At 37.6% G+C, this 144,179-nt stretch overlaps 1 non-coding gene across 1 annotated transcript; it reads right to left on the bottom strand.

Moving 5' to 3' along the window:
* Positions 1-128,967: 128,967 nt before the first annotated feature.
* TRNAS-GGA lies at positions 128,968-129,041 on the bottom strand. The gene has a single exon. It is a non-coding gene; the product is annotated as a tRNA-Ser (tRNA).
* Between the last annotated feature and the right edge of the window lie 15,138 nt (positions 129,042-144,179).

Here is a 144,179-nt window from a genome sequence, read left to right on the forward strand (position 1 = left end):
AAAATTCTAGCCTGGAATGCTTTCATTTTGCAGTTAATAGCTCAACAGCTACAGAATTAAATATTATTTGTTTTTAAGCCTCCCTAAATCAAAGCCATTTAGTAGATTTTTCTTGGTTTTTGCCCATGCTTCATTAGTTCTCAACTGCTAGAATTCCCTTATGGATACTCCATTTTTTGGAAAGAAGAGAGAGAGACAGTTAATCCTTTTTGTATATAAATGACTTTGAAGTCTGCCTTATATGTTCTGGCAGCCAATTTCTACATGAAAAAAATCACAACTCAGTGTATCTATATCCTCCAATTGTTACCTTTATGTTGTTATAATCTGATCCAGCATCTTAAAATAGGCTTTATAAATTTCTATAAAAATCTCTTCAGCATTTGTTATGTAAAATACCAAAACTTCAGTAGAAATTCTTCACATGGAATCAGGGTGCATATATTTGAAATCATCTCAGGATATTATATGAAATACACAAGTTATTAAGTGAGGGAATACATCTTGGACATTGTCTGATCTAAACCTCAGTATCTTGTGTACAGTTTTATAAAAGTTGTGGGTTCTTTGAATCAGATAGAGTTCTTGCTTTCAAACTGCAGACATGAGAAGTGGATTTTAAAAGTAAGAAAACATTTACTGTAGATATAGAAATGAAATAATAAGAAAATGCCAAGCAGCTGCCATGGCTCCTCACCTGGCCCCTCTTGAGAAACAGGAAAAAGAAAAATAAGAGATGAAGACAAAGCTTGGACACAGCCCTAGGCTAGGATTTGCTAGTAAGTAAACAACTTCTAACCCGAACTTCAAATTGTAGCATCTGTCTCTTGCAGAAGAGACAAAAAATATTTCCTTACAGTTTCCCTAAATAGGCAGGACTGCTCCAGTTTCAAGCCCTCTACACTAGTCAGTTTTTTGCCTTCCTTCCCACAGCTTGCCCATCTGGCACCTTCCTCTTACTCTTTATGTATCACTTCAAATACCACTTCCTCCATGAGGCATTGCCTGATAACCAAAGAAAGTCTCCATGGCCGTTCTCCTAGGCTCCCAGTTTATTTTATACACACATCTAATAATCAAGGGCATTATTTCCACAGTGCTTTGCAGAAATTTAGTTCCTTGAGTATCTCTTCAAAGCACAACAAAACAAACAAATCCCAGACCTGCAGACCTGTTTTGTGGTCAAATAATTTGGGGAAACTGTATTCTAGACTCATCTTACATACTTACCATACTGATTTGAGTATTAGTGGTCCTGAGGGGATGTTCAGGAAAGAAACTTGTTTTTATCCAATGTTTCCAGAATTAATTTTCCATAAAATATCTCTTTGGAGAAACATCTATCTGCAGATTTCCCTGGAGCAAGGTTGGGAAATGCTGTCTCATTTTCTTATGATTTGTTTCTTTGAACTATTGTCTCCACTAGATCATATTTATTGGTATCACCAGTGCTTGGTTGGAGAAGGCAATGGCACCCCACTCCAGTACTCTTGCCTGGAAAATCCCATGGACAGAGGAGTCTGTTGGGCTGCAGTCCATGGGGTTGCTAAGAGTTGGACATGACTGAGCGACTTCACTTTGACTTTTCACTTTCATGCATTGGAGAAGGAAATGGCAACCCACTCCAGTGTTCTTGCCTGGAGAATCCCAGGGACAGGGGAGCCTGGTGGGCTGCCGCCTATGGGGTGGCACAGAGTTGGACACGACTGAGTGACAGCAGCAGCAGCAGCAGTAGCAGCAGTGCTTGGTACAGTGCCTGGGATCTAGTAGGCCCTTCATGAAATTATGTGTTAGTTCAAAACATGGGAGAGAGAGAAAGGTAGTGCCTCCCATGTTTGAAGCTTGGGGAGCTATTGTAGTTGTTTATTGTTATATAACAAACCACCCGAAGCTTAGTGGCATAAAACAATGTTTTAAAAAAAATGTTCATGGTTTTTGTGGGTTTGTAATTCAGAAAGAGCACAGTGAGGACAACTTCCCTTTGCATTACAATGTCTCAGATCTTTGCTGAAGTTGATGCAAATGGCAGGGTGTGCCTAGAATGGCTGGGGGCTGGAAGGGTGGTGCTGGAGGACCCTCTTCAGAGCACCTATATGTGACTTCTCAAGCATGATTGCCCTAGTATCATGGCTCAGGGCTCCAAGAACAAGTGTTACCAGAAACTAAAGCAGAAGCTGCACCCTTGGGAGTCTCAGGCATGTTAAAGAATTTATAGCCATACTTCAAACTGGCACAGCAACTGTGGGGGTAGTTCAGTTCAGTTCAGTTGTTCAGTCGTGTCCGACTCCTGGCGACCCCATGATTCATAGCCCGCCAGGCCTCCCTGTCCATCACCAACTCCCGGAGTTCACTCAAACTCATGTCCATTGAGTTGGTGATGCCATCCAGCCATCTCATCCTCTGTCGTCCCCTTCACCTCCTGCCCCCAATCCCTCCCAGCATCAGAGTCTTTTCCAATGAGTCAACTCTTCTCATGAGTTGGCCAAAGAATTGGAGTTTCAGCTTCAGCATCAATCTTTCCATTGAACATCCAGGACTGATCTCCTTTAGGATGGACTGGTTGGATCTCCTTGCAGTCCAAGGGACTCTCAAGAGTCTTCTCCAACACCACAGTTCAAAAGCATCAATTCTTCGGCACTCAGCCTTCTTAGCCTTCTTCACAGTCCAACTCTCACATCCATACATGACTACTGGAAAAACCATAGCCTTGACTAGACGGACCTTTGTTGGCAAAGTAATATCTCTGCTTTTGAATATGCTTGCTAGGTTGGTCACAGCTTTCCTTCCAAGGAGTAAGCGTCTTTTAATTTCATGGCTGTAATCACCATCTGCAGTGATTTTGGAGCCCCTCAAAATAAAGTCTGACACTGTTTCCACTGTTTCCCCATCTATTTCCCATGAAGTGATGGGACCAGATGCCATGATCTTAGTTTTCTGAATGTTGGGCTTTAGGCCAACTTTTTCACTCTCCTCTTTCACTTTCATCAAGAGGCTTTTTAGTTCCTCTTCACTGGGGGTAGTGAGTAATTGGCATAAGGGATCTGGTAGAAGAGAGTTTGCTGGGAAAGAGGGCAGGTAAAACAATGTGTTTGGGTATGAGACACAAGAAAGCATTCTGTGCCGATGCTAGGGGCAGCTCGGAAGATGTATGTCAAGCTCAGGAGAGAGGCGGGAGTTGAAAATGAGGGTTAAGGTTTAGACCCTCATTTTAGGTTGATGCTATACAAACATAAGCACAAGTAAGATTTTCTGGGGAAATTTTACAGAGAAGAAGAGAAGCTTGGACATAGATTTGGTGTTATAGAAAGAAGGTGCGAGCGTGCTAATTCGCTTCAGTCATGTCCAGCTCTTTGCAACCCCATGGACTCTAGCCCACCAGCCTCTGTCCATGGGATTCTCCAGGCAAGAATACTGGAGTGGATTGCCATTTCCTCCTCTAGGGGATCTTCCTGATCCAGGGATGGAACGTGTGTGTTTCTTGTGTTGGCAGGTGGGTTTTTTTAGCACTAGCACTACCCTCATCGAATTCATGTTGAAATCGTAACATCTGCGATGTGAGGGTATAAGGAGGTGGGGCCTTTGGGAGGTGATTAGGTTATGAGGTGGAGCCTTTGTGAATGGGATTAGTGTCTTTTTAAAGAGGAACACCTTCTCATCCTCTTTCTGCCATCTGAGGATGCAATGAGAAGAGGGCAGTCTGCAACCAAAAGAGGGTCCTCACTGGAATCTGACCAGGTTGGCATCCTGATCTGCTTGACTTGTAGTTCCAGTGCTGTGGGGGATACATTTCTGCTGTTTATACTGCATGAGTTATACAAAGTCCATGGTACTTTGTGATAGCAGCCTGAACTCACTAAGACACCTGGGTAAGGCCAACATTTAAGGGGAAACTGGAGGAAAATAAGCAGGAAAGGGAACTGAAAAGCTGCCATGGAGGGAGGAGGAATGTAGCATGCTCCTGGGAAGCCCGGAGAAGACAGTTCCAGGGGCAGGATGGTCAGCATGCCTCGGAGAAGCCAAGTGAGGCCAAGAAGTGTCCATTGGATTTGACAGTTATGTAATTTGATAAGAGAGGGCTCAGAGAAGAGGGATGTGGGCTAGAGGTGACGGTGAAGGGTGGTTGTTGAGTAGCTGGGATGGGGTTGGGGGTGGGAAGGGCCGTGGGTGCCAGGAAGGATGCTCTGCTTCCACAGTTGGTCTGCTTTCAGGTAGTGGGAGAGCTCCTTTCCTTGGGATTGCACTATGGACTCACATGGCACCTCATTCACAATTGTTAGAAATGTGTAAAAGTCATTGAATTGAAAAAAGCTTGCAGGAGTACAAGGCAGCCAGGGTGGATCACATAACAGCCCAAACATGTGACACATCTCTAGATAAGCTTGAAACCACAGCCAGTAACAGTTCTGCAATCTGCAGGGAGGAGCCAATGAGGGGAGCAAATACACTTCCTCCATTTGGCCTCTGCAGGCTGCTGAGAAGGGCAGTTAGCCAAGTCCGCTTTCCTGAAGGGTGAAGTGTCATGCAGGCTCAGTTATTATGAAGACACATCTACGGATGGGGAGTGAAAAAGGACTGTTGGGACAGGGAAGCGTTTTGTCATCTTACACATTCTACTGGTCCTCCTGACATTACCCTTTTAGGAAAAGGCAAATGCAAGCCTATCAGAGGAACAAGTTTTCTTTTTTTTTCATTCTGTAGGACTTGAAATGACTGCTGGAAAAATTTTGTTAAAGTTGATAAATTGTGATTGAATGATTTAATATACCTAAAGTTCCTGTTCTAAGAGGGAACACCATTTGAGTGTAAAGTATTATTACTAATAATTTTTTATTATTTTGTTATTATGTTTTAGCTTGACTTACAGGATTACAGTCTGAAGCAAGTTCTTTTTCTCCTTTATCTTACATTTCATAGATAAGATAAACTTTGCATTTTGGACCTTTTCAGGAAATATGATAAAGATGGAGGTAAACTTTCTTTAGCCCTAAGTGAAAGCACCATTACTAGAAAACAAAGTGATGATGATCCATATGTACTCGAAATAGAGTCCAAATTGGACAACTGAATGGATATATTTAACCTAAGTGGATATTCTTTGTGCTTTGATTCCAGCGACTGTCTTTTGATCCTGAATATCCAGCTTGAGAGGGCATCCTTTTGGGAAAGTTGGTGTATTCAAGTGATAAAATGTACAAGTGTAAAGTGATCTGACTTGAAGGCCTACTGAAAATTAGGAGCCCCATTGTACCCATTCCATCTCTGTTGCTCTGTCATAGAGAGAGAATGCTAGCAAGTTCAGGTCAGAAGCTGTTTGCTTACTAGCAAATCCTAGCCTAGGGCCATGTCCAGGCTGTGTCCTGAGCTCTCATTTTTCTTTTTCCTGTGTTTCCCAAGAAGGGCCAGGTGAAGAGTCACAGCAGCTGGCTGGGGAGGTCTAGAGTGGAATCTATGGGGATTACTTTATTCCTTTATTCCTATTCTTAAAATGAAATCTTAACTACCAGAATTATCTCTGGCTTGCACTTTTGAAAGCAGAATTTCAGTTTGATTCCATGCAAAAGTTTGATCACAATCCACATCAAATTGAATGTGGATAGTTTGATAGAAATCTGCATCAAATTGTGGATTAGATAGTAGGAAAACAGTGGAAGATGTGATTTTTGACTTAAAGAGATTTACAATATATTTTAGATATGAGTGAAATTCATAGCCAACTACCTATCTATCTAAAGCATATACAAGCTTAGAAACATGAAGTGTTTATTTGGAGATAGAAGTTTTCTGATCAGAAAATTGTGGGATGATTTAGGTAAGTTTATAAGGATGTTTTAGGAAGACAAAATAGATTGTTGTGGAATAAATATTATGAAGTAGAGACAAAGACTTGTTTTAAAAATTGTCCCATTAGATAGAAATAGATTTCCAAAGTATTTTAGACACTTACTGTGGGCAAACTGAAAAGGAACATAGGTATGATTAGTTATCCCATGAGTGGGATCCGTGGACTTTTCCAGCATTTTTCTGAGTCAAGGACTGGGTTGAAAGGGGTTGTCAACTATAATAAGAAGGAATGCTGTGGCCTAATAGATATGGACTGATGCTTCTAGAGAACACAAGTAGGGTGGTCTCTGATGCTTAAGTAGAGAGGATTTAATTTAATCACAGCAAGAAGCAGTGTGTTTTGCATACAGCAGGTGTTCGGTAAATGGTTATTGTTCATGATGCAGCTCACGTCTGAATTTTTGAGGGTTTCATGGATCCTAAATTCCTGAAATGCTTTTATTTTCTTTTACTGTTCCTGCACTCTGACATTCAGCTGCATCTTGGATTTTCTTCAGGTTGCACAAGCATGCTTAAAAACCTCCTGGAACTATAATGCTATGCCCAGATTAGGAAAATATCATAGATATGTTTATTTCCTGTAGGCTGTTTATGATAATAGAATCTGCAACAGTCTTTGGGGGTGCCTTAAATATCCATTCAGGTGATATGTCTATGAATATTGGCCCTCAGTAATTTTCAAAACTAATGTCTTACTGTTTATAGTGTTATGTCTAAAGTCAACTGTTCCTAAACTAAATTTTGTGGGATTTGGAATAGAGCTAGTTTCTATGCAATTATTGTCTCCGGAACTCACATCCTTGTTGATCTACAGACTAGAGCTTCTTTCCTTAGGAAATGAGGCAAGACCAATTGGTGGTCAGAAAGCAATAACAGTAAACTCATCTGCTCAAGTCAAGTTTTGCCTGACAAGTCAGGTCTTGTCTGTGGCAAGATCAAATGAAATACCAGATTACTTCTAATTTAATTTTTGATTATTCAGATCAATAGAGAGGTACTAAGAGGTCAAGAAATGTTAAGGGGAAAATAAACTCTCTTACATGCATGCAAATGTATGAATGCTTTTGGAATTTAATGTCTCAAGAAAATAATGGTTCACATTGGACACTGCATCTAAAATATTCATTTGAATTAGCTAACATTAATGGTAACAATATTTTGTAGAGGACAAATAAGTTGTTTGGTGATCAATGAGATAACTTTTATTATCATAACAAACCACATACCAGATAGCAATATAAGATACTGTACTCAGTTAATGACCTAACAAAAAGAATAAGTCTTTGATGCTTAATATAGTAGTTACTAGCCAACGTGGTTACCTAGTACTTGAAATATGGTAAGAAGTTTAAATTTTACTTGATTTCAGTTACTTTAAATTTAAATTGAAAAAAACTCACATATAGTTCAGTCACTGGAAAACTTTTGTGAATGTTTGAAACAACCTGGGTATGTCAATTTACTTTTTGAGTAAATTCATGAAGTCTAAACACAGAGCAAGTATTTCCTATGAAAATTTAGTATCAGAATTGAGATGTGTTATATGTATAAAATACATACTGGATTTTAGAAACAGTACAAAAAAGAATGCAGAATGGCTCATTGAGAACTCTTTCACATCGATTACTTATTGAAATGATAATATTTTACATAGTGGATTAGGGAAGATTTCTTTGATAAGGTGAGAGTTGAGTAGAGATCTGAGAGGAAGGAGGGGGCAAAGCTTATAGTTCTCTGCAAGAAGAGTGTTCTAGGGAAAGAGAACACCAGGTGCAAAGGTTGTGAAGATCATGCTTGGTAAGTTCCAGGAGTAGCAAAGAGTCTCAGTCCATAACTGACTGGAGCAGAGTAAGTGCAGAGGACAGCTGTATGGGAGGTAAGTTCAGAAATGAAGATATGCCAGACCTTCATTAACATGCCATTAATGACTTTGGATTTGACTTTGAGTGAGATGGTAAGATATTGGAGGACTTTTAATAAAGCATAACTTAATTTGACATATTTTAAAAGAATCACTCTTGCTAGTATCTGAGATTTGATTTTGTGGGACAAAGATGAATGCCAATCAGGATAGTGACTAGTAATAATCCAGGTGAGAGATGATGCTGGCTAGGAATAGAATAATTTAGGTAGAGGCGATAAGAAGTGTTTGCATTCTGACTATTAAAACCAGTAGGATTTGCTGATGTATTGAATATGAGGTGTGAGAGAAAGAAATGAGTCTAGGAAGACTTTAAGATTTTTGGCTTGAACAGTTGGAAAGATAGAGTCATAATTTATGAAATGGGGAAGAAGAATATGATCAGAAGAGATTTTGGGTAGAGACAGAAATTAGGAGTTCTGTTGGCAGTAATTTGAGATTCCTGTGTTAGCCACCAATGGTGAGATGTGAAGTAGACAGTAGACGCTATGAGTCTGAACTTCAGGCACATATTTAGGCTGGAAGTATATGGTGTCATTCATAATGTAGTTGGCATATAAAGCAAGAAAATGGATGTGATTGTTAAGATGTGAGTCTAAACAGGAAAACGATCTAAAGTCTGAGCTATGGGATGCTCCAACACATAAAAATTACAGGTTCAAGAGATGAGGAATAATAAGCAGGGAGACTGAAAAGGAGTTGCCACTGAAGTAGGAGGAAGACCAACAAATGTGGTGTCCTGGGAGCCAAGTGCAAACAGTGTTTCAGAGTGGAGAGTGATCAAGAATTTCGCACAGTGCTGTTAATAAGATGACTTGGTAATCTTGTTAATAAGGTCGATGAGATGACTTGGCAAATGTCCAGTTGAGTCAGCAAGCTGGAGGTCCCTTGTGACTTTGACATGAGTTATTTCTCTGGAATGTTGAGAAAGGAAGACTAACTACAAAGTGCAGAAGGCACTTTTGCGAAAAGAAAAGAAGATAGTGAGTATAGATACACCCTTTGAAGAGTTTTGCTGTAAAGGAAACAGAAAAATGAGATAAAATCTGGAAGAAGATACAGGATCAGGAAAGTTTTTGATTTTGTCTTGTGTTAAGAGGGAGTATAAGGCACTTGTATACAAATGTCAGGGCCCCACTGTGGTATAGGAGAGAGGGGAGAGTTGCTGGAGCTTCATCACTGAGCAGCTGAGAGATGATGGCATCTTGTGCACAAATGGAGATAGTGACCTTTGGGAAGAATAACTGTGGTACAGGAATAATATTAGGTTCATAAGTTGATTGTATCAAATTGTTAGGGACCAATTAAACAAATTGTACCTCAAATTTTTTTTTTCTTTTAAAAAAGCATCCTTCAACACACTAAGACTCTCATTCTCACTCAGAGTAAGATAAAGTGGAAATGAAACTGCAGTGAGATGCCATTTTTCACTCATTAGACTGGCAAAGATTAAAAAAGTTTGAGAACGCACTCTGTGGGAAGAATGTAGAGAAATTGTTATTCCCATACATTGCTGGTGGGAGCATAATTGGTACAGACTGTATGGAGGGAAATTTGGCAAATAACAAATTTACACATGCAAAGTACCTCTTGTACCGGAAATTGCACTGGTAGCTTATTCTATAGCTAGACTTTCCTATGTTGGAAATGGCATTTAATAAGGAAAGATGGTGAATTTATATATTTATCAGTAATGGATGGTGTATAAATTGTGTGCACCTACACAATGGAATTAGATATAACTATAAAACAGAAGTATGAGAGTCATTTAACTATTGATATGAAAAGACCTCTGGGAGGTACTTGTTAAAGAAACCAGTTAGGAACAGTATGTATAGTTTGCTATCATTTGTGAAAAAGTAATATTCAAATATATTTCACATATATATATATTTGCATATGTCTCTATGTCTCTGGAATAATCTATAAAATATTTGAAATACTATTACATGGAAGATGCTGACTAGTTCATTGTTCATATGATCCATTTTAATGTTGAGGTCTATTTTTGTAAAAGCAAAAAAAAAGAAAACTTTAATATAAGAATTAAAAAAGTAAACATGTTTATGACTAAAGCACTTTTGGTCAATTAATAGCTGAATGATGTTGCTTTTCAGTCACTAAGTTGTGTCCAACTCTTCCCAAGTCCATGGACTGCAGCAGGCCCAGGCTCCCCTGTCTTTTACTGTCTCCTGGAGTTTGCTCAGATTCATGTCCATTGAGTCAGTGATTTTATTTAACCATCTCATCCTCTGCTGCCCCCTTCTTCTTTTACCTTCAATCTTTCCCAGCATCAGAGTCTTTTCCAATAAGTTGGCTCTTTGCATCAGGTGGTCAAAGTATTGGGGTTTCAGTCCTTTTAATGAATGAATATTCAGGGTTGATTTCCTTTAGGATTGACTGGTTTGATCTCCAAGCAGTCCAAAGGACTCTCAAGAGTCTCCTCCAGTACAATTAGAAAGCATCAATTCTTCGACACTCAGCTTTCTTAGATGATTTAACTATATACAGCTACCATTTTTAATCTGCTGCTGCTGCTAAGTCACTTCAGTCGTGTCCGACTCTGTGCGACCCCATAGACAGAAGTCCACCAGGCTTCCCCATCCCTGGGATTCTCCAGGCAAGAACACTGGAGTGGGTTGCCATTTCCTTCTCCAACCATTTCAAATCTACAAATCAAGAACTGAAAATATGTGCTATAATTAATGAATCAAAGCAATCTATTTCACAATTATTTTAAACAATATTAAGAATATTGTCATTTTAAGCATTTGAGTAAAATATAATAATTTTTCACATTATTAATATGTGGTATGTTCTTTAAAATATTTTGACAAATTATGTTAATCTAATTTACTATATCTAAATTATATTTAATAGTGTATCAAATATATTATAAATATAATATTAATAAAATGTGCATTGGTGGAGTTTAGCATAGTTAAACAATTTCAATATTCTTAAATTGTCTTTAATTTTATTTTTAAAGTATAATATTTTCATTAATGTTGCAGTATTACATCAAAAATAAGCTGGATATTTGCTTGAGGAAAATACACTGCAATTCTTCCAATTTAAATCTCTTTTCAGTTCAGTTCTATTTCTTTCCTTTTCTGTGCAATTAAGACCTTGCTTTATTTTGTATATTTGACCTACATAAATTTTACAAGGAAGTTATGGCCATTTAGTTTTTCCTTCAATTACCTAATCTGCCTAATTTTTTCCCCTCCTTTGGCTGGGGAATAGAAGCCTTACTATATTATGAATATGTCATAACAAATGTATGTTGAAATCATACCTGAGAATAATCCTTTAGATTCCTTAAAGAGATATTATGTAAACCTATGCTAAATATTTGCACATTTTGGAATGTATGATTTTGTTTTTCAGTGTTATTAACTTTACTTTCTAAAGTACCACTTGTGAAATAAATTCATTTTTGATAGTCAACAAACAGTGTTAATTTCAAGATTTCTAACATAAAATCTTGAAACACTAGAGTGTCTTTTGTCAGAACAAAGTACTAGTTGACAATTCAAAGACATACCTTTTTCTGAATGGTGTATTGTTAAGGGGAAATACTTGTGCACAAAAGGTGGAAATAACTGAACTGGGAATCAAGTATCACAGGTTGAGAACAAGAATATCAAATAGAATATATGGTCAAAGTCTAAGGGCTTGAATGACAGCTCAAAGAGAAGATGGGATTTCACCCACTTTCAAAACATTACTTTTGTCCTCAACTTTAAAGCATCGGCTGCTTTTCTTGAATTCAGGTGACAGTAAATATTCAATATTCAAGCATATATATGAACTTCTGTTTATTCAAGGATGGTAGAAGTATTCATATTTTATTGGACTCCATTTAGAAACTAGATCCTTTTAAAAGATTCACATTTTCAGTTGTATTTTAAAGATTCGTTCTTTATATGTATATGTTGTAAATAGAATTTTATTTTTCCTCATTGAAAATACTAAGATTGTAAAATAGAACTACTATTGTCACATGTAAATTAAAAAATAATCAGTCTACCTCTAAAAGCTAAGGTCAAGGAATGCAAACATCTGTTAATATGTCAATGCATGTAAATAATTCTAGCTGTGTAATTTTGAAAATACTCATAGGAATATTTTGTGTTTTTCCTTTATAAAGGTGCTCTTCTAGCAAACTCATCTGTAATGATTTAAGTGATATTAATTAGGGCAAGCTAGAGACATGGGACAGTCTTGTAATATCACTAGCAAAAAGAATTACTGGATATTTCAGAGACATGTAGTATTCCAAGTGGTGTTTTTGTGAAAGGTAAGTTCACATTACTAGGAAGCAAGTACCCAGGGGCATAATAAGGTCAAATAATGTGAAATAGGACCAAAGACTACAAGTTTGAAAGATATCTGAAAGGCACAATCTGGGGTAATTATGCACTTTAAATCATTTATTTTGTAGGAGTGGCAAATCAGACTACATATGATCTGGCTAAGTAAAATGAGATGACATGAGTTTTGGCTATAAGCTAGCATGGGATTTTGAAGCTAAAGTCATTTTTAAAAGAGGAATTTTATATTCTGATATTGATAACAAGAACATCTGATCTATTTATGTTATAATGTATTTTGGGGGGTAAGTTTCCTTAGTTCCTTAGTGTTGAACATTTTGATCAGTTAAAAATCATCTAAAAAGTAAAAGTTTTATTTTTGATATTTTGTTGAATAACTGGACTGTGAAAAAAGCTTGCTTTACCACAAAATTTTAATAGAGAAAATGAAATAGGAAAATAATATAATCAGAAATATTCAGTTCAGTTCAGTTCAGTCGTTCAGTCATGTCCGACTCTTTGCGACCCCATGAATCGCAGCACGCCAGGCCTCCCTGTCTATCAACTCCCGGAGTTCACTCAGACTCGCTTCCATTAAGTCAGTGATACCATCCAGCCATCTCATCCTCTGTTGTCCCCTTCTCCTCCTGCCCCCAATCCCTCCCAGCATCAACGTCTTTTCCAATGAGTCAACTCTTCACATGAGGTGGCCAAAGTACTGGAGTTTTAGCTTTAGTATACTCAAAGTATTTATGCAAAGAATCTTTTTGGGTTTACTTTAAGGTGTATGAAAGTGAAAACAACCTCTGTGGCAAACTAAAAAATCCTAAGCATTACTTTATCTGAATACATAAATTTCCATTTTAGCTTCTGAACACTCTCCTTGAAGGGAACTAGAATAGAATTGATTCAGGAAGAGAAACTTACCTTCAGTTTGTAACCTTACCCCCAAAAGGCTACTGCTCCACTGGATTTTAGACGACATGACTTTTGGCGCATATGTATTTGTGAATTTTAGGGGAGAAAGGAAGAACCTTTGAGATCTTAGAGTCATTGTCTATGAGAAGTAAACTTAGTGAACATGTACTGTGTCTCATTTTGATAGAATGAATGAAGCTCAGAGGGATTACATCATTTTCTCATGGTCATGTAGCTAGTTAATGGCAGAGCTGGATTGTAACTTGGGTCTTCTAACTGCCTTCTGAGGTCTTGTTTCCTTCACAGCACCAGTCACATCTGCCTGCATCCTTGCCTTCATGGATCATCACCAGTCTTGTGTCTTTACCATTTCCCACATGGTCTGCTGCCACACTGCAGTCACACTCTTGTGCCCTAAGTATACCCAGTAAGCTGGCAATGAAGTAGGAGGGTGAGGACAGATGGTGCTCTCAGCACCAATCTCCATCTATCCATTTGTAACCATCCTCCTTCCTTCTCTTACACCCTTCCCTCCAGAGGTCACATTGCATGCTTTCTGTCTTTTCCATTTAAGACTGCTTCCGGTATTCATTTTAACTTGATTTCTTCTGGTAAAATGCTCCAGGTATTTTTTTGAAGCAGAGGACTACAGAATGTTCATAGTTGAAAGGGGCCCTAGGGCCCATATCTTTCAAGTTTGCCCTGTCTGTGAGACCCATATTTGCTGACACCCCATGTGCAAACTATCCCCTACATAACTGTCAGGTTAATCTTAAAGCACAGATTTCTCGAATGTTATTCTAATCCTTAAAAATGTGAATTTACTCTCTACTTATAGAAGTAATTCCTTAGTCTGATGTTTAAGAGTTTTCATGACCTTTTTCTTAAGTTTTCAGTGTCATCTCTAGCTATTCATATTAATGAACACTCTATTTCAGTATGGGGCTTCCCTGGTGGCTCAGATAGTAAAGAATTTGCCTGCAGTGTGGGAGACCTGGGTTTGATCCCTGGGTTGGAAAGATCTCTTGGAGAAGGAAATGGCTACCTGCTCCAGTATTCTTGCCTGGAGAATTCCAAGGACAGAGGAGCCTGGTAGGCCCCAGTCCATGGGTTCTCAAAGAGCTGGACACAACTGAGCAACTTACAGTATGAGTGGTTTTATTACTCACTGGCCATTCAGTGAACTATGCTTTGCTTGCTTCTTTTATTAGGGCAAATGGTACCTGATAATGAGAATGCCATTTCATGACAGGTGAATATTACCTACTAATGTGGGCAATTAAGAAACTTATCTGGTCAGTATTACTAACATTATCACTATTATTACCTTTCCAGGGTCATAAATTTAACTCATACTACAACTTACTTGTGTAGAGAAATACAATTTTTTAGTTTTATCAGTAATTTTTCTTGCTCCCTACTCAACTCTACCCTAGGTGGCAGAAACCTCTGTCCTTGAGATCCCCTCCCCTCAAAGCAACTACCCTAAATGTTCAACTGTGTTTAAGCCTTAGACTAGTTGTACTTTAAATACTTTATGTGGGTAATGTTTAATCTCTCTGGGATCAAATGCTCAGTCTGTTAGATGTTTTACTTTTCTGCCCTCCTGGCTCCTAAGAATGGTATCTGATGGGTATCTTGTGGGGGTAGGGTGGTGGTGGGGAAGGGATGGATATGCCTAAGTAGAAGACTAGGGTTCCTTTGAGCAAGGTATTCCTTGCTTCTCTGGTCTCTGTGTCAATGTCCCTTGCCCATGTGATTGGTGTTTATTCTGCTCAGATTCTCAGCTAAAGTCAGCAACTGGTGTACACCTTGGGTATTCCCAGGCAAATTTAGTTGTACCCACCTTATGAATGTGCCACAGAGCTCTTTAGGCCCTTTCTGGGTATTGTACTTTACAGATGTTAATGCAGGGCTTTCTAATCCTCTAATCTCTGCAAATGCCTCACTCAGATTCACCTCTCTAGGGTTCTGTCCTGCCTATACTACATCAAAAGATAGCTGAGGAGAACCACACTTCATGGTTTCCATCGGACTGACCAGAAAGTTTCATTTTCTTGACACTTCAGGGCTTCTCTCTTGTGGTGAGACTCTCTGTACAGAATCCCAGTTGGGAGTCTAGACAAGAGACTTACCTGAGCTTCTCTCAGGGCTAACTTCCTTATCTAGTGCGTCTTGCTTTTCTGGGGTAAAATTGGGACTATGTCTCAGGTGGAGCTAGTGGTAAAGAACCTGCCTGCCAATGCAGGAGACATAAGAGATGCAGGTTGGATCCCTGGGTCAGGAAGATCCCCTAGAGGAGGGCAGGACAACCCGCTCCAGTATTCTTGCCTAAAGAATCCCCATGGACAGAGAAGCCTGGTGGGCTATAATTCATAGAGTCTCAAAAGGTCGGACATGACTGAAGCAACTTAGCATGCACACATGCTTATCTGTTGCTATATCTCCCCTACTGCTATCTCTTTTTTGCACCATGTCCAGACACATACCAGTGTGGCCCAGGAGAGTTCACAGATATGCTGCAAAATAACTGCAGAGACTTTTCCAACTCCTGCACACGCACCTTAGGTTCACAGTGGATATAAACTAACCACAGGGACTTCAACTCTGGTACATGTGCCCTTAATGCACAGTTATGTCCTCAAGTGTCCTTTGGCAGCTGGGAGCCTATTGCGTGCTAAGTTGCTTCAGTTGTGTTTGTTTGTGTAGCCCACCAGGCGCCTCTGTGCATAGGATTCTTCAGGCAAGAATACTTGAGTGGGTCGCCATGCCTTCCTCTAGAGGATCTTCCCTACCTAGGGATTGATCCCACATTTCCTGCGGCTCCTGCATTGCAGGCAGACTTTTTACCATCAAGCCACTAGGGAAGCCCAGGAGCCTATTAAGCATTCATAAATAGTCTATACATACACACATCTGATTATAATGAACTGAATTATGGAAAGACATGCACAATAGAGCCTGTTATGCAACTTGCAGCTGTCAGTCAAAACTGTTAGTCCATACCTGCCTAGATGAAAATGTAAAAGCCCTGTCTTAAAAACCCCATACCTCTCCATTCTGGCACCAGTGCCTCTCTTGGCTCTGGCCCACTTCTTCCTTGAGGTGTTCTTTCTGTTTTTTCTTCAATAAACTTGTTTTTGTCACGAGCAAGACCTCAGATCTTCTTTGTGTCCTTACCAAGAAACAAGGTGCATGAGGAAGGGTCCTCTTCAACTTTCCCTATCCAGCAGCATTTGTGCCCAAAGAGGTTAGCCTTCCTCATGTCTTCTGACTTGTATGCTTTTGTTATCTACCGCAGAGCAGCATGCCCTAGCCACTTTGCATTGTGGCTAGGCTCCATGAACCTGGTCCCTAGTTTGGTCCTGGTATGGACCAGAGAAACTGTGATTCTCTTTTTTTACATGGTTACCTCTCATTTCAATTTCAACATGTATAAAAGAGACTTACCAGCTTTTTCTGCCTCGAACTTGGTTTATCTTTGTGCCCTATTTCTGTTGAGGGCACTATACTTATACAGTGTTAGGAGTCTTTAGTTCCTTATTGTTCTCTAAAGGCTCTATAAAATTAACCTCTAGATTCACCCAGCTCTTTCTTTAAAATTCCATCTTTTGAATTTCCTTTATTGTGCCCTATCCTGTTTCTGAACCTCAGGCCTCTTTCCCCTGCATATTTATCCTAGCTTCTTAGTTAATTTTGCTGTCTTCAGAATTCCTATTTCTAAACCACCATTATCCAACTGCCACACTTGTCAGGATTATGAAATACAAATTTCCACTCTCAAGAATATTTGGTTCTCCATGGTCTCAAGATAAATCCACTTATTCCACAGATATTGATTCAGATCGCCCTATGTTATAGATACCTTTTCTATAGCTGTCATCTTTGTTACTTTCTCTGCATTGTCCATCATGCTACTCTAAATAATGTTAACATCATCTCTTGACTGGATTTCAACACTAGCCTCTTTCGGGCCTCCCTGTTTTTCTCTTGCTTATCTCCAATGCATTCTCCAAACTGCAGCTACAATAATCTTTTATTTGTTTATATTTCCTATATTATATCTCTTCAAGAAGTTGTCAAAAATTGGTTATCAATTATAGGTAGCTAATTTCCAAGTTTAACAACTATAATAATATTTTAATTTTAAATCCTTAAACTAGTGAGTAATTTCAGGAGCTATCATCTATAATACAAATGGATTGAATGTGAGAAGAGGAATTTGTGGATGACTTCTGGGTTAAATGTTTAGTATAGTATTCTGTACTCAGTTTGATTTCAAATATGCCATTCCAGGCACATTTCCTCCTAGACAGTCCCTCACACTTATACTTTACACCTTGCCACTCTGTTACTCACTGCTTCTTAGTGAACACTAGAAACTTTTTCATGTTACATTTGATTTGTGTTACTCATTAAGCCAAGAATGCTTTCTAATTGCCACTGTTGAAATAAAACAAATCATTCAAGGTTTGAATGGAATATTCTTCAAGATTTTCTTTCAGTTGAAATTAATCACTTCTTCCTTGGTGCCTTAAAAAAAAAAAACCCTCCAGATTTTTGGAAATGCATATGATAGATTATGCAGTGGTGAGATTGAAAGTCTGTATGTTGCCCTGGATTTGTAAATTTAATCATTGAGGGAAGTGAAAGTGAAAATGTTAGTTGCTCAGTCATGTCTGACTCTTTGTGACACCCACCAGGCTCCTCTGTCCATGGGATTCTCGAGGGAAGAATATTGGAGTGGGTAGCCATTCTTTCCTCCAGGGGATCTTCCCAACCCAAGGATCAAACTGCATCTCCTGAGGCTCCTGAATTGTAGGTGGATTCTTTACTGCTGAGCCACCAAGGGGAGCCCCATTGACGGAAGACATCCTCTTTTATCTTTGTGTCCTTTCCAAATCCCAGTTGCCTTTACTGAGTGCATACATGTTGTGGTCAATAAACATTTGTTGTTTCTTCCTTCTATTACCTATACAGAGGGCCAGACATTTCATAATGATGTGCAAATGTCTGTAAGTGGTATATTTTGAGATCAGTTTTATGGGTCATGATGATAAATGACATAGAGGTGACTAAATATATGCCTGTTTTTCTTATTTGCTATTTTTTCCTCTTGGCAGACTGCTCATTTGTCTTTAATTTTAGGCAAAATTCTTTACTAATGATTCAGAAGTTCAACTTTCTGGAAAGCAAATCATGAAAAGGTTAGATATGGAAATTTTACAGCCATATGATTATCAACTGTAGTTTAATTGGTTTTGATAAATGATTGTGGCCCTTTTAGTTTTGATAATACATGTAAAAATAATTATGCAATGTAACTCACTTAATTGTAATTTTTAGGAACGAAGGCTTTCAGTTCCTTATGGCTACTGTTCATCTGCCTTGGCTCTTTAAAACTCAAAACAAAATTCAGAGCAGATCAAACAAAATTCAGAGCAGATCTGTAATTGGAATAGGAACTTGATGAATTGGTTTTAGGAGTGTCCAAAGACTCTACCTTCCTTTATGGTTCCTGAAATAACTGATTAGTTTAAGTTAAGGTGTTTAAAATGCAAAATTTATTATAGTCATTAACACTTGAGAATTAGCTAACTAGAAATAACAACCAATCCTTGAAACTTCTTGAGGAAATACAATATAAGGAAGATAAAATCTTAAATAAAGTGAGAGTGTTATCTCAGGAATATCTATCATTCTTAGTATGAGATTGATAGGGGATTGGAGAAGATAGTGTTGAAAAATAGAAGGCTAAGTAAAAAGGAAAAGAAAACAAAGAAGAAAAAGGGGAAGAAGAAGGGACCTGAGTGCTCACAATATGCCTGAATCTGTCTAAGGGAGAACTTTGACATATACATGAAAAGAGCTAAAGCCAGCTAAACCCAAAGATATGAAAGGATTTTCAGGTGACAGCAGTTCCTATCCAATCCACTGCACACTGCAGGTGGAAGAGCGAACCCAGTTGTGACCCAAGAAACCACTCAGTTGACCTGTGAGGAGTAATAAATGGTTGTTGTCTAATCCATTGAGCTTTGGGGTGATTTGTAGCACAACTTTATTGTGGCGATATATAACTTGATACTACGAACAAAGCTAGTGGAGGTGATGGAATTCCAGTTGAGCTGTTTCAAATCCTGAAAGATGATGCTGTGAAAGTGCTGCACTCAATATGCCAGCAAATTTGGAAAACTCAGCAGTGGCCACAGGACTGGAAAAGGTCAGTTTTCATTCCAATCCCAAAGAAAGGCAATGCAAAAGAATGCTCAAACTATCACACAATTGCACTCATCTCACATGCTAGTAAAGTAATGCTCAAAATTCTCCAAGCCAAGCTTCAGCAATACGTGAACCGTGAACTCCCTGATGTTCAAGCTGGTTTTAGAAAAGGCAGAGGAACCAGAGATCAAATTGCCAACATCCGCTGGATCATGGAAAAAGCAAGAGAGTTCCAGAAAAACATCTATTTCTGCTTTATTGACTATGCCAAAGCCTTTGACTGTGTGGATCACAATCAACCATGGAAAATTCTGAACGAGATGGGAATACCAGACCACCTAATCTGCCTCTTGAGAAATCTGTATGCAAGTCAGGAAGCAACAGTTAGAACTGGACATGGAACAACAGACTGGTTCCAAATAGGAAAAGGAGTACATCAAGGCTGTATATTGTCACCCTGCTTATTTAACTTCTATGCAGAGTACATCATGAGAAATGCTGGACTGGAAGAAACACAAGCTGGAATCAAGATTGCCGGGAGAAATATCAATAACCTCAGATATGCAGATGACACCACCCTTATGGCAGAAAGTGAAGAGGAACTAAAAAGCCTCTTGATGAAAGTGAAAGAGGAGAGCGAAAAAGTTGGCTTAAAGCTCACCATTCAGAAAACGAAGATCATGGCATCCGGTCCCATCACTTCATGGGAAATAGATGGGGAAACAGTAGAAACAGTGTCAGACTTTATTTTTTTGGGCTCCAAAATCACTGCAGATAGTGACTGCAGCCATGAAATTAAAAGACGCTTACTCCTTGGAAGAAAAGTTATGAGCAACCTAGATAGCATATTCAAAAGCAGAGACATTACTTTGCCAACTAAGGTCCGTCTAGTCAAGGCTATGGTTTTTCCTGTGGTCATGTATGGATGTGAGAGTTGGACTGTGAAGAAGGCTGAGCACCGAAGAATTGATGCTTTTGAACTGTGGTGTTGGAGAAGACTCTTGAGAATCCCTTGGACTGCAAGGAGATCCAACCAGTCCATTCTGCAGGAGATCAGCCCTGGGATTTCTTTGGAACGAATGATGCTAAAGCTGAAGCTCCAGTACTTTGGCCACCTCATGCGAAGAGTTGACTAATTGGAAAAGACTCTGATGCTGGGAGGGATTGGGGGCAGGAGGAGAAGGGCATGACCGAGGATGAGATGGCTGGATGGCATCACGGACTCGATGAACGTGAGTCTGAGTGAACTCCGGGAGATGGTGATGGACAGGGAGGCCTGGCGTGCTGCGATTCGTGGGATCAGAAAGAGTCGGACACGACTGAGCGACTGAACTGAACTGATAACTTGATACACACCAGACATTGTGATATGCACTGGAAATACAAAGGTAAATAATAAATGACCCTGTCCTCAAGGAGATCAAAGCAGTCAATTCTAAAGGAAATCAACTGAACATTTATTGCAAGGACTATTGCTGAAACAAGCTCCAATACTTTGACTGACTGATGAAAAAAGCCAACTCATTGGAAAAGACCCTGATGCTGGGAAAGATTGAAGGCAAAAGGAGAAGAGTGCAGCAGAGAATGAGATGGTTAGATAGCATCACTGACTAAATGGACATGAATCTGAGCAAACTCTAGAGACAGTGAAAGACAGAGGAGCTTGGGGTGCTGTGGTCCCTGGGGTCCCAGAGTCAGACATAACTAAACAACAGCAGCCTAAGGGTGTTCATTTTCTGGTGAGGGTGCCAACAGCAATGGGATCACTGCCTAATAATAATAGTAATAATAGTGCTGTAAGAACCAAGAGGGGGACGCACAGCCATCTGAGAGGGTGTGGGAAAAATAGGTGACATTTAAGCACATTCTTGAAGAATGGACCAGAATTTCCCTTAAGGGGAAGAGAGAGGAACATCTGATAGAGAGTAAAGTATGTACAAATAACAGGAACTACATTGAAGAAAAAGGCAAGAAGAGTTGTAGTAGGCAGAGCTAGAGGGGTTGGCTGGAACCAAATGGGATGGGTCTTGGGCACTTTTGGTATTCAACTTACTATTGGAGTATCCAGGACACACATTTGTTCATAATTGTTCATAATAAATCCACTATGCATGTCTTCGAGTAAACTTGGTCAATTTGTCCTTTCTATGAATGTATCATTATTGATAATAATAACAGCAAATACTGAATATTATACATAGCAACTACAAACAAAATCAATAGTTTAGTGTTATGAATTTACATATAGAAACAAAGAACTGATGGCCATTAGTACTCGAATACATGTGACATAGGGAGAAGAGATTAGTGAAAACCAGAAGGCTACCTAGCAATGGCTGACATTGTTACTTTTGAGGGCTACCTCTGCCAGTCTGGCTTGAAAAGTCCTCATAAAGGTAAAGTGAAGATTCTTTTCAATAGAGTACTAGTGCTCTTTTCCTACAATAAAATGCAGTCTTTCAGAATGCTATGCTCATCTGTTTGTGACCTCATGAACTGCAGCACACTAGGCTCCTCTGTCCTCCACTATCTCCTGGAGTTTGATCAAATTCATGTCCATTTAATTGGTGATGCTATGTTAGGCCCTGAGACAGGTGTCACAGAAAGACTGTTGCATATTTTTCAGCATAGAACATCTCCCATTAATTCTCCTTAAAAAGTTCCAACAAAATTATTGTAGGACAGTTTGAATGGAAAGAAGAGCACAGCATAAAGATGCAGGCTGATCGAATCACAAGTGGCCTTGGGCTTTCTCTTTAAATACAGACTCAATTAAATGATTAATCCTAAAGAAACACTGAAAACTAAAAGTGGCTTTATAGTGGAAATATCATTTGGTCTACTCTTTTCATTTAACTTTCTTGTGGATAACAAATGCTAGTCTTTCATAAGTGAAGTGAAGTGAAAGTCACTCAGTGGTGTTGACTCTTTTGAGACACCATGGACTGTAGCCTACCAGGTTCCTCTGTCCATGGGACTCTCCAGGCAAGAATACTAGAGTGGGTTGCCATTCCCTTCTCTAGGGGATCTTTCTGACCCAGAGATTGAACCCAGGTCTCCTGCATTGCAGGCAGATTCTTTACCGTATGAGCCACCAGTCTTTTATAGGCAGGTGTTTATTTTGGAGTTTTACAAATGTTTTGTTCCTTTCCTTAAAACAGACAAACAAAAAACAAAAAACAAAAAACAAAAAAAAAAAAGAAAGAAAAAAAGAAAAACCTCCACAAATTCCTAATCTAATGTTTTTCACTTCTGTGTACTTCTTTCATTTGCTTCATACTCTTCTCTTTTTCTTCCTAAAATGTGAAGCTTTTGGTATAAGAATTTTTCTTTTGTTTTTGGTACCTAGGACTCATGCTTTAAAAGATTTATTTGCTTTTTTGTTAGGTGACTGAGTACAGTGGCAATGTTTTAGTCCAGGAGATGTATTTATTAGTTTTATCTATGTTTTTCCAAGAACTCAGGACACAAAGATTTTCAACACCCAGCACTCCTTTAACACAACAAACAGTAGCAACAGAAGCAGGACTGGGGAAATGAAAAAAGAAAGAGAGCATTTTAGCTTTCTTTAAAGTACTTTGTTCTGTATTTTAACATAGTAGCTATTTAATTTTGTGGAGAGTTTAAAAATGCAATATATCTGGAGAATGTAAAGACATTCAAGTTGTTCAATATTACTTATGTCTTTTTAGAAAGAATAGTAGCAGCATGTACTTCAGACTCAAATGTTGACTTCTGTAGTATAAATTTAGAAAACTCATTGCTTTGCTTTCTTTTAAAAAACTTATCTTTTTTTCTTTATATTTTAAGGAAGCTTTTGGAACAGCATATCAACGATAGAACCTAATAAAATCTTACCTTCAGGCAAGCTTCTTGTATATAAAATCAGAGACTATAGTGCCAGGGCTTTCTATTAGTACCATCCATTTTGTTAGCATTTTTCCAATTTATCTTGCGTTACTAACTCTCAGCGTACTATGCCTATTGTAAATATTTAAGCATTACTGTTGACATAAAGATAATACTGACAAATTGAGTTAACATTTCTGCTGAGGATTACCGACCATGTGTAGCCCAGAACAACTTTAACACCCACACCAAACCTTAGACTCAGGCCAAATTGTGTTTAGTCTACAATACAGGGCTGTTCCTCAAATGAATTTTTAGCTTTGATTTATACAAAACATGAAACAACCTTTCTTACATCAATTAATTGTTTGACTTTCCTAATACATTTCCATTTTAACTAGATTATGTCTATATCAAAGGAAAAGGAACGTGTGTAAGATGTCAGCGTCGTGAGCACACATACCCACCCATCCTGGGGCCTTGTAACTTTGTGTGATCTGAATGAAAGGAATCTAGTTTCTCAGCAGTCTCACCTGAAGTCTGCACCCCAGGTTATGTACATGTTTCACATTTGACCAGCTTGAATATTATTTACCTAGTTAATAGTATCTTATTTGAAAGGAAAATAATTTGGAGAATTTTATCTTATGGAAGAATTCAAGACCCATTAATAAAAACTAACCAAGTACAGTGAGAAGGACTAGGAAAAGATGGAATTCTAGTCATATATACTGATATATTTCTGATAACCTATTAGGATATTTATTCCTCCTGTTGCCCAGTTGGTTTATCCTATTGCCAGAGAATGGCCATTTTGGAGTTTGGTTGATATTATATCAATCTTCATGTCAATACGAGCTCCATATTTATAAGATACTCATCTCTGTAAATATATATTTAGAGGGAAAGTTTTTTAAAAAGAAATGTGATGGCATTCTCACATACCAGTTAATTACGGAAGCATTTTAAAATCCTGGCCTCTTCATACTATAATATTTAAAAATTAGCATGAACAATTCTCTTTCCTGTTTTGATTAAATTCAGCTTTCCATAGAAAAGCTTACTAATAGCAAATTGATGGAGATCAAAACATTAATTTGAGTTATTTCCTTTTTAATTCACTGGCTTCTTTGAGAAAGCAGTAACAAAAGCCTGGTGACATCAGGAAGGCAAAATTATAATTTGGTGAAATTGCATCTTTCTTAATTAGTTTGCAATTTAATTTCCCTCATTGCTTCAGTTCAGAGCCCCAGGATTCTATTTACAATTTTAGCTTACTCTAAGAAGGAAAAAAGCTATACTCTTTAGCTTATTTTTATGAAATGATTTCCGTACCTACTAGCTTATATTTATTTCTTAGAAATTTATCAAATGGCTGCTTGGGCAAAGGAAGCCCTCTCATTATTGTTACCATTTAATTTCTATATATTATAAGATGTTTTTCTCAAAAGCTTGTAAGATCTGCTGTATGAGGTAACATTTTTTGTCCTTTAGCAAAATGTCATTGTTACAGGATTAAAACACTTAAATGCTTATCACAAGCAATCTATTTCCTCAGAATGTTCCCTATTTGTGACACAGTGGTCAGAATTAAAATCTACTGAAAAGATAAATATAAGCAAGATACCACATTTTGAAGTATCTGATTAATGAAGCTGTTGGGAACAATTTCGTAATGAGATGCTCTTCATGAAAAGAAATTCAAGTTTGAGAGAAACTCTAGAAATGTGATAGAGGTCTGTGAGGTCTAAGATGCCTCAGGTTCTAGTTTCATCAATTCCTTGGAGAGAGCTGTAGCCTTCTATTGGGAAGCAAATGGCTTTGTTGAGACTCATCAAGCTTTTTGACATCAAATAGCTCTTGCAAAACAACAGTGTCTTGAAGAAGCAGAAACAGCTGGGTTGAATTTCCTTTGAAACACAATAGGGTTTAAAAATTATGGGGAGAAAAAAATAATGCCAAATCCTCAATTTTTGTAAAAGGGTTTGAAACATTTCCCTGCGTCAGAGTGCTTGTCGTGTTCACATATCAGAGTCCATTGACAGAGGATCCTGCAGGACTCCACCTGTCTGTGAAAATTCCTTACTTGAATCAGTTATTCAGATCTCATGATCTGCCTGACCAGACCAAAGACATCACATTCCAAAAGAAATTATACTTGCACCTGTTACTGAACTCCAGTTTTTCAAAGTCAAAAGTGAATGACCTTACTAGAGCTTTTACGGCTTTTGTTTAACACGATATGTGTGAATGGTTGGCATTTCCTTTTTAGTTTTTGAATAAGAAGGACCAAAAAGGACAGTCTCCAAGAGCCTTCGTACTTGGAGTAATTGATAACAAAGTGGGGAGGCCTCTCAAATGGTGGTTTCAGTACCATCATAAGTATTAATAAATGCTTTAAATGCAATAAAAACAAGTTCCGGCAGAGAAAAATTTGATCAATTAATTCTGATGTTTTAGGTGGCTGATGAATGGAGTTTCAGCAAGGACAATGTATCACTGTCTTGATATATGCTCAGTTAAGATTAGCCTAGCAATAATATGGGCTTCCCTTTTAGCTCAGTTGGGAAAGAATCTGCCTGCAATGCAGGAGACCCAGGTTCGATTCCTGGGTCAGGAAGATCCCCTGGAGAAAGAAATGGCAATCTACTCCAGTATTCTTGCCTGGAAAATCTCATGGACAGAGGAGCCTGGCAGGCTACAGTCCATGGGGTTGCAAGAGTCAGACACGACTTAGTGACTAAACCACCCACACCAGCTATAATATATGATGCATTCAATCCAGATGAGGATGTGATGATGCCAGCAGCTAAAACTTCCTGAGTTCTTATTAGGTACTAACTATGGTGCTATGCATTTTTAGGTGTGTAATGTCATCTCATTCTCTTGACCTATGTCAGGAGAATGTCCTATGAGGCATTATTATTATTACCCCTGTTTTACAGATGAAAAGATTGGAGTTTAAGAAGTTTAACTCGCTTAAGGCTACAAAGTTTGGTCAGGGCTGGTCCTGGAATTCACAGCAGTGTTTTCAACATTTTGCTATGCAACAGTGTCTAGTATGGTTCAGTTCAGTTCATTTCAGTCTCTCAGTCATGTCTGACTCTTTGCAATCCCATGAACCACAGCACAGCAGGCCTCCCTGTCCATCACCAACTCCTGGAGTTTACCCAAACTCATGTCCATTGAGTTGGTGATGCCATCTAACCATCTCATCCTCTGTTGTCCCCTTATCCTCCTGCCTTCAATCTTTCCCAACATCAGGGTCTTTTCAAATGAGTCAGCTCTTCTCATCAGGTGGCCAAAATACTGGAGTTTCGGTTTTAACATCAGTCCTTCCAATGAACACCCAGTACCACAATTAAAATGGTATAGTTATTTATCCAGACATGAAGGCATTAGAGGTGAAGAATGGTGCATATTAGGAAGGAAACATTTATAGGAATGAATGAAATAAAGAAGTGGAAAAAATAAAATGTCAGTATTTTAAGCTTGGGTGATGGTGGAATGTGGTGCTTTGAATGCGATGATGATAGGGAATTGAAGAGAGAGGATGATGGATTTTGCTTTAGATTTTAGACATTAAAATTAGATTTTTAGAGGATTTTTACAATGGGTTTGAGGCAGTTGCAAGAAATCACATGGAAATGTCCAGTAGACAGAAAGAGAAAAGGGAGTTTCAGTTTAGAAGAGATGGTAGGTATAGAGTTGCAGACTATTGAGAAGGTAATGATGCCATGAAATATTGATAGATGAGCTCTCAGATGAAAGGAACATGAAAAAGGAAGAGTCAAGGACTAAGAACTGAGCTTTTCAGGACGCTGAGATATGTATCTTTGATTTTTGTCTTAGACTATTTTTCTGAGGATTCAATTGTTATTGTTCAGTCGCTAAGTTGTGTCCAACTTTCTGTGACCCCATGGACGGCAGCATGCCATGCTTCCCTATGCTTTACCATCTCCCACAGTTTGCTCAATCTCATGTCCATTGAGTCAGTGATGCTACCCAACCATCTCATCCTCTGTCACCCCCTTCTCCTCCTGCCCTCAATCTTTCCCAGCATCAGGGTCTTTTCTAATGAGTCTGCTCTTTGCATCAGGTGGCCAAGGTATTGGAGCTTCAGCTTCAGTATCAGTCCTTCCAAAGAATATTCAGGGTTGATTTCCTTTAGTATTGACTGGTTTGATCTCCTCGAAGTCCAAAGATTCTTCACCAGCACCACAATTGAAAATCATCAATTCTTCTGTGATCTTCCTTTTTTATGGTCTAACTCTCACATCCATACATGACTGCTGGAAAAGCCATAGTTTTGACTATATGGACCTTTGTCAGCAAAATGATGTCTCTGCTTTGTAATATGCTGCCTAGCTTTATCATAGCTTTCCTTCTAAAGAGCAAGCGTCTTTTAACTTTGTGGCTTCAGTTACCATCAGCAATGATTTTGGAACCCAAGAAAGTAAAATCTACCATTGTTTCCAATTTTTCCCTATAAGTTAGCCATAAAGTGGTGAGACTGGATGCCATGATCTTAGTTTTTTGAATGTTGAATTCTAAACCAGCTTTTTCACTCTTCTCTTTCACTTTCATCAATAGGCTCTGTTGTTCCTCTTTGCTTTCTGCCATTAGAATGGTATCATCTGTATATCTGAGGTTGTGGATATTTCTCTTGGTAATCTTGATTCCAGCTTGTGATCCATCCAGCCTAGCATTCCTCATGATGTACTCTGAATAGAAGTTAAATAAGCAGAGTGAAACATACAGCCTTAACATACTCCTTTCCTAATTTTGAACATGTCTGTTGTTCCATGTCTGGTTCTAACTGTAGCTTCTTGACCTGCATACAGATTTCTCAGGAGACAGGTAAGGTGGTCTGGTATTTCCATCTCTTTAAGAATTGTCCACAGTTCTCTGTGATCCAATATGCAGAAATAAATGGTAGAGGAGAATTTTAAGAATTTCTTCTTTGCATATTAAGAGATCTTCTGTTAGAGACTTTGCTGTTTAATCTTTTTAAATACTTCTGTTTTAAAGAATGATTGATAATATTATAAAAACCTTTTCCATATAAATCAAGTCACCTTGCATTTGTAAAATTTTGTAGCTTTCTGTTCCCTTGTTTTAAAAGTTGAAGGAACATTTCCTATTTTTTCTCAGTCATTTTCAAAGAGAGTTTATGGAGAAAGTGAAATGTTATGGACTCATGTTGAGCTGTGATTATAGCTTCCCTTCCTCATTAGGAAGCTTCCAATGTTTTCCTTATTATCTGATATAAGAGAGAAAAACCACACCACATTCTTTCTAATAGAATAATGACCACCATGCTATTTCATCGAAATAGATGCATTTCAGAAACTCTTCTAAAATGGAGCAATAGTGGGTGAAATGAATATTTGCTTATTTCTAAGTAAAAAAATATGCCAAAATTTTACATAGAGCAGTAGTATAGGGTAGGAGGGAAAAATAAATCTGAACTGAGACCAAAGCTATCCTGAGTTAACAGTTATATAACAGCAACAATTTATTAAAATTTTCTGTCCTTCAATATTACTGCTAGAATTAAGGAGAGATCTCCATTTATTTTTCAGTTTTTGCAGTCTACTGTATTTATTTCTTCCCTTTTGTGTTCATTATTTCAGCCTTTTGCTGGGGATATTGTTGTCTTAAACCTGGTCTTCTTTCCTCTTTTTTTCAGTATTCTTTAACTCAAATTGGTATATTCCAGAGTCAGTTGCTAAGTCGTGTTTGACTCTTTGTGAGTCCATGAACTGCAGCATGCCAGGCTCCCCTGCCCTTCAGTATTTCCCAGAGTTTGCTCAGATTGATATCCATTGAGTCGGTGATGCTATCTAATCATCTCATGCTCTGATTCCTGCTTCTCCTTTTGCCTTCAGTCTTTCCCAGCATCAGGGTCTTTTCCAATGAGTCAGCTCTTCGCATCAGGTGGCCAGAGTATTGGAGTTGCAACTTCAGCATTAGTCCTTCCAATGAATACTCAGAGTTGATTTCCTTTATGATTGACTAGTTTAATCTCCTTGAAGCTCAAGGGACTCACAAGAGTCTTCTCCAGCACCACAATTCAAAAGCATCAGTTCTTCTGTGATCTGTTTTCTTTATTGTCCAACTCTCACATCTGTATATAACTACTGGAAAAATCATAGCTTTGACTAGATGGACATTTCTCAACAAAATGATGTCTCTGCCTTTTTAAAAAATATAAATTTATTTTAATTGGAGGCTAATTACTTTACAATATTGTATTGGTTTTGCCATACATCAACATGAATTTCCCATGGGTGTACATGTGTTCCCCATCCTGAACCCCCTTCCCACCTCCCTCCCCATACTATATCTCTGGGTCATCCCAGTGCACTAGCCCCGAGCATCCTGTATCATGCATTGAACCTGGACTGGCGATTCATTTCACATATGATGTTATACATGTTTCAATGCTATTCTCCCAAATCATCCCACCCTCTCCCTCTCCCACAGAGTCCAAAAGACTGTTCTATACATCTGTGTCTCTTTTGCTGTCTCACATACAGGGTTATCATTACTGTCTTTCTAAATTCCATATATATGCGTTAGTATACTGTATTGGTGTTTTTCTTTCTGGCTTACTTCACTCTGCATAATCGGCTCCAGTTTCATCCACCTCATTAGAACTGATTCAAATGTGTTCTTTTAAAGACTGAGTAATACTCCATTGTGTATATGTACCCCAGCTTTCTTATCTATTCGTCTCCTGATGGACATCTAGGTTGCTTCCATGTCCTGGCTATTATAAACAGTGCTCTGATGAACATTGGGGTACACGTGTCTCTTTCAATTCTTGTTTCCTCAGTATGTATGCCCAGCAGTGGGATTGCTGGGTCATAAGGCAGTTCTATTTCCAGTTTTTAAAGGAATCTCCACACTGTTCTCCATAGTGGCTGTATTAGTTTGCATTCCCACCAACAGTGGAAGAAGATTCCCTTTTCTCCACACCCTCTCCAGCATTTATTGCTTGTAGACTTTTGGATCACAGCCATTCTGACTGGCATGAAATGGTACCTCATTGTGGTTTTGATTTGCATTTCTCTGATAATGAGTGATGCTGAGCATCTTTTCAGTGTTTGTTAGCCATCTGTATGTCTTCTTTGGAGAAATGTCTATTTAGTTCTTTGGACCATTTTTTGATTGGGTCATTTATTTTTCTGGAATGGAGATACAGGGGTTGCTTGTATATTTTTGAGATTAGTTGTTTGTCAGTTGCCTCATTTGCTATTATTTTCTCCCATTCAGAAGGCTGTCTTTTCACCTTGCTTATAGTTTCCTTTGTTGTGCAGAAGCTTTTAATTTTAATTAGTTCCCATTTGTTTATTTTTGCTTTTATTTCCAATATTCTGGGAGGTGGGTCATAGAGGATCCTGCTGTGATTTATGTCGGAGAGTGTTTTGCTTATGTTCTCCTCTAGGAGTTTTATAGTTTCTGGTGTTACATTTAGATCTTTAATCCATTTTGAGTTTATTTTTGTGTGTGGTGTTAGAAAGTGTTCTAGTTTCATTCTTTTACAAGTGGTTGACCAGTTTTCCCAGCACGACTTGTTAAAGAGATTGTCTTTTCTTCATTGTATATTTTTGCCTCCTTTGTCAAAGATAAGTTGTTTGTAGGTGTGTGGATTTATCTCTGGGCTTTTTATTTTGTTCCATGGATCTATATTTCTGTCTTTGTGCCAGTACCATACTGTCTTGATGACTGTGGCTTTGTAGTAGAGCCTGAAGTCAGGCAGGTTGATTCCTCTAGATCCTTTCTTCTCTCTCAAGATTGCTATTCAAGGTTTTTTGTATTTCCATACAAATTGTGAAATTATTTGTTCTAGCTCTGTGAAAAATACTGTTGGTAGCTTGATAAGGATTGCATTGAATCTATAGATTGCTTTGGGTAGTATCCTCATTTTCACTATATTGATTCTTCTGATCCATGAACACGGTATATTTCTCCATCTATTTGTGTCCTCTTTGATTTCTTTCACCAGTGTTTTATAGTTTTCTATATATAGGTCCTTAGTTTATTTAGGTAGATATATTCCTAAGTGTTTTATTCTTTTTGTTGCAATGGTGAATGGAATTGTTTCCTTAATTTCTTTTTCTACTTTCTCATTATTAGTGTATGGGAATGCAAGGGATTTCTGTGTGTTGATTTTATATCCTGCAACTTTACGATATTCATTGATTAGTAATTTTCTGGTGGAGTCTTTAGGGTTTTCTATGTAGAGGATCATGTCATCTGCAAACAGTGAGAGTTTTACTTTTTCTTTTCCAATTTGTATTCCTTTTGTTTCTTTTTCTGCTCTGATTGCTGTGGCCAAAAGTTCCAAAACTATGTTGAATAGTAGTGGTGAAAGTAGGCACCCTTGTCTTTTCCTGACTTTAGGGGAAATGCTTTCAATTTTCCACCATTGAGCATAATGTTTGCTGTGGGTTTGTCATATATAGCTTTTATTATGTTGAGGTATGTCCCTTCTATTCTTGCTTTCTGGAGAGTTTTTGTCATAAATGGATGTTGAATTTTGTCAAAGGCTTTCTCTGCATCTATTGAGGTAATCATATGGCTTTTATTTTTCAATTTGTTAATGTGGTGGATTACATTGATTGATTTGTGGATATTGAAGAATCCTTGGATCCCTGGGATAAAGCCCACTTGGTCATGATGTATGATCTTTTTAATGTGTTGTTGGATTCTGATTGCTAGAATTTTGTTAAGGATTTTTGCATCTATGTTCATTAGTGATATTGGCCTGTAGTTTTCTTTTTTTGTGACATCTTTGTCAGGTTTTGGTATTAGGGTGATGGTGGCCTCATAGGATAAGTTTGGAAGTTTACCTTCTGCAATTTTCTGGAAGAGTTTGTGTAGGATAGGTGTTAGCTCTTCTCTAAATTTTTGGTAGAATTCAGCTGTGAAGCCATCTGGACCTGGGCTTTTGTTTGTCGGAAGATTTCTGATTACTGTTTCCATTTCCGTGCTTGTGATGGGTCTGTTAAGATTTTCTATTTCTTTCTGGTTCAGCTTTGGAAAGTTGTACTTTTCTAAGAATTTGTGCGTTTCTTCCACGTTGTCCATTTTATTGGCATATAATTGCTGGTACTAATCTCTTATGATCCTTTGTGTTTCTGTGTTGTCTGTTGTGATCTCTCCATTTTCATTTCTAATTTTGTTGATTTGATTTTTCTCTTTGTTTCTTGATGAGTCTGGCTGATGGTTTGTCAATTTTATTTATCTGTCTCTGCCCTTTAATACACTATCTAGCTTTGTCATAGTTTTCCTTCCAAGATGCAAGAGTCTTTTAATTTAATGACTGCAGTCACTATTCAGTGTGATTTTGGAGCCCAAGAAAAGAAAATCTGCCACTTCTTCCACTTTCCTCACCTTTTTTTAGCCATGAAATGATGGGACCAGATGCCATGATCTTTGTTTTTTTTATGTTAAGTTTCAAGCCAACTTTTTTCTTCCTTTTTTAAAAAAATAAATTTATTTATTTTAATTGGAGGTTAATTACTTTACAATATTGTATTGATTTTGCCACACATCAACATGTATCTGCCACAGGTATACACATGTTCCCCATCCTGAACCCCCCTCCCTCCTCCCTCCCCATACCATCCCTCTGGGTCATCTCAGTGCACCAACCCCAAGCATGCAGTATCATGCATTGAACCTGGGCTGACAGAGTGAAGTAATCCAGAAAGAAAAACACCAATACAGTATACTAATGCATATATATGGATAACCCTGTATGCGAGACAGCAAAAGAGACACAGATGTATAGAACAGTCTTTTGGACTCTGTGGGAGAGGGAGAGGGTGGGATGATTTGGGAGAATGGCATTGAAACAAGCCAACTTTTTTACTGTTTTCTTTCATCCTTATCAAGAGGTTTTTTAGTTCCTTTTCACTTTTTGCTATTAGAACGGTATCACTGCATATCTGAGGTTGTTGATATTTCTCCTGGCAATCTTAATTCTGGCTTGTGATTTCTACAGCCCAGCATTTTGCATTGTGTACTCTGCATATAAGTTAAATAAGCAGCCTTGAGAGTATATAGCCTTGATGTATTCGTTTCCCAATTTTGAACCAGTCCATTGTTCCATGTCTGGTTCTAATTGTTGGTTCTTGAACTGCATACAGATTTCTCAAGAGATAGGTAAGGTGGTCTGGTATTCCCAGCTCTTTAAGAATTTTCCATAGTTTGTTGTGATCTACATAGTCAAAGGCTTTACCGTAGTCAGTGAAGCAGATTTTTTTCTGGAATTCCTTTCTTTTCTCTATGAGCCGGCAAATGTCGGCAATTAGATCTCTGGTTCCTTTGCCTTTTCTAAACCTAGCTTGTACCTCTGGAAGTTCTCAGTTCATGTACTGCTGAAGCCTAGCTTGAAGGAATTTGAGCATAACCCTACTTAATAGCATGTGAAATGAGCAAAATTGTATGGTAGTTTGAACATTCTTTGGCATTTTCTTCTTTGGGATTGGAATGAAAACTGATCTTTTCCAGTTTTGTGGCCTCTGCTGAATTTTTCATATTTTCTGACATATTGAGTATAACACTTTTACAGCATCATTTTTTAGGATTTGAAAAAACTCAGCTGGATTTTCATCACCTCTACTAGCTTTGTTTGTAGTAATGTTTCCTAAGGCCCACTTGACTTTACACTCTAGGATGGCTGGTGTGATACTTTTAAAATTTAGATCTGGTAATTTCACTCTCCTGTTTAAAGGTATATTATTTTATTGGTTTATACCCAAATAAGTTAATATGATATTCAACACTTTCTATTACCTGGTTTCAGACAAATTTGCAGTCTTTTCTTTCTACCACTCTCCCTCATGTACCAGAATTCCTACCAAGCTCTCTAAACACCAATAGTTTACTACTTCTGGACTATAATTATGTAGAGGCAGCTTCTGCATTTCTTTGCTTCACATATGGGTTGGTTTTATGTGAAAAAACATCCATGAGAAAGTTTATTTGAGGTTTTTAGTTTAGAGATGGTTTAATAACTCAGGATACTTTGAGATCTCAGAGAGCATCGGAAGAATCTTCTACATCTCTGTCTTTCCAGTTCCTTGCACAGTTCTGGGTAAATAGTAGATGCTCAAGAAATACTGGTTAATTTGATTTGATTTGTGTGTTTGCTTTTTTTTTTTTTTTCAGTAAACTAGGTCCCCGGAATCAGTGTGACAGCACAATATCAACAGCAAGGACAGCAAGGGGCAAAGGACAAGAGAGTCCTGAAGGCTCAGAAAGATTTTAAGAGGTGATCCTTTCAATAGCATTCTGGTCTGTTTTGGACCAGAGGTCAGGTACAGAATCAGTCAGGATCCCAACAGAAAACAGCTGTCACAGTCAAATGGTTTAATTGGAAAGAATTGGAGGGCACTGTGAACAGAAGTGTGGACAGGGTTAAGGAAACCAACAAAAGAGGATGATATACCCAAAGACCACCTATAGCAGGAAACTGTTATTCCTTTTCAACTTATCAGAAGGAAAGCTATTCCACAATGGGACTTGCCAAAACAGGCCCTTGCAATGAAGTGACACTTGAACAACTTTAGGAACCCTGCCATCAACACTTACTTGCCTTTAATAATTTCAAAGAAAACATGCAGAGAAGTCAGGTTTTTGAGTAATGATTGTAGCAACTATTCTTGCAGATATGTTATTATACAACAAAAGACCTGCAGAAAGATTAATAAAAAAATTATTGGCCTGCAAAAATGTTTCTGTGATCTTTTAAATTTTCACTAAATCTCCTAACCCTACTTTAACAGCCCCTAAGACATGTCAAGCCCTCTAAGTTCTTCTCAAGATTATGAGTTTTAAGAAGCTGCCGCTATACAGAAGTTTCTCTAAAAGTCTAACACAAGATAATGGAGAGGCAGAGGTTAATGGGTTGACTTTCAAGACTGACTTCTTTTAAGCTTCTGATCTCTGGGCTGAAAAACGGGAGATGGTGTTTATTTGACTTGTCTGTACTGTGAGGTCAGTAAAACACCCAAATACCATCTTATTTTTATTTATGAATTCTGTTTCCTAAAAGCAATAAGACTCTCATTCCCTACTGTGTGTTGGTAGGATTTGGCTGAATAGTTCAAGTGGCTAAATTGAGCTGGTTTGGAGCTTAGTGACTCATAACACTCATACCATCCATCAATTAAAGCAGGGCTGACTGTCAGCTTGTAATTTGGCAAACAAAATTTTGTCTTCCAGAAGCACTTAGAAAAGTTCTTCTCTCAGAAGTAACAGATGAGGGAAAGTGTTCAATAAAATCAGCAAGACAAGATATTTGCCTTCATTAGACTGCAGCCACAAACTTGCTACTGGGGTGGATAGTCCATGTGATGGTCATTATTATATTTAAGGAATGAAAAAAATGAAACAATCTAACTTCATCCCCAGCTGTTAAATGAATAACAGCACCTATGCTAGGGGAATAAAACAAATGGTGATTTACAGCATATTGAGTTTCTATGAAAGAAAGCTACTCCATAAATCCAAGCCAGAGTTTAAATTCATTGTAATTCTATTTTTGTACCCAAGAATAAACTGTTTGATTGTTTAAACAATCTGATGGGACCTCATCTTCTGTGTAGTATAAATCAAGTCACATCATTCACCTGCTTACTTATATCTGTGCTTCCTATTGCAATTCACATAAAATCTAAAGGTCTTCACAAGGTCAATGAAGCACAGAATTGACTCTCCTACCTCCCCAGCACTGTCTCCTTCCCTATTTTCCTCTGCTTGCAATGCTCTGGCATGCTGGACTCCCTCATTTTCCTTGAGCTGGTTAAGCTCCCTTCCATCTTAGATCCTTTGCTTGCATCACTCCTTACACCTGAAGTGCTCTTCCTTCAGATCTTCATGAGTCTGACTCCTTATTTTCATTTAATTGCAGGTTCAAGGATTATCATCTCAAAGTAACTTTCCTTAACCACTTGATTTAATGTTGCTCTTGAGATGCTCTTTCTTGCGTTTGCTACTTCTCGTGCCCTCAGAATTCTTACAATTACCTTACTTGTTGATTTGTGTAATTATTTATTGACCTCACACTGTTGGAAGGTAAGCTCTGGAGAGTAGGAATCTTATTTGTCTTTCTTACTGCTGTATCCTTAGTATCTAGAAGAATGGGTGGCATTCAGTTGGTGTTCAGTAAATAGTTTAGTTATTGAATGAATGATTGAAGGAACAGCTATCTCTCAGGAATTTAGCAAGCATGAAAAAATATTTTCTCCACTGACATTAACAACAAAAAAAGAGAATCAAAATTCCATGGTCCTTAACCAGTGTACACAAAGAAATAGAACATTTAAGAAGTTGGGTTATGTTTTAAATTTGTAGATTAAAAGATAATCTCTCAATCTTTATAAGGTAACTTTATTTTAACCATAGTTCTATAAAGTCCTTAGGTATATTGATGAAGTCCATGTTTCTAAGAATGTTCTATTAACATTGTAAAGTGGTTAATTTCTGAAATTACATTAGCATTTTTCATATAATGTATATATAATCATTCATCTAATTTGACAAAAGTAGCAATATTTGTGAAATATTTCTTACACATTTTTTTTTCCAGTGGATTTGGAGGCTATGATTATTATTGGGTTGAAAACTTCTGAAATCATATTTTATTTTATTTAACTTTTGCTGTTTACTTCACTAAAATCTGAAGACAGGGAGAAGGTATGTGAAAGTCTGGGACATCAAGCCTAGGCGTGCACATTGACAAAGGTAGGTGACACACAGGACCAGGGTGTGGCGGGCCAGCATTCCTGTCATCAGTGCTCAGACAGAGATGGAGGAAGTTCCCCATGACAGAGGCCTTGTAGACACTAAGGACCATCAGCAGGAGGACTGCTGGGCAGAAAGTGTGATATAGGTTGTAGCAAATAATCATCCACACCTGGGAAGATGTGACAAGGGAATGGCAACCCACTCCAGTCTGGTAAATTCCATGCACAGAGGAGCCTGGCTGGCTATAGTCCATGGAGTTGCAAAAAGTTGGACACACACACAATGGGCAGATGTGATGATGTAATGGGCCAGACTGATTTGGAGTCAGTTCTCATCTGGATGTATGTATTTTATGTCTACTCTCTTATGAAATATGAAGCTCAGAATGACTGAAGCTTGCAATCTGTATGTGTTTATAGAAAAGCTCAATTGGATTCCCTCTTGGACTTTATAAAAATCCGTTTCAGCTTTGTTTTATTAATGCAGCCACTTACCAATGCCACTTCAAGTTTATCAGGTTCAGAGTCATTTGTGCTAGTTCTGTAGAAACTTTCAGAATTGAAATAGGAAATAATTTTCCATCCAGAGTTTCTGAGTCTGTTAGTTGTACTTATCAGTTAAACAAACTGTTTATAGTTATCATACTCAGCAATAGATGGTAATTTGGTTTTCAAAGATTCCTCTATTACATTCATTCTACAAGTAGTTTTAAGACCTTTGTTGTTGTTGTTCAAAATGTATTTGTGGGTAAAGCATAGTCCATTATGTTCATACAATAGTAAGAGAGATAAAACTTAGTCAAGAGTAATTACAAGAGTAAGACACAGTCATTGATAAAAAGCTGAGTTTGGTGCAGAATGCTATTTGCATTTAGAATAAGGGTGATATGTCTATGGGAATTTTCATGGAAGACATGCTATTAAGCTAAGAAGAGGCAGAGTAGGAGCCCCAGAAGAAAAGAACAACATAAATTAAAATGGAGTAGAGATAAAGAGAAAGGTCAACTTGATGAAACATGGTCTCAGATTTGGGCTGTTGTTGAGTTGCTAAGTTGTGTCCAACTATTTGCAACCCCATGGATGGTAGCACTCCAGGCTCCTCTGTCCTCCACTATCGTCTGGAATTTGCTCAAATTTAGGGATGTCCTGAGGGATAATTCAGATGCCACTGAAGTAAAGTCAAGGAATCTGCACCTTCTAATAGCCAAATGGAGTTCTTACTACCCATTCTTAGAAGTGATAAATCCCAGTAGCAATGTGAGAGATAGGACATGTTGAAGAAAATTCAGGCAGAGTGAATCACTGAGAGACAGTTTTAGTAGTCTAGGCATGAGGTCATAAGGCACTAAACCAAGGGGGGTGAAGTGAAATAATCTGGGATTTGGTGTTTCATTGAATAGATAAGTGAGGACATGGTGGGATTCAAGAAGAGTCTGAGGAATCAAGCTTCTACAAGGAAAATTGTTCTACAATTAGTAATAAGGAAATCAAAGCATGAGTTTGGCCTGAGTGTGATATGATAAGATATGATATGATAAACTAAGATATTATCCAAATAATCATCAGCATACGTAATGACCAAAGGTTTTTTTTCTTTGTAAGTCATGTGGATAGAGGTCAAAATGTCTATTATGTGGAACTTAGTCTTTGTATTGAGACCCGACTAGTCTGAAACTTTGTCTCAGAAAGAACCACTTTTTATCCTGAAGCTTTTTTTTTTTAGTAGACTCAGAGTTGCATAGTTTCCTAGAAACCCACATCTGGGAGATTAAATGGTGTTGATTCACCTGTCTTTACAGAAAATTTTTTTATTGACTAAGTTTTATCTTTATCTCTATCTCTCATATATTTATTTCATTAATATGGTTATCCTTCACTTAGTGTAATTATTGGGGACATAAATTCTATTCATCAATGCATCTAGCATTTTGGATCATTTGATCAGTGTTTGTGAACATAGAGTTGGCATTTTTGAATTCACATGAATCTCCTAGAGTTATCTTTTAGGGAAGGAATTTCCATTCTTCTTCTTAACTCAAATAGGAAGTTTGTAAAAACTTTTTTTTTTGTATTGGATATAGTTGATTAGGACTTCCCTTGTGTCTCAGACAGTGAAGAATCTGCCTGCCAATGCAGAAGACTTGGGTTTGGTCTCTGGATCAGGAAGATCTCCTGGAGAAGGGAATGGCAACCCACTCCAGAATTCTTGCCTGGAGAATTCCATGGACAGAGGAGCTTTGGGGGCTACAGTCCATAGGGTTGCAAAGGTCAGACATGACTGAGTGATTAACACTATAATACTATAACACCATGGCTGATTAACAGTGTAGTGATAGTTTCAGGTGGACAGCAAAGGGACTAAACCATACATATGCATGTATCCATTCTTCCTCAAGCTTCACTCCCATCCAGGCTGCCACATAACATTGAACAGAGTTCCCTGTGCTATACAATAGGTCCTAATTGGTTATCCATTTAAAATATAGCAGTGTGTACAGATTGGTCCCAAACTCTCTTCTCCCCATCCTTCCCTCCTGGCAACCATGAGTTTGTTCTCTGTCTGCAAGTCTGTTTTTGTTCAAACAGGAATTTTAAAAGTTAGATTTCTTGATCTGAAGCAATGTAATCCTTTTGGCTTATTGAGAACTAAAAAATGGGAGCAACTTAAAACTGTAACTTTCCATGTGGTTTGTGCTCACTGAGAAAGAATCTCTTGGCTAATTTGAGAGAAAAGAATGTTTAAATAAGGCAGTTAGAAGTGAATCAAAAATAACATTTGAATATGAGAAGCCAGAAATGCCCACTTTCTTTAGTTATGAAACTGCTTCTGGTGACTGTAAAGAATTGTAAACATGAATTATCATCAGTTGCATTGTGTAGTCTATGCTAATAGTTTATCAGAGTCTCCATATTTGGACCCATTTTCTGCAGCAGTGTAAGTGTTCTGTAAATGCTGGAGAAATAAAATTGTCCCCTTTTCTCCTTCTATTCCTTTCCTGTACTTCTTTTGTTTCTACTAAATGGAATAGTATTAACATAACTTAATCAAATTAGATAGGACTGGAATGAATGCAATGATTATATACTTTTAGTTGATAATGAGCTTTGTATAGGGCTTTTATTTGAGGGAGTGGAGTTTATTCTTGATTTAAATACTGGTAGCATTTAGTCTTGAAAGGGATTAGTCTGTCCCATGGACAGAGGAGCGTGATGGGCTATGGGGTCGCAAAGAGTTGGACACGATGGAGCGACTTCATATCATGTATACTTCCCTGGTGGCTCAGACGGTAAAGCGTTGTGCTTACAATGCAGGAGACCTGGGTTCGATCCCTGAGTCAGGAAGATCCCTGGAGAAGGAAATGGTAACCTATTCTAGTACTCTCGCCTGGAAAATCCCATGGACAGAGGAGTGTGATGGGCTACAGTCCATGGGGTTGCAAAGAGTTGGACATGACTGAGCAACTTCATATCATATATCATAGCATATAGTCTTGAAAGGGATTAGATTCTAGTGAGTCACAGCATATTACAGCAAATCTCCAAATATATTGCTGTGGGAGCATTATCCTGAATGTTGTCATTTCCCAAGGTATTTTATGAGTACTTTAGCCTACATAGTGTTCAAAAACAATCCAAAACCTTTCTTTCTCCATGAAGCCGTACTTAATAATTCCTATATTCTTCGATTTTTAGGTGCTTTGAGAACCAGTGGTGTGTATCATACCATTTCCTTTTTGATAATATATTTTATTGTATTCCTCTTTGAGTCTGAGGAAGATTATCTCTAGAGTGGCCTACCAAGATATGGGCCTCCTGATGTTCATGGCCTTGTATAATTTCCTCCTTCTGAGGGCAGGTAGAAATTGTGTCTTGCTAGCAACCAATAAAATAAAACAAAGGTAATGGATATTGGGTTCCCAGGTGGTGCTAGTGGTAAAGAACCCGCCTGCCAATGCAGGAGATATAAAAGACACAGGTTTGATCCCAGGATTGGGAAGACCCCCTGTAGTAGGAAATGGTAACCCACTCCAGTATTCTTGCCTGGAAAATCCCATGGACGGGGGAACCTAGTGAGCTACAGTCCTTGGGGTTGCAAACAGTCAGACACGACTTTGCATGCACATGCATGGATGTTATTCCCATGATTATGCTGTCATTGAGGAAATAAGTAGTCATGCTGGGAGGCATGCAGTTGAGGGTAGCCTTTAAGAGCTGAGAGAGGCCTCTAGACGCTAAGCAAGAAGCTGGTACCCTAACTCCTAGAACCACTGAAAAATTAATGAATTCTGCTAACAGCCTGAGTGAGCATGGAAACAGATACTTTCCCAGTTGAGCTTCGAGGTGAGAAGGCAGTTAACTAACACCTTTGATTGCAGTTGTCTGACCCTAGGCCAGAGTACCCAGTTAAACTATGAATGAACTCCTGACCCACAGAAACTGTAAGATAATAAATGTGTGTTTTTCTAAGTTGCTTAGTTTGTGGTAACTTGTTGCATAGCAATAGGTAACTAATATGGCCAAGTCCTATCTCCCAACAAGGCTGGGAAAGATTTAAGGACTAAGTTTCTCACAACATCATGATATGTGTGTAGTAGATGACAGGCAAATACTTGTTAAATTTTTATTACAGGAAACTATTGAATGTATGTAGACCTTTTGAGGACAGAGGCTCTGTCATATTTATCTTTGCATTTTCTTTCCCTGGCAGAGATCCGACATATTGTTGGCATTGAATATGTACTGTGTCAAAGTTCAGTCAGTGAAACAAAGCTAGGATGAGTTATTGAATAAATCAGCAAATGATCACTCCCTGTAGCCCCCACCCCCGATCTGGGTTAAATCTGACCCACTACCTATTTTTGTAACGGTTTTGAGCTAACACTGGATGGATAAATAAAATGTGGTGTATATATGTATGTCTTCTTAGTCTCTCAGTGATGTCTCACTCTTTGAGACACCATAAATTGCAGCCCACCAGGCTCCTCTGTCCATGGGAATTCTCTAGGCAAGAATACTGGAGTGCGTTTCCATGCCCTCCTCCAGGGGATCTTCCCAACTCAGGGATCGAACCCAGATCTCCCACATTGCATGTGGGTTCTTTCTATGTGAATCACCAGGGAAGGCCATATCTATCTATCTGTCTATCTATCTATCTGTCTATCTATCTATAGACAGAGAATGAGAGAATCCCCATGAACATGGACTACTGAAAAAACCATAGCTTTGACTATATGGACATTTGTTGGCAAAGTGATGTCTCTGCTTTTTAATACACTGTCTAGGTTGTCATAACTTTTCTTCCAAGGAGCAAGCGTCTTTTAATTTCATGGCTGCAGTCACTTTCTACAGTGATTTTGAATTTCTTTAATAATATCTTTTCATATCCTGTTAGCCATTTACATATCTTTCTGGGAGAAATATCAAGTTCTTTGCTCATTTTTGCATTTGCATTGTGTTTTTCTATTGTTGAATTGTACATATTCCCTCCTCAGATATGTGCCCTGCAAATATTTTCTCCCATTCCTTGCAAGCACTTTTTAGAACTTGTTGCTAATGTAAAGAAAATTTCCTTATTATTTTATTTTAAAACATAAATTTATTTATTTTAATTGGACATTAATTCCTTTACAATATTGTATTGGTTTTGCCATACATTGACATGAATCAGCCACAGGTATACACATGTTCCCCATCCTGAACCCCCCTCCCTCCCTGTACCATCCCTCTGAGTCATCCCAGTGCACCAGCCCCAAGCATCCAGTTTCATGCATCGAACCTGGACTGGCGATTCATTTCACATATGATATTATACATGTTTCAATGCCATTCTCCCATTCATCCCACCCTTTCCCTCTCCCACAGAGTCCAAAAGCCTGTTCTATACAACTGTGTCTCTTTTCCTGTCTCGCATACAGGGTTATCATTACCATCTTTCTAAATTCCACATATATGCATTAGTATTGGTGTTTTTCTTTCTGGCTTACTTCACTCTGTATAATAGGCTCCAGTTTCATCCACCTCATTAGAATTGATTCAAATGTATTCTTTTTAATGGCTGAGTAATACTCCATTGTGTATATGTACCCCAGCTTTCTTATCCATTTCTCTGCTGATGGACATCTAGGTTGCTTCCATGTCCTGGCTATTATAAACAGTGCTGCGATGAACATTGGGGTACACGTGTCTCTTTCAATTCTGGTTTCCTCGGTATGTATGCCCAGCAGTGGGATTACTGGGTCATAAGGCAGTTCTATTTTCAGTTTTTTGAGGAATCTCCACACTGTTCTCCATAGTGGCTGTACTAGTTTGCATTCCCACCAACAGTGGAAGAAGGTTCCCTTTTCTCTACACCCTCTCCAGCACTTATTGCTTGTAGACTTTTTGATCACAGCCATTCTGACTGGCGTGAAATGGTACCTCATTGTGGTTTTGCATTTCTCTGATAATGAATGATGTTGAGCATCTTTTCATGTGTTTGTTAGCCATCTGTATGTCTTCCTTGGAGAAATGTCTATTTAGTTCTTTGGACCATTTTTTTCATTGGGTCGTTTATTTTTCTGGAATTGAGCTGCATAAGTTGCTTGTATATTTTTGAGATTAGTTGTTTGTCAGTTGCTTCATTTGCTATTATTTTCTCCCATTCCGAAGGCTGTCTTTTCACCTTGCTTATAGTTTCCTTTGTTGTGCAGAAGCTTTTAATTTTAATTAGTTCCCATTTGTTTAATTTTGCTTTTATTTCCAGTATTCTAGGAGGTGGGTCATAGAGGATCCTGCTGTGATTTATGTCGGAGAGTGTTTTGCCTATGTTCTCCTCTAGGAGTTTTATAGTTTCTGGTGTTACATTTAAATCTTTAATCCATTTTGAGTTTATTTTTGTGTATGGTGTTAGAAAGTGTTCTGGTTTTATTCTTTTACAGTGGTTAACCAGTTTTCCCAGCACGACTTGTTAAAGAGATTGTCTTTTCTTCATTGTATATTTTTGCCTCCTTTGTCAAAGATAAGTTGTTTGTAGGTGTGTGGATTTATCTCTGGGCTTTTAATTTTGTTCCATGGATCTATATTTCTGTCTTTGTGCCAGTACCATACTGTCTTGATGACTGTGGCTTTGTAGTAGAGCCTGAAGTCAGGCAGGTTGATTCCTCCAGATCCTTTCTTCTTTCTCAAGATTGCTTTGGCTATTTGAGATTTTTTGTATTTCCATACAAATTGTGAAATTATTTGTTCTAGCTCTGTGAAAAATACCATTGGTAGCTTGATAGGAATTGCATTGAATCTATAGATTGCTTTGGGTAGTATACTCATTTTCTCTATATTGATTCTTCCAATCCATGAACACGGTATATTTCTCCATCTATTTGTGTCCTCTTTGATTTCTTTCACCAGTGTTTTATAGTTTTCTATATATAGGTCTTTAGTTTCCTTAGGTAGATATATTCCTAAGTATTTTATTCTTTTCCTTGCAATGGTGAATGGAATTGTTCCCGTAATTTCTCTTTCTATTTTCTTTATTTTAAAATCCATTTAACCCAGCAAACCCAGGGGCTTCCATCTGTTCTTGAACTGGAAATAATTAATCTGCAATTTAATGACATGCTAAAGGGAAAATATAAAGAACAGACTTCTACCTAGACTTCTATAAATGCCTTCAGTTCAGTTCAGTTCAGTTCAGGCGCTCTGTTGTGTCTGACTCTTTGCGACCCCATGGACTGCAGTGTGCCAGGCTTCCCTGTCCATCACCAACTCCTGGAGCTTGCTCAAACTCATGTCAATCTAGTCAGTGATGCCATCCAACCATCTCATCTTCTGTCGTCCCCTTCTCCTCCTGCTTTCAATCTTTCCCAGCATCAGGGTCTTTTCAGTGGGTCAATTCTTCACATCAGGTGACCAAAGTATGTGTGTTGAATATGCTCAAGTAATAGTGTGTGGTCAGGGGGTAGGGAACAGTATCTTTGAATCCCAATTAAAAGTAATAAATAAAATGTCTCCCAGCAAAAAAGAAATTTCATTCTTCTAATTAGTAGATAAAGAATAAAAGTTCTACTCAATTATGATTATTTTACTTTCTAAATAAAAATTGTGGAAATTTGCTTCTCTTTTGTTATATGAGTTGCTGCTGCTGCTAAGTCACTTCAGTCGTGTCCGACTCTGTGCGACCCCATAAACGGCAGCCCACCAGGCTCCCCTGTCCCTGGGATTCTCTAGGCAAGAACACTGGATGGGTTGCCATTTCCTTCTCCAATGCATGAAAGTGAAAAGTGAAAGTGAAGTCACTCAGTCGTGTCTGACTCTTTGCGACGCCATGGACTGCAGCCCACCCGGCTCCTCCGTCCATGGGACTTCCCAGGCAAGAGTACTGGAGTGGGGTGCCATTGGTTATATGAGTACCTACACAATATTCTTGATTTCATCCTTTTGTCTTGCAAAGACTAAAGTATATCCTCTATGGCTCTTTACAGGAGAAATTTGCTAGTAACTGTCCTAATATACTTATTACATGTATTAGACTTATATAATGGGAGAATTGGGAAAGTTAAAGTCTGTGAGAGAAGTTGGATGATCAGAGAAGAAATTTTCAGTTCATCTGAGAAATCGAACATGTTTAGATACCGAAATCATATTACAAAGGGAGTCAAAAGTGTGCATGGAGGACAGACTGGTGGTATGTATATACCCCTCCTGTGATCCTACACCAAGTGTCTGGTGGTATCTCTGAGATACAGTGTCAGTAGTTGAGAGGGGAGCTGGATATGGGATAGAAAAGAGCAAAGCCAATTTAGAAGTCATGGGTACCTCTGAGTCCATCGTTACATCTAACTACAATGATCTTCAGAAAGAAAAGCTGTTGCCTCATTTCTACCCTCCAAGTCTCAAGCAAATTCCTTTTTTAGCCAATTCTAACTCAGGACCATATAGTTGAAAGGATTCTAGGACAAAAATTCCAGTTTAACCAAATTAATATTTAATAAACAGATAGAGAATGATCTGAGTTTTCAGTTAGACTATTTGAGCTATTTGTTATTCAGATCACTTTATGATTTAGACTTTTTATTATTTATGTAAAGAGGATGAGATGGTTGGACGGCATCATCAGCTCAACGAACATGAATCTAAGCAAACTCCAGGAGATAGTGAAGAACAGGGAAGCCTGGAGTGCTTGGGGACTGCATGGGGTTTCAAAGAGTCTGACATGACTTAGGAACTGAATAACAACAAACAGAATAAATATTTTCCTTTTAAAATCAACCTTATTGAGATAAATAAAATGAGCTAATTTTGCAAGTATATTTAGATGACTTTTACCGATGTATAATATATCTGCATAGCCACCACTTCACTAAAAATTTACAATGTTTTCATTATTGCCAAAATTTTTCTCATCTCTTTTGTAGTCAATAACTATCCCACTGGATCTATTCAACTACTGATGTGCTTTATAGGACTACAGATTAGACTTCCTTCTTTTACAGTTTCATTCAAGTAGAATCATAGAGTATGTGCATTGTTGTCTCTTTTGCAAAGCATTTTGTTTTGGAGATACATCCAAGTTATGTGTATTTGCAGTTGGTTTCCTTTATGGCTGAATTATATTCCATTGTTTCAACAGATCATCTTTTATCTATCCATTCACATATTGTTGGACATTTGGATTGCTTCCAGTTTCGGACTCTGAATATATGATCAAGTTTCTTGGTAGACATATGCTTTAATTTCTCTTGCTAAATATAGAAGTAGAGTGTTTCATTCATATGGTTAACTTTTAACTCTAGTATCAACTGCCAAAATGTTTTCCAAAGTGAATGTATCATTCTACATTTTATCATCAATGTATGAGAGTTCCAGGTGCTCTACTTTCTTGCAAACACTTGTTTTTATCACTTGAATATTTTTTTAACCTTCTAATAAATGTAAAATGTTGCATGTGTGCTTTACTCATGTCTGACTCTGTATGACCCTATGGACTGTAGCCCACCAGGCTCCTCTGTCTATGGGATTCTCCAGATAAGAACACTGGAGTGGATTGTCATGACCTCCTCCAGGGGATCTTCCTCACCCACGGTTGGAACCTGCATCTCTTACGTCTCCTACACTGGCAGGCAGGTTCTTTACCACTAGCACCACTTGGTTAGCTCAATGTAATTTTATATGTGCAATTTTTTGGTGACCAGTGATGATGAGGCATCTTTTCACCTGGTTTTTGGCCATTTATATTCCTTTTATAATGAAGAGTTTGTTCAAATCTTCTTCCAAATTAAAATAAATTAGGCTATTTGTCACTGAGGTTTTTTTTTTTTTCCTTTTCTTAATGGAATTATATTTTATTTAACTCAATATATCTAAAATATTGTCATTTCAACATGTTATCAGCAGAAAAAAATGGGATAGTTTACATACTTTATTAAGTCTTTGAAAATTAGTGTGTATTTTACAATTACAACACAGATATAACTAATAATAACTAATATCAGAAGTGTGAGACAACACTCCATGCAGGGGCTGACCATGTGAATGGTAGGAAACTTCAATTTTCTTCTTAAAGAGCTGTTTTTTTTTCCTGTTGGTCTTGGATGTTACAGAAGTGCAACCTGACTTTAAGCTGGCCCCAATCAATCTCCTTGCATGAGTTCCATCACTGGATATTCCTTCTCAAAATTAACTCAGTAGATCAGGAGTAAAGTATAAACTAATCTCCTCAGCCTTTTCCTTCATATTATGTTGTTGTTCAGGCACTAAGTCATGTTCAACTCTTTTGCGACTCCATGGACTGTATCCCACAGGCCTCTATCCATGGGATTTCCCATGTAAGTATACTAGAGTTGATTGCTGTTTCCTTCTCTATATTTGTTGCTGAGTTTTAAGAGTTCTTTTTGTTTTCTGAATACATGTTCTTTGTCAGAAATACTGAAAGTATTTTTTCCAAGTTTGTGGCTTTTTAATTTTCTTAATGGCATATTTTGAAGAGTACTAGTTTTTAATTTGATAAAGCCTAGATTATTGTTTTTTCTTTATGAGTCATAGTGTGTGTGTGTATGCATACATGCTTTTTTATTTTGAAAGATCTTTGATTAACTTCATGTTTAAAACTATTTTCTCTTATGAATTATTTTAGAACTGTTATGGTATTTGTCTTACAGCTTAAGTTTATGATCCATTTTTTTAAACCTTATTTTTGTGTGCTGTCAAAATTCTTTTTTTTTTTTTTAACATGGCTATCCAATTGCTTTGACATTAATTGTTGAAGAGAATACCTTATTTAATTATTTTGGTATCTTTTTGAAAATCCATTAGTTACATATCTGTAGGTCTATTTCTGAACTCTTTATTCTATTTAATTATCTATATGCCATTATTGTATTGCTCTAATTACTGTAGCTTTATAGTAAGTCTTGAAATCACATAATGTAAATGCTCGTCTTTCTTCTTTTTGAAAAATGCTTTTGTTAATTTAGGTACAGTGCATTTCTATTATATATAAATTATAGAATCAGCTTTCAATTACTATTAAAAAAAGAAACTAAAACAAATACCTTTCCCCTCCAAAAAACCCCTGCCAACTTTCCTGAAACTTTGAATGAGACCATCCTGAATCTACAGATCAGTTTGTCAACTGACATCTAAATAATCTCCAGTATTTAAATTCATGAATATCATATATCTCTCCATTTATTTAGGTCTTCTTTAAGTTCTCTCAGCAGTGTTTTGTGGCTTTCAGTGTGCAGGACTGGTACATATTTTCTTAAATTTATACCTAAATATTTCAAGCATTTAGGTGCTTTTGTATATATACATATATGTACATATATGTGTACATATCAAGACCAAGCACACAGTCTTATTTATTGAGAATAAATAAAGGGTAGAAGAGCACTGGTTCAGTGCTAAGAATTCCTTCATCTCTACTTCCTTCCCTGTTTTCTCCCCACCACCCACCTTTTTGGCCACACCTGTGGCTTATGGGATCTCTGTTCTCTGACCAGGAATTGAACCCAGGCAGTGAAAACCTGAAGTCCTAACCATAAGACCACCAGTGTAGTCCCCTCCTTCCCTTTTTTCTTCTATTTCTGTGTCCCTTGATATCCTTCCTTCCCCCACAAACACCCCTGTTTCTCTTTACTATTCTCACTGTCTCTTCCTTTCTTTTATTCTTCTCTTTCATAATATATTTTCTTCCCCAGCACACTTATTTTAGAAAATCAGGAACTACAATAGAGCAGAGAAGAATGTAATAAAAAATCATAGTGGCCAGTCTTTTTTGGAAGGGCATGTGCCTGTCTGCTGATGTTGATAGTTTAGATCCAACCCTCCCAGTAGGTGTTGGGGAGGTGGGAAGAGGTGGCCCAGCCTCCTGCTAGAGTGAGACTTGACCAGCTTGAGGAGAGGGAAGTTCAGACAGAGTTCTTCTCCTTTGTCCAACTGTTCCCAAGATCAAAATGGACTGTTATTTGTCTTGACCTGTGCCTGGCGTATAGAGCTCTGTCTAAAAAATAATAATAAGTTATGCTTTGGGAGCTGGTCTCATAGCTCAGTTGGAAAAGGATCTGCCTGCAATGCGGGCGATCCAGGTTTGACTCCTGCTTGGGAAGACCACCCTGGAAAAGTAAATGACACTCCACTCCAGTATTCTTGCCTGCAGAATCCCATGGACAGAGGAGCCTGGCAGACTACTGTCCATGGGGTCACAAGAGTCGGACACGACTTAACAACAAAACTACTACTACTACATGTATGTGTGTGTGTGTATATATATATATATTTCAAATTTCATTTCTCCATTTTTCTTTGTTAGTGTATGGAAACACAATTGATTTTTCTAGATTGATGCATGTATTTTGCCACCTTAATAACTTATTAGTGCTAAGAACTATTTTGTGAGTTCCTTGTAACTTTTGATGTATTTATCATACTGTATCTGAATAGAGACAGTTATTATTAACTATTAAAAGCAAATATTCAAACCATTTTTCTTTGATATAATTTTTTATATGTTTGGCTGCAAATCTATTGTTTTTTATTTTGCCTTTTACTCTAAATGTTTGGTTTTCGTCCTTCTTTTCCTCCTTTATTGTCTTTTTATGGACTGAGTATATTCTCAGTGTTCCATTTTATCTTTTGTTGTCTTATTTAGATATACTTCTTTGTTCTATTAATTTAATGGTTACTCTAGGGTTTACAGTGTGCAATTTTATCACAATCTTACAAATAATATTATATGACTTCTTAGGCATATGTTTCACAAATTTTTTCTTTTAAACTTATGTTTTACTTAGCCATTGTTTGTTATTTTAATTAAGAGTTAAGCACTGATTCTCTTTTTTAAAATGAATTGCTCAGTCATGCAATGTTTTACTTTTCTTTCACTATTTGTCTTTGTGTGTGTGTCCTGTATACAAAATCACCTCTTGTTGTGACTCTCTGTTTTCCAGGATGAGTCACCATCATTCCTACCATGCTTTATCTAATCTCTTTCTAAATTTTGCAGATTTTAACTTGATAATCTTCTTTAGCAAGTTTATTTCAAAGATCATCTGCTCAGACTGTGAGGAAGAGGTAGGCTAAGGAAATCTTCAGTCAACCTGTATTTACTCCTTTATAGATAGAGGGTACCTACTCATTTTAATATTGTTTATCTACTCATTTGATTACCAACAAAGGTACTACTTGGGCTTCCCTGATAGCTCAATTGGTAAAGGATCCGCCTGCAATGAAGGAGACTCCAGTTTGATTCCTGGGTCGGGAAGATTCCCTGGAGAAAGGATAGGCTTCCCACTCCAGTATTCTTGGGCTTCCCTGTGGTTCAGCTGGTAAAGAGTCCACTTGATATGCAGGAGACCTGGGTTTGATCCCTGGGTTAGGAAGAGCCTCTGGAGAAGGGAAAGGCTACCCACTCCAGTATTCTGGTCTGGAGAATTCCATGGACTGTATAGTCCATGGGGTCTCAAAGAGTCAGACACGACTGATCGACTTTCACTCACTAAAGATACTACTGATTTCGTTATTGGGGAGACCCTTGCAGATTGGGCTGCTTTTTTTTAAAAAAAAAATTAATTTATTTATTTTAATTGGAGGCTAATTACTTTACAATATGGTAGTGAGTTTTTGCCATACATTGGCATGAGTCAGCCACAGGTGTATATGTGTCCCCCCATCCTGAACCCCTTTCCCACTTCCCTCCCCACCCCATCCCTCTGGGTTTTGACAGAGCACCGGCTTTGAGTGCCTTGCTTCATGCATTGAACTTGCACTGGTCATCTATTTTACATATGGTAATAAGCATGTTTCAGTGCTATTTTCTCAAATCATTCCATCCTTGCCTTCTCCCACATAGTCCGAAGTCTGTACTTTACATCTGTGTCTCTTTTGCTGTCTTTCATATAGGGTCGGTGACTGTTTTTCTAAATTCCATATATATGTAGTAATATACTGTATTGGTGTTTTTCTTTCTGACTTACTTCACTCTGTATAATAGGCTCCTGGTCCCTAAGGAACCTTGAGAAGGTTTCTCAAACTGTTCTGATATTGGTCACAACACTCTACAATATTAGTTTTACCATATTCACTTCTGCTTAAGGAGAACCTTTCAGCTGATAGAGTCTTAAACAAAATTCCCTCGTTCTCTTCCAAGGTAGCAACATAGGGACTTTTTCTGTCTTAACTTTAAATTGTTATTATATGAATAGTGGCAATTTGGAAGAAGATAATGCTGGATTAAATAATTCAACATTGTCAGAAAGTTGTTTCTCTTATAGGCATAACTTTTGCATTTTTGTATTTTACATATCTTTTTCATCATGTGGTGAATAGTTAACCTGCATATTGTCTTTGCATTACTGTGTTTGAATTGTAACACATTAGCTGGATGACCTTGCGATATGAAACTTAAATCCTCTGTGCCTTAGTTTCTTCCTCACTACAGTGGGGATGATGACAGCACCTACCCCATCAGGTTGTTCCGAGGAGTAAATTAATCATCATATATACTGTGTTTGAAAGAGTGTCTGACCTACAGTTATCACCCAATATATGTTCATTGTTATTATCCATCTGTTATTTAGAAATATTTAATGAGCAAGAGAAGAGAAAATAAGGAAAAAAGCCTAATCTACTGAATTAAGGGAATAAAATGAACAATAAAGGAGTTTAGTGCATTATTGACCAGAAAGGACAGGAAAGAAGAACATAAGATTGTTTTGCTTAATGAAGAAAGTCTGTCACACCACTTTTTAAATAGCAAATAATGACAACAACAACAACAACCTAAAAACAAACAATCTCTTTGGGAAGCTCAAGTTATTAACAGTTGAAAGTCAACTTGGTGTCCTGCATACAGGGTCATCATTGCCATCTTCCTAAATTCCATATATATGTGTTAGTATACTGTATTGGTGTTTTTCTTTCTGGCTCACTTCACTCTGTATAATTGGCTCCAGTTTCATCCATCTCTGACCCAGAGAGATGTTGTGGGGAGGGGGGTGGGAGGGGGGTTCATGTTTGGGAACGCATGTACACCTGTGGTGGATTCATGTCAATCTATGCCAAAACCAATACAGAATTGTAAAGTAAAAATTAAAAATAAATAAATTAATTTAAAAAAAAAAAAAAGAAAGTCAACTTGGCTTTTCTTTTTGAAACAACTCCTTTACAAATATTTAATGTTCGTTTATTTTTCACTAGTTACACAATTTGACTTTTTATAAGCAATTAGGTCTATTCAGCTTATACTTATCTCTGCTTCACATCAGTTCTTTCCTGTTTTCCTTTATTTGTAGTTTATAGGAAACTCATTAAATAACAACTTTATTGGTTTGCCACCACTTATTTTGTTACATTTGTCTTTATTTTTCATATAATGAGAGTTTGGGGCTACACATTTTAAGTTCATTTGTTATTGTAAATTTCCTGTCTGGAGGATGTCTTTGTGCGTTTTATAGCATTAATCTTTTGTGATGAAGATGATAGAAGCTTTTCTTTCCTCTTTACCAAATTAGAGACAGTCTCAATCTGACCTAGTCCAGCAAAATCACCAGATAGATGGTATATTCTACTTAGATTTAATATTTGCATTTAATACATTAAAATTGTTTAGTTGCATGTGTGATGAATAGAATTTGTTTAAAATTATTATTCATACTTATAGTGTACTTAATATAAATTTGGATTATAATTGATCATTAATTTATTCTCATTACTCTCAAGTATGCATTTTTATACCTCTGTAAATTCCAAAAAGGTTTTGAGGATGCTAGCTGCTTTAATAGAACTGACTATAACAGAAGCATTTAAAAATGGGTTAAAGGATGCAAAATATTGAATTTGATAGTTAGAAATGCTGAAAAATTTTACTGTGTTGAAGTGTTCAACTCTGAGCTTTCTAATGAATGAAGCATAAAGATACAAGAGACAAATATTTTTCTTATGACATATTCTAAGAGAAATTTACTACATGAAGTTGTTTAGAGGCATTGATATTAGCAGAAATTTTACTGAAGACAGAGAAATGCTCATTATATTCATATATTATATTCTTACATCTCTCCCTACCTCTTGCTTGTTTGGTAAAGTTTTAATAAAATGTAACCAATATATGGTAAAAGACATATGTACAAAACATAAGCATAAAGCTCAATGAATTATTACAAATTGAACACACCATGTAATCAGCCCTGAGGTCATTAAAAAAACCAGAATATTACCAAGTCACCTTCCAAAGGTCCTTGTAGTCATGGTTCTTTTCCCCCAAATAATAAAATTTCTGAATTTTAATGGTATATTTTAGTTTTGTTTGTGTGAACTTTCTATAAAAAGAATCAGTCAATATGTAACCTCTGTGTATGACTTCTTCCTCTCAATGTTAACATTTGTGGGATTCATCCGTGTTTTTGAGAATAGTTGTAGATCATTAATTGTCATTTCTGTGTATCTTTCCTTATATGAATATAACAGAATTTACTGGTGCATTCTTACTGTTATTGAACATAGGGGTGAGTAGCTTCCAGTTTTTGGCTATTATGAATAGTACTGTTATGAACATTTTTATAGATGTGTTTTTGTGATCTAAGTTTTATCATTTTTGTTGGGTATGTATCTAAGAGTTGAATTTTTTCACTATAGCATATAATACTTCAGTTTTTTGTTAGCTTTTTCTTATTTATTTTTAATTGAAGAATAATTATAATATTCTATTGGTTTCTGCCATACCTCAACATGGATCAGCAATAGGTATACATATATCCCCTTAATACATACTACCAAGGAGTTTTTCAATTTCTACTTCTGCCTGCAGTGTTATAAAAGTTCTGTTTGCTTCACATTCTTGCCAACTCTTGGTATTCAGTCTTTCACTTCAGCGACTTTGATGGGTATGAAATACAATCTTACGGTGGTTTTAGTTTCTATTTATCTGATGACTAATAATTGCTGACTAAGGTCTGTCTAGTCAAGGCTATGGTTTTTCCTGTGTTCATGTATGGATGTGAGAGTTGGACTATGAAGAAGGCTGAGCGCCGAAGAATTGATGCTTTTGAACTGTGGTGTTGGAGAAGACTCTTGAGAGTCCCTTGGACTGCAAGGAGATCCAACCAGTCCATTCTGAAGGAGATCAGCCCTGGGATTTCTTTGGAAGGAATGATGCTAAAGCTGAAACTCCAGTACTTTGGCCACCTCATGCAAAGAGTTGACTCATTGGAAAAGACTCTGATGCTGGGAGGGATTGGGGGCAGGAGGAGAAGGGGACAACAGAGGATGAGATGGCTGGATGGCATCCCTGACTCGATGGATGTGAGTCTGGGTGAACTCTGGGAGTTGGTGATGGACAGGGAGGCCTGGCATGCTGCGATTCATGGGGTTGCAAAGAGTTGGACATGACTGAGCGACTGAACTGAACTGAATAAAGCTGAATTTATTTTTTATGTTTGTAAGTCATTTGGATGTTATCTTTTGTTAGGTGTACATTTTTCTATTAAATTGTCTGATGTAGTTCTTTATTAGCAGTCAGTTGAAGTCTAGGGCCACTGAAGGATCTTGAACTATAAAAGTTCTATGTTCTTGACTTCAGAGTAAGATCTATAGTTTAGCTATCAGATATAAATGCAGAAAAAATAATATTTTATTTTGAAAATTAAAGAGACTGATATAAACCATTACCTGATAGAGGGACCATGTTATCTGGTACAGACTTAGACTGGAGAAATGACCATTCATGACAACTCCACTCCAGCAAGAATAAGTTGAGGCTTAGAAAAGGTAACTTTATAAAGGCCTGCAAATTATGCTCCCCCAAACAAATGAATTGTCTGTTGAGTGGAATTTTCTTTTTTTGCTATTCATTTCAATACTGAAAATTGTCTGCTAAGTGATGATTTTGGCAGAGATGACATGTAGATATTGAAGTTGATTGAGATCAAATCCTTCAGTTTATTGAGGTTAGAAATGGCCTGAAGATTTGAAGACAAAATCAGTTTTGATGGTGTACAGTTTCTTGCTCTTAGCCTACATATGGCTCTCATCTTTTTTACATTAAATGAATTAAAACTTATGTTAAATGTGTAAAACAGTACTTGGCCTCTAGTAAGCACTCAGTCTAATATTTTGCCCACCTGATGCAAAGAGCTGACTCATTTGAAAAGACCCTGATGCTGGGAAAGATTGAGGGCAGGAGGAGAAGGGGATGACAGAGGATGAGATGGTTGGATGGCATCACCGACTCAATGGACATGGGTTTGGGTAGACTCCGGCAGTTGGTGATGGACAGGGAGGCCTGGCGTGCTGCGGTTCAGTTCAGTTCAGTTCAGTCACTGTCATGTCCGACCCTTTGTGACCCCAGGAACCAGTTTCCAGGCGAGAGGACTGGAGTGGGGTACCATTGCCTTCTCCGGTTTTCCAGGTGGGTCTGACTTTGATCCTGGTTTACCCACTTTCCCTAGCTGTGAAACTATGGAAAAATTACTTAAACCCTTGGAGTTTTGGTTTCATCATCAGTTAAATGTAAGTAAAAAATTGCAAACTCTAAAAGTTGCTGTAAGGATTAGACATAACCTACATAAAGGACCTAGTAAGTGCACATGCCTCAATAATTAGTACTTTTTACTCTCTAATAATTGTCATTTTTTGAATTACTTTAACCTCTGATTTGGTTTCCTTAATTTCCTTTCTATTCTGTATCTTTAAAATTTTTTTCTCTGTTATTTCAATAAGACATTTTTTGAAATTTATTTAAATAAAGATTGCTTAAATTTTATTTAAGTGAAAAATTATTTCATTATTTCTCAAATTATGAAACAGTATATTATAAGAAATAATACCCCTTGCTTCTCTGTTATACAATTATGCACCAGGAAATGGAGCAATATTCACTAACATGAGTAGGCTTTCTTATCCTACAGGCCCTCCTCCCTACCTAACTAAGAGAGTCTTTTCCTCGTCAGTCAAGTCCTTGGGTCTTTTGATGCAGAATCAGGATAACTAGTGATGAGAAATGGGGCATTCAGTTGCTCAGTCACGTCCGATTCTTTGCGGCCCCATGGTCTATAGCCCACCAGGCTCCTCTGGCCGTAGAATTTTCCAGGCAAGAATACTGGAGCAAGTTGCCATTTCCAACTCTAGGGGATTTTCCTGACCTAGCGGTTGAACTCGTGCCTCTTATGCTTCCTGCAAGGCAAGCAGGCAGGTTCTTTACCACTAGTACCGTCACTGGGAAGCCCTGAGAAATTGGGAGGTAGCTGTAAATATCTCTGAATGTTGCTTATTATACATATGCTTTAAAAACTTTTTTGGTGTGTTTTTAATAGTTCCATGTATATAAATCTTGCTTCCTCAAAAAAAATTGTGAGCATCTCATGATTCCAGGGACCATAATATACTGGGTTTGCAAATGTTTTTTCTGGTTTTTCCTTAAGAGCTTATGGAAAAACCCGAATGAATTTTTTGGCTAACCCAATATATGTGTGTGTATGCGTGTGTGTGTGTGTGTGTATTTCTTTTATTCCCAGAGCTAAAAAATTTTGCAACAAGCATTCAAAAATACTGGCTAATTTAAGCTATTTAGAAGTACATTCATCAGCGATTCTGTTCCATAAAATGAAAAAATGTTGACCCTTACTTAGGAAGATGGTTTATCTCATCTAAGATTCACTGGATACCCTATTCAGAACATTTCAAACATGCTTTGGTTACTGTCAGGGATTGCGGAGCTAGATCTGAGCAAGGGAGAATAACTGCCAATCCTTTGGCTACTTTCACTCTCCTGCCTTATTTCAAACCCCCATCCCTGGGGAAATGTGCTTTTCAACTAGTAGGATGGAAGAAAACAATTTTGTATTGTTTATTTTTAGGTGTTTTTCCCATAGAAACTTGATTGAGATGGAAACATATTTCATTCACTCATGACAAATCATTGGAAAAAAAACCTTTTTTGGGGTTTGAGTATAACTGGAAATATTCTAAGTTGGACTAAGTAGTCCTTTTGATTGAATGCTCCCCAAAGCCCTCACCCAAAGGCTTCACAAAAGCCAATTAAATAACTGTGTAGTCGTTTCCTGCCTGAGTCAGCAGCTGTCTTGGGTTCTATGGCAGATTTGTGCTGTTGTCCAGCTTTCCACAGCCACACACTCTTCACACAGTCAGCTGGCAGTGAGGAGAGCAAGGCTACATCCCAAAGAAGGAAAACTACTGAACAGGCTACTTGAGTTTCAGATGTTACTGCAAACCATGTGGTGATATAATTCAGGGTCAAAATATCTTCCCTCTCCCCTCCCCTCTCTCAGGGACCTCTCAACTTGCCCGTATATAAAAGTAGACCAAGGGTCATGGTAGTTGTGTAGCTTTACAACTGTAGGGATTTTTGGAAGGAGTGTTTACATTTTTACACTGTGGTCTTAATAATGGTGTTTTCAGGATGCCCAGAGTCTTAGATATAAGAATTCATCAGTATGGCTTGAGCAGGTCAGTATTCTGGAGCCAATCTTCATAAAATGCAAATGTCTAGGACACAGTTTTAGATTACTATTTAAGTTTGCAAATTATAGAAGACAGTGCTAGAGGAAGAGATTGGCAGTTCTCACTCTGTCACTATTTACAGTTGAGCAGGAAATGGCATTCCAAATGGAATCTTTCATCATCTAGTCTTCTACTCATCCAACAAATGATTTTAGATACTTTTCTCTGTGCCACCAAGAGGCAGGGTGGTTTTGAAAGATCGTACATTCTATGTGCTATAGTTTCAGTACAGTGTGATTATGTTAACAATGAGGAAAAATAATTTGGTTTGTGGTAAGGAGGAAAGGCATTTTCAAAGAGATTTTTTTAATGTGAAACATAACTGTTTAATAGTGCTCAAAGACATTTATGGTTTCTTTAATGAACAGTTGCTATTAGAAGCAATTGCTTCTGTATTGACTGATATTATTTTTCTAGCTTAAGCAGGAAAAGTTAACATTTCATATTATGGTAGAAAAAGGAGAGTGAGGACTGGTGAATTAGGCTCCCTAGGCCTACGGAAGAAACACAATTATTGGTGGAAGAAGCACCGGAAAGCCTGTGGGGCTATATAGAGGCACATACCAGGGACAGTCAAGCCACTGAAGGAAATGCACTAGCCACAGTTTAAAACTAATTTTAAAATCAGGTCAATGCCAGGATGCTTAACTTACATGAGATGAAGAATGTATGCATTTGGGTGACAGAAGGTATATTAAGATGTACATAAGTTTTTTTTTCCCTATTTTTTTCTTTTATCATTTCTACATACGTATTACATGTAGCTACTTTAAAATCATAATTTCAAAATAGTACTTTAAATGAAATACAATAATTAACATAGTTTATGTACCCTTCCCTGTGTCCCTACCCCCAAATTTTAACCATCAATGCCTGTGTTTACACTATAAAATTTTAATTACAGAGCATATATTACCTCAGAGTGACTACAAACAGAGCCATCTAGTGGCAATTGACCTGATTTATAGTCATGTGACTCCATTCTGGTGAAGCTGGGGCCAAGGATCTCAACTCATTATTCAGTTATAGAAAACTATATGTTAATATGGTATCGAAACACTATTTGGAGATATTTACTATGAAATAAGATGTGGGGGTGATAGAAGCATTGCTAGTGTTTTATACATGAGTTCTCTATAGGCTTTTGGGAAATATTTGCTCTGTGTTGTTTATTTGGAAACATTCATTTTAGTTAAAGGTTATGTACTTAATCACTGTTGTATTTGGATTTTTTTCCTCTTGATGTAATAAGCCATTAGGCCCAATGAAGTTTATTTTTAATTTAAGTAGACAGAGACTTCAAAGAAAAGAGGGTGGGGTTGCAAGTGAGAAAAGATGGCCAAGTTGATACAAAAAGTAGCAAAACAAGTGTAGGAAAATATCAACATGTCTTGCATAATGAATCACAGAAAATGTGTCAATAAGAGTGAGGTCATCTTAAAAGGGACAAATACAGATGAAATAAATAATATAAGAAAATGCAGTATAACTCCCTAAACTCAACCTATCTTTTAAAAGAAAACATTAGCTAAAGCCTCTAGTATCTGAAAATTTGTACAAAATACAATAAAGCAAAAATATTTATTTGTAGTAGGATATTTGCAATCCTAAAATTTAGCCATCTGGAATTATTTTTAAAGGACCATACTATTAAATCTTTTGAAATAGAGAATTTTCTTTTTAATGGGAAATCTGTATTTGATTGTAAAGATGGAACACTGCGTCCTTCGCCTGGCTGTTCTTGAATTGTAGGCTTAACATATAGTAGAGGCTGGGATTCCAGTAAATTTATTTCAGGCATGAAAACCTAGAGGAATAAATGTATACATGTGAATATGTGTGTAACAATGTGATATTCACTTCTATTATAATGAATTCCATATAACTGATGCCATTAGACTCCTTGTTTTACTGTTATGATGCTGTGAGAATGGAGTTAAGTCAGTGATGACTGTAATTAGCTATTGGCAAATCAGACTGGATAATGAGATGCAAAATAGCTCAGTGGCAAGTTTACACAATAAGCCAGTCTGCCAAGGGACAGCATTTTGATTTTTTCAAAGAAAGAAAGTCATGTATTATACTAAGACAACATGAATCTTTAATACATGTGCATTTGTACTCGGTTGTGTCTGACTCTGTGCACCCCGTGGACTGTAGCCTGCCAGGCTCATTTGTCCATGGAATTTTCAAGGCAAGAATACTGGAGTGGGTTGCCATTTCCTACTCCAGAGGATCTTCCTAAACCAGGGATTGAACCCACATCTCCGGCATTGGCAGGTGGATTCTTTACCACTGTGCCATCTGTGAAGCCCCCTTCTGTAATACATGGAACAAATTTAACAGGAGAACCAGCTTCTGGATGTGCCCCACATTTCTTGAGTTGTAGCTGGTCTCTTTCTCTCTCTTCGGAGTCAGCAGTGGCAGGCTGAGTCCTTCTCACATTGAATAACCTGACTCTTCTTCCTTCTTCTTGTCTCCAAGACCTTGTGATATGTTGAGCCCACCTGGATAATCGAGAATTATCACCCTACTTTAAAGTCAGCTAATTAGCAACTAAACAACCAGTGGATCACTGAGTACTGGCACAAAAACAGACATAGATCAATGGAACAGCATGGGGAGCCCCAAATAAATCCACACATTTATGGTCAAGTAATCTATGACGAGCGAGGCAAGAATATATAGGAGGGAGAAAAAGATAGTCTCTTCAACAAGTGGTGCTAGGAAAACTTTTGCTTTATGCAAAAGAATGAAATTAGAACATTCTGTAACATCATATACAAAAATGAACTAAAAATGGATTAAAGACATAAATGTAAAACCAGATACCCCTAAAATTCTTAGAGGAAAACATAAGCGTGTCTACACTTTGACACAATTGAAACAGTGGTTTTTTGCTTAGGATCTGCTTTAGGATCTGTCTCCTAAAGCATGGGTCTGCAACCTCCAGGCTGTGGACAGTTACCTCCTGTCAGATTAGTGGTGGCATTAGATTAGAAATAACATGCATGATAAATGTAATGTGCTTGATTCATCCTGAAACCATTCCCCGCCATGTCCAGAGCCATGGAAAAAATATTCCATAAAACCAGTCCCTGGTGCCGAAAAGGTTGGGGACTGCTGTCCTAAAGGAAAGGAAATAAGAGCAAATATAAGCAAATGGGACCGACTTAAGCTTAAAAGTTTTGCACAGCAAAGGAAACCACCCACTGCCCCCGCCCCATAAAAAACACAACATCCTGAATGGGAGAAAATACTTGCAAATGACATAACTGAGAAGGAGTTAATATCCAAAATATATAAATAGCTCATATAACTCAGCACAAAGAAACAATTAAAAGTGGGCAGAAGACTTGACTAGACATTTTCCCAAAGAATACATACAGGTGGCTAAAAGGCACATAAAAAGGTGATCAGCATCACTTATCATCAGGGAAAAACAAATCAAAAAGACCTCACTCCTCTCAGAATGGCTGTTATCCAAAAATGTACAAATAATAAATGTTGGTGAGGATGTGGAGGAAAAGGAACACTTGTACACTCTTGGTGGGAATATACATTGATGCAGCCACTGTGGAAAACAGTATGTAAATTTCTAAAGAAACTAAAAATAGAACTACCATATGACCTAGCAATTCTTTGTTGTTCAGTCTCTCAGTTGTGTCTGCTGACTCTTTGTGAGCCCATGGACTACAGCGTGCCAGGCTTCCCTCCTTCACTATCTCACAGAGTAGTAGCAATTCTCCTGGATATATATTTGAAAAAACAAAAACACTAATTCAAAAAGGTGCATGCACTCCAATATTCATAGCAGCTTTGTTTACAATTGCTAAAGACATGGTAACAACCTAACTGTCTAGCAACTGTTAAATGAATAAAGAAAATGTGGTATATATACAATGGAATACTACTTAGCCATAAAAGAGAATGAAATTTTGCAATTTGCAGCAATGCGAATGAATTTGGAGGGCATTATGCTAATTGAAATTAGAGAAAGACAAATAGTGTATGATATAACTTACATGTGGAACCTAAAATATACAAGAAGCAAGTGAGTATAACAAAACAGAAGTAGAATCACAGATACAGAGGACAAACTCATGGTTTAAACTTGTGGTTACCAGTGGCGGTGTGCAATATAGGGATGGAAGAGTGGGAAGTACAAACTATTGAGTGTAAGATAGACCGAAGGTTCTATTGTACAACATGAGGAATACAGCCTATATTTTGTATTTTATAAATGGATAGTAACAATTATATAAAAATAAAAAACAAAAAATAAAATTATTATTATCTATTTAAAGCTTTTCTAGTTCATGAGACACTGTAAATTTCACTTAGGGAGGTGAAATGATGAAATATATAGTGACAATCTGTGTATAGCTGGGTTTGTTATGAGATCAGAGGCTTGTCAAATAAGAAATACAATAAGATAGGAGAAGAGATGAGTTGCGCTGGGATCTGCTTGTGCTCCTAGAGGCAAATTGATCTGTTTGATTTATTGGACCACTGCTAAAGATGGCCAATATATTGCAGATCTGAATTCCATCCAAATCAAAGTTCATATTTTTTCTAAATAAGTAGTTATAAAGTGAAAGTGAAAGTCATTCAGTTATGTCTGACTCTTTGTGACCCCATGGACTATACAGTCCATGGAATTCTCCAGGCCAGAATACAGGAGTGGGTGGCCTTCCCCTTCTCCAGGGGATCTTCCCAACCTAGGGATCAAACCCAGGTCTTCCACATTGCAGGTGGATTTTTTTTTACCAGCTGAGCCACAAGGGAAACCTAAGAATACTGGAGTGGGTAGCCTATCCCTTCTCTAGCAGATTGTTCCAACCCAGGGATCAAACCCATGTCTCCTGCATTGCAGGCAGATTCTTTACCAAGTGAGCTATGAGGGAAGCTGTATAGTTATAAAAATGCTACCTAAGTAGCATAAAGTCATTTTTAAAATGGAAGTAAAATTTCTTCTCATTTTGATAATCTCTTACTGATATTGGCACTAACCCTATTTTCTCCCTGCTGCTGCTGCTGCTGCTAACTTGCTTCAGTCATAATCCAACTCTGTGAGACCCCATAGATGGCAGCCCACTAGGCTCCTCTATCCCTGGGATTCTCCAGGCAAGAACACTGGAGTGGGTTGCCATTTCCTTCTCCCTAGATGCTATAAATAAAGGATGGAATGAAAGTATGCAATGGTATGATTTCAGTACTTCTTAACTTTGTAATTTAGTAGGTAATTTGTGATTTTCAAGACTGTATATTGTCACCCTGCTTATTTAACTTATAGGCAAAGTACATCATATGAAATGCTGGGCTGGATGAATCACAAACTAGAATCAAGATTTCTGAGAGAAATAGCAACAACCTCAGGTATGGTGATGATACCATTCTAATAGCAGAAAGTGAAGAGAAACTAAAGAGCCTCTTGATGAAGGTGAAAGAGGAGGGTGAAAAACCAAACTCAGAACTCCACATTCAGAAATCTAAGATCATGGCATCTAGTCTCATCACTTCATGGCAAATAGATGGGGGAAAAAATGGAAACAGTGGCAGATTGTATTTTCTTAGGCTCCAAAAATCACTGCAAATGGTGACTGCAATCATGAAATTAAAAGAAGCTTCTTGGAAGAAAAGTTGTGACAAACCTAGATAGCATATTAAAAAGCAGAGACATTACTTTGCAGACAGAGGTCTGTCTAGCCAGCTATGGTTTTTCCAGTAGTCATGTATGGATATGAGAGTTGGACCTTAAGGAATGCTGAGTGCTGAAGAATTGATGCTTTTGAATTGTGGTGCTAGAGAAGACTCTTGCGAGTCCCTTGGACAGCAAGATCAAACCAGTCAATCATAAAGGAGATCGGTCCTGAATATTCACTGGAAGAACTGATGCTGAAGCTTCAATATTTTGGCTACCTGATGGGAAGAGCTGGAAAAGACCCCGGTGCTATGAAAGATTGAGGGCAGGAAGAGGAGGAGGTGGCTGAGGATGAGGTGGTTTAATGGTGTCATTGATGCTGTGGATATGAGTTTGAACAAACTTTGGGAGTTGGTGAAGGACAGGGAAGCCCAGCGAGCTGCAGTCCATGGGCTCACAAAGAGTCAGACATGACTTAGTGACTCAACAACAGCAACAGCAACAACAACAACAACAACATGAGATCCTAGACTTGAATGTCTCTTCTGCTTCTGGCCAATTATTTGATTATTTAACAAACTGATAGAGAGCCCAAGGCTTGATCACATCACAGAAAAGTGATAAAACTATGATTGTTTTTCAAAAAGGCATGAGATTTGGATTTACCAGGGCAGAGGAGAGAGCAAGAATTTAAAAAGTGATGGAAACTAAAAGAGGAAAAGGGAAACAAGGAATATATATATATGTATATAGTGAGTATTTTTATTTTTATTTTATTTTTTTATATTTTAAAAATAAGTTAAAGCAAAAATGTGAAGATACTGCAAGCTTAAATAGATCACAAAAACTGGAGCAGAGAAAAAAGTCACAGAAGGAAAAGTACAAAAACTTAAGAGAGTTTGAGGAAAAACAAATGTAGAAGAGAAAAAAGTACAAAAGCACCCAACACTAGTCAATACAAAAGAAAGTCCAGTTAAAGGGTGGAGTAAATGTGAGCCAGAAATACAAGAAAGGTTAAAATAATGTTTGCTTTGCTTAGCTCTAATAACAGGAAAGGGACTTACTGCCTTCATATAGTTTTCGATCTAAAAAAAATCTGTGATCAGTTCTACAAAGCCTAAGACAATAACGACCACTTGCCCCTAAAAATTTCTACTTACTCAAAAAACCATATAGTAAACATATCATATGGAAGAGTTCTTTTGACATTATGACTATGATTATATGTTAATTACTATGTTAATGTGAGTATTACGTTTTTTTAATGAGTACAGATGAAAAATTTCAAATGTGTAAAATTACCATGCAAAGTAATAGCCCTATTAAGAGATGGGAACATATAGTTTGACATGAAACTTGGTGAAGCACATTGACTAAGATGGATGTGAAGCAATGAGCCCTGTCTGCACAAAGTAGAGATGTGTCCTATTTGCAGGCAGCAAGATGGATTAAATGACGTTTTTGGGTCTTTTCTGGTCTTAAAGTGACCATTAAGATTACAATCTGCAAACTCTCCATTTCCCAGCTGGTGGGCCAATTAGTTCTTCTCTGCTTTGAAAATAAAGTTAACTTTCAATTATCTGCACTAATTAGGGATAAGTGATGTGGAATAGGTAAACCAAAATGATGGAAAGTCCAAAAATAACCTTATTTTTCTTTGAAGAGGTTTTATAGTTACATGAAAAGTGGTGTTTGGGAAGTTCTGAATATACACAGCTTTTCAGACAAAATGAGTTCTTTGGTATCAGTGACCCTCTTTTAGAGGTTAATATAGTGCTGCATATATTCAAGAAATGTTTATTGGGTTGAAATTGAAAATGCACAGCCAGACTTGACCACAGAGCTTCCCAATCATGCATCATATTCAGCCTGTCTCCCGTTTTCCATTCCAAGAGGAGAATGAACTACAGTTAACCTTTGAAAACTGTGGGGATTTGGGTGCTGACCTTCCACAATGAAATATCCTAGTATAACTTTATAGTTGGTCTTCTGAACCCACAATTCCATATCCTTGAATTTAACCAAAATGGATCATGTATTACTGTAATATTTAGTTTTGAAAAGTATCCATGTATAAGCGGATCTGCACAGTTCAAACCTGTGTTGTTCAAGGGTCAACTGTGTATCATTGTTCCCACGGATGGAACAATGGTGGCTGAAACACAGTAATCTTCACTACCGACATTTGGGCCAAACATGACAAATGTGTGTCTTCTTCAGTGCTTTCCTTCTTATCACTCCTTCTTTTTGGAAGGTTCTTTCCTTCAGTGTGCATATGGATTTCAGTTCAGTCTCTTTAGGAATCTGTTCAAATGTCACCTTCTTTAGACTTCTTACAAAATAGAATAATACACACTCCAGTCACTGTCTCTTTCACTCTTTTATCTTTCTCTGTAACAAGTATCATCTTCTGATTATCTGATATGCTGCTTATTTTACTGGTTTATTTGTTTGTTATCTATATGGTGGTGGTTTAGTGGCTAAGTTGCGTTCGACCCTTGTGACCCCATGGACTATAGCTAACGAGGCTTCTCTGTCCATGAGATTTCCCAGGCAAGAATACTGGAGTGGGTAGCCATTTCCTTCTCCAGGGGATCTTCTCTATCCAGGGATTGAATCCAGGTCTTCTGAATTATAGGCAGATTCTTTACTGACTGAGTCACCAGGGTACCCATCTATCTCCATTCATTAGCATACATTTTCTGAAGATGGGAACTCTATTTTGATCACCAGTGTATCTTTAGTATCTAGAACAATCTGCATATATGAAGCAGAAGCGAAAAAAGTACCATTTATTAAATATGCTGCCTGCTTCCCACTTTCAACGGACAGGGTGAGTCATTAGGGGTGCTGCCCATTATCTCCATGTTATAGCTGAGTAAACTAAGTACCTAGACATTAAGGTTGAAGGCTGGTTAGCTGAATTAGAGACTCAAAATTACATCTGAATGGCTCTTAGGTGCTAGACAATGCTGTATAAACTTCTCTTATTTTCTTGAAGGCTTTGAAGGGCATAAAAGGTTGGTGAAGGAATCTGAGGAGCAGAGTGGAGTAGGGTAAAGTGGTCCCAGGATGATCTGAGGTGGCATGGTGAGAGGGAGAACCTTAGTGAAACAGAGAAGCAAAAGTCATAGCCAAGGACACAACAGTGAACATCATTCAGAAGTCAGCAGATAGAGGCAAAGCCATAATAAGGAAGTCTAATTATACAGTCCAAAGTCTAAGGTATCAGGTGAGGTCAAGATGCCTAGAGCAAAATAGGGCAATGCTGAGGTTGAAAACACTGCCAAGATACAAGGGGCTAGCTTTTCTGATATGTGTGGCCTGTGGGTGAATTTGAAGATTTATGGATGGCTTAAAGCAGATGTAGAACTGTCAAAAGATCGGTTTGTATTATTAGCTCCCCATTCACTCAGTGATGGGCTTCCCAGGCGGTCTTAGTGGTAAAGCCCGCCTGCCAGTGCAGGAGACATAAGAGGCAAAGATTTGATCCCTGGGTTGGGGAGATCCGCTGGAGAAGGGCATGGCAACCCACTCCAGTATTCTTGTCTGGAAAATCCCATGGACAGAGGAGCCTGGTAGGCTACAGTCCACAGGGTTGCAAAGAGTTGGACATGACTGAAGCGACTTGCCACGCACCCTCAATGATTAATGTGACAGCCATCTGCCTGTTATGCAATGTTCTTTCATGTTGCTTTGCTAGTAATAAGGGCCCATGCAGCCAGTCTACCTGTGACTCCTGATGTGCAATGATGTTACATCACCAAGTCTCATCTTCATTACTTCTGTTACAAGCAGGGCTGTTATGACTGAGAGCGTTTGCTTTTACGGGCCTCTTACGCCACAAAATATTAAAAATTATATTTTATGACCGTGTTGGACTAAAAATGAATGAATGAATACTAAGTAGCAAAACGTTTTCTTCAATTTAAAAGATTTTTTTTTCTTCTGATTTTAAAAGAAATTAAAACATCTTTATGGGGCTCTAAAATGTATTGTGGGTCTTAGACACTGTGTCTGCAGTGGATAACTGGTAAGGCAGCTTGGCTTATGAGTTGCCTATTTATTTTATAGTATAAAATACCCATGTGACATCTTTAGTTATGGTAACTCTTGGACTTTAAATGATCTATCCACAAATGAAACAAGTGCATGTGGCATTATCCTGTATAGTTACAGTCAATTTTTGTCAGCAAGGGATATCTAAAAATACCTACCATGGGTTTCTTAGATTTTTTGGAAAAGATGAAATATTAGTGCTTATTCCTGAAACCCATTAGACTGTGTAATACAATTTTAATTCTCCTCATGTTAATGGCCCTGCTGTGCCAGCAACTTGATTGATAATTTCATGCAGGAAAAGTAAGAAACTAAAGTTAAAAGGTAATTTTTTCCCTGGAAAAACTGGGAAATACCAAAATGAAGATTACTTAAGAATATGTTGGAATTTCATAAAATTGCTGGAAAGAGGTAGTTGTAACAATAATATAAATTAATCATTAGCATCATCCTACTACCATATGTTGAATTCAATGATAGAATTCAAGCACAAAACTATTTAACTTTTTAAAATAAATCATTCTCAACTGGTGGTTACTATTATTAATCCTTATTTATGGATAAGGAAATGAAGATTATAGGGGTTAAACAGCTTTTTCATTGTCTGTGGCTAAGATCATGAACTCCTTATTGCCAAATTCAGACTTAAATTGAAGAAAGTAGGGAAAATCACTAGGTATGAAAATCATTCAGGTATGACCTAAATCAAATCCCTTATGATTATACAGTGGAAGTGAGAAATAGAGTTAAGGGATTAGATCTGATAGACAGGGTGCCTGATGAACTAGGGATGGGGGTTCATAACACTGTGCAGGAGACAGGGATCAAAACCATCCCCAAGAAAAAGAAATGCAAAAAGGCAAAATGGCTGTCTGAGGAGGCCTGACAAATAGCTATGAAAAGAAGAGAAGCGAAAAGCAAAGGAGAAAAGGAAAGGTATACCCATTTGAATGCAGAGTTCCAAAGAATAGCAAGGAGAGCTAAGAAAGCCTTTCTCAGTGATCAATACAAAGAAATAGAGGAAAGCAATAGAATGGGAAAGATTAGAGAGCTCTTCAAGATGATTAGAGATACCAAGGGAACATTTCATGCAAAGATGGGCTCGATAAAGGACAGAAATGGTATGGACCTAACAGAAGCAGAAGATATTAAGAAGAGGTGGCAAGAATACACAGAAGAACTGTACAAAAAAAGATTTCACGACCTGGATAATCACGATGGGGTGATCACTCACCTAAAGGCAGACATCCTGGCATGCGAAGTCAAGTGGGCTTTAGGAAGCATCACTGCTTCCTAAGTATGTAAGGCACCATACTTATAAACTATTTTTTATTTATTCATTGGCCATGCAGCCTATGGGATCTTAGTTCCTCAAATAGAGAAATTGAACCCAGGCCACAGCAGTGAAAGCACTGAGTCTGAACCATTGGACTGCCAGGGATTTCCCTATTAAGTTTATTTTAACCTTACTTGAATCCTCCACATTTCCCCTCTCTTAATAGCCCTTATTCTTTCTACTTTCCACATTTAGAAAAAGAAGAATATGGGTAGGGTTATGAATCAAAATAATTTTAGATACTTTTTCTGTCACCCTCAAAATCCTTTAAATGCTATTGACAATCTCCAGTTATCAATAGCATAAATATTACCCATTATTTTGGGATTTTTCAGGATGATGTTACTTATGGACATGTTTGCCTTTTGATTAGTTCTTTCAATGGCTAAAGCTCCCTGGATGGTATTCAAGATGGGAGGGATTTAAGATTGTTGAAAGCTGAACATATAATGCTGTGAGGTATATAGGACATCAGACACTGGAAGGATAGTAACTAAAAGGGTAGTATCGGGATGCTGTATGGAACATTATATGTTGCACAATACAGAGGACACCAATGCAATGCTTATAGTATGGATAAACAATTTGGGACTGGGGTATGGCTGATGTGGTTTTCATTAGCATCATCCATTAGTTCCACTCAATCTTTGACTTGACTTAGTGTCTGATATTAGTTTACCCTTAGTTGGGAGGATTTGGTATATTTGGGTTGATCATAAGACATTTCAGGCTTCCCTGGTGGCTCAGACAGTAAAGAATCTGCCTGCAGTGTGGGAGACTGGGGTTCGATCCCTGGGTCAGGAAGATCCCCTGGAGAAGGAAGGAGATGGAAACCCACTTCAGTATTCTTGCCTGGAAAACCCCACCGATGGAGGAGCCTGGCAGGCTACAGTCCATGGGGTTGCAAAAATTTGGACATCACTGAGCAACTTCACTTTCTTCATTTTCTAAGACATTTCAGCTACCCAGTTAGGGTAGCTGACATCATACAAATTTATTGGAGGACTGCTATAAGAATTACAGAATCAGTTATTTTTCAGAGGCTGATTAAGACCAAGGACAAGTAAGAAAAAAATAAGACCAAGGGAAAAAGGACCTGCTAACTTAGGCCTATGTGGTCTGAAACTTTGTCTATGAATTTTGGTGGTACTCTAGGGGGAAAAAAATGGTTGTGCCTTGCTGTTTTCTGTTCTTTGTCTTCTCAAGAATAGCAAATCCCAAACTAGGTAATTGGGAAATCTTTTCAGATAAAATTGATAGTATAGTATTACTGTTCCCACCACTGCCCCTCTCCCTGCTCCCTGACTATCGATGTCACTATTGTGACCACTATGAAACTTCTTAAATTACTCCCTGAAAGATCCATCTATTTATCTTGGAAGCCTAGCCTAAATTTTCTGGCTTTGCGGGATGAAGGTATTTAACTTCTACCATAAGTCTTTTATTTTTCTAAGCATTCCCTGGATAGACTCAGTGTTTCCTGAGAGATCTGGAAGATCAAACTGTTCCATGTCCAAGTATGTGTGTCATTCGCTTCTCCTGTGAGAACTTTCATCTTCTTCAGTTGTTTCATAGTCTGTCTTTGTTGATTTTAATGTTATATCTTCATTTTATATTAATGCATTCCTTGTAATGAAAATTCATAATGTAACCTTGGTTTTTATTTTAATGGAAATGAACAGAAAAAGCCTGAAATCATGGTGGTAGGAGTAGTTTCACTGCCTTTGGATGCTGTGTCTCTATATCTAGAAAATGCAAGGCTATCTGATTTTTGAGGATATGAAACTTTAATTTTCATTACATTTTGGTAGAGGTGTTGGTTCATTGACACTTTGTTATTAGTGCAAGCTTTAAAATTGTCCCTAAAATTGAGAAAGCCTGTTGGAGCAATGATACCCAATGTGTCAAGTCACAAGAGGAATTCTTAATGATATTAACAGAATGCCAGTAAATTTCTATAATTATAATATGGATAATATAGTTAAATTTAATATGATAAATTTCTATAATTATATTATGAAATTTTAATTCTGGTTTCATGCACCCTATTGATGCATCCTTGAAAGAATACCTGTAGAATATTGTTATATAACATTCTTTGTACAAGTTATTAGAATACTAATATTTCTTACTGGTTTAAAAATTGAATTTATTTAATTAAAAAAAATTCTGAGTAGCAGAATATGTCATTGAACAAATGATGGAAATGAGACATATAGTTAAGAAATTATAATAAGTTTCAGTAAGTTTGAGATATAAATGCTATATCAACAAAGATACCAAGAATGTGAAATTAAGGAAAAGAAGACTTAGTGAATGGATATTTACGAAGTGTAAGTTTTTCTTAATACCAAATCTTCAGAATGTATTGGAAAAGATTTTGAGCATTACATAAAGCCTATTAAGGGTGTTCTATACATAGATGCAAAATAAAAAGTGAAAATATATGACTGAAGTAAAAAGGAGAGAGTGCTAGTTTGTTTCATTTTGAGGAGGATTATTTTGAGCACTGAATTTTCATGCAGGAATTTTATCCAGTTTAAGCATACTGTGGTGGTAAATTGCTCATGAGATTTCATCTTGATTTCTAAGAAAAAAAGTAGTTAACTTTTATGAGCATGGCAGAGTGAAGGGGCACAGATATTATTGTGGTTTAATTTTACCACATGACCATAACAAATACTGTTGTGAGAGAAAGAGGCTAATGGATTTGGACAAACCCACTGTATCATTCCCAGCATCTGATAAGCTAATTACCATGGGTGATTTTGTCTCACATGCTGGCGGTGATGCTGAAATGTGCAGAAAAATCATCAGAATTCACAGAATTGAAGAATAAAGTGGTAATGGTCTTTTTGTCTTTAGGGAATGCACCAAATTAATTTGAATTAATTAACACCATCGTTAGCTCACACATAAGAAAGGCTGCTTTTCAGTGTGGCCTTTAAAAAATTTAGATGTTGCTATCTTACAATGGAGTGGGAAATTCATCCATTTGTGCCACTAAATACAAGATTGACCACTGCTTCATGTACCATATTCTTAGGTGTATGGGATGGAAGAACTGAATCAAGAGCAGATTTCTAAGATACAGAGAAAACATTTTATGAGCATCCTAGAGGATAAAGACTTGGACTAAGGGATCTGAAACAACAGAGTGGTAAGTCACCATGAGAATCTGATTCTTTGAAAGACCTACCAAAAGGTTACACACTAGAAAGGCCTTCAAATGAATGATCAATGAGAATGTTTCTCCCAACTGCTAAGCAGTGAGCTCCCTGGCAACCTTTCATATCAAATCCCGATAAAAGGGACTATTAAATGGCAGTCTGTGAGCTTTCCTCTAGCTCATTTGGTAAAGAATCTGTCTGCAATGCAGGAGATGTGGGTTCAGTTCCTAGGTCAGGAGACCCCCTGGAGAAGAAAATGGCAACCCACTCCAGTATTCTCACCTGGTGAATCCCATGGACAGAGGAGCCTGGCAGGTTACAGTCCATGGGGATGCAAGAGTTGGACACGACTTAGCGACTAAACCACCACCACCATGGCAGTCTGTAAAATTAAAAAAAAATCAAGGTGATAGCAAGGTTGAAGGGAAGGGATTTAGGAAAGAGAAGATGATGAAGATTCTTAATATTCAACAATATTAAGAAAGAAGTAAAGGGCATTTATCAATCAATAAAGAGTGCAGATTGAGTCACCCTTATCAATAAGAATTTCTGAGAAATGTCTTGATTTTTCTCTGACATCAGTTCAGTTCAGTCACTCAACCAAGAAGTTCTAAGAAAATTTCCTCAAGTTTCAAGGTGACAGATATCATTCAACACCAGATGAAAAAGTTGATCATATAATTTTTAAAAATTGTTGGTAAAAAGCACATAACATGAGATTTCAGTTCAGTTCAGTCACTCAGTCATGTCTGATTCTTTGAGACTGCATGGACTGCAGCACCCCAGGCTTCCCTGTCCATCACCAACTCCTAGAGCTTGCTCAAACTTATGTCCACTGAGTTGGTGATGCCATCCAACCATCTCATCCTCTTTTGTCCCTTTCTCCTACTACCTTCAATCTTGCCCAGCATCAGGGTCTTTTCAAATGATTCCATTCTTTCCATCAGGTGGCCAAAGTATTGGAGTTTCAGCTTCAGCATCAGTCCTTCCAATGAGCACTGAGGATTGATCTCCTTTAGGATGGACAGGTTGGATCTCTTTGCAGTCCAAGGGACTCTTAAGAGTCTTCTCCAACACCACAGTTCAAAAGCATCAGTTTTTCTGTGCTCAGCTTTCTTTATAGTCCAACTGTCACATCCAAACATGACTACTTGAAAAACCATAGCCTTGACTAGACGGACCTTTGTTGGCAAAGTAATGTCTCTGTTTTTTAATATGCTGTCTAAATTGGTCATAGCTTTTCTCCCAAGGAGCAAGCATCTTTTAATTTCATCTGCAGTGATTTTGGGAAACCAAGAAAATAAAGTCTTTCACTGTTTCCATTGTTTCCTCATCTATTTGCCATAAAATGATGGGACGGGATGCCATGATCTTCTTTTTTTGAATGTTGAGTTTTAAGCCAACTTTTTCACTCTCCTCTTTCACGTTCATCAGGAGGCTCTTTAGTTCTTCTTTGCTTTCTGCCATAAGGGTGGTGTCATCTGCATATCTGAAGTTATTGTTATTTCTCCCAGCAATCTTGATTCCAGCTTCTGCTTCATTCAGCCTGGCATTTCGCATGATACACTCTGCATATAAGTTAAATAAGCAGGGTGACAATATACAGCCTTGACGTACTCCTTTCCCAATTTTGAACCAGTCCGTTGTTCCATGTCCAGGTCTGTTGTTTCTTAACCTGCATACAGATTTCTCAGGAGGAAGATAAGGTGGTCTGATATTCCCATCTCTTTAAGAATTTTCCAGTTTGTTGTGATCCCCACAGTCAAAGGCTTTAGCATAGTCAATGAAGCAGAAGTAGATGTTTTTCTACAGCATTATTAGTTAGCTATAAACATGTTATATAGCAGATCTCTAAAAATTTCTCATCTTGTATGAATGAAACTTTATAACCTTTGAACAGCAACTCCACTTTTCCCCCTCCCGCTAGCCTCTGGCACATACCCTTCTATTGGGTTAGTCAAAAAGTTCCTTTGGTTTTTTATGTAAGTTGGCTCTAGTAGCCCTTAGTTGTCTTTAACTTCATTCAGAACAGTTTTGTTAGATTGTATTCTGACAGCTGTCATCAGTTCAGTTCAGTTCAGTTGCTCAGTCATGTCCGACTCTTTGCGACCCCATGAACCGCAGCACACCAGGCCTCCCTGTCAATCACCATCTCCCGGAGTTCACTCAAACTCACGTCCATCGAGTCCGTGATGCCATCCAGCCATCTCATCCTCTGTCGTCCCCTTCTCCTGCCCCCAATCCCTCCTAGCATCAGAGTCTTTTCCAATGAGTCAACTCTTTGCATGAGGTGGCCAAAGTACTGGAGTTTCAGCTTTAGCACCATTCCTTCCAAAGAACACCCAGGGCTGATCTCCTTCAGAATGGACTGGTTGGATCTCCTTGCAGTCCAAGGGACTCTCAAGAGTTTTCTCCAACACCACAGTTCAAAAGCATCCAAAACATCAAAATTGGTTAGTTTTTTGGTAGCCATTTTAGTATTGAAGCTGGAAGAAAAAAAATAACATTTCAAGCATATTATACTTTATTATTTTAAGAGAGGTAAAAATGAAACTGAAATGAAAAAAGAAAATTTGTGTTGTTTATAGAGAAGGTGCTGAGACTGATGGAACCACTTCAAAAGTGGTTTAGAAAGTTTTGTTTTTGCCAGATGCTGCTCCATGATCTAGTACACTGTTGAAGTTGATATTGATCAAATCAAGACATTAATTTAGAACAATCAATGTTATATCATGTGGGAGATAGCTGACATACTCAAAATATCCAAATCAAGTGTTGAAAAATCAATCATTTGCACCAGCTTGGTTATGCTAATGATTTTGATGTTTGCGTTCCACATAATTTAAGGGAGAAAACCTTCTTGACCATATTTCCACATGCGATTCCCTACTGAAACTTAATGAAAACATTCAACTTTTACAATCAATTTTGACAAGTGGTGAAAAGTGGATACTGTAATATAATGTGGAACAGAAGAGATCATGGAGCAAGTGAAATGAACCACCACCAACCACACCAAAGGCCAGTCTTCATCCAAAGAAGGTGATGTTTGTTTATATGGTGGGGTTGGGAGGGAGTCCTCTATTATGAGCTCCTTCTGGAAAGCCAAACGATTAATTCCAACTAGTACTGTTCCCAATTAGACCAACTGAAAGCAGCACTCAATGAAAAGTGTCCAGAATTAGCCAACAGAAGATGCATAATCTTCATCGGGATAACACAAGACCATATGTTTCTCTGATGACCAGGCAAAAGCTGTTCCAGCTTGTCTAGGAAGTTCTGATTCATCTGCTGTATTTACCAGATATTGTATCTTCAGATTTCCAGTTATTTCTGTTTTACAAAATTCTCTTAATGAAAAAATTTCAATTCCCTGGAAGACTATAAAAGGCACCTGGAACAGTTCTTTGCTCAAAAAGATAAAACATTTTGGGAAGATAGAATATGAAGTTACTTGAAAAGTGGCAGAAGGTAGTGGAACAAAACAGTGAATACATTGTTCAGTAAGATCTTTGGTGAAAATAAAGCATATGTCTTTTATTTTTACTTAAAAATCCTAGGGAACTTTTTGGCCAATCCAATACTTTAAGCTTCAAAAAGTAATTTGACTATTTTATATATTTCATATAAGAATTATGCAGTTTTAAACTTCTTTGACTGATATTTTATTTAGCATAATGTCCTCAAGGTTGATCTATATTGTAGCATATGACAGGATATCCTAACTTTTATGGCTGAATTCCATATTGCCATTGTATACATTTGTGTATATATATATATATATATATATAATATCACATTTTCTTTATCCATTCACATATTGTCTGCCATCTAGGTGGTTTTGAATACGTGCTACAATGTGAATAATGCTTCAGTGAAAGTGGTTAGACACATATGTCTTTAAGGTCTTCATTTCAACTCTTTAGGATAAATACCCAGAAGCTGGATTGTTAAATCATATGATAGTTATATTTTTATTTAATTTTTCAAGGAAACTCCATATTATTTTCCATAGCCACTGCACCATATTACATATCTACTAACAGAGCGTGAAGATTCCAATTTCTCCTCATCTTCACCAACACTTGTTATTATGTCTCTCTGTGTGTATGTGTTTTAATGATAGGCATCCTAACAGTTGTGAGGTTATATCTCATTGTGGTTTTAATGTGCATTTTTCAGATTATCACTGATTTTAAGCATCTTTTCATATACCTTCTGGTCATTTCTAAGTTTTCTTTGGAGAAATGATTATTTAAGTCTTTTGCCCAGTTGTATTTGGGTTGTTTTTTTTTTTTGCAACTGAATTGTAAGAGTTCCTTATATATTTTGTATATTAACTCTTTGTCAGTATATGGCTTGCAAATATTTTCTTCCGTTCTGAAGATTGCATTTTCACCCTATTGATTGTTTCTTTTGCTATGCAGAAGCTTTTGAGTTTGATGCAGTTGCTGTTGTCTATTTTTGCTTTTGTTGACTGTACTTTTGGTGTCATATTCAAGAAATCATTATCAAGACCAATGTCATGAAGATTTTCCCCTATGTTTTCATCTAGGAGTTTTATAGTTTCAGGTATTACATTTAAGGTTTAAAAATATTTTTGAACTGCTTGTTATATATGATATAAGAGAACAGTTCAATTACCTTGCTTTGCATGTGGATATCTAGTTTCCCCAAAAGCATTTATTAAAGAGAATACCCTGAAACTTTGCTGAATTAATTTGTTAGTTCTAACAATTTTTTTTTGGTGTGGAGTTTTAGAGTTTTTACATATAAAATTATGACATCTTCAAACAGGAATAACTTTACTTCTTCCTTTCTGATTTAGATGGCCTTATTTCCTCTTCTTGCCTAATTTCTTTGTCTAGTATGTTCATACTGTATAAAGATAAATGGCCAGAGTGTTCATCCTTGCCTTGTTCCTGATATTAGAGGAAAAGCTTTTAGTTTTTCACTACTGAGTATGGTATTAGCTGTGGACATTTAATATGTAACCTTTGTTATGTTGAAGTCATTTTCTTTTTATTCCTAGTTTGTTGAGCAATTTTGTTATGAAAACATTTTTTGTATGTTGATTTTTTTCAAAAGCTTTTCTACCTCTGTTGAGATTACGATGTGATTTTTATTTTTTGTTCTAATAATATGGTATATTAATTTAATTGATTTGTGTATGCTGGGATGCTGTGCTTGCCTTCCTGGGATAAATCCCACTTGGTCAGGGTTTATGAGCCTTTTAATGTGCTATTGAGATCAGCTTACTAGTACTTTGTTAATGATTTTTGCATCTATATTCATCAAGGATGTTGTGTGCTGCTTTTATACTATCCAAAGAAAGGCAATGCCAATGAATGCTCAAACTACCTCACAACTGCACTCATCTCACATGCTAGTAAAGTAATGCTCAAAATTCTCCAAGCCAGGCTTCAGCAATTGATGAACTGTGGACTTCTAGATGTTCAAGCTGGTTTTAGAAAAGGCAGAGGAACCAGAGATCAAATTGCCAACATCTGCTGGATCATGGAAAAAACAAGAGAGTTCCAGAAAAACATCTATTTCTGCTTTATTGACTATGTCAAAGCCTTTGACTGTGTGGATCACAATAAACTGTGGAAAATTCTGAAAGAGATGGAAATACCAGACCACCTGACCTGCCTCTTGAGAAACCTATATGCAGGTCAGGAAGCAACAGTTAGAACTGGACATGGAACAACAGACTGGTTCCAAATAGGAAAAGGAGTACGTCAAGGCTGTATATTGTCACCCTGCTTATTTAACTTATATGCAGAGTACATCATGAGAAAGGCTGGGCTGGAAGAAGCAGAAGCTGGAATCAAGATTGCTAGGAGAAATATCAATAACCTCAGATATGCAGATGATACCACCCTTATGGCAGAAAGTGAAGAGGAACTAAAAAGCCTCTTGATGAAAGTGAAAGAGGAGAGTGAAAAAGTTGGCCTAAAGCTCAACATTCAGAAAACGAAGATCATGGCATCCAGTCCCATTACTTCATGGGAAATAATTGGGGAAAGAGTGGAAACAGTGTTTGACTTTATTTTGGGGGTCTCCAAAGTCAGTGCAGATGGTGACTGCAGCCATGAAATTAAAAGACACTTACGCCTTGGAAGGAAAGTTATGACCAACCTAGATAGCATATTCAAAAGCAGAGACATTATTTTGCCAACAAAGGTCCATCTAGTCAAGGCTATGGTTTTTCCTGTGGTCATGTATGGATGTGAGAGTTGGACTGTGAAGAAAGCTGAGCGCTGAAGAATTGATGCTTTTGAACTGTGGTGTTGGAGAAGACTCTTGAGAGTCCCTTGGACTGCAAGGAGATCCAACCAGTCCATTCTAAAGGAAATCAGTCCTGGGTGTTCTTTGGAAGGAATGATGCTAAAGCTGAAACTCCAGTACTTTGGCCACCTCATGCAAAGAGTTGACTCATTGGAAAAGACTCTGCTGCTGGGAGGGATTGGGGGCAGGAGAAGGGGACGACAGAGGATGAGATGGCTGGATGGCATCACCGACTCAATGGACGTGAGTTTGAGTGAACTCCGGGAGATGGTGATGAACAGGAAGTCCTAGTGTGCTGCAATTCATGGGGTCTCAGAGTCAGACACGATTGAGCGACTGAACTGAACTATACTATCTTTGGCTTTCATACAGGGTAAAGTGAAAGTGAAGGCACTCATTCGTGTCCGACTCTTCTCCACTGTTGGCCTCGTAAAATGGATTTGGATGTTTTCTTCTTTTTCATTTTAGTTTGAAGATTGGCATTAATTCTTCTTTGAATGGTTGGTAGAATGTATCAATGAAGCCATCTGGTCTTGGGCTTTGCTTTGTTTAGAATTTTATGATTACTAATTAAATCTCCATACTAGTTATAAGTCTATTCAGACATTTTTTTCTTAACAGTTTAGTCTTGGTAGGTTGTATGTTTCTAGGAATTTATCCATTTCTTTTAGGTTACCCAGTTCATTGGCATATACTTGTTCATTGTCTTTTATAGTCCCTTTTATTTCTGTACTCTTATCTAGAAAATCCCATGGATAGAGGAGCCTGGTAGGCTATAGTCCATGGGGCACAAAGAGTCAGAGACGACTGAGTGACTTCACTTTCTTTCTTTTATTTCTGTGTTATCAGTTGTTATGTCTCTTTTCTCACTTCTGAATTAATTTATTTGAATTTTCTTTTTTCTTAGTTAGTCTAGCTAAGGTTTTGTCAGCTTTGTTTATATCTTTTATAAAATCCAACTTTTAGTTTTGTCAGTGTTTTTCTTTCCTCCCACTATTTTCTATTCCTTTTATTTCTGTTCTAATCTGCTATTACGTTCCTTCTGCTAACTTTAGGCTAATTTTGTACTTCTTCTGTTTCCTTGAGGTGTAAAGTTAGACTGTTTATTTAAGAATTTGTTTCTTTTTTATTTTAGGAATTTATTGCTATAAACTTGCCTCTTAGTACTATCCCATAAGTTTGGGTATGTTGTATTTTTGTTTTCATTTTTTTCAAGATATTTTTAAATTTTCTTCTTGGTCTCTTTGACTAACTAGTTGTTCAAGCTTATGTTGTTTAATTTCTGCCTTTTTTCTATTAATCCCTAGTTTCATTCCATGGTAATAAAAAAAGATATTTCATAGGACTTCAGTCTTCTTTAATTTGTTGTCTTGTTTTGTGATCTGTCCTGGAGATTGTTCTATGTGTACTGGAAAAGTGTGTATTCTGTTGCTGTTGGATGGAATGTCTATTAGGTTCATTTGGGCTACAGTTTTGTTTAGGTCTATTTTATTATTGATCTTTTGTCTGAATGTTCTGTTCATTATTTAAATGGAATTTGAAATCTTCTACTATTATTGTGTTGCTTTCTATTTCTCCTTTCAGTTATGTCATAGTTTGCTTCATATATTTAGGCTATGTAATGTTTATTGTTTATATATAATTATTATATTTTCCTGGTGAATTGACAGTTTTTATCATATAATATCCTTTGTCTTTTATAACAGTTTTTGACCTAAAAGTCTATTTTATTTGATGTGAGTATGGTCATCTCTGTTCTCTTTGGTAAATACTTGCATGGAATATATTTTTCCTTCTGTTTACCTTAGCCTTTTGTGAGCAGCATATTTTTTCAATTTTTTTAGAAAAAAATCCATTCAGCTATGCTATGTCTTTTGATTGAAGATTAATCATTTACCTTTAAAGTAATTACTGATAGAGAATATTGTAAATTTCTTAATTGCTTTGCATCTATTATAGCTTTTTGTTTCTCCTCTCATCTCTTATTTTCACTGTGACATTGATTTTTGTGGTGATATACTTTGATTTCATCCTAATTTTCTTTTGTGTATCTTATGTAGGTGTTTTCTTTTTGGTTACCATTAGGCTTATATAATGACTCGATGGACGCAAGTCTGAGTGAACTCTGGGAGTTGGTAATGGACAGGGAGGCCTGGCGTGCTGCAATTCATGGGGTTGCAAAGAGTTGGACATGACTGAGTGACTGAACTGAGGCTTACATAAAAAAAGGTTTTGGTTATTACAACCTAACAACTACTTAAGCTGTTATAGCTTAAAGTGAATTGCATACATAACTCTTACATTTTTACTTTTATCTGCTTTATATTATTGGTGTTACAAGTTATATATTTTATATTATCTACTAACACACTCTTGTAGTTATAATAATTTTTAATGCTTTTGTTTTTTAACATCTATGCCAGAATTAAAAGTGATTTACACACCATCATTGAAGTATTATTGTGTATCTATATATATATTTACCTTTACCAGTGACTTTATACTTTCATATGCTTTCACGTTGTTTCAGATCTTTTTGTTTCAATTTGAAGGACTGTCTTTAGCATTTCTTATAAGGCACTAGATCATTAACTCCCTCTGCTTTCATTTACCTGAGAAAGTCTGTCTTATTCATTTTGATGGACAGTTTAGTGAGATAGATTATTTTTGGTTGGCAGTTTTTTCTTTTAGCATTTTGAGTTATATCATTCCATTCCCTCTGTGCTCTAAAGTTTCTGCTGAAAAAATATGTTGATAGTTATATCGGATTCCCCCATAGGTGATTAGTTGCTCTTCTGCTACTTCTTTCAAAATTCTTTCTTTGCTTTTACTTCTAATTGTGTGATTATAAAGAATTTTAGTGTTGGATTATTTGAATTCTTTGTATTTGACTCTATTGTGCCCATTACTTCCCCAGATTTGTGAAGTGTTTGACCACTGTTTCTTTAAATAGGCTTTCTGCCTTTTCTCTCTCTCTCTTTCCTTCTGGGACCTTCATAATGTATATATTCATCCTGTTGATAGTGTTACATAAATCCTTTAGATTTTCTTTATTCCTTTAAATTCTTTTTTCTTTTTGCTCCTCTGACTGGATAATTTCAGATAACTTGTTTTTGAATTCCTTTATTGTTTCTTTTGTTTGATCAAGTTTGATGCTGTACCTCTCTAGTGAAATTTTCAGTTCATTTATTGATTTCTTCAACTCCTTGATTCTTTTTTTAAAATTTTCTAAATCTTTGTTGAAATTCTAATTTTGTTCATGCATGTGGATATTTATATCTGTGGATAGACATTAAAAAGACAGTGTTGAGAAAGTCTGACAGAGAATCATATCTATAGCATAGCATTCATACAAATAAAAGGAGTAATATATAAATAACACTATTCTGTAAGCATATATGAATATTTATGAACATGTTTCAAATACATTAGAGCTAAATGTGTGGAAAGGGGAAAATGAAAGTAGAAATGGATAAGAGGGGGGAAAAATAAATAAGAAAACTGACTTGCATGGATCATAAGTGTAATATGTTATGAGATGAAGAATATGTTAACTCAATGCTTTGCAGCTGAGTTCTAAAATACCAACCAACCAATCAACCAATCAGCCCTACAAAACAAAACTAAGTAAGCATTAGAATCTGAAAGTGAAGTCTAAAATACATTTAGTGCTGTGAATTTGGACACAAATGTAAGCAGTACATATTTCTAAAATCAGCAAAGCATGATAATAAGATATTTATGGAAGTTGATTTCGCCTATATGTTATCCAAGAATTTGTATAGCTTATTTTGCACTGTATGATATAGTTGGCAACTTTCAAACTATTTTAAAGTGACAAAGAAAACAAATACATACATACATTTGTTCATTTTGCATTCAGAATGTCTATAATAGTCATAGATTGGACAGCCCTAAACTGACTCACTTAATCCCATTTTGGCAGGTAAATTTCCTGTAATCTTACCATTTTCCCTCATGAAAGACAAGTTTTTCGTCATATACACAAAGGACTTACAAGCATTTTACTGAAACATAGCTATTTAAAAGAAAGCACCACAGAAATTAGACGTGTATGCCCTTCATTGCAGCAGCCTTGTCCATCTCCAAACACTGAAGTGTTTTTATTCCATTTCATTTGTTATTGACTCTCCATCATATTCTCTTCTCTTCTCTAGTTGAGTTCCTCTACCAACTTAGATAGCATATTGAAAAGCAGAGATATTACTTTGCCAACAAAGGTCCATCTAGTCAAGGCTATGGTTTTTTCAGTGGTCATGTATGGATGTGAGAGTTGGACTGTGAAGAAAGCTGAGCACCGAAGAATTGATGCTTTTGAACTGTGGTGTTGGAGAAGACTCCTGAGAGTCCCTTGGACTACAAGGAGATCCCACCAGTCCATTCTGAAGGAGATCAGCCCTGGAACTTCTTTGGAGGGAATGATCCTAAAGCTGAAGCTCCAGTACCTTGGCCACCTCATGCGAAGAGTTGACTCATTGGAAAAGACTCTGATGCTGGGAGGGATTGGGGGCAGGAGGAGAAGGGGATGATAGAGGATGAGATGGCTGGATGTCATCACCGACTCGATGGACGTGAGTTTGAGTGAATTGCATGCTGTGATTCATGGGGTTGTAGAAAGTCGGACACGACTGAGCAACTGAACTGTACTGAACTGAAGAACAGCATAGCTCAACCTGAAATTCTATATTTAAAGTTTTCAGTGTTCATAGTATTTTGCTATTTTTTCCATTGTAGGTGACATTTCTTTGTCAAAGTTGAGTAGAGAGAACCAAGGGAGAGAATTTGGTGACCTTGAAGGCACGGAAATGTTGGGAGCAGTTAGGGAGTACATTAATACTTGGAACTATCATCCCTATAAATATCTAAAAACAAGTATGAGAAGCATAGTGAGATATACAGAATGAATGAAATATAGATATAAATTCTGAGGTGCTAACTGTCTAATAGTGCTACTCATTCATTCCTTCATGCACAGAATAGATGTTATTGAGCACTTACTCTGTTCTAGGTACTGGAGAATGGACACATTGCCTGCCTTCAAGGAAGTCAGTCTACTAAGGATATGCCCATACACAGAAGTAATTCAAGTAGAACATAGTAAATGCTAAAATAGAAGAAAACAAAGAATTGTGGAAGTTTCAGGAAAGGATGTCAAACTGTTAATCCTTAGTAGACGTGGATAGAAGGTGGCAAGAGCCAACTGAAGAAAAACTGGGGTTGGGAAAGTCTTAAATAGATGAAAACTTAAAAAAAATTTCTTATGATTTCAAATCATTAATACTGAAAGGGGGAAGAACACTTTAAAAAGTCATTCAGGTGAAGTGCTTTTAAAAGGCACAGCCTATCCAAATACCATTAATTGTTCATTCATTTATTAATTTATATAACAAATTCACTAGGCAGTGTGCTAGACTCTGTAGATCAAAACCTGATCAAAAGAGAGAAAAACTCCTTCTTCTAAGGGTTCTTAGCATATTTAAACTTTACTATTGATTCAGGGGATGTTCTATATACAGTTGTAGAACTGATTTTTATGTGGGAAAACTTTTAGGTAGGTGAAAAATCCAGGCATTCTGCTGCTTTTTACCTATGTCATATCATGTATTTTACCTCATTACTCTCAGTATTTTTATGAGATAGATATTATAATTTTCATTTTCAGATGATGACCTGTCGTGAAGCTACAAATAGATTCAGAATACACTGTATCTGGGTCTCTGGTATGTGTGTGTGTATATATATATACACACACTATAGTTACTATACACTATATGCATATATACAGTTACTACAACATTATTATTATTATATATTCAAAATCACTGCAGATGGTGACTGCAGCCATGAAATTAAAAGACACTTGCTCCTTGGGGAAAAAAAAGCTGTGACAAATCTCAAAAACATATTAAAAAGCAGATACATCACTTTGCCAACAAAGGTGTGTATAGTCAAAGCTATGGTTTTTCCAGTAGTCATGTATGGATGCGAGAGTTGGAACATAAAGAAAACTGGGGGCTGAAGAATTGATGCTTTTGAACTGTGGTGTTGGAGAAGACTCTTGAGAATCCCTTGGATTGCAAGGAGATCAAACCAATCAATCCTAAAGGAAATCAACCCTGAATATTCATTGGAAAGACTAATGCTGAAATGGAAGCTCCAATACTTTGGGTAACTGACGTGAAGAACTGACTCATTAGAAAAGACACTGATGCTGGGAAAGATTGAAGGCAGGAGGAGAAGGGGATGACAGAGGATGAAATGGTATGATGGTATCTCTGAGTCTGATCAAGCTCTGGGAGTTGGTGATGGATAGGGAAGCCTGACATGCTGCAGTCCATGGGGTCACAAAGGGTCGAACACAACTGAGTGACAGAACTCATCGACTGATATATAACTTCCCTCTGTGTCTCATTGCCTCTATTTAGTTATTTAAAAATACCGACTTTTTTCTGACTTTATAAGTAGAATGTATAGAGAAGTGTAAAGATAGAAACAAATTACCCATATCCTATGTTCTTGAGGTATCCTGCCCAACATTGTAGTCACTAGCTACATCTGACTATTGAGCACTTGATATGTGACTATTCTGAAATCAGATGTGTTGTAAATACAAAATAGACATTAAATATCAAAGGCTTCAGTTCAGTTCAGTCGCTCAGTTTTGTCCGACTCTGCACCCTCCTGAATCGCAGCACACCAGGCCTCCCTGTCCACCACCAACTCCTGGAGTTCACTCAGACTCAATAGGAGTAAGCGTCTTTTAATTTCATGGCTGCAATCACCATCTGCAGTGATTTTGGAGCCCCCTAAAATAAAGTCTGACACTGTTTCCCCATCTATTTCCCATGAAGTGATGGGACCAGATGCCATGATATTCGTTTTCTGAAGGTTGAGCTTTAGGCCAACTTTTTCACTCTCCTCTTTCACTTTCATCAAGAGGCTTTTTAGTTCCTCTTCACTTTCTGCCATAACGGTCGTGTCATCTGCATATCTGAGGTTATTGATATTTCTCCTGGCAATCTTGATTCCAGCTTCTGCTTCTTCCAGCCCAGCGTTTCTCATGATGTACTCTGCATAGAAGTTAAATAAGCAGGGTGACAATATACAGCCTTGACATACTCCTTTTCCTATTTGGAACCAGTCTGTTGTTCCATGTCCAGTTCTAACTGTTGCTTCCTGACCTGCATACAGATTTCTCAAGAGGCAGGTCAGGTGGTCTGGTATTTCCATCTCTTTCAGAATTTTCCACAGTTGATTGTGATCCACAGTCAAAGGCTTTGGCATAGTCAATAAAGCAGAAATAGAGTTTTTCTGGAACTCTCTTGCTTTTTCCATGATCCAGCGGATGTTGGCAATTTGATCTCTGGTCCCTCTGCCTTTTTTCAAACCAGCTTGAACATCAGGAAGTTCACGGTTCATGTATTGCTGAAGCCTGGCTTGGAGAATTTTGAGCATTACTTTACTAGCATGTGAGATGAGTGCAATTGTGCAGTAGTTTGAGCATTCTTTGGCATTGCCTTTATTTGGAATTGGAGTGAAAACTGACCTTTTCTAGTCCTGTGGCCACTGTTGAGTTTTCCAAATTGGCTGGCATATTGAGTCTGAGGCTTAGTATGAAATAAAACCACATTAATAGTTTTTTTTACATTAATTACATACTATTGAAATTATACTTTGAATATATTAGGTTAAATAATGTATATTATTTAAATTACTTTAACCTGTTGCTTTTTATATTTTAATGTAGATATTAGAAAATTAAAAATCATGTATATGGCTTGTACCATATTCCTATGGGCAGTATTAATCTGTAGAATATATGCTGAGTCCTTTTTCTATACATTTATAGAAATTAAAAATTGTGGTTTTATCATACTTACTATTTTTAACCTGCTTTTCATTTATTGAAACATCAAGAATAAAACACTGGTGAAAGAAATCAAAGAGGACACAAATAGATGGAGAAATATACCAGGTTCATGGATTGGAAGAACCAATATAGTGAAAATAAGTATACTACCCAAAGCAATCTATAGATTCAATGCAATCCCTATCAAGCTACCAACGGTATTTTTCAGAGAACTAGAACAAATAATTTCACAATTTGTATGGAAATACAAAAAACCTTGAATAGCCAAAGCAATCTCAAGAAAGAAGAAAGGATCTGGAGGAATCAACCTGCCTGACTCCAGTCTCTACTACAAAGCCACAGTCATCAAGACAGTATGGTATTGGCACAAAGACAGAAACACAGATCCATGGAACAAAATAGAAAGCCCAGAGATAAATCCATGCACTTATGGACACCTTATCTTTGACAAAGGAGGCAAGAATATACAATGGAGAAAAGATAAATCTCTTTAACAAGTGATGCTGGGAAAACTGGTCAACCACTTGTAAAAGAATGAAACTGGAACACTTTCTAACACCATACACAAAAATAAACTTAAAATGGATTAAAGATCTAAATGTAACACCAGAAACTATAAAACTCCTAGAGGAGAACATAGGCAAACACTCTTGACATAAATTACAGCAGGATCCTCTATGACCCACCTCCCAGAATACTGGAAATAAAAGCAAAAATAAACAAATGGGAACTAATTAAAATTAAAACCTTCTGTACAACAAAGGAAACTATAAGCAAGGTGAAAAGACAGCCTTCGGAATGGGAGAAAATAATAGCAAATGAAGCAATTGACAAAGAATTAGTCTCAAAAATATACAAGCAATTCCTGCAACTCAATTCCAGAAAAATAAATGACCCAATCAAAAAGTGGGCCAAAGAACTAAACAGACATTTCTCCAAAGAAGACATACAGATGGCTAACAAACACATGAAAAGATGCTCAACACCACTCATTATCAGAGAAATGCAAATCAAAACCACAATGAGGTACCATTTCACACCAGTCAGAATGGCTGCCATACAAAAGTCTACAAGCAATAAATGCTGGAGGGGGTGTGGAGAAAAGGGAACCCTCTTACACTGTTGGTGGGAATGCAAACTAGTACAGCCACTATGGAGAACAGTGTGGAGATTCCTTAAAAAAACTGGAAACAGAACTGCCTTATGATCCAGCAGTCCCACTGCTGGGCATACACACTGAGGAAACCAGAATAGAAAGAGACATGTGTACCCCAATGTTCATCGCAGCACTGTTTATAATAGCCAGGACATTGAAGCAACCTAGATGTCCATCGGCAGATGAATGGATAAGAAAGCTGTGGTACATATACACAATGGAGTATTACTCAACCATTAAAAAGAATACATTTGAAACAGTTCTAATGAGGTGAATGAAACTGGAGCCAATTATACAGAGTGAAGTAAGCCAGAAAGAAAAACACCAATACAGTATAGTAATGCATATATATGGAATTTAGAAAGATGGTAATGATAACCCTTTATGCGAAACAGCAGAAGAGACACAGATGTATAGAACAGGTTTTTGGACTTTGTGGGAGAGGCGAGTGTGGGATGATTTGGGAGAATGGCATTGAAACATGTATAATATCATATGTGAAATGAATCGCCAGTCCAGGTTTGATGCATGATACATGGTAACTTATATGCAGAGTACATCATGAGAAATGCTGGACTGGAAGGAACAAAAGCTGGAATTAAGATTGCCGGGAGAAATATCAATAACCTCAGATATGCAGATGACACCACCCTTATGGCAGAAAGTGAAGAGGAACTAAAAAGCCTCTTGATGAAAGTGAAAGAGGAGAGTGAAAAAGTTGGCCTAAAGCTCACCATTCAGAAAACGAAGATCATGGCCTCCGGTCCCATCACTTCATGGGAAATAGATGGGGAAACAGTGGAAACAGTGTCAGACTATTTTTTTGGGCTCCAAAATCACTGCAGATGGTGACTGCAGCCATAAAATTAAAAGACGCTACTCCTTGGAAGGAAAGTTATGACCAACCTAGATCGCTTATTCAAAAGCAGAGACATTACTTTGCCGACTAAGGTCCATCTAGTCAAGGCTGTGGTTTTTCCTGTAGTCATGTGTGGATGTGAGAGTTGGACTGTGAAGAAGGCTGAGCACTGAAGAATTGATGCTTTTGAACTGAGGTTTTGGAAAAGACTCTTGAGAGTCCCTTGGACTGCAAGGAGATCCAACCAGTCCATTCTGAAGGGATCAACCCTGGGATTTCTTTGGAAGGAATGATGCTAAAGCTGAAGCTCCAGTACTTTGGCCACCTCATGTGAAGCGTTGACTCATTGGAAAAGACTCTGATGCTGGGAGGGATTGGGGGCAGGAGGAGAAGGGGATGACCGAGGATGAGATGGCTGGATGGCATCCCTGACTCGATGGATGTGAGTCTGAGTGAACTCCGGGAGTTGGTGATGGACAGGGAGGCCTGGCGTGCTGTGATTCATGGGGTCGCAAAGAGTCGGACATGACTGAGCAACTGAACTGAACTGAACTGAACAGGGTGCTCAGGGCTGGTGCACTGGGATGACCCAGAGGGATGGGATGGGGAGGGAGGTGTGAGGGGTTTTCAGGATGGGGAACACATGTACACCCATGGCTGATTCATGTCAATGTATGGCAAAACCAATACAATGTTGTAAAGTAATTAGCCTCCAATTAAAATAAATAAATTTATATATATATATAACGAATATTTTCTAATGCTATTAAATGTTTTTCTATGACATCATTTTCAACTATTAAGCACTATTTTATCACGTTGGATGTAACATATTTACTGAACAAATTCCTTATTTTTGGACAGTGACACTTTTTCCAGTGTTAGCTCCACAATGAATACTATTGTATGTAACTCTATCTGCATCTCAGTTTGTTGTTGTTGTTCAGTTGCCCAGTTGTGTCCGACTCTTTCTGACCCCATGGTCTGCAGCATACCAGGCCTCCCTGTCTCTCATGATCTCTTGAATTTCCCAAGTTCATGTCCGTGGTATCGGTGATGCCATTCAGCCATCTCATCCTCTGACACCCTCTTCTCCTTCTGCCCTCAATCCTTCCCAGCATGAGGGACTTTTCCAATGAGTCGGCTGTTTGCATCAGCTGACGAAAATACTGGAGCTTCAGTTTCAGCATCAGTCTTTCCAATGAGTATTCAGGGTTGATTTCCCTTTAGGCTGAATGCTTTGATCTCCTTGTTGTCCAAGGGACTCTCAGGAGTCTTCTCCAGCACCACAGTTTGAAGGCATCAATTCTTTGGCACCCTGCCTTCCTTATGGTCCAGCTCTCACAACTGGACATGACCACCGGAAAGACCATAGCCTTGACTATACAGACCTTTGTCAGCAGAGCAGTGTCTCTGCTTTAAAACACACTGTCTAGGTTTGTCATAGCTTTCGTATGTATATGTATATGTATATGTATATGTATATGATTTCCTATATAACTGTATCTGCATCTCAGTTTACTTATTAGGAAAAAAATCCTAGAAGTGGAATCTATGTGAAAGATTTAAACATATTTGAGGCTTTTGATAGCTATTGCTTGAATTGCTCTACAGAAAAGCTGTAGTTTATACTCCCAATAGCAATGTTTAAGAGAGCTCATTCCTCTTAGCTGTCTATTTCATTTTTGTTAAGAGATTAAACTTAATTTCAGAGAAACAAAGTACTCAATAATTTTGTTTATAAAACAAAAGACTATTGTTTAGAAATAATTTTCATTTTCTGTGAAACTTGAAGCCTACATAAGGTTTAGTTATTCTGAATTATTATGTTGCTGCTTAAAATTATTTTTGAACTACATCTTCTAAGTGAATAATGAGTTAACTGTACACTTTTAAGGAGAACAACCAAATATAATATTGTACAAAGGATTCCATCTGATGGTCACTAAAAATATTGAAAATAAGTGAATTTTTAGAGATAAATTTTTGTCATCAAGCAACTACTTTCCTTTTGTGTTAAGTCTAATTAGTGGTTAAATATTTTCTGTGTAATTAAGAGCAAAAATGTTAGAAAAATCTCCTTCTGTTACGCACAAAATAAACAGATCTCCACTGGAGTTCATGGGCTGCTTGAGTGGTATTTACACCAGTGGGTTCATTGAATAGCAGAACATGCTGTTTCTGTCACATCAGACTGGGGCCAATCTGATAAACATGCCTAACAGCTCTGTTGCTTTAGTGACTCTGAGTTACTCTAGGCAACATTTCTCATACTCAAGACCAGAAGATATATCACAGGTGTGAGTTGGCTCTCTGATCTACCTCTCCTTATTGGTTTGCTTAGAGGTCAGGCTCACAGATGAGAACTGCGAGCCTCGGCTGGCAAACACTGCATGCTGGTGGTGGTACAGGCTGATCTCAATCATTACAGCCCATGAAGGGCAAGTGTGTGCCAAGCATTATTCTTGTTGGCTTTGATTTCTGTCTGATTGCCTTTATCAGTTATGTTCCTATTTATCTGGGGCACTTGGAATTGAAACTGTCCTTTTAAGGAAGGGATATGGGAAAACAGACAATCTTTCCAAAACAAAGCTCTGATGATGAAATGGATTTTTAAAAACACATTGTGATCACCGTGTGTGTGTGTTTGTGTGATTTCAATTAACCAACCTGTAATTGACTTAACTGATTTGGGGTTTCCCAATAATTTTGTTGCGACTAGATGAGGTGAAAAAATATTTTAAATACATTTTGGCCAAAATGAAACTTTGTGATAGTAAACTTTAACAGAGAATTGAAGATCACATGTGCAGAAAATGTTTATTTATTTAAATTCCAGCCACTGGCTGAAGATCCAGTACACACAACAAGGCTGTCATATTTCTTGCTTAAACTAATCTGTGGTCCTTCATTTTCTTGTGACTTCTTTCTCTTAGGAATTAATCTTGTTCATCTGGCTATGATTTTTCTCCATGTACTTTCCTTTCAAATGTAAGCTGATAACCAAAATCCAAGGGGGGAAAAGGTGTGTCATGTCTCCTTAGCTATTAGCACAGGAAAAACTAATTGAGGTTATGCATAGGATAAAATTGGTGTTTATGTAGTAAAGAGCAGAGGGGTGGTAGAGTTTAATTAGCAAGTTAGAAAACTTTCCATATGCTAGTAGAAGAGGACTGTGTTGGTGATGTTGCAAGACTCATGTCAGAGCCTCTTATTTTCTCCTTTTACTGTAATTATTGACTATTTCTCCAGTGGAGTCCTATGACATAAGCACTTTTTCTGGTATGATAAACATTGAAAATGTCTGATTAAAGGAGCCAATAATACTGGTAAAATCCACAAATATATAAATTCTTTTTTTTTAAATTTATTTTTTATTTTACTTTACAATTCTGTATTGGTTTTGCCATACATTGACATGAATCCACCACGGGTGTACATGCGTTCCCAAACATGAACCCCCCTCCCACGCCCCTCCCCACAGCATCTCTCTGGGTCATCCCCGCATGCCAGCCCCAAGCGTGCCAGCCCCAAGCGTGCCATATCCTGCATTGGACATAGACTGGCAATTCGATTCTTACATGATATTATACATGTTTCAATGCCATTGTCCCAAATCATCTCACCCTCTCCTTCTCCCACTGAGTCCAAAATTCCGCTATACACATCTGTGTCTTTTTTGCTGTCCTGCATACAGGGTCATCATTGCCATCTTTCTAAATTCCATATATATGTGTTAGTATACTGTATTGGTGTTTTTCTTTCTGGCTTACTTCACTCTGTATAATCGGTTCCAGTTTCATCCATCTCATCAGAACTGATTCAAATGTATTCTTTTTAATGGCTGAGTAATACTCCATTGTGTATATGTACCACAGCTTTCTTATCCATTCATCTGCTGATGGACATCTAGGTTGCTTCCATGTCCTGGCTATTATAAACAGTGCTGTGATGAACATTGGAGTACATGTGTCTCTTTCAATTCTGGTTTCCTCAGTGTGTATGATCAAATGCTCTTAACAGTTTTTCTTTAGTATATATGAGGTGTGCTTTCTCAATAGCTCAGTTGTGTCTGACTATTTATGACCCCATGGAATGTAACCCACAGGGTTCCTCTGTCCATGGAAATTTACAGGCAAGAATACTGGAGTGAGTTGCCATTTTTTACTCCAGGGGGTCTTCCTGACCCAGGAATCGAACCTGTGTCTCTTGTGTCTTCTGCACTGGCATGTGGATTCTTTCCTACTGTGCCAGCTGGGAGGCCCCAGAAACATAAAAATGTGATTATTTATATCCTTTTAAATGGTGGTACAATTACAGAGTTAGGCATTTCTGTATTAATTAATAAGATACAGCAAAGACCCAAGAAACACTAGAATATAGGTACAACAATGAGGACTAGGAAAATGTTGAATTTTGTCTCATTTTTATGAAAAAATATGCTATAACAACAAATATTTTTCCTGTCAATTGACATTGTATAGGTTTAAGATTTGGAGAAGGCAATGGCAACCCACTCCAGTACTCTTGCCCGGAAAATCCCATGGACAGAGGAGCTTGGTAGGCTGCAGTTCTTGGGGTTGCTAAGAGTCGGATACCACTGAGTGACTTCACTTGCACTTTTCACTTTCATGCTTTGGAGAAGGAAATGACAACCAACTCCAGTGTTCTTGCCTGGAGAATCCCAGGGACGGGGGAGCCTTGTGGGCTGCCATCTATGGGGTTGCACAGAGTCGGACACAACTGAAGTGACTTAGCAGCAGCAGCTTTAAGATTTTTAGATGAAATATATAACTTTTGAGATTCTTACAAAACAGGGATAATGTTGGGATTTTAAAGTGGATTGTTTTTTTAACCGTCTAATGAATGTAGTCTGGGCAACTTTTTGGTATAATGACTAGATCCTGCTTTCTAGAAATCAGTATTTCTCTTGGCTTACTTTTATGAGTCATCCTTAACATTAGTAACTGGTCAATTAACTCAGTAAGTGCCAAACATTCTCTAATTCATACATTTATCCAAAAAACACATGCAAACATCTACCTTCTGCATAACACTCTTTTAATTTTAATTAAGGATTCAATTAAAAACAAGTTATTTTGTGCCCCAGGGGAATTTATAGTCTCATATAGAGAGAAGACATTAGAGCAAATGAGTTAACACCGAGCTAAGAGATTGGTGGGAGAATTAATGAGTATCTTGAAGAGAGAAGAAGGGGAACTACACTCTGAGTTTGGTTAATCAGAAAAACTAGTTGAAAATGGAGATATGGTAATGATGAGTAGGTTTGTACAACTTCCATAATGTCTAGAAATATTTTGGTTCTAGAATTCCTCTACTCCAATTCTTTTATTTTGCTGGTGAAGAAATTAAGGTCCAAAGAACATACGAAGCTTTAGGTGTAACTTATGAGGTGTAGCTCAGTGGTGACTGAGCTGGGGCTGGAACCCAATTTCCCAGTCCATTAGTTCAAGGTGCTTTCTGTTAGAGCAGTTTAAGAGATAACAAATCCAGTGATCCCCAACATTTTGGCACCAGGGACTGATTTCTCCATGGACGGGGGGGAGGGGTGGGGGGGTTGGGGGTGGGCAGAAGGTTTCAGGGTGATTTAAGCTCATTACATTTATTTTATACTTTATTTCTACTATTAATTGTGTCTTCCTGCAATGTGGGAGACCTGGGTTTGATCCCTGGGTCGGGAAGATCCCCTGGAGAAAGAAATGGCAACCCACTCCAGTATTCTTGCCTGGAGAACCCCATGGACGGAGGAGCCTGGTTGGCTACAGTCCACAGGGTCGCAAAGAGTCGGACATGACTGAGTGACTTCACTTTCACTTTTCACCTCAGATCATTATGGATTAGATCCTGGAGGCTGGGGCCTCCTGGACTAGTGACCCACCACAGACCTTTGTTGTTAAACTCTCTTGTTGTCAATCTTTGTCAGATTTTCAAAATTTTAGGTTTGAAATTTATCTTTTTGATTAATTCAGAACTGTATTAGGTTTTACTGAGAAAAATTATTTACATGCCATGTTGCTGTATTATGGAAGTGATTTTCACTGAAGATAGCATGACTTTGCAATTTAGAGTAGGAATATGTAAAAGAAAGTGTTTTGGGGTTTGTCACGCCCCACCTTCATTCTTTACCTCTCATGGTCCTAATGGCCTCCATTTTAATTTTCCTTCCATAAAGAAATCTTTCAACAGCCCTACACATGTTGTATTTTCTTTATAAAGTCTACCAGGAAAGCAGTGTTTGAAAAGTTCAGTGCTGCTTCCAATCTCAGGCTTTATCTTTGAAATTTTGCACACTGAGTTAAAATATTGCTACATTTGTGGCCTGGGATCGTCCCTGCTAATTCCATATGAAACAAGAGTGCCAAAGAACTCTTAGAACTCCCCTTGTGAATTTGCTTGGTGAGCAGTTCTGGACTTGGCGTTTTAATCTCTCCATCAGGATCAATGTGATCCAATGTTAACGCCAAGGTCAAGTAGGATAAGCAGTTGAACTTTCTCCTTCGTCTTGCGTGGCTCGTTGAAACATGTAACCTTTATAGGCTTGGTTTCTGCTTTGGAGGGGAATTTGAAGTCCAGATGTTTCTTTCCTTCTTTTGAAAACCCCTTTTCATTTTTACTAGGCTTGGTGTCAGAGAAGCAACTGGGGGTAGATTAGGTAGGAGGTGGAAGGTCAGTGTTTTCTTCACTAATATTGCAAAATAAGAGATTTTTTTGTGTTTGTTTCTTTCCATTTTCTGCCAGTTGGGCCACTGAGTATAAGTTGTCAATTCTGAAGACATAGATTTCCTTCTTGTGTCAGCAGTGGCCAGGCAGTCAAGGTAAGTGAAGAAAAGATAGGTGGCAGTCCTTTTGGTTGGCAAAAAATAAACCCTTAAGTAGCCAGCTGCTCCCTTTTTAGGCTTTTTTTTTTTTTTTTTCCCAATGCAGTCAATGTAAATAACTCCCTTCTTCCTCAAATGCTATAATGTTTTTTGTTACTAATAACCTACGAATAAAACAGTAGCTAAACTGCTTTTCTTTTTCTAAAGCAGTCATAATTTCTTGATGAACAACCATACATTCATTATCTTTAATTACAAATGACATTTATGGCTAACTTTATAGCTCCTGTCATTTCACATGGCTCACTAACAAGTCCCTTCAAATAACTCCTTTAACAGCTTCAAGTGAGTGGGCTTTTGTTGCAGAAAAACACATGGAATGGTCTATTAATTGACCATACATTCACTTCTGCCTATTTCTTACTGGAGGTAGTAGTCTAAATCTCCAGTTCATGTTTTCTATGATGTCTATGAATGATGGTAAATAATTCCCTGGCTAATTTCATGGGCAGAAAATAACAACAACAAAAAAATAAACCAAAAAACATGAACAAAAACTCAAAGAATGGAAGACACATATAAAAATTCTAGAATTTTATGGTCAGGAACTGATCTTTGCAAATTGCAAATTGTTGTTGGGGATAAAATAATGAAAAGGAAAGAAAATTTTGTGAAATTGCAAATTGTTGTTGGGGATAAAATCACTGCCACATTTTGGATAAAAATAAGTATTGTGAATTCTTCTGCTAATCATTTCTTTTTGTTTTGTCCTTGTCTAGTAGCCAAAATTAACTTTCTGTCCTTTTGGTCACTGACTGGGGAGTACTGCTAACTCCCTGACTGAGTAGATGTTATAATGTAGGTACTAGACAGAAGATGGATTTTCAATCTTCATTGCACATTAGAATCACATAATGCACATTAAAGAAATACTGTTGTCTAGACTCCACTTCCCAGGCTTCTGATTGAATTTTTCTGGTGTTGAAGAGAAAGGAGGATGACACTGATTTCTTTTTAAAAGATTCCCAGATGACACTAATGGACCAAGGCTAATTGTAACAGTTAAATGAAAGAAAGACTACTATGTTGTATGTTAGTTGTTCAGTCTTGTCCAGCTCTATGTGACCCCATGGACTGTAGCCTGCCAGGCTTTTCTGTCCATGGAATTCTTAAGGCAAGAATACTGGAGCGGATTGCTATTCCTTTCTCCAGGGGATCTTCCTGACTCAGGGATCGAACCTGTCTCTCCTGCATTGCAGGCGGATGGATTCTTTACCGTCTAAGTCACACTACCTATTTACGGTATTTCAACTGGCAGAGATAGATTCTCCTTTCAGGAAAAAAAAAATAAAAACAGTCTTTCCTTTTCATTATATAGTCATAGTAAAATTTTCAACCTGCATAGTTCAGGGTTTTTTTTTTTTTTTTTTTGAGTTTTTTAATGGAACTAAAATTAAGCCTGTGTTTTATTCTTTATAAACAAAAGATGAATAGTGACACAGATAACTGTTTCCACTAAGAGTTTGCTTCTTGGGTCAAGACTGCAATTTATGATGAATTTATAGAAAAATTTTATAAATGTGAACCAATAATCTTTTTTTTTTTTTTTTTTTGCCTAACCTAGTTTGAGTTGCTTCCGTCACTTGCAATCAAATAATTACTGCTCAAATGTGGGATATACAAAATGTTTAGATGTAGGTAATTGGAGACAAGTGAAACCTTTTTATAAGGGGTAGAACTGGAGCTGGAAGAATCTGGATTGACTAAGGAGAGATGGAAGAGAATTCTGAGTGGAAAATAATTCGCTGATATATCTGGATCATACATGGATTGTGGAGCAAATTTTTTAATGAGTGAAAATCCAACGATTCCTTATCTTATCACAGTGGAATATACTCAAGTTATGGCAACTATTACAACGTTATTGTTACTTAGACTTCAGAGGTTCCTGACACTGCATCTATCTTTTGTTTGAACTTTTATACATTTTTAAGCATTAGTCTGATGCTGGGAGGGATTGAGGGCAGGAGGAAAAGGGGATGACAGATGATGAGATGGCTGGATGGCATCACCGACTTGATGGACGTGAGTTTGAGTGAACTGTGGGAGATGGCGATGGACAGGGAGGCCTGGTGTGCAGTGATTCATGGGGTCACAAAGAGTCAGACACGACTGAGAGACTGAACTGAACTGAACTGCAGCATTTTTGAGTTGAGCATATAAATGTTTTCTGGTATCATTTGAAGTCATATATTTCTAGCTGGACTACAAGTGCATTCCCTAGCAAGAGGATCTTGAACAAATTATTTAGTTTTTTTTTCAGATTTCATTTTATCATGTATAAATGAAAAGCACAATCATACTGACTTTTTGGGACTATCGAGGGATTTTGAGGAGATAATGTACAATACACATAACAGGTGCCTTGTATTGTTATTTGGTGAAGATCATAGATTTCTAGGAAAGGCCTTTGTGTGAAGGACACAAGTGAGCAGTTTTTCATTCATTTTCTGGGCATGTTGTGGCCGCTCCTGGTTCCTGGGTCATTATAAATCAAGAAAAGTCTACATATGTCAAAGCAGGAATTATTGTAATTCAGTTTCTTACATTTGTATAGAGATAGCATGGTGTAGTGGGAAGAGTGTAGGAATTAGCATCTGATACCCTAGGCTCAAGTGTTAGCTCTGGCACTTATTGTCTCCTATTCCATTATTGGCCAGATACCTCTCTGTTGGCCCATCTCTTGAGGCTGCTATGGGCAATAGTGACAGAGTCAATGAGAAAGTAAATTTGCAATTGTAAAGTGTTGTCCAAATGTAATTATGAAAAGAGAGACAGCATCTCTATTCTTAGAATTTAGAAAAATGTATAAATACAAGGTTCTCAAGGCAAGAAGACTGAAGTGGTTTGCCATTCCCTTCTCCAGTGGATCATGCTTTGTTAGAACTCTCCACCATGACCCGTCCATCACAGGTGGCCCTACCTGGCATGGCTCATAGTTTCATTGAGTTAGACAAGGTCAATTTTCATTCCAATCCCAAAGAAAGGCAATGCCAAAGAAAGTTCAAACTACTGCACAATTGCACTCATCTCACACGCTAGCAAAGTAATGCTCAAAATTCTCCAAGCCATAGTTCAACAGTACATGAACCGTGAACTTCCAGATGTTCAAGCTGGATTTAGAAAAGGCAGAGAAACAAGAGATCAAATTGCCAACATTCGCTGGATCATAGAAAAAGCAAGAGAATTCCAGAAAAACATCTATTTCTATTTTATTGACTACACCAAAGCCTTTGATGTGTGGATCACAACAAACTGTGAAAAATTCTTCAAGAGATGGGAATACCAGACAACCTGACCTGTCTCCTGAGAATCTGTATGCAGGTCAAGAAGCAACAGTTAGAACTGTATATGGAACAACAGACTGGTTCCAAATTGGGAAAAGAGTGCATCAAAGCTGTATATTGTCACCATGCTTCTTTAACTTATGTGCAGAGTACATCATGTGAAATGCTGGACTGGATGAAGCACAAGCTGGAATCAAGATTGCCGGGAGAAATATCAATAGCCTCAGATATGCAGATGACACCACCCTTATGGCAGAAAGTGAAGAACTAAGGAGCCTTTTGATGAAAGTGAAAGAGGAGAGTGGAAAAGTTGTCTTAAAACCCAACATTCAGAAAACTAAGATCATGGTATCCAGTCCCATCACTTCATAGTAAATAGATGGGAAAACAATGGAAATAGTGACACACTTTATTTTCTTTGGCTCCAAAATCACTGCAGATGGTGACTGCAGCTGTGAAATTAAAAGACACGCTCCTTGGAAGAAAAGCTATGACCAACCTAGACAGCATACTAAAAAGCAGATATATTACTTTGCCAGCAAAGATCTGTCTAGTCAAGGCTATGGTTTTCCAGTAGTCATGTATGGATGTGAGAGTTGGACCATAAAGAAAGCTTAGCACCAAAGAATTGATGCTTTTGAACTGTGGTGTTGAAAAAGACTCTTGAGAGTCCCTTGGACAGCAAGGAGAGCCGGCCAGTCCATCCTAAAGGAAATCAGTCCTGAATATTCATTGGAAGGACTAATGTTGATGCTGAAACTCCAATACTTTGGCCACCTGATGCAAAGAATTGATTCATTTGAAAAGAGCTGGGAAAGATGGAAGGCAGGAGGAGAAGGGGATAACAGAGGAGGAGGTAGTTGAATGGCATCACTGACGCGATGGACAGGAGTTTGAGTAGGTTCCAGGAGTTGGTGATGGATAGGAAGGCTGGCGTGCTGCAGTCCATGGGGTGGCAAAGAGTTGGACACGACTGAGTGACTGAATGGAACTGATAAATAGAAGTGGTTAGGGCCTAATCATTTAGTTTCAGTTGAAGGCTTTCCTGGTGGCTCAAACTGTAAAGAATCTGCCTGTGGGAGACCCGGGCTCAATACCTGGGCCAGGAAGATCCCCTGGAGAAGAGACTGGCAACTCACACCAGTATTCTTGCCTGGAGAATTCCATGACAGAGGAGCCTGAGGGGTTATAGTCCATGGGGTCACAAAAGAGCTGGACAGAACAGAGCAGCTTTCAGTTCACTGATAGTAAGCATTCCATTGAAGATACAGTAGAGTAAGTGCCATTCAATTTATCTTTATCATGGAATTGGCCCTGGGAATATACATGAACCTCAAAAGTATCTTTGGCTGCATAAAACTAGATTCTACAAAAAACTAAAAAAAAAATAATGTATGGTCATACAGATGTTAAAATTCTCACTTGGGCACAGCAATCCAGCAAATAATTCATTTATTTGAAGGCAATTGCCTACCTTGTGGCTGACATGTTTATAAAGAAAACCCAAGCATTTAGTTTCCGTTTGTTTTTGTTTAGGTTGGTTTTCCCATTGTCTTGCCTTGGGTCTAAAGAAAGCCTGCACATAATAGGAATGACATGGAGCTATTTTAAAAAATGTGGCTAGAGGAGGAGCTAAAAGCCTAAGAGCTGCCACCGCAGATATAAACAGTATCTACTTTTATGACTTGACTTTAATAACAATGGGACCCACAGAACGCTTCCCACCCGCTACAGGCAGGGCATTACCGCCCTTTGTTCCACTTTCTGCATTTATCCACCCGCCAAAGGTACCTATTGCCACATCCAGTTCCCATGCCAGGAGCATTTACTTTTCCCCAGTGTGCAGGTTTGGATACATTTTTGTTCTGGAGATATATCAAAGTCAGTCTCTAGACTGCGGTCTAGAGTACAGAAGAGTTTAGTCATAGACTGGTCCAACTTCTGAACGACAATATTAAGCTTATGAATTCTGAAATGTTTACGTTAGCTCTAGCATGCCGTTTACTGCAGTTGTTGACACTAACACTGTTTGGTCCAGATGAGAGAACAAGATCAGCAACCGAGATTGTTTTGTGTTGTAAGTTCTACTTGCAGATGTCCTCAAACTAATGAAAGCCAGAGTGTATTTCTTTCCCTGATCACATGATCAGAAAGCCAAGGTTGTTGGAGACATTCAGGAAAGCTTTATTTTTCAAGGTTAACAAATTATTGGGGGAAAATAATATGAGACTTCATTAGACATTGCCTGAGAGGATTTATGAGGTAACCTCCTTTCTTGGGTATATTTCAGAGGCCCTTCAAAGCCTTGTATGTGGAAAAGAGTGCTGTATTTTAGTAGCATCTGTTTAGCCATTACTTTTTAAACTGCCATTTTCGGTATGTAAAACAAGCATTGAATTCAAATAATTTTCAATAAGCTAAAAAGCTGCTTCATTTTCACAACAATTTTGGCTCTGTAGACATGGTTTTGGAACATACACTGCTTGGTCTTAGAAGTATGCATAGAGAGAACCTTGCTTCGTTTTTCCTTTTGTTTTCATTTGTTTAATATTATACTAATGGACAAGTTGGGCCAACTAAAGAGAGAAAAAGCGGCAAGTTAAGGGAAGGGTGATTTTAATTACCTAATTCTTTTTAAAACTGCTGAAATCTGCCCCTTGGATTGGCAACGCTTTACCATTAGAACCAGACAGACCCTGAAAAGTTTTTAACTTTTCTTTCTCTTTAGATTTCTTTAAAAAAAAAAAAAATCTTTTTTACAAGGTTTTCTACATTGTTCTTGAGAGACAGGTATAGTGTTAGATCTTGAAGAAAAATATGTGAAGATATTTTTATATCTACATGGGCCTTATTCCATGGTAGAAAAAATAATACAATGGTAACTCTATGCATACAACAAAAACTATTTTCAACTTGTATACACCATGGAAGCTGTGTGCTTTACAAACACAGTTATAATGGCAGCTAAGGAATTTGGACAACAGTTTGAGGTTTGCTGTAATGTTCTTTGATCTAAAGATTTTGTTCTAATCTGCTCAGCTTGGATCTTTGAATATTTGAAATCTGAGAATAACCATTTGATTATTTTAAACCATAGTATATTAAAGAATATGCATAGTATTATTAAAGAATATACAATAATCTTCTGTTTAGAATCCTATTTGATATATCCAGCATTAAATGTATTAAGCTTTTTCTCTAAAACATTTTACTGTTGTATTTTAATTTTGAACATATATGAGTTATTTTCAGCCTTGTAATAAATATATAGAAAAATATGTATTCACCTGCTCTGCCAATGTAGCTCTTGTTTCCCAAACTAAATGTCTTCACTGAAGAGAAATTTTATTAATAATGGTGATAGCTAACATTTATTGAATACTTACTAAATGACAGAACAGTGCTAGGCACTTTACATGTGCCCAAGAGTGACTGTTTTCTTCCATCCTGTTTCTTCTTCCTGGCAACCCAACTAGTACATTTCCACTCTCGTTTGTAATTAGGTGTGGCCATGTGAGTTAGTTCTTGCCAAGGGAATGTGAATAACAGTGATGTGTACCACTTCTAGGTCTAGCCCATACAATCATCTCACATGAGATACTCTGTGCTCTTTCCTTTTCTTCTGGCTTGATGCAGAGAAGCATGATAATGTTAGAAGTGATGTGTTGAAAAAGGTATGGTTACAAGATGAAAAGAGCCTGGGTTCCAATATCTCTGTTTGAAGTGGAGCCCCCTGATAATTGAGAATACCCTTTTGGGATGGTACATGTGTGAGAGAGTGAAATTTTTGTCACGAGAGAGTCATTATATATTTGGGCATTTATTGGCTTCCCTGGTGGCTCAGACGATAAAGCGTCTGCCTGTAATGCGGGAGACCCGGGTTTGATTCCTGGGTTGGGAAGATCCCCTGGAGAAGGAAATGGCAATCCACTTCAGCACTCTTGCCTGGAAAATTCTGTGGACAGAGGAGCCTGATAGGCTACAGTCCATGGGGTCGCAAAGAGTCGGACACGACTGAGCGACTCTGTCCTGTCCTGTCCTTATTTGTAACAGCTAACATTAATAGACATATATTATTTAATTCTTTGCTCCTTGAGATTTCAAGGAATATTATTTTATTCATTTTATGAATAAGGAAGCTGGTTCATAGAGATTTTTAAAAGTGATGACTCAATGGAACATAGTTCCTAAATGGTAAAGCGAGGACTTGATCAAAATTCTGTTTGTAGATGCCTCTTTCTTGTGTTACAATTATCAATAAAAAATAAAACAATTTTGTATTCTCCAAATCTTACATTTTGTGCTACATAGTTATATGCCCTTTAGAATTAAAGAGATATTGTTTGCATACTAATATTTCAATAAATTCCTGTATTCACTAAACTTTGTCTTTAGTTTGTAGGTTGTACTCAGCAAAATTTTTGTGATGATAATTGGGGTAGTTTTTTCAATGACAATTAAGATTTATTTAAGTTATATAACACTCATATTTTAGAGTAAAAAAGTTAGAAGAAATTTATATCACTAGAGTGTCATTATATGAAGATTCATAATCAATATTATTAAGTAATATGTCTATAGGATGCATTTTTCAAAATGCATACTTTTTTGAGATTAAATTGATTATAAAAATCATTAATGGCAACAACTTTAGTTACTGCTTAATATTTTACCCAAGTTAGTTTCACTGAGCTATTTCATGGTTTCAATCAGGAAATTTTCATAGTCATTTAAAATCTGATGAGGTCTGTATTTTTAGATCCCTGTGTCTCATTGTCATTCAAGTGACTGTGGACTCTCCCACATCTATCAAGGGATAGCACTGTAACTGCATCATGATGTTTGGATCAATGGAAAAGATGTTTTGAACTGTTGCCATAATATATGCACAATCAAGTTAATAAGCATAGTAAATGCATCATAGGATAATATGGCTTTAAATGTAGAGACTTTGTATGCTTATTAAAGAAAAAAAAAGAAGACAGAAGAACAAGTATCTGAAGTCTTAGAAGTTAAGCAAGTACATGTCCAAAGAGAAAAAGCCTACTGGATAGTGGAAAAACTTAGACATCAATTATAGTAAAAGAAAGCATTCTCAAAGTCCAAACCAAGTAGTGAAGTACATAAAGGCATTGAGGAAGCTGACAATTTGTATAATAAAATGCTTGAAATTCCAGAGGAAATAAACTTTTGCTCTTGTTTTATAAAATAACATATTTATTCATGGTTAAATAACCAAGTATAACATTCCATGCTAAGGACCAAAGTCCTTCATTTTCTTGTTGAAACATTGGAATGGTTTTCCATAATGAAAAAATGAAAACAAAAACTGCTTCTCAACAGAATGATCAGTTTGTTTCACTGGAGAGTGTTTGGCAGTTTTCTCTTTATCTAACTAAAGGATCCCTGCTAATTCTCAGCATTACCTATTACTCTTGACCTCATCTCTCTAGGAGAAGAGTCTAGTTTTGGGGCCAAACCTCCTAGAGGAACACCAGGGCCTCCTCTTTTTGCGTAGAAAGTTCCATTTAGTTCTGGCAACACAAGGCTTTCTGGTTCAAAGAGAAGAGTCTTATAAGACTTCTTGGACACCAAATAACTCTTACAAAACAACATTTTGATGAATTAAGTGTAAATGAATCAGAAACATATGGATTAAATTTCCTTTGAAATATGCATGCCTTTTCTGAATTAAGGGGGGAAAGGTTTGGCAAAATGTATTTTGCTGAACCCAAAACACTAGGATAAATCTCAGTGTTTTCCTGGACCCCCAAATTATGCTGGAGTCTCTTTTATTTTAAAATTAATTCATGTTTAGGTTTAATACAGTTTATTTTTTAAAAATTGAAAATGGCTTTACTTCAACCTCTAATTTTTTCTCTGGATTTGTGTTTTCTTCTGTTCTTGATAAAACTTCTGACACTTAGAAGCATGCATCCAACTTTGTGTTCACATGTCATCAAACTTTTAAAAGCAGAAATGCATTTTGCTTCTCTGTCAATAATTGTGCAATCTTAATTTTGCATCTTATTCAAATTTAAAATTTCTATGTAAGTTGTTTAGAATTTTCCCCCATGCTGTGGTCACTTAGAAAAGACACAAACTAGAAAGGTTTTTGAATTAAAGAGACATCAGGCTCCTATTTTACAGAGATAAATGCAGTGACACCTAGTGAGGAAATTTGCGTGGTGAAGATGGTTTTGTATCTGTTCTGCTGCTTTGAAAAGTATGTCCGCTCTTTTTCCACCTTCCTCATTTCGTCATGGAGATAGAGGAAGAAATGAGTTTAAGAGGTTTTTTCCTAAATTTCAGTGCCCTTGTTCTATCTCTGACTTAATTGACCTCTTTGGGTGAGCTTATGCCAAGAAGGGGCAGAAGAATAAACACTTACTGAATTAGCTCAGCTGTGTGCACTGGCACACAGACCCTACTATTCTTTTATTTGTGATTGCAGGCCATCTGACTTTCCCGGTCTGCTTTAGATACTCAGTCCTTTTTTCACTAAACTATAAGCACGCAAGTCTTTATTTTCTCACTTATACCAAACTTCCTTCCCTCAGGGTCCTTGTCCTTGCTGTTCTCTGAGCTTGGAATGCTCCCTACTTTCCATCTCCCAGCCACTCCCATGGCTAATCCAACTCAGCTTTCAAGGCACATTTCAAATATCACCAGTCCAGAGAGGTCTTTCCTGAACAGCTTATCTTGAGTATGTTCCTTTCTCAAGTTTTTTTTTTTCTTTAAATTTCCTTTAAAGCATTTACAATCAATCACAGTCCATAATTACTTTAATTTTGTGTTGGTTTCCCTGCTATTTCTTCCAAAAAGGCAAGGACTGTGTTTGCCTTGTTTATGATTTTTCATCTCAGTATCTTGATTTTTCATCTCAGTACCTACTACACACAGAAGGTATTGAATAAGTGTTGTTGAATGAGTTAATGAAAGCATGAGGCTTTAGATGATCTGTGTCTTGTTCTTTAGAGTTGTGACATGCAATTTCTGTAGCAAACTTACTACAGAAAGAGATAGAAAAGATAGCAGATAGAATGGATTATGTGGATTTGCTGGGACTTTGTTAGTTTGTGTTTGTCATCCTGGTTTAATTATTCATAGTAGTCACTTTCACTTTCAGCAGTGGTCTGGTTGGGGCAATTAATTATACGATCATTTGAGTTATCTAGTACTTTGGACAAATATATAATGATATATTCTCTGATGTTGGGAAAGATAGAAGACAGGAGGAGAAGGGGATGACAGAGGACAAGATGGTTGTGTGACATCACCAACTCTATGGACATGAGTTTGAGCAAGCTCTGGGAGATGGTGAAGGGCAGGGAAGCCTGGCGTGCTGCAGTCTATGGGGTTGCAAAGAGTCGGATATGACTGAGTGACTGAACAACAACATATAATGATATGTGTTCATCAACATGGTACCATACAGAGTACTTTTCTCGGCTCTAAAAATCCTCTATGCTCTATCTATTCATCCCTACTCTACAACCCCTAGCAATTACTAATCTTTTTCCTATTTCCATAGTTTTGCCTCTTTGCAGAATGTCGTATATTTAGAACCATGCAGTATGTTTCTTGATCCACTCTGACAATCTCTTTCAGTTGGTGCATTTAGACCACTGATCTGTGATTATTGATGTAGCTGGATAACTGTTTACCAGATTAGTTACTATTTTCTGATTGTTCCCTTTGTTCTATTTTAGCCTTCCATTCTTTTTCTGTCTTGTGATTTTAATTGAACATTTTATATGATTCCATTTTCTCTCATTTCTTACATATCAGTTATACTCTTTTTTTTTTTTACTTTAATTGTTGCTTTAGTTTCCAATATAAAATTCCAACATTCCTGCTGTGTCTGGTTCTGACACTTGCTCTCTCCTTTCAGATTGGGATTTTGGCCTTTTGGTATGCCTTGTGATTTTTCTTGACAGCCAGGCACGATGTGTCAGGTAAAAGGAACTGTGGTAAGGGCCTTATTAATGTGATAGTGTGTGTGAGGAGAGGGTAAGTGTTCTATAGTGCTCTGATGAGGTCTCAGTATCTTTGAGGCCTGCCTACGCCTCTGTACTGTGAACTTTACAAGTGTTTCTCAGTTCCTTTCTCCACTATTGGGTGATACAGGATGAAAGAATGGGTGGAGTTGGGCATTTCTCTTCTCCCATTAGGCCTAGTAGAAGCTGGAGTAGGGTATTTCCCTGCACTTAGCAGCTGTGCAGGCACAGGAGGGCCGAGAGGAGCTACTCCACGTTCAAGGTCAGGAGGGGTGACCTCGTCCAAGGTAAGGAGCAGTGGCAGCGCTTTGCTGGAGCAGCCGTGAAGAGATACCCCACGTCCAAGGTAAGAGAAACCCAAGTGAGATGGTAGGTGTTGCGAGAGGGCATCAGAGGGCAGACACCCTGAAACCATAATCACAGAAAACTAGCCAGTCTGATCACATGGACCACAGCTTTGTCTAACTCAATGAAACTTGGGTGGCCGTTTGGGGCCACATAAGACAGACGGGTAATAGCGGAGAGGTCTGACAGAATGTGGTCCACTGGAGAAGGGAATGGCAAACCACTTCAGTATTCTTGCCTGGAGAACCCCATGAACAGTATGAAAAGGCAGAATGAGAGCATACTGAAAGAGGAACTCCCCAGGTTGGTAGGTACCCAATATGTTACTAGAGATCAGTGGAGAAATAACTCCAGAAAGAATGAAGAGATGGAGCCAAAGCAAAAACAACACCCAGTTGTGGATGTGACTGGTGATAGAAGCAAGATCCAATGCTGTAAAGAGCAATATTGGAAACCTGGAATGTTAGGTCCTATATTAAAATTGTAAGTGGCCAAACAGGAGATGGCAAAAGTGAACATTGATATTTTAGGAATCAAAGAACTAAAATTGAGTGGAATGGGTGAATTTAACTCAGATGACCATTATATCTACAACTGTGGGCAGGAATCCCTTAGAAGAAATGGAGTAGCCATCATGGTCAACAAAAGAGTCTGAAATGCAGTACTTGGATGCAATCTCAAAAACGACAGAATGATCTCTGTTCATCTCCAAGGCAAACCATTCAATATCACGGTGATCCAAACCTATGCCCCAACCAGTAATGCTGAAGAAGCTGAAGTTGAACGGTTCTATGAAGACCTAAAAGACTTTTTAGAACTAACACCCAAAAAAGATGTCCTTTAGATTATAGGGGACTGGAATGCAAAAGTAGAAAGTCAAAAAACACCTGGACTAACAGGCAAATTTGGCCTTGGACTGCGGAATGAAGCAGGGCAAAGGCTAATAGAGTTTTGCCAAGAGAACACACTGGTCATAGCAAACACCCACTTCCAACAACACAAGAGAAGACTCCACACATGGACATCACCAGATGGTCAACATTGAAATCAGATTGATTATATTCTTTGCAGCCAAAGATGGAGAAGCTCTATACAGTCAGCAAAAACAAGACCAGAAGCTGACTGTGGCTCAGATCATGAACTCCTTATTGCCAAATTCAGACTTAAATTGAAGAAAGTAGGGAAAACCACTCGACCATTCAGGTATGACCTGAATCAACTCCCTTATCACTATACAGTGGAAGTGAGAAATAGATTTAAGGGACTAGATCTGATAGATAGAGTGCCTGATGAACTATGGATGGAGGTTTGTGACATTGTACAGGAGACAGGGATCAAGACCATCCCCATGGAAAAGAAATGCAAAAAGCAAAATGGCTGTCTGAGGAGGCTTTACAAATAGCTGTGAAAAGAAAAGAAGCAAAAAACAAAGGAGAAAAGGAAAGATATAAGCATCTGAATGCAGAGTTCCAAAGAATAGCAAGAAGAGATAAGAAAGCCTTCCTTAGTGATCAATGCAAAGAAATAGGGGAAAAGAACAGAATGGGAAAGACTAGAGATCTCTTCAAGAAAATTAGAGATACCAAGGGAACATTTCATGCCAAGATGGGCTCAATAAAGGACAGAAATAGTATGGATCTAACAGAAGCAGAAGATATTAAGAAGAGGTGGCAAGAATACACAGAAGAACTGTACAAAAAAGATCTTCATGACCAAGATAATCATGATGGTGTGATCACTCACCTAGAGCCAGACATCCTGGAATGTGAAGTCAAGTGGGCCTTAGAAAGCATCACTATGAACAAAGCTATTGGAGGTGATGGCATTCCAGTAGAGCTATTTCAAATCCTGAAAGATGATGCTGTGAAAGTGCTACACTCAATATGCCAGCAAATTTGGAAAACTCAGCAGTGGCCACAGGACTGGAAAAGGTCAGTTTTCATTCCAATCCCAAAGAAACACAATGCCAAAGAATGCTCAGACTACCACACAATTGCACTCATCTCACATGCTAGTAAAGTAATGCTCAAAATTCTCCAAGCCAGGCTTCAGCAATACGTGAATTGTGAACTTTCAGATGTTCAAGCTGGTTTTAGAAAAGGCAGAGGAACCAGAGATCAAATTGCCAATATCTGCTGGATCATCAAAAAAGCAAGAGAGTTCCAGAAAGACATCTATTTCTGCTTTATTGACTATACCAAAGCCTTTGACTGTGTGGACCACAATCAACTATGGAAAATTCTGAGAGAGATGGGAATACCAGACCACCTGACTTGCCTCTTGAGAAATCTGTATGCAGGCCAGGAAGCAACAGTTAGAACTGGACATAGAACAACAGATTGGTTCCAAATAGGAAAAGGAGTACATCAAGGCTGCATATTGTCACCCTGCCTATTTAACTTTTATGAAGAGTACATCATGAGAAACACTGGGCTAGAAGAAACAGGAGCTGGAATCAAGATTGCCAGGAGAAATATCAATAACCTCAGATATGCAGATGACACCACCCTTATGGCAGAAAGTGAAGAGGAACTCAAAAGCCTCTTGATGAAAGTGAAAGAGGAGAGTGAAAAAGTTGGCTTAAAGCTCACCATTCAGAAAACGAAGATCATGGCATCCGGTCCCATCACTTCATGGGAAATAGATGGGGAAACAGTGGCAGACTTTGTTTTTTTTTGGCTCCAGAATCACTGCAGATGGTGATTGCAGCCATGAAATTAAAAGACGCTTACTCCTTGGAAGGAAAGTTATGGTCAACCTAGATAACATATTAAAATGCAGAGATATTACCTTGCCAACAAATGTCCATCTAGTCAAGGCTATGGTTTTTCCAGTGGTCATATATGGATGTGAGAGTTGGACTATGAAGAAAGCTGAGTGCCGAAGAATTGATACTTTTGAACTGTGGTGCTGGAGAAGACTCTTGAGAGTCCCTTGGACTGCAAGGAGATCCAACAAGTCCATCCTAAAGGAGATCTGTCTTGGGTTTTCATTGGAAGGAATGATGCTGAGGCTGAAACTCCAATACTTTGGCCACCTCATTTGAAGAGTTGACTCATTGGAAAAGACCCTGATGCTGGGAGGGATTAGGGGCAGGAGGAGAAAGGGACGACCTAGGATGAGATGGATGGATGGTATCACCGTCTCGATGCACATGAGTTTGGGTGAACTCCGGAGTTGGTGATGGACAGGAAGGCCTGGTGTGCTGCCATTCCTGCGGTCGCAGAGAGCCAGACATGACTGAGTGACTGAACTGAATTGAACTGAGGTTGATTAGGCTCTAATACCCCAGCTGTGGTTAATTTGGCTCTGGTTAACTGGTTTCCCCTGTGGGCAGGCCTTATTAAAGAGAACAGAGTGCTCTTACATATCTCAGGAGTGGTTCTTTCTTCCCCTGCTGGAAGCACAAGGGGATTTTTCCTCTGATGTTAATCCTTCCTGTGGGAACACAGTTGATCTTTTGGAAGTGAATCTCACAATATTATGTCTGCCTTCCTATGATTGGGTCTCCCTGAAGTTCTGAACTCTCAGAGTTGTCCACGCTGAGCCTCTGTAATTTGTGAACTACAGTTCAGATTTTGGTTCCTGAGGAGGTTTCTGCTTACAAATCTCTGCTCTCGTAAGTTGTGACTCCTTGTGTTTGCTGTCTCTCTGATATTGTGGGCAGTTGATTCACTGTGTGTCATCGCCTATATTATAAATTCAAGAAGACTTGTTGATTTTTCAGTTTGTTCAGCTTTTTAGTTGTTAGGATGGAGTGGTTTCCAGTGTTCTTACACCCAGAACGTTTTTGTAGCACTTTGTGAAGGATAGGCATTTGCTTTTTATTTTATTTTTTTAATATAAATTTATTTATTTTAATTGGAGGTTAATTACTTTACAGTATTGTATTGGTTTTGTCATACATCAACATGAATCCGCCACAGGTATACACGTGTTCTCCATCCTGAACACCCCTCCCTCCCCGTACCATCCCTCTGGGTCGTCCCAGTGCACCAGCCCCAAGCATCCAGTATCATGCATCGAACCTGGACTGGTGATTCGTTTGTAAAAAAAAAACAGAATAGGAAGCAGATACTGAGATGAAGTTAGGAGAATAAAAGATGTACTTTTCACTATGAAAGAAGAGGAGTAAAAATAGGATTGGGCAATGGGAACTCTCGGAATGTGAGGTATATCTGACACAGTCTCTGCCAGCCTCATGGGATTTGGGGAGCAAGGCTTGCCCCTCAGCTTTTGTTAATGGTATTAGATAAGAGCTGATCTTTACACATGGATAGTGAATTGTTTCAGCACTATTTGTTGAACACCATCTGTTGAAACCCTGGCTTCTGGTGGTTCAGTAACCTCCACCTGGCCTTAACTGTAGCAACCCCATCATCTCCATTGCTATCCATGAGATATTGTTGCGTCTTCTGTCAACACTTGATCTGTAGAGGAGAGCCACTATAAACTTAATAATTATGTGCTGTGGGCTAAGTTGCTTTAGTTGTGTCCATCTCTTTGTGACACTATGGACTGTAGTTCATCAAGCTCCCCTGTCTATGGGATTCTCCAGGCAAGATACTGCAGTAGGTTGCCATTTCTTCCTCCAGGCGATCTTCCCCATCCAGGGATCAAACCTGCAGCTCCTGTGCTCCTGCAGGCAGATTCTTTACCACTTGAGCCACCAGGGAAGACCTCTTAATAATTATGGTGCCCCTCTAATCAGCATGTTCCTGATGACTTTGGTGAATGTTGTGCCCTTTGGGTATTCTCATGACAGAATCCTCAAGTAGGTCATCAAACTGAATATAATATAACCATGGCCAATATGCCTGGCCCTCTAAGCCTTTTATTCCTTTCCTATACCATCTGCTATGGCAGTTCAGGCATTTTAACTTTGTTCAACATGAGTTTGTTTCTCCAGAAGCCACCCTTGCTGCTAATTTACACTACCTCCTAGTGCCCTTTCTAGAACATTATACCTATATCCTGAGACAGTGTCCTTACATTAATTAACAGTCAATATATTAGGCCTATGGTCTAATCTTCTTGGTCAAGCCTTCTCAAAACCCAATCAAAGGTATTATCTCAGTCCCTGTTAGTACATGCTGACTTACTCTTACACATCTTTTTGGATATAGTCCCCTTTTCTCTTATCAGGTCCACTTTCCCCGGGACTTAATCCTATCTGTTAGTGCCTTGACTTAAGAAGAGGTGAGGAAAGATCCTCTGTTAGTAGGGTAGGGGCTTCTGCAGGTTATTCTTACTTTGGGGAAGTGCTAAATCTTAATAGAGAGGACTAAGATGTCCCTGCACATTCGGGGCTTGAGTAGCTAATCACATTTCATGTGTCCGGGTCCTAGGTTTTCCCAACCAGGGTCCTCATTTAGGCATAACTGTTCTAGCTCACCTGAGCATTTAAAATTATTTGAAACCTGTTGTTGTTGTTCAATCACTAAGTCATGTCCCACTCTTTGTGACCCCATGGACTGTAGCATGCTAGGGGCCCCTGTCCTTCACTATTTCCCTACGTTTGCTCAAATTTATGTCCATTGAGTCTGTGAGGCTAACCACCTCTTCCTCTGTCATTCCTTTCTCCTTTTGCCTTCAATTTCTCCCAGCATCAGCGTCTTTTCCAATGACTCAGCTCTTTGCATTCATGTGGCCGAAGTACTGGAGCTTCAACAACAGTCCTTTCAGTGAATGCTGAGGGTTGATTTCCTTTAGGATTGATTTTAGGCTTTATCTCCTTGCTGTCCAAGGGACTCTCAAGAGTCTTTTCCAGCACCACAATTCAAAGGCATCAATTCTTCGGTGCTTAGCCTTATTTACCGTCCAATTCTAAAGTCTGTACATGACTACTAGAAAAGCTATAGCTTCAAGTATAGGGACCTTTGTCAGCAAAGTAATATCTCTGCTTTTTAACATGCTCTCTAGATTGGTCATAGCTTTCCTTCCAAGGAGCAAGCATCTTTTAATTTCACAGCTGCAGTCACCATCTACAGTGATTGTGGAGCCCAAGGAAATTATTACTGTTAAATAAATTTTTTATTAAAGTATAGTTGATTTATAATGTTGTATCAGTCTGGTATACAGCAAAATGATTCAGTTACATATGTGGTTATACATGTGTCTGTATATATATTCTTTTTCCTATTCTTTTCTACTACGGTTATTGCTTTATTATAGGATATTGGATATAGTTCCTTGTTTCTTATCTAAGTTATATATAGTAATTTGTATCTGCTAATCCTAAACTTCTAATTTATCCCTTTCTCACCCCCTTAAATCTTTAGTAATCATAAGCTTGTTTTCTATGGGCAGCTCTTCCTATTAAGTCCTGGTTGGTCCTTTAGCTTTTCCTGTTTGCCACTTCAGAAAAAAAGAAATAAAGACCTTTGTAAGCTGCCAAAGAGGCCTTATGGCCTTCCCATTCTCTTTTCAATCACTTGTTAATTGTCTTCAGCTTGTCATAACCTCTTATGGGGTCAATGTAATTTAATAACTACTAGTCATTTTTATTGACTTTCGTGCATTTTGTCCCTATACTCTTTAAACCTCTGAATAATATCACATTGGCAGAAAGGCTCTTCAGAGAGTATATCTTCCCCCACAGGTACAATTTTCCAAGTTTTATCCATTGGGCCAATGTTTCAAGTTGGGATTACCCATGCCCTGTGTATCCCCTGGGATGGGCTCTTATTGCTGTCCAGTTAGTAAGTTATCTAGTCCTAAAGGCTCATTTTACTGACTTCTTTCTTGAACCACTAACTGTCTACTATGTAACTTAGATTCTCTGAGAAAGAGATGATGAGCCAGAGTTAGGATGCAAAATGTTTACTGGGGATTAACACCTATGAAAGGAAAAGGGAGAAAAATAGCATTGGGCAGGGCAAATAGGATTGCAGTGCAAACTTGATAGTCTCTCACCCCAGTGAAACCTAAAGCAAAAAATGCCAGTTTTAGAGGAGTCTTGTGTTGTGTATTACCAAGGGTCCTTTATAGTGGTATTGCTCAGAATTTGTCTAATGCCACCTTGAGAAGCACATGACCTGGGTGCAAAAGCTGAGGCAGACATAAAGGAATGGACACTCTTAGACTGGCAGCTAACTGTATTCTTTGATTCTGGATAAAGTGTTCCTTCTTAAAAAGGTGTGTGAGTAGTACATTGCCATGCCTCTATGAGATGTCTTGGTGGTCTATTGTTCTATGGAACACAGTTTCATCCTGGAATCTTGAAATTTGAATTCTTCTAATTACCAGTAAAAGCAATTTAGTAATGGAAAATCATAATTATTGGTGAACATTAGCATAAACTAGCAATATTTAAATAATTGCACAAGTATAGGTACAACTAGATACATTATCCTTACACTAAACTACTAATTTCTATTCAAATTTCACAGCTGAAAGAAAATAATCTTTAGCTCAACTTTGGAACTTAATGAGTTAAGAATCCTAGGTTTATCTGTGACTTCCAAAGATTTCATCAGTTGTCTGTTTTTCAATAGTGGTGTGTTTTACTCAGCTTAGTCTTTTCCTCACTTAAATGCTAGGGTAATTCTCTTTGTTTTATACCAGTACTTACTTTTCTTTTCTGGCTTTGCAGACAGAAATTACAGTTGCTAGGTAATGATTGTAAGGTTTGGTCATATTCCATGTTATCTCACCAGGGACCCTCCAGAAGAGTGTAGGAAGATGGAAATTCTCTCTTATCTCAACTAGGAGCCTGAAGGAGACTTCCTCCTGACCATTCTTTCAGCAGACATTCCTGAACATTTCACATTCTTCAGTTCAGTTCAGTTCATTTCAGTTGCTCAGTCATGTCTGACTCTTTGCAACCCCATAGACTGTAGCACGCTAGGCTTCCCTATCCATCACCAACTCCCCTAGCTTGCTCAAACTCATGTCCATTAGGTTGGTGATGCCATCCAACCATCTGATCCTCTGTCATCCTCTTCTCCTCCTGCCTTCAATCTTTCCCAGCATCTTTCCCTTTCAATAAGTCAGTTCTTCACATCAAGTGGCCAAAGTATTGGAGCTTCAGCATCAGTCCTTCCAATGAATATTCACAATTGTTTCCTTTAGGATTGACTGGTTGGATCTCCTTGCAGTCCAAGGGACTCTCAAGAGTCTTCTCCAACACCACAGTTCAAAAGCATCTATTCTTTGGCACTCAGCTTTCTTTATGGTTCAGCTCTCATGTCCATACGTGACTACTGGAAAAACCATAGCTCTGACTAGATAGACCTTTGTCAGCAAAGTAATATCTCTGCTGTTTAATATGTTGTCTAGGTTGGTCATAGCTTTTCTCCCAAGGAGAGAGTGTCTTTTAATTTCATGGCTGCAATCACCATCTGTGGTGGTTTTGGAGTCCAAGAAACTGTTTCCATTGTTTCCTCATCTATTTGCCATGAAGTGATGAGACTGGATACAATGATCTTAGTTTTTTGAATGTCGCCTTCCTAGCTTTTAAGTAAAGTGTCAATCATTCAGTTGTGTCTGGCTCTTTGTGACCCCATGGACTGTAACCTGCTGGCCTCCTTGTCTGTGGAATTTTCCAGGCAAGAATATTGGTGTGGATTGCCATTCTCTTCTCCAGGGGTCTTCCAGACCCAGGGATTGAACCTGGGTCCCCTACATCACAGGCAGATTTTTACCATCTGAGCCACCTTTCCCCTTTTAATGAAAGAGCTTTTAAAATGCTAATTTATATTTAATATATAATTTAATAGAATGTTAAGTTTTGCAACTTTCATTTTCTTACACATTTACTTTTAAAGCAATTAAGTCCTTATGAAAAAGTGTTTAAAAGGCTTTTAATTAGCATTTAGATTTTTGTATTTCTCTTATTAAAACTTATGATTTTGGAACCTTTGACTTAATGACATCCTTGTGACCAGAAAAGAACTGTAAGAGGAAAGTGGAACAATTCTGGGTTTGGGAAGTGGTTAGAAAGAAGAATGAAAATAAAAATGAATTATAGCAGTTTGCTTTTCTCTTTGTACATGGATATTTTCTAAGACAATAAAAAATAATGACTTCATAGCCACAGGCAGAGTTTGGTATCAAGTTGAGAATCATAAATACAGACAGGAATTTTAAAATGGGAAAAGGAACTCGATGGTGGATGCATGTATGTGATAATCACTTCTACCTTTAAACCTGCATTTAGAACTTATCAGAAGGTATTTATTATAACATTGAATTAGGTCCTTGCAACTGCTATATTCTTTTCTTTCCGATAAACATCATCCATTTCAAAACAATTATTGCCTTACTCTTAAATTGCTTTTAAAATAATTGGGAACAAAATTATTTTTCATGAAGCCCTACTAAAAAAAGCTGATGTATGTCTTTGTCTCACAGATAAGAAAAGGAATATGTTAAGTAGTGTACCAAATAATTTATAGGAGAATTAGGATTGGTAATAATTTCCTAGTTTCTGTTTTAATTATGCTGCCTTTTAGAATTCTCATTTATACTCATTATTTTTTTTTCTAATTCTACTTAAATTCTACTGTGGCAGATACATTTAATAACTTAACATAATTTAAAGGGCTTTTCTGGTAGCTCAGCTGGTAAAGAATCTGCCTACAATGTGGGAGAGGTTCAATCCCTGGGTTGGGAAGACCCCCTGGAGAAAGGAGTAGCTAGTCACTCCAGTACTCTGGCCTGGAGAATTCCTGGGTAGCAAAGAGTTGGACAAGACTGGAGTGACTTTCACTTTCACATAATTTAAAGGATAAGATAGAAGTTATTAACTAGTGATAGCTTGCTAGAGAAATACATACTTCTGTTTTTAAAAATGTCCTTTTTGATCTATTTAGACTCTGTGTAAAAATCACAAATAAAGGTATTTAAATTTTAACCCTAACCATAATATAACCGTTAATATGATGTTATTGAAAATGTACTTTAATTGGCTATTCTATAAATATTGACCTTTAGATTTGTAAAACATGTTACCTCCTATGCTTAAAGCAAGTGATCTAAATTATGGAATTCTATCTACTAGACATTAAAGAAAAGGGAAAAGCTCTGAGAGATTCTGGGGAATTAATAGCTTTCATTGTAATGGGAATATTCTATTTATCAAGAAAACTATCATGCTCTTAGCATCCTAACAATTACCTTAATGCTGGATTCCTCAAAGCAACTGTGGAGACTGCTGTTTTCTGAAGTTTCGTGGGAACATAATCTTCTAGGATATGAAAAAAAGTGTTTTTTTTTTTTTTTAGATCATTGTATTCTCCTTTACAGAGATAGTGTGCCATGGTAACTTATTTTCTAGAGAGCCCTCAATTAACATTTGAATAAATGGATTATTAGTAATCAGTTTCTCTCTCCACATTTTCCTAGAGTTTGAAGACAAAAACACAGATAACTCAAACACCTCTGGCTTATAGATGTTTTTATAGGTATAGGATAATTTCCTTATCCATTTTATTAAGAGGAAATGCAGGATTTGGGGCAAGATAGTAGAGCCTTCTTTTTGTTAGAACTTTTTTTTCAATTTTGCTTTTCTTGCCAGGATCTATGGGGTACTTCACAAGTTTTCATTTTACCATTAAATCAGAAATGGAGATGCATATTTTACTTGAAGATGTTAATATCTAAAATTTAAGTGGGTGGTATGAATATTTCTGATGCCCAATTTATAGTTGAACTCTAAATCACACAATTAATAGCATTTCAAATTGGTGGCTAAAGGTCTTATTAATTCTATGTAATAGTTATCTCTGGGGCTACTGAATTTCTAGGAGAAATGAATACAATGTGTAAAAGAATGGAACATATAGAGTTTAGTCTGTCTATTTAAATAGTTCTAAAATTTGTAAATTAAGCCTATTTGAGTATAAACCATCTTCAAATAATCATTTAAAAAAAGCCTGTTTTCCTTGTTTAGCACTTAATAATGAATAAGACTGTCACAAGCAGCAAATTTATTTGTGGTGATGTTGCTGCCAAGGTTTTTAATGACGACAGTGAAAGTATTTTTTGAAATCATTTTGTTTTTCAATGAAACACAAATGTGGTTTTGTACAAATTGTCACTGTCTAATAAAACAAAAATATTCAACTTTTAATTTATGCAGTGGTAATTAATAAACTTTTACTACCTCAGACATACAAAAAAATAGAAAATCAAAGGTTTATAAGACCCTGAAATAAAAAGAATTTTAGATGGTTAGTAGTTTGTGTGACATAGTCTAAAATTTTATTTATTTTGTAAAATATAAATTTATTTATTTTAATTGGAGTTTAATTACTTTACAATATTGTATTGGTTTTGCCATACATCAACATGAATCCGCCACAGGTATACACGTGTTCCCCATCCTGAACCCTCCTCCTTCCTCCCTCCCCGTACCATCCTTCTGGGTCGTCTCAGTTCACCAGCCCCAAGCATCCAGTATCATGCATCGAACCTGGACTGACGATTTGTTTCATATATGATACTATACATGTTTTAATGCCATTCTCCCAAATCATCCCACCCTCACCCTCTCCCACAGAGTCCAAAAGATTGTTCTATACATCTGTGTCTCTTTTGCTGTCTCGCATACAGGGTTATCATTACCATCTTTCTAAATTCCATATATATGCGTTAGTATACTGTATTGGGAGAAGGAAATGGCAACCCACTCCAGTGTTCTTGCCTGGGGAATTCCGGGGACGGGGGAGCCTGGTGGGCTGCCGTCTATGGGGTCGCACAGAGTCGGACACGACTGAAGGGACAGCAGCAGCAGCAGCAGCATACTGTATTGGTGTTTTTCTTTCTGGCTTACTTCACTCTGTATAATCTGCTCCAGTTTCATCCACCTCATAAGAACTGATTCAAATGTATTCTTTTTAATGGCTGAGTAATACTCCAGTGTGTGTATGTACCCCAGCTTTCTTATCCATTCATCTGCCGATGGACATCTAGGTTGCTTCAATGTCCTGGCTATTATAAACAGTGCTGTGATGAGTATCCCTGGTGTGTATGCCCAGCAGTGGGATTGCTGGGTCATATGGCAGTTCTATTTCCAGTTTTTTAATGAATCTCCACACTGTTCTCCATAGTGGCTGTACTAGTTTGCATTCCCACCAACAGTGGAAGAAGGTTCTCTTTTCTCCATACCCTCTCCAGCATTTATTGCTTGTAGATTTTTGGATCACAGCCATTCTGACTGGTGTGAAATGGTACCTCATTGTGGTTTTGATTTGCATTTCTCTGATAATGAGTGATGTTGAGCATCTTTTCATGTGTTTGTTAGCCATCTGTATGTCTTCTTTGGAGAAATGTCTATTCAGTTCTTTGGCCCATTTTTTGATTGGGTCATTTATTTTTCTGGAATTGAGCTGCAGGGGTTGCTTGTATATTTTTGAGATTTAGTTGTTTGTCAGTTGCTTCATTTGCTATTATTTTCTCCCATTCAGAAGGCTGTCTTTTCACCTTGCTTATAGTTTCCTTTGTTGTGCAGAAGCTTTTAATTTTAATTAGTTCCCATTTGTTTATTTTTGCTTTTATTTCCAGTATTCTGGGAGGTGGATCATAGAGGACCCTGCTGTGATTTATGTCGGAGAGTGTTTTGCCTATGTTCTCCTCTAGGAGTTTTATAGTTTCTGGTCTTATGTTTAGATCTTTAATCCATTTTGAGTTTATTTTTGTGTGTGGTGTTAGAAAGTGTTCTAGTTTCATTCTTTTACAAGTAGTTGACCAGTTTCCCCAGCACCACATGTTAAAGAGATTGTCTTTTCTCTATTGTATATTCTTGCCTCTTTGTCAACGATAAGGTGTCCATAGGTGCATGGATTTATCTCTGGGCTTTCTATTTTGTTCCATGGATCTATATTTCTGTCTTTGTGCCAGTACCATACTATCTTGATGATTGTGGCTTTGTATTAGAGCCTGAAGTCAGGCAAATAAAGACTTATTACCTATCAATGTTTTTCCTGGTGACATTTAATACTGCTGTATAATTTTGCTTGCTGTCTTAGATGCCAATGTGTTTATGAAATTTAATTTGAACTACAACATATAGAAAACACTTTGGATTTATCTTAACTTGTATGGTTTGAAATGTCTCATAAAGCATACTGCGTTGTGATTTATAATTTCTATCTCCTCAGTATAAAATTGATCATTTAATTCAATTTACATGAAATATGTTGCATTCATTCAAAAACACTTTCTAATCTCTTTTTCTGCTTAGTATGATCTGTGTAAATATTTATGAGTTTGCCCTTTAAAACAAAACAAAAAAGAAATTTTAAAATTCAAAGCAAAACACAACAAAAGAAACAAATTAGGAAAGTATTTTTTTTCTTGGCAAGAAATCTTTTTGTGAATATTTGGCTTAGGATCCTATTGAAAGTTGCAACATTTTATTCTTCTGGGGCAAGGGCTTCCCCCTTCCTTCTTTTAAAGTAATTCTGGGTGCTGGTTCTGATGTCTGTTTATTTTTATGTAATGATGACAGTACATCTTTATGTTGACTGATCATTGACTAAAATCATTCTTAGGTAAACAGTAACAGTTGTGCCAGCAAATCTGTTTCTGTTCTGTAATTTAATCTACAATGGCAGCCTTTTCTTTGTTACTATCTTCCAAATGTCCCATATGCTTTTTACTTTGTCCTACGCCCAAAGTGTAAATTACTGTAGCTCCTGACAATGATTGTGACCCTCTGGTAAGATGTGTTTATTTCATCAAATGCTAGGAGACAGAAATTCTTAGCTTGCTGTTCATAAATCCTATCCTTCAAGCTCCCAAATCTCACCTAACGTGATATTCTCAGTGTCTTTTTATGCAGCATAAACTGTCCCTTTTGGGAAAAATCAGTTTAATCATGTCTCTGCTGATGTGTTAGCTTTATATTTCATCAACTTTAGAAATTATTTGGTTTATTAACATGTTAGTCACATTGGCCTTTTGAAATTGTAGGTGCAAAGTGCATGCTCAGAGGTAAGATTTGCTAAAAAGGAAAGACCACATAAATGTTTGACTTTTACATTGTGCTTATGTAGGTTAGCATGAAAGAGAAGAAACAGTAGTCATGTTGTTGACTAAGTACGACCTGCTCATTTAAAGTGGGGAAACTAAAATTGTTTTGATGACTTAGGAGCCGTATATAGGCACTTGCCATTTATAAATGATTTTCAACTTTGTGAAGAAGGTGCTCTGCCAATAGTTATTAAGCATTAAGAAGACTCCTGTAAGTGGGATTTTAGTAGTATTCTCTCCTTTCTGAAAGTCAGACTGTAAAACTATAGAATATAGAAAGGTTTTAGTACTTTACCATATTTTAACTGAGAGTAGCATTCATTTTCCATACATTTATTATGTCCATTTTGAGCAGCTTCAACTCACTGGGATAAAAACATGGGCTTTGTTTTTTCCTACTCCGCTGTAGTCTCTCAGTTCCCTTGCATTTTCTGTTATGTGTTAGCTCCTTTAATGATGTTGCATTTTGATCCCACAGTCTGTTTCTTTTCCTTCAGAGCTTCCTTCTTCTCCCGCTCTGTCCCACAGCCACACTCGGTGCCAGTACACTAGTGGCTTTGGGGGCATGTGCTTTTTCACTGTGTGCAACCTTGCTCCTGCAACCAGCTCTACCTCTTTCCTGGCTTATCCCTCCTGTTTTTGGAGTGGGAGGAGAGGGATAGTCTCCTTACAGGAGACACTTTACAGTCTCCTGACAGGATATTTCTTGATAATACATTTTTTTTTTTCCTTTGATGGATTGTGACTACTCTTCGGCATTTCTAATCAGGTTGCATGTGACTTGGCATGACTGGATGGTGGTGCCTCTGGCTCCACTAGTAAAGCACTCGATCTTGAGTGTTCCTACTGGCCCCCAGCTAGCATTCTTGCATCAGGTACTGCTTTCCCCACCTTCCAAGTATCCTGTCAAACTTCAAGACTATGAATCTAAATTACCGGCTAGGGCTCAAAGGCTGGGTGTGGATGTAGGTCAGCCATCCTTCCTCTATCAGCGTTGGAGGGAATTCGAGTAACATTTTCCTTCATAGTGCGCTGTAATACCTACATTATTTGATTGGAAAAGATATCATTCAGTACTTCACCCATTTAGTACTCTAAGATAAGGCAGGTACTAGAGAAGAGAGACTGTCTACATTAGAAAGCGATGACTTGCAAAAAAAGTACAGGAAATGCAGTTAAGTATTCATTCTAGCATACTCCTTTATTCCTTTTTGTTTTTTTTCCTGGAGTGAATTAAAAAAAAATTCTTATCCATTCATCTGCTGATGGACATCTAGGTTGCTTCCATGTCCTGGATATTATAAACAGTGCTGTGATGAACATTGGGGTACACGTGTCTCTTTCTATTCTGGTTTCCTCAGTGTGTATGCCCAGCAGTGGGATTGCTGGGTCATATGGCAGTTCTATTTCCAGTTTTTTAATGAATCTCCACACTGTTCTCCATAGTGGCTGTACTAGTTTGCATTCCCACCAACAGTGTAAGAGGGTTCCCTTTTCTCCACACCCTCTCCAGCATGTATTGCTTATAGACTTTTGGATCGCTGCCATTCTGACTGGTGTGAAATGGTACCTCATTGTGGTTTTGATTTGCATTTCTCTGATAATGAGTGATGTTGAGCATCTTTTCATGTGTTTGTTAGCCATCTGTATGTCTTCTTTGGAGAAATGTCTATTCAGTTCTTTGGCCCATTTTTTGATTGGGTCATTTATTTTTCTGGAATTGAGCTGCAGGAGTTGCTTGTATATTTTTGAGATTAGTTGTTTGTCAGTTGCTTCATTTGCTATTATATGTCCCATTCCAAAGGCTGTCTTTTCACCTTGCTTATAGTTTCCTTTGTTGTGCAGAAGCTTTTAATTTTAATTAGTTCCCATTTGTTTATTTTTGCTTTTATTTCCAGTGTTCTGGGAGGTGGATCATAGAGGACCCTGCTGTGATTTATGTCAGAGAGTGTTTTGCCTATGTTCTCCTCTCGGAGTTTTATAGTTTCTGGTCTTATGTTTAGATCTTTAATCCATTTTGAGTTTATTTTTGTGTGTGGTGTTAGAAAGTGTTCTAGTTTCATTCTTTAACAAGTGGTTGACCAGTTTTCCCAGCACCACTTGTTAGATTGTCTTTTCTCCATTGTATATTCTTGCCTCCTTTGTCGAAGATAAGGTATCCATAGGTGTGTGGATTTATCTCTGGGCTTTCTATTTTGTTCCATGGATCTATATTTTTGTCTTTGTGCCAGTACCATACTGTCTTGATGACTGTGGCTTTGTAGTAGAGCCTATGAATGGAGCAGATGAATGGATAAGAAAGCTGTGGTACATATACACAATGGAGTATTACTCAGCCATTAAAAAGAATACATTTGAATCAGTTCTAATGAGGTGGATAAAACTGGAGCCTATTATACAGAGTGAAGTAAGCCAGAAGGAAAAATACCAATACAGTATACTAACACATATATATGGAATTTAGAAAGATGGTAATGATAACCCTGTATGCGAGATAGCAAAAGAGACACAGATGTTTAGAACGGACTTTTGGACTCTGTGGGAGAGGGAGAGGGCGGGATGATTTGGGAGAATGCATTGAAACATGTATACTATCATGTAAAAAACGAATCGCCAGTCTATGTTCAATACAGGATACAGGATGCTTGGGGCTGGTGCACGGGGATGATCCAGAGAGATGATATGGGGTGGGAGGTGGGAGAGGCGTTCAGAATTGGAAACTCATGTACACCCGTGGCTGATTCATGTCAATTTATGGCAAAACCAATACAGTATTGTAAAGCAAAATAAAGTAAAAATAATAAAAAAAGAAATGCTAAAAATAAAATAAAATAATATAAAAAATTTCTATTTGAGCACTGCTTTCCAGAACTTTCCCAGTTTTTGCTCCCAACCCTGTTGAATTTGACATGTGCCAAATCTCTACAAGGTAGACAAGATCAGTTCTAAGTAAGTAGGGTCTATAAACATGGCCACAGATTTTTTACTAGCTCTTCTAAGACAAGTTCCTTTTCATACAGCTATCCAAACTTAAGATTGCAAAGACTTAAGATTTGGAAAATATTAATAAATATGTGTGTCAGTAGATATTACAGATGATGTACAACTCATGAAGGATTCAGGTGTCTTTTATTTTAATGCCTTTTTTTTCTCCCTGAATAAAACTTGACAGATTATTGAACAGAGTATTCAAGTCCACATAAATCCTGTCTTACTAGAGAAAAGTTGTATTAACAACTCAAAATATATGGGGTTTTCTATATGGAGGATGTATTTCCCCCTCTCTTTATTGAGTTTTGTGGCAGGAAGACAAGGAAAAAACTGGATGACTCAAAGCTAGAATTCACCAAACCCAGCTGTTGAGAAAGTTCTTAGAATTCACCAAATCCAGCTATAGATAAAGGTTCTATTCAGAGGGATCAGGTGGCCCAAGGTATATCCTTGGAGCTCACTTAGCAAGTGCATGGAAGTCCAGGGCTAGGAGGCTGAACAGAAAGAACTAAAGGTGTGGTCTCCAACCTGAATTAAAAGATGAAATTCTTTAGTTTTGATTTCAGGGAATATGATTTTGGGATAAAAACATTCACAAGGCTCTGAAGTTGACCAAAGAGGTAAAACTTTATTTTGGCTAAAAGGTGTAAGCTTAAATATTATTTCTTTAGAGGAAACCAACTTTAGATGTATACCCCTGGGTAACTGGAAGACAATGGAAGGCAATAACAAAGCAACGAGTCTGGTAGCCGTATCTGTCATAACAATAAATGTAGAATAATGCCATAATACTTTATCCAGTTATTGGTGGGTAAGATCTGAGATGCACAGGCTATGCAAAAGTGAGCATACATAAGTAGGATTTTCTTAGTGACCATTTTAGCTGACTTTCATTTGTTTTCATCTTTAGTTGATCAATTCTTGGCTATAGATTTCTTAGAAAATTTTTTCTACAGTTCAGTAGTATCAGTGTTCATCTATGTTATGAGAATCACCAGCACATTTAGACTAACTTTCTCCTCGTCTGTTCATAAAATAACTAAAATTTTTCTACTTCCTTAATTCTGTATCTATATGAAATTGTGGATATTCACTAAACTTACTATGATAATTACTTCATGCTATATGTAAATAAAATTATTATGTTGTACACTTTAAACATATACAGTGCTGTTTGTCAACTAAATCTCAATAAAACTGGAATAAAAAATAGTTTGATAATATGCATTTAGAGTGTTACTCTAGAATTAGTCTTATTCATTCAAGTTAAAACTTCTTAAAAATGAGCAATTTTTTTAAAACAAAAATGATTAATTTGAGGATGATGATAAGAATATTTTAAAATACAGCCTGTCTGAAGAAATAAGACTTTTAGATTTATAAGTGAGTGACAAATTGTTTTGTTAATACTTGTGTTTTGTTTGTTTTTAAAGGAAAAGAATATGTACAGTCATCAAGATACTATTTCTGGCCTTTTGGAAAATATATTTGTTTGAACTTGCTCACTTTAAAAAACAAAACAAAACCTTGTAAAGTCACAGGTATTAACCACTTTAGGAGACTTGAATACCTCCAATTTTGTGCCATTATCTGAAGTATTTTCTTCTCCCTAGATACTTCCTATTTACTGCACTGGTCTGTGAAAACTGCTTAAAATCTACAGGTTCATTTGATTGTTTTTGTTCACTTAAATTATCATTTGGAAAACCCTCAAACCAAAAGACTTGTTAGCTAATCTCTAGGTCCTTGAGATGATAGAATCTTTCAAGTTTTAGAACATTATGTTAAATTTTGTAAGATAATGGAAGGCATATATATATGTGCTTGTTGTTATGTTAATTAAGGACAGACTGGAATTGAGAAATTCATAGTTTTCTTAACCAATACATGTTTTCTAAATTTAAAGAATAATTAATCTTACACCAACAAAGTTCATGAGATCATGATGAAATAAATATGAAATGGTGAACACCAAAGTTTAGAAAATAGTTCTGTTCCATAAAGTTTGGAAGCAAAATTGTTGACTTAAAAGCAAACAAAAAATAAACTAAAAGTCTTTGCACAGTTTCTGTTAACTCAAAATGCCTAATTACTCCTTGATCTGACTTCTGGAGTCTCTTAGGGAAGAGAAAAGATCAAGGATTCAGAGAAGGTGTGACAGAGCAGTGCTGAATAATGTTTGGGGTTAACAGGACATAAGTCTTACTGAGTAGAAAAGGGGTTAATGTCTGTGTTATTGTTCAGTCACTAAGTCATGTCCAACTTTTTGTGACTCCATGAACTGTAGCACACCAGGCTCCCTTGTCCTTCACTGTATCCTAGAGTTTGCTCAAACTCATGAGTTGATGCCATCCAACCATCTCATCCTCTGTCACCCGCTTCTCCTCCTGTCCCCAATCTTTCCCAGGATCAGGGTCTTTTCCAATGAATTGGCTCTTTGTATCAGGTGGTCAACATATGTATCTGCTGATTTTACTAACTTAATTTAGTACAAGATATTATTAAATTCAAAGTAAGTTTTTGGAAAGCTAAAAAAATCAGCATCTCTCTTTGATTAAAAAAGAGTGTCATTAGAACCACAATATAGGTTTTTTTAAAAATATAAATTTATTTATTTTAATTGGAGGTTAATTACTTTACTAGATTCAATTCACTGGAAAGCTTTTGTCTGTAATGCTTTCATTATTGACTCAAGTGCTCAATACATGTTGTTGGGTAATAATTGGAAATTGAGAAATTTTTAAAAATAATAAAATGTTCAAATTGTGGTTGTTCTTTAGTCCTCTGCCAAATACCTTTATGTTGACTAGAGTTTAGAATTTCAAGTGGCCTTTTACTGGTTTTGGTGTTTTATTTGCTTGCTTCTTTTCTTCTAAAACAAAATTATTTTTTTCAGTTATGTAATATATATTTACAGGATTCAAAATTTAGAAAATAAAGTTCAGAAAATGTTTCTCTCTTCCTTCTAAACCTCAACCATTCCTCCTCTTCCCATAAGCAACCACTGTATTTCCTTTCAGATATATTTTGTGTATATTATATACCATATATACACAATTTTCACCCTCATTTTAAAGTAAAATTGGTAGAATGCTAAACTTTTATTTTTCTATGCTCTCTTTAAGCTTAAAAATATCTTGGAGATCTTTCCATATAAGAGCATCTTTATTAACTATTCTGGATATATATTATTCCATTGTATAAATACATAATTTGTTTGACCAGTTCCTTATTTTTGTACATTTAGATTATTTCTAAGCTTTCACTATTACAAAACATAGCAAGATATAATCTGCATATCACATTTTTTCCTATGCATATACACCTGTGAGATGTTCTTCTAAGAAAAATTTCTGGTTTAAAAGATATGTACGTTGTAATATAATACACATTGCCTATAAATGGACAAATTTGCACTCCCATCCTCAATTTTTGAGAGTAACTATTTGTGAAGTATCAGCTCAGTGAAGAAATGATATATTAATAAATGATGTTGAGAAATCTGAGAAGCTTATGAAACAAATGGATGTGGATCTGGACATTTTTTCATTACTACTATTATCTTTAAATTTTTTAGAATTAATTTATTTTAATTGGAGAGCTCTGGATTTTTAATTATGCCATTTATGTGTTTGCTTTTCTTGTGTCTATGATGATGCCATTTTAATTATTTACATTATATTATGTCTTAATATCTGGTAGAGATTGTACCCTCTCATGACTCTTCTTTTCTCATTTTTCTAGATACTGTGTTTTTTAAAAATCTGAATTAACTTTAAAATCAGCTGTTGATTCCCCCACCTACTAAAATAAACCAAAACTTTTGTGCTCTTAGTTGAATTGCATTAAATTTATCAGTTAACAGAATTTGATATTTTATATGCTTGTTCAGATTTCCTGTGTTTTCAAATAAGTTTAATTGTATCTTCACAGGTATCTGTATATTCCTTAAATTTTTGAAACTATTTTCTGTTGCTTTTATAAATATGCCTTCGGCTTACATTTTTCTTTCTCGTATAAGCACTACGTATATATATTAGTTTTGCACCATACAATCTTACTAATTCCCTATATCATCTGTGGTGGTTTCTTAGCTATGGTAGTTTCAGTTTTTCAAACCAGAATTGCTTGAGTTTTCAAGTTATCCAATATCATCCACAATAGAAACCTTTTTAGTTGTTTCTGACTTAAAAAAAAAAACACAAAAACAACCTTGAAGCTTTTCTTTTTAATTCTGGTGAGCAATGGTGAGAGTTGGACTGGTGAATGGATATCATTCTTATTTCTGCCTTTAGTGGGAAAGCACATACTTCTCCATCAGATATGGTGCTGGTTTTAAGGTTGAGACACAAACATTTTCCACACCTGTTTTGTTATTCAAAAAAATTAAATGGTATTGAATATATTAAATGCTTTTCCAAGATCTATAATGATAAAGATGTGACTTCCCTGATATCTAATGTTGAAACGTCCTTACAGTCTCCTTGTTTATAGATTTATTCATTATGATGCAGGTTTTTGTCTCCTATTCTTAATTTACTTTTCATCAATACTTACATGAGACTAGTCTAGTTTTGCACATGTGTGTGCATCTTTTGAGTTTTGACATCAAAGTTATTATTCACATTCTAATATGTTTTTCTTTTCTTATGCCCTAGAAAAGTTTAAGTGGCTTTGGAATTATTGGCTTTTTAAAGGCTTCATGAACTACCCCAGTGAAACCATGTCGAAATTAGTTCCTTGAAGCATTTTGTACTTTTCCATGGTAATTTGTCTATCTATATTTACTGTGTCTTCTGGTGTCAATTATTACACTTACTTGAGTACTTACTACATTTTCTTTTCAGAAGATCATCCATTTCATGCAGGCTTAAAAATACATTTGCAACCACAAAGGCATATCTCTTTACATTCAGCATGGCTATTCCAAAACAGAAAATGAACATGTTAGGGAGGATGTGAAGAAATTGAAACTCTGTGTAATTTTCTTGATTTCTTGAACTGTTTCTTGATTCTCATTTATTCCTACCTTTTCTTCTACCTTAATATTATATGCCGTTTTTGTTTGTTTATTATTTATGTATGCCTGACTCTTCTTAAATCTTTATGAAAATGAAAGTGAAGTCGCTCAGTCCTGTCCGACTCTTTGCGGCCCCATGGACTGTAGCCCACCAGGCTCCTCCCTCCATGGGATTCTCCAGGCAAGAGTACTGGAGTGGGTTGCCATTTCCTTCTCCAGGGGATCTTCCCGACGCAGGGATCGAACCCGGGGCCTCCTGCATTCCAGGCAGACGCTTTAACCTCTGAGCCACCAGGGAAGCCCTAAATCTTTATGACTTGACTTAATTATTCCCTTCCGGGGAATATTTGAATATTGCCTATACCTGCCCTTCCTGTTTTTCTTTAATTTCTCTAATATTCAAGCATTCAGTTCAGTTCAGTCGCTCAGTCGTGTCCGACTCTTTGTGATGCGTGAACTGCAGCAAGCCAGGCCTCTCTGTCCATCACCAATTCCAGGAGTATACTCAAACTCATATCCATTGAGTCCGTGATGCCATCCAACCATCTCATCCACTGTCATCCCCTTCTCCTCTCGCCTTCAATCTTTCTCAGCATCAGGGTCTTTTCAAATGAGTCAGGTCTTCGCATCAGGTGGCCGAAGTATTGGAGTTTCAGCTTCAACTTCAGTCCTTCCGATGAACACATAGGACTGATTTCCTTTAGGACCTCCTGGTTGGATCTCCTTTCAGTCCAAAGGACTCTTAAGAGTCTTCTCCAACACCACAGTTCAAAAGCATCAATTCTTCGGCACCTAGCTTTCTTTATGGTCCAGCTCTCACATCCATACATGACTACTGGAAAAATCATGGCCTTCTTGGGATGGACCTTTGTCGGCAAAGTAATGTCTCTGCTTTTGAATATGCTATCTAGGTTGGTCATAACTTTCCTTCCAAGGAGTAAGCGTCTTTTAATTTCATGGCTGCAATCACCATCTGCAGTGATTTTGGAGCCCCCCCAAATAAAATCTGCCACTGTTTCCCCATCTATTTCCCATGAAGTGATGGGACCAGATGCCATGATCTTAGTTTTCTGAATGTTGAGCTTTAAGCCAACTTTTTCACTCTCCTCTTTCACTTTCATCAAGAGGCCCTTTAGTTCTTCTTCACTTACTACCATAAGTGTGGTGTCATCTGCATATCTGAGGTTATTGACATTTCTCCCAGCAATCTTGATTCCAGCTTGTGCTTCATCCAGTCCAGCGTTTCTCATGATGTCTCTGCATATAAGTTAAATAAGCAGGGTGACAATATACAGCCTTGACATACTCCTTTTCCTATTTGGAACCAGTCTGCTCTTCCATGTCCAGTACTAACTGTTGCTTCCTCACCTGCATATAGGTTTCTCAAAAGGCAGGTCAGGTGGTCTGGTATTCCCATCTCTTTCAGAAGTTTTCCACAGTTGATTGTGATCCACACAAAGGCTTTGGCATTGTTAATAAAGCAGAAGTGGATGTTTTTCTGGAACTCTCTTGCTTTTTTGATGATCCAGCAGATGCCTTAGAAGTCATCTATGCTGACCAGTATCCCGTCTGTACTTCAAGCTCCAATGTCAATACTATTCCCTATGTATAGCATCAGTGAAGGCAGTAAGTGTCCCATAGTCCCTGGTGGATGCTTCCTTTCCATTTCCTCTAATCTGCTCTTTTCTGAACATCTGCCGGGCTTTGTATTAGAAGCATGGCATTTATTTCACTTCACCATGTATTATAGTTCATCACATAAATGTCTATGTATCCTTTAGAATGGCTAATTCCTTCAGGACAGGAATTATATTTTCCTCACATGTTACAAAAGATAATCAGTAAATATTGGTCATATCAATGAATAAAAATGACTAACTACTTCCCATTTAAAATGCATATCCTATGTTTTTTTCTAACCAATCTAAAGGCAAAGTAGATTATTTAATACAGTATTTCCTTGTTTTCATTGCTGTCCAACTTCCTTAATAGATGGTGGCTTGAATATAAGTGAATATGAGCGTTCTTTTAAGCAAGCGATTTTTCAAATCAAATTCTTCGATGTGTCTAGATTTTTTGATTTTCATAGTTTTAATATTATACACATGTAAATCTTTCTTTTCTTTAGAAAGATCAAGCAAAGATTTTAGGTACAAAAGGGTCTTTTCTCTTTTTTTTCCAGATTATCTATTTAAAATTTCTTTTAAAACCCATTTGATCTATTCCAAAAAATTTACTCAATTTGTTATAAAAATATTTCTCCAGTATTGAGTTTTGCTTTTGGGCCAAAGTTACAAAATAGTCCAGAGTATGTGGAAAAGGAAATTCTTTGATTTCAGTGTTATTACTGTAAGCATGATAGTAGAGTTAAAGTGATCTGTTTCTTAGAATATGAAAAATATATTCCATGCATTTTTGTGGCTCTGTTATTCATTTTAAAATCCTTACATGTACTGATAGTCTCAGTCCAGTCAGCCAATTAAATATCTCTTTCTCCATAATCTGCTTAATCCCATTTGAGAGAAAAATAATTTTTCCAATGGGGTCAGTGATGAAATCAAAACAAGTTCTTGGTTATATGTAGAACCTCATCTTGGACTACTTTATTTCTGTTCTGGGAATAGTTAGTGAGGAATTATCTCCAGGTGAAACATTAAGGAATTACTTGATTACCCATGCCATTTATTTAAAATGATTCAGTTTCCATCAGATCAATAAATCCTTTTGACTTTAACACTATGACATTTATTCCAACATTAGAATCAAAGTAATTTTATTGTAGAATCTTTCTGGATCCAAGAAGTTTTCTGGAATCTCCTCCAGGAAAAATAATGAAACTCCTATCCACTTTATGCTTATCATGTACCATTTTAAGTGAATTGCCTTACAAATAATAAAATTACTTCTTAGAAAGTTATTCCTCCTTACCCACAGTTTTTTTTCTTTGGTTTCAATTTTGTGTGTGTTTGTGTATGTGTGTGTGAGTGTGTGCTTGTGTTCAGTTGTGTGCAACTCTTTGTAGCCCATGGACTGTAGCCTGCCAGTCTCCTCTGTCCATGGAATTTTCCAGGAAAGAATACTGGAGTGGGTTGCCATTAAGTTGAAAATTTTAGAATTATTTCAAAGTTTTACATTGTGCCCCATTGTTAGCAGCCTGATGAAATCTTGCACCTTCCTGCTTCCATCTTTCTTGGGACAGACATCATCTCTTTGATTAACTGAGATGGTCTCTGTCACAAAGCCCACTCTCTCAGGCAGTGCTGTGTTCAAGGAACACTTAATTTATTAATGGCCCCAAAGCACAAGGGTAGTAATGCTGGCAATTCAGATGTGCCAAAGAGAAGCCAAGAGTACTTCATTTAAGGGAAAAGGTGAAAGTTCTCTACTTCATAAGGAGAAAAATTGCATGCTGAGGTTGCTAGGATCTATGGTAAGAATAAATCTTTAATTTCTGAAATTGTGAAGAAGGGAAAAAAGAGATTTGTGCTGTTTTTTCTGTCTCACCTCAAATTGCAAAAGTTATATCACAATGAGTGATAAGCTGTTTATTTCACTGGAAAAGGCATTACATTTTAAAAATTAGGTATTTTATTTTTATTTATTGAAGTATAGTTGATTTATAGTATTTTATTAGTTTTAGGAATCAGCAATATCAGCAAAGTGATTCAGTTATACACACATAAATATTTTTTCCTGATTCTTCTTTATTATAGGTTATCAGAAGATATTGAATATAGTTCCCTGTGCTGTAAATTCTTGTTGTTCATCTATTTTTATATAGTTATGTGTATCTGTTGATCCCATGTGTGTGCTAAGTCGCTTCAGTTATTTTGGATTCTTCTGCGAATCTGTGGAATGCAGCCTGCCAGACTCCTCTGTTCATGGGATTCTCCAGTCAAGAATACTGGAATGGATAGCTGTGCCTTTCTCCGGGGGATCTTCCCGACCCAGGAATTGAACCCATATCTCTTCTGTCTCTTGCATAGGCAGGCAGGTTCTTTACCTCAAGCATCGCCTGGGAAGCCCATACTCCTAATTTACCCCTCCACCACTTTTCCTTTTGGTAACTGTAGGTTTGTTCTCTATGTCTGTGAGTCTACTTCTATTTCATAAGTAAGTTCATTTGTATTTTCTAGATCCTACGTATAACTGATACCATATTTGTCTTTCTGTTGGACGTACTTTACCCAGTATGATAACCTCTAGGTCCATCCATGTTGCTACAGATGGCAATATCTCATTTTTTTAATGGCTGAGTAAAATTTCATTTGTGTGTGTGTGTATCCTTTTATCTGCTTATCTGTTATCCTTTTATCTGTTGATGGACACTTAGGTTGTGTCCATGTCTTGGCTAACACAATCATATATTTTGAGAGAGAGAGGAAGATAACATTCACATAACTTTTCTTAAAGTGCATTATAATTGTTCTATATATCAATTGGTGTTCTATATATCATTGTTAATCATTTGCTGTGCTTAATCTATAAATTTAAGCTTATAATGTATAAATTTATAATCTATAAATTTAATCATAGGGATATGTTTATATTGGAAAAAACACAGTATTTAGAGGGTATAGATTTCTTTGGAAAGAATGATGCTAAAGCTGAAACTCCAGTACTTTGGCCACCTCATGCGAAGAGTTGACTCATTGGGAAAGACTCTGATGCTGGGAGTGATTGGGGGCAGGAGGAGAAGGGGACGACAGAGGATGAGATGGCTGGATGGCATCACCAACTCAATGGACGTGAGTCTGAGTGAACTCTGGGAGTTGGTGATGGACAGGGAGGCCTGGTGTGCTGCGATTCATGGGGTCGCAAAGAGTCGGACATGACTGAGTGAATGAACTGAACTGAACTGAGATCAAATAGGGAAGAACTGAAATAATTAGTGACATTCAGTCTTCCAAACCATAAGCACAATCTATCTGTTTATTTGGATCCTCTTTAATTTATCTCAGCAATGTTTTTTTTTTTATTGTACACATTCTGTACATTAAATTCTTTGTCAAAATCTATCCCTAAATATATCATTTTTAATGGTATTAGCAATAATCTAAAATTTCAATTATTTGTTGCTAATATATAAAAATGCAACTGACTTTTGGTAGATTGACCTTACTATCCTGTGACCTTGCTAAATTCTTTTGTCAACTGTAGAATCTTTTCTGTAGGTTCCTTAGGATTTATATCTTAGTTGTTGGCAAATTGTAACCTATAGGTCAAATACAACCCCCTGTCTAATTTTGTTAAGTAAAGTTTTATTGGGACATAGCCATGTCCATACATTTACATATGGTCTGGAATATTAGAGTTCTCATATTCTAGATATATTTTCCAAGAAGAAATGCATAAAGGCAAAATGGTTACCTGAGGAGGCCTTACAGATAGCTGAGAAAAGAAGACAAGTGAAAGGCAAAGGAGAAAGGAAAGATATATCTTTCTGAATGGAGTGTTCCAAAGGATAGCAAGGAGACATAAGAAAGCCTTCCTAAGTGATCAATGCAAAGAAATAGAGGAAAACAATAGGATGGGAAAGACTAGAGATCTCTTCAAGAAAATTAGAGATACCAAGGGAACATTTCATGCGAAGATGGGCTCAATAAAGGACAGAAATGGTATGGACCTAACAGAAGCAGAAGATATCAAGAAGAGGTGGCAAGAATACACAGTAACTATACATAAAAGATCTTCATGACCCAGATAACCACAATGGTGTGATCACACTTAGAGCCAGACATCGAGGAGTGAGAAGTCAGTGGGCCTTAGGAAGCATCACTATGAACAAAGCTAGTGGAGGTGGTGAGATTCCAGTTGAGCTATTTCAAATCCTGAAAGATCATGCTGTGAAAATGCTGCACTCAATATGCCAGCAAATTTGGAAAATTCAGCAGTGGCCACAGGACTGGAAAAGTTCAGTTTTCATTCCAATCCCAAAGAAAGGCAATGTCAAAGAATGTTCAAACTATGCACAATTGCACTTTATCACACATGCTTGCAAAGTAATGCTCAAAATTCTCCAAGCTAGGCTTCAACAGTATGTGAACCAATAACTTCTAGATGGTCAAGCTGAATTTAGAAAAGGCAGAGAAACCAGAGATCAAATTGCCAACATCTGTTGGATCATCAAAAAAGCAAGAGAGTTTCAGAAAAATATCTACTTCTGCTTCATTGACTACGCTAAAGCCTTTGACAGTGTGGATCACAACAAACTGTGGAAAATTCTTAAAGAGATGGAATACCAGACCACTTTACGTGCCTCCTGAGAAATCTGTATGCAAGTCCAGAAGCAACAGTTAGAATCGGACATGGAAAAACAGACTGGTTCCAGGTTGGGGAAGGAGTACATCAAGGCTGTATATTGTCACCCTGCTTATTTAGTTTATATGCAGAGTACATCATGAGGAACACTGGGCTGGAGGAAACACAAGCTGGAATCAAGATTGCCAGGAGAAATATCAATAACCTCAGATATGCAGATGACACCACCCTTATGGCAGAAAGTGAAGAGGAACTAAAAAGCCTCTTGATGAAAGGGAAAGAGGAGAGTGAAAAAGCTGGCTTAAAACTCAACATTCAGAAAATGAAGATCATGGCATCTGGTCCCATCACTTCATGGGAAATAGATGGGGAAACAGTGGAAATAGTGACACACTTTATTTTCTTGGGCTCCAAAATCACTGTATATGGTGACTGCAACCATGAAATTAAAAGACAGTTGCTCCTTGGAAGAAAAGCTATGACAAACCTAGACAGCATATTAAGAAGCAATGGCATTACTTTACCAACAAAGGTCTGTCTTGTCAAAGCTATGATTTTCCAGAAGTTATATACGGATGTGACAGTTGGACCATAAAGAAGGCTGTGTCAAAGAATTGATGCTTTTGTACTGTGGTGTTGGAGAAGACTCTTGAGAGTCCCTTGGACTGCAAGGAGATCAAACCGGTCAATCCTAAAGAATATCAGTCCTGCCTGAATATTCATTGGAAGGACTGATGCTGAAGCTAAAGCTCCAATACTTTGGCCACCTGATGCAAAGAACTGACTCACTGGAAAAGACTCTGATGCTGGGCAAGAATGAAAGCAGGAGGAGCAGGGAATGACAGAGAATGAGATGGTTGAATCACATCACAGATTCAGGGGACCTGGGTTTGAGCCAGCTTCAGGAGTTGGTGATGGGCAGGGAAGTCTGGTATGCTGCAGTCCATGGGGTTTGCACAGAGTCGGACAGGAGTGGGTGACTGAACTGAACTGAATTAATTAGAGTTCTAGCTACAATAATGAGGTTGAATAGTCACAACAGAAACCTAAGACCTATGGGCATATTCATAGGGAATCTAGAGATTATGGCATGTATTCTTAAGGGCTCATTTTTAGAATCTGGTGCTGCAGTCTATGGGGTCGCAAGGAGTTGGACATGACTAAGTGACTGAACTGAACTGATACCACACATAGGACTGTATTTATACCTACTGCTTGCCACTGCTTTTTCTTTGTAACATCCTTATATGTATGTGTCCATGTGTGTACATGCACATTTGTGTGTTTAATGACTTTATATTTTATAGTAGTTTTAGGTTCACAGAAAATTAAGCTTTCTTCTTTATCTCCTTCCCCACATATGCAGTCTTCCCCAACCATATTCCTTACCAGAGTGGTAGATTCTTATAATTTAGGAAGTTATGCTAATACTAATTAGTTACACTAATACCTTAGATAATTATCATCTTACATTAGGGTCCATTCTCAATTTGTTAGGGTTCACTGTGGTGCTTACTCAAGAATTTTCAGTAAGTGTCTTTAACATATCACAATCTCCCTTCAAATAATATACTTATGCAGAGCATGAGAACTTAAGAAGAGTACGTGTTCTGTGAATTTTATGTTAGGTGCTGGCTTTCTTTGTATTTCTGTAATATTTTTACACTTTGTTGTGGGATGTTATTGAGTTGGTTGGAATAATTTTTATCTTTTCAAGGCTTATTTTTAATATTTTCCAGAACACATTTGTCTAGAAGAGCAGATGTTTCTTGAAGTTTAACTTTGTCCCATTCTAAGTCTTGAATTTCATTTTGTGTAGTTCCTTTTTCTTTCTACACTTTCATTGAGATATTCTTCTATTGATTTGTCTTCAAATTCACTAATACAGTTTTCTGTTATTTCCAGCGTGGTACTAAGACTATATAATGCTTACTTAAGTTCAGATGATGTATTTTGTAATTCTAGAATATCCATTTTACTTTTTTATAGATTTTAATCCACTATTGAAAACTATATTCTCTTAACTGTTTTGTTGATCTCTCTTGAATATTTTAATCATAGTTATTTTAAATTCTTCATCTATTAATTACAAGACTTTCTATTTCTGATTCTATTTTGTCTGTTAATTATTATACTTTAAAAATTCTTAAAATGTTTAATAATTTTTGATTGTTTAGCTAACATTAGTGTATGTTCAAGATGTTTAGAATTATGTTATAAAAATGTTATATTTTGTTCTTGTGGGGAGCAAAATTACTTTTGGATCACCGTTATTTTGCCAAGGTAGGTTTAAGCTTTGCAAGGGCAAGTCTATTTCAGTTTTACTCATGGCCCTTGTACCTAGGGGGAGAGTCTTACTCCACATCCTGCTGCTGCTAAATCGCTTCAGTCGTGTCCGACTCTGTGTGACCCCGTAGACGGCAGCCCACTAGGCTCTGCCGTTCCTGGGATTATCCAGGCAAGAACACTGGAGTGGGTTGCCCTTTCCTTCTCCAATGCATGAAAGTGAAGGAGGTGGCATTTCTGGGATCTCAGTTGAATGCTCCTATATCTAACTCTTGGACTGAACTCCACTGGAAATCTTTGCTCTGTTTGCCAGCATCTCAGTGACTGTCTTCCCTGTGTTTCCAAAGCTTTTCCTTCAATAAGTACATCTTAGAAGTTAACTAAGAGCCAGAGGGGAAATTTTACACACATTATTAGGGCTCCTTCTCTTTAGTTTTTTTCTCTCCGGGACTCAGCCACTCCATTCCAGTTTTCTTGGCTGCCCTGAACTCTGATCTCTGTTTCTGTTGTCCAACAAGACTATTGTCTTTATTTAGGCTCTATTTCCCTGAACTGTGGTTTGGAAAATGCCCTGAGGAAGAAATCTGGGGTTTATGTGACGTTTATTTTGTTTGCCTCTTTTCTCTCTAGGACCATAGCCCTGCAGTGGCTGCTGTCCAGTGCCTGCAAACAATTGTTATATATGTTTTGTCTAGATTTTATATTTGTTTATAACAAGAAGTTAAGTCCAATAATAGCTACTCCATCATGGATAAAATTAGACCTTGACCATGTTATTTCTTTTTATTTCTCTTTGTGCCATCTCTTGCTTTTAAGACACCTTTATTCTACCATTTCAGTGATCAAGACCTAATCAGACCTTTATTCTCCTTTCCATCATTCTTGAACCAGACTCAAATGTTTTCTCCAGGTTTAGCTTCTAAGAGTACATCTTTGGTATGTAAGAATCAGTTCAGTTCAGTTGCTCAGTCGTATCCAACTCTTTGCGACCCCATGAATCACAGCACGCCAGGCCTCCATGACCATCACCAACTCCCAGAGTTCACCCAAACTCATGTCCATGGAGATGGCATCCAGCCATCTCATCCTCTGTCATCCCCTTCTCCTTCTACCCCCAATCCCTCTCAGCATAAGAGTCTTTTCCAATGAATCAACTCTTCCCATGAGGTAGTCAAAGTATTGGACTTTCAGTTTTAGCATCAGTCTTTCCAGTGAATACCCAGGACTGATCTCCTTTAGGATGGACGGGTTGGATCTCTGTGCAGTCCAAGGGACTCTCAAGAGTCTTCTCCAACACCACAGTTCAAAAGCATCAATTCTTTGGTGCTCAGCTTTCTTCACAGTCCAACTCTCACATCCATACATGACTACTGGAAAAATCATAGACTTGACTAGACAGACCTTTGTTGGCAAAGTAATGTCTCTGCTTTTCAATATGCTATCTAGGTTGGTCATAACTTAACATAACAAGGAGTAAGCATCTTTTGATTTCATGGCTGCAGTCACCATCTGCAGTGATTTTGGAGCCCAAAAATAAAGTCTGACACTGTTTCCACTGTTTCTCCATCTATTTGCCTTGAAGTGATGGGACTGGATGCCATGATCTTCGTTTTCTGAATGGTGAGCTTTAAGCCAACTTTTTCACTCTCCTCTTTCACTTTCATCAAGAGGCCCTTTAGTTCTTCTTCACTTACTGCCATAAGGGTGGTGTTATCTGCATATCTGAGGTTATTGATATTTCTCCCAGCAATCTTGATTCCAGCTTATGCTTCTTCCAGCACATCATTTCTCATGATGTACTCTGCATATAAGTTAAATAAGCAGGGTGATAATATACAGCCTTGGGTACTCCTTTTCCTATTTGGAACCAGTCTATTGTTCCATGTCTAGTTCTAACCATTGCTTCCTGACCAGCATATAGGTTTCTCAAGAGGCAGGTCAGGTGCTCTGGTATTCCCATCTCTTTCAGAATTTTCCTCAGTTTATTGTGATCCACACAGTCAAAAGCTTTGGCATAGTCAATAAAGCAGAAGTAGATGTTTTTCTGGAACTCTCTTGCTTTTTCAATGATCCAGCGGTTGTTGGCAATTTGATCTCTGGTTCTTCTGCCTTTTCTAAAACCAGCTTGAACATCTGGAAGTTCAGGCTTCATGTATTGCTGAAGCCTGGCTTGGAGAATTTCAAGCATTTTTACTAGCATTTTTACTCATCTCACTTTACTAGCATGTGAGACGAATGCAATTGTGCAGTAGTTTGAGCATTCTTTGGCATTGCCTTTCTTTGGGATTGGAATGAAAACTGACCTTTTCCAGTGAAAACTGTGGCCACTGCTGAGTTTTCCAAATTTGCTGGCATATTGAGTGCAGCACTTTCACAGCATCATCTTTCAGGATTTGAAATAGCTCAACTAGAATTCCATCACATCCACTAGCTTTGTTCATAGTGATATTTCCTAAGGCCCACTTGACTTCACATCCCAAGATGTCTGGCTCTGGGTGAGTGATCACACCATCATGATTATCTTGGTCATGAAGATCTTTGTTGTACAATTCTTCTGTGTATTCTTGCCATTCTTAATATCTTCTGCTTTTATTAGGTCCATACCATTTCTGTCTTTTATTGAGCCCATCTTTGCATGAAATGTTCCCTTGGTATCTCTGATTTTCTTGAAGAGATCTCTAGTCTTTCCCATTCTGTTCTTTTCCTCTATTTCTTTGCATTGATCACCGAGGAAGGCTTTCTCATCTCTCCTTGCTATTCTTTGGAACTCTGCATTCAGATGCTTATATCTTTCCTTTTTTCCTTTGCTTTACACTTCTTTTCACAGCTAATTGTGAGGCCTCCCCAGGCAGCCATTTTGCGTTTTTGCATTTCTTTTCCATGGGGATGGTCTTGATCCCTGTCTCCTGTACAATGTCACGAACCTCCGTCCATAGTTCATCAGGCACTCTATCTATCAGATCTAGTCCCTTAAATCTGTTTCTCACTTCCACTGTATAATCATAAGGGAGTTGATTCAGGTCATACCTGAATGGTTGAGTGGTTTTCCCTACTTTCTTCAATTTAAGTCTGAATTTGGCAATAAGGAGTTCATGATCTGAGCGACGGTCAGCTTCTGGTCTTGCTTTTGCTGACTGTATAGAGCTTTTCCATCTTTGGCTGCAAAGAATGTAATCAATCTGATTTTGGTGTTGACCAACTGGTGATGTCCATGTGTGGAGTCTTCTCTTGTGTTGTTGGAAGAGGGTGTTTGCTATGACCAGTGTGTTCTCTTGGCAAAACTCTATTAGCCTTTGCCCTACTTCATTCCATACTCCAAGGCCAAATTTGCCTGTTACCCCAGGTGTTTCTTGACTACCTACTTTTGCATCCCATTCCCCTATAATGAAAAGGACATCTATTTTGGGTGTTAGTTCTATAAGGTCTTTTAAGTCTTCATAGAACCATTCAACTTCAGCTTCTTCAGCGTTACTGGTTGGGGCATAGGCTTGGATCACTGTGATATTGAATGATTTGCCTTGGAAATAAACAGAGATCATTCTGTCGTTTTTGAGATTGCATCCAAGTACTGCATTTCAGACTCTTTTGTTGACCATGATGGCTACTCCATTTCTTCTAAGGGATTCCTGCCCGCAGTAGTAGATATAATGGTCATCTGAATTAAATTCACCCATTCCAGTCCATTTTGGTTCGCTGATTCCTAGAATGTCAACATTCCCTCTTGCCATCTCCTGTTTGACCACTTCCAATTTGCCTTGATTCATGGACCTGACATTCCAGGTTCCTGTGCAATATTTCTCTTTACAGCATTGGACTTTGCTTCTATCACCAGTCACATCCACAACTGGGTATTATTTTTGCTTTGGCTCCATCCCTTCATTCTTTCTGGAGTTATTTCTCCACTGATCTCCAGTATCATATTGGGTACATACCAACCTGGGGAGTTCCTCTTTCAGTATGCTATCATTCTGCCTTTTCATACTGTTCATGGGGTTCTCAAGGCAAGAATATTGAAGTGGTTTGTCATTCCCTTCTCCAGTGGACCACATTCTGTCAGACCTCTCCACTATGATCTGTCTGTCTTGGGTGGCCCCACATGTCATGGCTTAGTTTCATTGAGTTTGACATGGCTGTGGTCCATGTGATCAGATTGACTAGTTTTCTGTGATTATGGTTTCAGGGTGTCTGCCCTCTGATGCCCTCTGGCAACTCCTACCATTTTACTTGGGTTTCTCTTACCTTGGGCATAGGGTATCTCTTCATGGCTGCTCTAGCAAAGCGCAGCTGCTGCTCCTTACCTTGGACAAGAAGTATCTCCTCATGGCCACCCCTCTTGACCTTGAACGTGGAGTAGCTTCTCTCAGCCCTCCTGCGCCCGCGCAGCTGCTGCTCCTTGGACGTGGGGTTGCTCCTCTCGGCCACAGCCCCTGACCTTGGGCATGAGGTAGCTCCTCTTGGCCCCCAGCCCTGACCTTGGACGTGGGGTAGCTCCTCTCAGCCATGCTTCTGTGCAGTCCGTCACATCTGGCGTGCTTCTGTAGTATGTAAGAATAAAAGGGATCAACTAACAAAGAACCTCTATTGCCATGGAATAGTGCTGATATTCCTCTAGACTTGTGACCATAGCCAGCTTTCATTTCTTCTATTTCCTGCTACTTCTCGTTTTTAATCTACTGGCTTCTACTGGCTCTGATGATGTCCCTGGCTCCCTGATTCCTACTTGAAATCCTAGCTTGCTAGATTTTATGCTTTTAAACAGCAGCTGAATCATGTACAGAAACTGCCTCATCTTAGGATCTCAGCTCTTCTGTCACCTTTCAGTGATATCTGTTCTAATGTTAACAGAAAATGAATACAGTTGACACTGTATATCTGTGGATTCTACATTTGTAGATTTACCAACTGCGAATTAAAAATGTTCAAAAATTTTTCTAGAAAATTCCCAAAGATAAAACTTGAAGTTGCTCTACACCAACAACTATTTACATAGAATTTACATTGTAGTAGGTATTAAAAGTAACCTGGAGATGATTTGAAGCATATATAGAAGGATATGTGTAGCTTATATGTGAATACTACACCCTGTCACATAAATGACTTGAGCATCCTTGTATCTTGGTATCTAAAGGAGTTCCTACAGTGGCCACAGGACTGGAAAAGGTCAGTTTTCATTCCAATCCCAAAGAGAGGCAATGCCAAAGAATGCTCAAACTACCGCATAATTGCACTCATCTCACATGTTAGTAAAGTAATGCTCAAAATTCTCCAAGCCAGGCTTCAGCAATACGTGAACCGTGAACTTCCAGATGTTCAAGCTGGATTTAGAAAAGGCAGAGAAACCAGAGATCAAATTGCCAACATCCGCTGGATCATGGAAAAAGCAAGAGAGTTCCAGAAAAACATCTACTTCTGCTTTATTGACTATGCCAAAGCTTTTGACTGTGTGGATCACAATAAACTGAGGAAAATTCTGAAAGAGATGGGAATACCAGAGCACCTGACCTGCCTCTTGAGAAACCTATATGCTGGTCAGGAAGCAACAGTTAGAACTGGACATGGAACAATAGACTGGTTCCAAATAGGAAAAGGAGTACGTCAAGGCTGTATATTGTCACCCTGCTTATTTAACTTCTATGCAGAGTACATCATGAGAAACGCTGGACTGGAAGAAGCACAAGCTGGAATCAAGATTGCCGGGAGAAATATCAATAACCTCAGATATGCAGATGACACCACCCTTATGGCAGAAAGTGAAGAGGAACTAAAAAGCCTCTTGATGAAAGTGAAAGTGGAGAGTGAAAAAGTAGGCTTAAAGCTCACCATTCAGAAAACAAAGATCATGGCATCCGGTCCCATCACTTCATGGGAAATAGATGGGGAAACAGTGTCAGACTTTATTTTGGGGGACTCCAAAATCACTGCAGATGGTGATTGCAGCCATGAAATTAAAAGATGCTTGCTCCTTGGGAGAAAAGCTATGATCAACTTAGACAGCATATTCAAAAGCAGAGACATTACTTTGCCAACAAAGGTCCGTCTAGTCAAGGCTATGGTTTTTCCAGTAGTCATGTATGGATGTGAGAGTTGGACTGTGAAGAAGGCTGAGCACCGAAGAATTGATGAGTTTGAACTGTGGTGTTGGAGAAGACTCTTGAGAGTCCCTTGGACTGCAAGGAGATCCAACCAGTCCATTCTGCAGGTGATCAGCCCTGGGATTTCTTTGGAAGGAATGATGCTAAAGCTGAATCTCCAGTACTTTGGCCACCTCATGCGAAGAGTTGACTCATTGGAAAAGACTTTGATGCTGGGAGGGATTGGGGGCAGGAGAAGGGGACGACCAAAGATGAGATGGCTGGATGGCATCACGGACTCGATGGATGTGAATCTGAGTGAATTCCGGGAGTTGGTGATGGATAGAGAGGCCTGGCGTGCTGCGATTCATGGGATCACAAAGAGTGGGACACGACTGAGTGACTGAAATGAACTGAACTGAACTGAAACTCATCACCTGTGGAACTTGAGGGCAAACTAAACTAGGTAGGAATTCATGTTAGATATTGTACTCTTATCAGGATGGATTTTTTTTTCACAATAGAAGATGTTTATCAGTTTTCACAACTAATAGCCAGATAAAAAACAAAAAATCATTATAATTCCAAACTATAATGGAAATATGATTAACCTAACAATATAAAATATTTATATACAATTTGGCGGGTTAAGCAGAATGAAGTAGTAAGTAAACGTGCATATATGGACATGTTTTCATCTGCCCAGGCAGTCTATGTCTTTTAGTTAGTGCATTTAATCCATTTACACTTAAGGTAATTATTGATATATATGCTTCCCTGGTAGCTCAGGTGGTAAAGATTCTGCCTGCAATACAGGA

This window comes from Oryx dammah, unplaced genomic scaffold (genome assembly GCF_014754425.2).
Source record: "Oryx dammah isolate SB20612 unplaced genomic scaffold, SCBI_Odam_1.1 HiC_scaffold_20, whole genome shotgun sequence".
Classification (NCBI taxonomy): domain Eukaryota; kingdom Metazoa; phylum Chordata; class Mammalia; order Artiodactyla; family Bovidae; genus Oryx; species Oryx dammah.